General features: G+C 45.1%; 3 protein-coding genes and 2 non-coding genes across 37 annotated transcripts in view; 2 read left to right on the top strand and 3 right to left on the bottom strand.

Moving 5' to 3' along the window:
• Positions 1-16,471, bottom strand: part of Megf11 (multiple EGF-like-domains 11) — a 325,661-nt gene extending 309,190 nt beyond the window's left edge. For 11 of the 25 annotated variants that reach the window (XM_039082446.2, XM_063266408.1, XM_039082453.2 and 8 more), the window contains exon 1: positions 16,270-16,458. The gene's annotated coding sequence lies outside the window, so the exon portion shown is untranslated. Of the gene's footprint in view, positions 1-13,180; positions 13,246-16,269 lie in introns of all 25 variants that reach the window. The other 14 variants (XR_005488258.2, XR_005488259.2, XR_010054415.1 and 11 more) reach the window with 4 other exon arrangements.
• A 51,986-nt stretch (positions 16,472-68,457) lies between these two features.
• Dis3l (DIS3-like exosome 3'-5' exoribonuclease) lies at positions 68,458-104,854 on the top strand. 5 transcript variants are annotated; one of them, NM_001008380.2, is made up of 17 exons: positions 68,512-68,765; positions 70,180-70,333; positions 80,872-81,000; positions 82,137-82,272; positions 85,481-85,657; positions 86,426-86,504; positions 89,254-89,433; positions 90,724-90,893; positions 92,108-92,269; positions 95,075-95,322; positions 95,830-95,922; positions 98,631-99,164; positions 101,154-101,308; positions 101,400-101,578; positions 103,412-103,557; positions 104,255-104,429; positions 104,512-104,854. In NM_001008380.2, the coding sequence occupies exons 1-17, from the start codon at positions 68,627-68,629 to the stop codon at positions 104,818-104,820; spliced, it is 3,165 nt and encodes a 1,054-aa protein (NP_001008381.2). In that variant the 5' UTR covers positions 68,512-68,626; the 3' UTR covers positions 104,821-104,854. The 5 variants fall into 5 exon arrangements, with proteins under 5 accessions (XP_008764533.1, NP_001008381.2, XP_006243325.1 ...); XM_006243263.5 differs by lacking the exon at positions 68,512-68,765 and adding an exon at positions 69,274-69,465; XM_008766311.3 differs by lacking the exon at positions 104,512-104,854 and having other exon boundaries at positions 68,458-68,765; positions 104,269-104,423.
• A 2,564-nt stretch (positions 104,855-107,418) lies between these two features.
• On the bottom strand, positions 107,419-128,019 carry Tipin (timeless interacting protein). Of its 5 annotated transcripts, XM_063265762.1 has the most exons (9): positions 127,462-127,669; positions 126,483-126,577; positions 122,565-122,700; positions 121,847-121,919; positions 121,547-121,622; positions 117,209-117,331; positions 116,916-116,979; positions 110,576-110,782; positions 107,425-107,908 (listed from the first exon to the last, which is right to left on the bottom strand). In XM_063265762.1, the coding sequence occupies exons 1-9, from the start codon at positions 127,505-127,507 to the stop codon at positions 107,751-107,753; spliced, it is 978 nt and encodes a 325-aa protein (XP_063121832.1). In that variant the 5' UTR covers positions 127,508-127,669; the 3' UTR covers positions 107,425-107,750. The 5 variants fall into 5 exon arrangements, with proteins under 5 accessions (NP_001020458.1, XP_063121832.1, XP_038937671.1 ...); NM_001025287.2 differs by lacking the exons at positions 126,483-126,577; positions 127,462-127,669 and adding an exon at positions 127,886-127,948 and having other exon boundaries at positions 107,419-107,908; XM_039081743.2 differs by having other exon boundaries at positions 126,483-127,669.
• On the bottom strand, positions 115,119-115,253 carry Scarna14 (small Cajal body-specific RNA 14). The gene has a single exon (XR_005488817.1). It is a non-coding gene; the product is annotated as a small Cajal body-specific RNA 14 (non-coding RNA).
• Positions 126,103-126,177, top strand: Trnas-aga48 (transfer RNA serine (anticodon AGA) 48). The gene has a single exon. It is a non-coding gene; the product is annotated as a tRNA-Ser (tRNA).
• Positions 128,020-143,449: the final 15,430 nt, after the last annotated feature.

Genomic DNA, 143,449 nt, shown 5'->3' with positions numbered 1-143,449 from the left:
CCCAGGCCAGGAACAAGGCCTCCTGTCACCTGCCAAGGCCTCAGTGGAGGCCTCAATGACAAGACAGAGTATGTCTTGGATGTACAGGGCCGGCTCTATGGAAGAGAGGTGGCTTGAGCCCAAATCCTCTAACTCAAGAAAGCTCCCTGTGAGCATGTGTGTGCGTGCCCACCTGCCACAATGGCTGCCTTTGTCACCCTCATCCTCAGGTGCCTCCGCGTGCCTCGAATGACCAATCCCCTTCTCCAGGGCACTGTGTGCTGCTCTCCCAGGTTGTCACTCTACAGTTTGTCTCTTCATTCCCACAGACACAGCCCCTCTCTAGGATGGGCCTGCTGCAGAGACACGCAAGCTACAGAGAACCCTAAGATTGACTCAGGGGTTGGGCTTCTCATGGAACCCACTCTTTCCAGAGCAGGCCAGTCCCCTGAGGCATGGCGTCCAACTCCTTGTCTCCTTCCAAATCACTTTCTCCAAAGGAATCTCCTCGGTTCCTCTGTCTTCCTTTTTCTTTCCCTTTCTCTCGAAGACACTCACAGTCTCAGTGTAGCCCAAGCTAGTGTCTAAGTCCCTAAATAACTGAGGATAGCCTTGAACCTTTACCCATCCTGCCGCTACCTCCCCAGTGCTAGGGTGTGAGTCACCATGACATTCATTCAGTGCTGGGGTGGAACCGATGGCTCTGTGAATGCTACTCCAGCAGTCCCTTTACCGACGGAGCTACTGCTCCCCCTCCATTCACTGCCAAATAAGAAGGCATGGTTTCGGGACCTAACCTTTGCATGATCTTGAATTCTCACACAGTTATGCAGAGCAGTGTCCGTGCTGCTATCCCATGGGTGGGAAACACCAGGGTCGCCTGCCTGCAGAGAGGATCAGGGACTGGGAAAAGCCTGTGTCTTCATCAGCAGAGCAAGTGGCTTAGAAGAGTAGACCTCAGGCAGTGTGAGAAGGCTGGGTGGGGGAGCCATCAAGAAGCTAACGGTAAAAGTCTGGAGATGTAGCTCAGTTCGTAGAGTTGCCTAGCGTGTTGGACACCTTGGGTTTAATGCACCTCACAAGCCAGGTCTGGTGGTGCACACCTGTAATCCCAGTACTCAGGAGACAGAGGTAGGAGAATCAGGGGTACAAGGACATCTCTGGCTACACAGTGAATTCAAGTCCAGCCTAGGCTACATCAGACCCCGCCCTAAAATATTAAAAAAATGTTTCACCCCTCACTTGGGCACTGCGCCTTCTGGAGGGCAGGCTGCCTGCCCTCTCTTTCTCCTCCATGGTTTCACCCACTGTGAAGGTGGGAGGAGACCCACTGCGGAAAGATGAGGGGACAGATAAGCCACTCTCTTGTCTGGGTAGGTATAAATCAGAGTGGGAGCTTTGGGGCTGGTGTCTTCTTTGGCATTCAAAGTGTCATTAATTATACATTAAGTGTTTGAAAGGAAAAGACATCAGTAGCCTATAGGATGTGTTTGCATGGTAATAGAGGATTGATTAGATGCAATATCTATACTGTGGGCTACCGGGATTTGGGTCCCCTAGCTTTGCAGACGCAGTAAATTACGGCCACAAAAATCTCATCCGTGGTGAATTATGGCTTCTAACTCGCTGAAGGGATTCTCAGTGCCTGCGAATGAGAGACAGTAGCGTCACCTGGCCAAGAGCAGGAAGCAAGCATGGCCTTGTGCCCACTGCTGGGAAGCTGGTTTCCTGGGTAGGCAGCCCCCAGCCCAGACCTGAGTTCCTCTACCTCTGCAGGAGCTCAACAGACAGAGCAGGAGCCACTTCCTGAGCCTCCATTCTGCCAACAGCTCAGTCACGATTCCCTCTGGGAGTCAGAGGCGCGAGTAAAAGGAAGATGTGAGTGTTGCTTCTTTAACTGAAAGCTGTATGTCCCCCTTTAATGAGAAACCAGGGGAGCCTGGAGCAGAGCCACCCCCACTCCTGGGGAGATGAGGGCTGCCAAAATCCTGCAGTCTGGAGCCCATGCTGGTACCTCCCGAGGCAGGAAAGATAGGCTTCCACCTAGGAAGCTCTGACAATAATGACCATATTTGTCCTGTGCTTGGCCAGATCCACACCCGGTGTATCTATTAACTGGCTTTACCTCCAGCAACCCTGTGTGCCAAGTGATCCCATAAAGCCCAGGCAAGGGCAGGGAAGATGGCTCGGTGGGTAACATGATGATCGTGCAAGCATAAGGCTCAGATCTCCAGCAGCCAGGTAAAAAGCCAAGTGAGGAAGTGCGTCTATAATCCCACCTTTGGGGAGGTGGAGACCAGAGAATCCCTGGGGTTTGCTGGACAGTCCTAGCCAATTGGTGAGTTTTGGTTCACTGAAAGACCCTGCCTCAAAAGATAAGGCAGGGAGTGATTGAGGAAAACCATCAACACCTATGTCTTACCTTCTCGTGCATGTGCACAATGTGCACACGTACACACACAAAGAAATAAATAAGCAAACCCATGTACAAATGGGGAGGCTAAGGCATAGAGCAACATTCCCAAGACATCAGTGTTCAGAGGATGCTTTTGTTGAAACCTTCCCTGACCTCATTTATAACTGCAGTCCCTCCCCAGCCCATCACTCGCTCTCGCTCGCTCTCTCTGTCCCCAGTCTCACTTGTCATCTCATCATCTGCTAACTTATTTTTACTCTAACACACCCACAGGGACCAGGGTGGTGTCTGTGTCTCTTGTGTTATCACACGGCTTCCCCACCAACGGCCCACAGCAGGCTCTCAGTAACAGCTCCGTGGATGGGATTCTGTTGAATCACTCCTCCAAGGTGACCCGGCTTTTGCATGCAGGGCTGGATTCAAATCTAGACACTGTGGTCTCTGACTCAATAGCCTGCATGACAGAGCTTACCAGGGATGACAGCCTTCCCTCTGATTGAAATGTGAATGTCATCGGGTGCCAGCTCACTCCATGGTGACTGAGACTCCCTCCTGGCAACAGCAAGCCTGGAATCTTTCTAGTCCCCCAACCCCTAGCTGAGCTAGGGAGAAAGCCAGGACTTGTAGAAATGGCTCCCATCTGACTCTTTGCAAGCAAAATCATGCATACCAGAGACTGAGTCCTTTCCAGATACACCTCAGCTGGTCAAGAGGTGCTGGTGGCTCCTGCCTACAAACAAAGCCCAGCTCCAGCACCCATCTCCAAGAATGAGTGCGTCCATTGACTGGTGGGGCGCCAATGAGACCCTGGAGGTGTGTGCCTGCATTTGCTGAGTTCCACCTGCCTCTCGGTCATCGGCCACTATCTGCATGAAGGCCACAGTCTCAACCAACACTGCCCCTATCCCAGCATTCCCTGGGAAGCCAGCTTTGGCATAGTCTCCATCATACTCAAGAACAACAGTGCCCCAGAACAGATTTCTTCTCTGGACCCATGGCTTGCCAAATGCTCTTCGCACCCAGAGACAGCACACACCAGGGGAAGGAGCCAGAGTCTCAGTGGTCCAGGAGTTCCATCGTGGTATGTGAGACCCTAGATAAGTCCCTCCCCTTTTCCAGCACACAGCTATGGAATCATGAAGTGTCACTTGCTCATCAGGACATCCCTTGGTGCTCCTGAGCTGGGCCTGGCTGACTTTGCTGGTTTGCATCCTTATCCTGAATCCCTTTTCCTCTCTCTCTCTCTCTCTCTCTCTCTCTCTCTCTCTCTCTCTCTCTCTTTCTCTCTCTCTCTGCTCTGAGATAGCAGTCCTGTCCCCCAGTAAAACCCCGTGCGTGTATGTGTGTGTTTATGTGTGTGTGTGTGTTAAGTGTGCACATGTTCATGTGTATATGTGTGAGTATGAAGGTCAGAGGTTAGCCTCAGGTATCATCCTTCAACCCCTGTCTAGCTTGTTCTTGGAACAGAGTCTCTCACTGAAACCCGGTTCAGTCTCTTGCTGGACAAGCATGAGAATGTGTGTTGAGATTCTCCAAAGTCCACACAGAAAGCCAGGCAGAGCAGTGCATCCTTGTAACACCAGTACTGGGAGGCAAGGACAGGTAATGCCCCAGAGCTCACTGTGAGTTCCAGGTTCAGTGAGAGACCCTGTCTCAAAGATAGATGAGAGAGAGAAAGAGGGGGAGAGAGAGGAGGAGGAAGAGGAGGAAGAGGAGGAAGAGGAGGAAGAAGAGGAGGAGGAAGAAGAGGAGGAAGAGGAAGAGGAGGAAGAGGAAGAGGAGGAGGAGGAGAGAGCAATTAAGAACAATCCTCAATGGGGCTAGAGATGGCTCAGTGGTTGAGAGCACTGAGTGTTCTTCCAGAGGTCCTGAGTTCAATTCCCAGCAACCACATGGTAGCTCACAACCATCTGTAATGAGATCTGGTGCCCTCTTCTGGCATGCAGGCATACATGCAGGCAGAACACTGTGTACATAATAAATAAATAATCATTTTTTAAAATGAGAAGCAGAACCAGGACGGCAGTCCACATCCACAGAGGGAACATAGCACCTGGGGCTGGGCCATGAAGAATATGCTGGTCAGGTATAACTGCCTGAGGAAGCTTTCAGGATGTCATTGTGACATAAGATGACTGACAGATCATATGTTAGAGGTTTTAAAGGAGAAAAAGAAACACAGTTCAACCTCTCTGTTTTCCAAGGCTACCTCAGGCCCATGGAGCATGTTAGCTTCCCTGCTGTTCCCTTCTGCAGATCTAAGCCCAGGAACTAGAGGAACAGATGACAGGTTGGGCTGGCCCCTGCCCAGACCTGCCTCAAGAGAATATCTTCACTGTTATCCCAAAGTCCAGGACCTCCACCTACAGACCAGGGACTTTACCTGACAGCGGGAGGAGCTGAGAGAAAAGCAATGGTTTCTGGGTGTCTTTCCCTGCTCCCTTTCCCTGAATTCTGTGAGGGGGAGAAAAAGTCTGAACCAGAGGGGGAAAAAAAAGGAAAGAAAAAGCTAAAAAGGCTTATTATAATGACCTTCAGGAAAAGCAACTACATTTTACCTTGAGAACTGCAGAACTGAAAGTCAGTCTGTATGGACCATGCAAATGAGATGCAAACACGGATGCAAATGACCTAGGGCTCTCCTAGCTGCAGCAGTAGCAGTTTCCCAAGCCCAGAACGCCTCTAGAGGGAGGTAGAGAGAAGAGACAGAGGGCAATTAGCCAGTGTCCTGGGGACTCTTGAGAGGCTTGTCTAGGGATGGGAGGACGAGCAGGGGACACCCTAAAGACCTTAGAGAGGCTCCAGGCCCCAGGCTGCTCTATGCACTAGGCTACCCAACCCTGGCAGAATCTGTCCGTAATAGGTCTTCAGTGTACACAGAGATGCATGCAGACGTGAGGGTGCTCACACTCGGGCACAGCCACTTGCAGACAAAAATCACACCAAGTCAGACCACGATGACACACCCCTTTCCATGACACTGCTCAGATAAGACGTACATATTCATAGAAAACACAACACGGCAAGAGACATCAGAACCCACCCACACAGACCCGAGAGGAGAGTCAAACAGCCACATATACAGGTACAGGGCAGTCAGAGGGTCTGTCTAGAAAGAAAAGGCCAAATGACTAAAATACCTCCTTGGCCAATATGGCGTGGGAACTTGAACCCGCAAAGGGGCCATCAGAAGTAGGGCTGAGTACTTAATATTCATGGGTAAGGAAAAGAAGGAACCCCAAGGCGGGCTGAGCCAGCCATGATGTTGTGTGCCCATCATCCTGATCCTTGGGAGCATCAAGGCCAGCCTCCATGGGAGTCTGAAGCCAGCCTGGGCTCCATAGCACCCTGTCTCAAAAAAATTTTTTTAAAAAAGCAAAGATGAAGACCTGATACCCCCAAAGCAACAGCAGAGAGCAAAAGACAGAATCAACTGTTTGCAGTGATGGCAAGCCCAGGCATGGGACAAGCCCTTCACCCTAGAGCTCATCATAGCCCAAGTCAGATTTCTGTTTTGAGAAACAAGGTCCTCCCAAGGCTGGTCCTTAAGGTCCTCCTGCCTCAGCCTTCTGGGTGCTGTGATTACAGAGGGATACCACTATGCCCAACCTAAGACACGGAAGCTTTTTTTTTTTTTTAAAGACATGTAGCCCAGGCTAGCTTCCAACTCACCTGTAAGCCAGGATAACCTTAAACTCCCAGTCCTTCCTCTACTCCCCATGTGCTGAGATTACAGGTGAGCCCACAACCCCTGCTATAATGCAGGCCTAGAGATTGAATCTGAGCTTCATGCATGCTAGGCAAGCACTTTCCTACCGGCCCATACATAGCCTCACCTCAAGCCCCCACCCTTACCCCCACTTTCGATGATGCCTCATGCTATAGCATTTGTCTCTGTCCAGGTGCCCCAGAACCTTCCCAGTCCTAGTGGGATTGGGGAATGTTTTACAGTTCCTGACGCCCAAGCCTGCAGGTTTCCACCCCACCTGGTCCTTGGAGGCACTCGGGCTTTTTCCCATCCTGCTCTGTCATCTTCTCGGCTGAGAGTACTCGTTGATTCCGCTCTGTGGATAATCTAATTTGGAAGTCTGAGGGAGGAGAGGAATGGTTTCCAAATGGGATACAAGACAGGGTTTTTAGAAGCCACCTGTCCCTGGGTGACTGTTCACAGAAGAGAATGACTCTTTCCCCAAAAGTATACAAACTTGAAATGCCACCCAGCCCACTCGCTCCTCCACACACAAAAAGAAATGTGCTTTTCAGAGCAACGACTGAATAAGCTCTCTCGCTTCCTGCCACAAAGCATGGAGTCGTTCTGGGAAGTCACCACCCCTCCAGGTCTCTGGGTCCCTAGTTACCTATGAGAGGCAGAACAAGCCAGCTCTGGAGGCTTTGTCCCTCTCACACCTTGTAGACTTCCTGACATTCACCCCATAGTGTTCCCCGGAACTGTGTCCTGTCCCTGGTGAGTCACTGCTGGTGCCTGAGTAGAAGGGCAGCTGAGGCCTTGTCTCCAGTCAAGGGAACAAGACAAATTCAGAAAAAGACCCGGAGTGAAGCTCACCCAACACCCCGAGCCCCAAGCCTGGCTACCCAAGACCCTTTCCATCTTCCCCGTAACTGCTTTAGGTGAGAAGAGAGCCCAGGATGTAGGGGGCAGCCTTAAAACATGAGGCCTGATTATCAGCGTGCACCCGAGGGGCTGTGAAATGCCAGCTCACTTTCTCTGAGTGTAGTTCAGAGCCTCAGACTCCCTTCCCAAATTAATATTCATGGGGCTGGCATGCCATTTATTTGCATATGTAGATTATTGCTCATCCTCTGCAGGAGAGAAAAAGTTTGGGGGTGTTTATATTTATTGTATTTATTTTAAGCTCTGGTGATAAAGCAGGCGGGTCAGGCAGGTTGCTAGAGCAGGGAAATAGATCCTAGAGATAGGATCTACAAAACCAACCCCAAAGCAGCAGCCTCTGGAAGGCATCCCATGAAGCCCCTCCCTCAGAAGGCCCTAGAAGGTTACCATTTGAGGTAGGCATCCAGTTTGGGCCAGTCACTTGAACTTTCCAAGACCCGGCTTCTTTTATTCAAATGCATGTTCATGTTTGCATGCACCTGGGGACTGGGTGTTGAGTTTGGGTGACGACTCCCCACTCTTAAACCTTGTTTAGAGCCTACATTCAATCTGTGGTGCCCTAAGAAGACTCTAGCCCACTCGCTCCTGTGCCAAACGCCTTATGTTTCCAGTACCTCAGCGGAGCTCCCACCCTGCCCAATGTCTCTGAAGCCATCAGCGACTCTGAGAACCTTTATTCAGTCTTCTCCTGGTCCACTGGCCTCGCCCCCTTTTCTGCCTCAAATAGTGTTCAGCGGAAAGCTGGCAGTCTGAAGTGAGTAGTTCAAAGTTCTGGGGAGTTACAAAAGCAACAGTGCAGTGTGAGAGCAGAAACCAGCAGGCCAGGGGTGGCAAGAATGTCCACAAGATACTTAAGTATAGAGAAAGGCCAGCCCTGCGCTGCCCCCAGCACTGCCCCCAGCGCCCCCTGCTGGCCACCTCTGCTCCCTGACACCTTGCAAGACCGAAAGTAACTAAAACTGCCTAAAGTAATGTTCCACATATGGGAAGCATTCATTAAAATTAGTCCCTTCAATTGAGGTTGAATGAAAAAAAACAGGGTTTTTTTTTAGGAAAATAATCTATTCCTCTGGTTTATGAATTCAATAAACACCTGCTGAGAGCCAGGCCTGGTGATGAATGCCTGTATTCCCAGCTCTGAGGAGGATCAAGAGTTCAAGGTCATCCGTGGCTACACAGCTAGTTCAAGGCCAATCTGTGCTGTATTAGACCCCGCCTCAAGAAATAAACAAATAGCCATTGAATTGTCCTGAATGCACAAGGCCCTGGTTCACCGCCACTGCCACCACCACCAACACCACCATCACCACCACCATCACTACCACCACCACCTAATGGCCACAAATAAGGACCCAGCCTGTCTCTTTTCGATCTCAGTGGGTTTAGATCTGACTGGGAGAGACAGGAGCACCCTGAAATAATGCTGAATGACGCCACCAGCAGCGTCCTATTAAACATGGGATTTGTGGTGTGAGCAGTAATTGCTACAGTTCAGGGAAGGAGAGGTCAATACTTTGAGATCACTGTGGGCACCAGCACTTAGGGAAGCTCTAATGAGGAACCAGCTCGAAGCAGGCCTTAAAGGGAGGGGTTCTCCCAGAAAACCCAGAGAAGGGCAAGGCTTACTGCCATGGCAAAGAGGCCTTGAAGTGAGGTGAGGAGAAGACTAGAGGTGAGGTAGGTAGAGATCCAGCATGGGGAGGTGAGAAGAGAAGGGAACAGGTGAGATGAGAAGAGGCTTAGGAGGGGAGGAGGGAAGAGGTTTAGCAGGGGAGAAAAATGATAAGACAAGGCAGACTGTGAGAAACCCAAATATCTACTTGGGAAGCTTATGCCTCACCCTGTGAGTGAAGGGTCCATGTAACCCTGTTTCAGAAATGTCTCAATGGAAAAAAATAGATAGGAAATCCCCGACTGCTGGACAGCGGCCTCAGAGCTGCTGCACAAGGGTCTCGTAGCGTGGATTCCGAGCCCACAGCCACTTCTGCATGACATCCGCACTGTCTCTCTAACAAAGTCCCTCAGACTGTTCTAGAAAGCCTGTCTTTCTACATACTCATCCCTGCACCACAGGATGACAGAGCAGGACGCTGGTGTCGTCACCCAGAATTCCACAGGAGTTTTCTCAAGCCAGGGAGCTACATCCGAGGAAAACAGTAAAGATAAAGGTTGTGCTTAGACACTGGAAAGGGAGCATAGGAATCCCGGGTCCTGGGGAGAGCAAAAGGCTCTGCTAAAGTCGGGTCCAAGCACTGAGAATATGGCCAGTGAAAACAAAGAACCACAATGGAAGAGGCCTGAGAAATGGATGCCACCAGATTCCATGATATCATCCAAGCCAAGGTCATGTATACTCCTGGAATCCCAGCACTCAAGAGGCTGTAACATGAGGATTGACAGTTCAATGTCATCCTCATCCACCAGTGAACTTGAGGCCAGTCTGGGCTCCATGAGGCTCTGTGTCAAAAATACACACCCCAAAACCCCACAATGACAAGGAGGAGGAAGAAGAGGAGGAGACTGATGATGATGATGACGATGATAGTGATGGTGACAATTGTGGTGACAATGGTGATGATGATATAATGCAGTTAATGCTGAGACATGGCCTAAGAAGTCAATACTAATGAACAAGCTAGCACTGAAGTCGTGAGTCCAGCATCATGACGGAGCAGCAGGAGCTGCCTCTGACCCACAATGGCGATACCTACCCCACAAGCACCATCAACCACCATCCTGGGTTTGTGGCTCAGTGGGTAGAGCACTCGCCCAACATGTGAGGAGCACTGGGTTTGAACCCCCAAACCACATAAACCCAATGAGATGATACACACCTGTAATCCCAGCACTCAGGAGGTGGAGGCAGGAGGATTCAAAGTTCAAGGTCATCCTCAGCTACACAGAGAATCTGGATGATTAAGACCCTGTCTCAAGGCAGTTTCTGTGGTCGCACGGGAAGATTGTATTCTAGCCTGATTGTTGTATGCCACCACTGGGAAAGAAAAAGAGTAAACCAGGCAGACAGAGCTTTCAACCTTCCCTGACTTCAGTGCCAGAGTCTTGGGATATGCCCTAATTACTGCCACCTCTGGGAAGCCTACCGTGACTACTGTGGCTCCTGCTGATGATATAGTTTTCTGCTATGGTTGCTTTTTTGGCTAGCCATCTTGCCTCTTAAATATCTAAGATGGCTATGATAGAATCCACATACATCTCCTGAATTCGGTTATATATTCCCTGATGTTCAAAGTAAAATCTTCAAACCCTCTACTTGCCTTGTATTGGTCAAATGTAGTCATTGGGCTAACTCTGATTTATCTTCCTCATCAATCCCATTATATAGATGAGTAAACCAAGGCACAAAAGGTTAAAATACTTTACCCAGAGGTTTAAGCAGAGTAGAGAGGATTCAAATCCCCGTCTTAAACTCTGCAGCTTGATGCTTTTGATCCTTTCCAATTTTGTTCCTTTCTGAGACTCAGTAGCCCATCAGGATTGTTCTAGACCAACTGTGAACGTCTCTTCCCCTTGCCTCTGCTTAGTTTAGGCATGGCACTGGAATCACAAGTTCAGCCAAGAAGACAAAAGGCAAAATTTAATCAGAGCCTGGGGAAAGGCTCCCTTCCTTGCCTTTTCTGCCACTGGACATGATTTTGAAGACGAAACACTTGGAACCACTGCAGCCATTTTGTGACCTTGAGAACAAAGGATGAAGTATCTGGATCTTCCGTGATGCAGCCAAGCCACGGAAAGAAACAACCTTGGAGCAGAAAATAGCCTAGACCTCTTGTTATAGGAGATACCAAGTTCCTTATTGTTCCAACTAGGAGAGTTCAGGTCTTCTGCTGCTTGCAGCTCTGACACCCTCTCCAGTCAAGGGCTCTTGTCTCTATAGCTACCTGAGCTGTTACTGATGATAAATGAGATATATTAGTCCTATTCCCCACCCTCACTGAGCCTACCCCAAGGTTGGGCGTTCGATAAAGATTCGATCTATATTTGATTTTGAGTCTCCCCTTCCTCGCCATCTCTGACGGGATCATTTTTCCCTTTTCTGAGCCTGGCGGATCCCAAGTTTCTGCCTCGCATTCTGACAGTGGTCTTACCATAACTAACCACTGGTCCTCCCTTCTCCTCCTCCACCTTCAAGGATCAAGATACATGCAAGGTACTCACACTGGCCCGGAGTGGCCATTAGCACAAGTTCGAATTCCTAAATATTTGTTCTTGGAAACGTCTTTCTCAATTAAATCTCACCCAAATGTTTGACTCGGGTTGAATGAATTCCAACCTCGTGCTCCAGAACGACATGTTGTGGCTGCATAATTACTGCAGCTAGCTTTATTTGTTATAAAAAAAATAAAGAAATAAACATGGATTGCTGTTCCTTCTCGACTGTAAAATAATCAATAAATAGAATCCAGATGAAAAATGCTAGCATTTAGGGAGAACAATTCTGTTATGATTCTTTTCTTTGGGGTCTAATTAATGCACATGGTAGATGGACCCCATCAGCAAGTGGAAGAGGCTCCCCCTCCTACTGAGATTCCTCTCCAAGTCAGACACAGACAGACAGACAGACAGACAGACAGACAGAAGGTGTCGACAAACAGAACATGTGCTGCAGATGCCTCAAAACCTTGCTCTGTTCCCACAGGCTGTTTCTTATTTTCTTTTTTTTTTCTCTTTCTTTCTTTTTTTCCTTTGTTCCCTGAGAACACCTTGCATGGCAACTGTCAAATAAAGCATAGCCACACCGGTATCGGGAGAAGCATCTTGCTGACTCTTGTCTTTCCTTCCTCCCTTCCCTCTTTTCCTTCCTTCTTCCTTGTATTCTTTTCACCCTCCCTCTCTTCCTTGATGTGAGACAGGGTCTCACTTAGCTTAGACTCTCCTTGAACTTGCAGCTTAGTGGAGGATGACCTTGAACTCCTGATCCTCCTGCCTCCATCCCCGGTGTGCCGAAATGAGAGGCCTGTGCCACCACACCGGGACGGGGGGGTTGCTCAGTGTGGGGGTTCAAACAAGCTCTGGCAAGCATTCGGCCATCAGAGCCACCTCCCCGTCTACTGCTTTCCTTTTAAATGAAGAAGACACACCTTTCTGGACAATGGCCACCCTGGCCATGCAAGTTTCATGAGGGGCTCAGGGAGTGGATGGCACCTTCTCAATTATAACACTACGCTCTAATAAACCCCCACAGAGCCACAGGGCACAGTCTGCAGCCAACACATGACACCTATTTATTCCCTAATTACATGACAATATATTCTCTGTGTGTGTGCTGATGAAGATAAAATATTCTTTTAATTCTATGGCAACCTGGGGGCTGGGGGGATGGGACCACATATAAGCGTGTCCTGGGAGTCCCTGGTGCTAAATCACAGCCTTGTCCCAGCCCCCACTCCAGTAGGGTCTCCAAGAAAATCAGTCCCTTTCCTCTGTTGCCCACACCTAAAATGTGATTCTCACAGCGAGAGCATCAGCATGGGGAAGAGCTGGATAGAAAGGGCAATTAGCAAGACCACCCCAGGCCCACCGATCTTACAGCTGAGGGCGAGTCCAAGAAGCTGTGCTGATATAAGCCCTCCCCCTGCAGAAGCATGACCCCTTCAGCCTCCAGACAGACAAACTGGCTCCAGTTCTTATGCATATTTATTCTATGTGTGTGCATGTGTGCATATGCATATACAGTGCATATGCACATGCTGGTGCATGAATGCATGCAGAGGGCTGGGGTCAACCTCAGGTGTCATCCTCAAGAGCTGTCCACCTTGCTTTTGAGGCTGGGTCTCTCCCTAGGACCTGGGACTCATCCATTAGGCTAGACGGTCTGTTCGTCTGAGTCTGTCCATCTGAGTCTGTCTATCTGTCTGTCTGGTGAGTCCCAGGGACCCTCCTGTCTGTGCCTCCCCAGCGATCACTGCACTCAGCCTTTCATGAGGGTTCTGGGACTCACACTCAAGTCCTCACACTTGCACAGTAAGCCCTTCACTGACTGAGTCATCCCCCCAGTTCAGAAGAACAACACTTTAACTTAAATGGGACATCAAGGACATCTGAATTCTGGGTCCCCTAGACTGCACAACTGCCCCAATCTACAGACTTGAGGTTCCACTTATCGGTCTGTTCAGTGGGGCTCTAGAGCTTACCAAGCAGCTGTGGGTGCTGGAGTTTCAGAGGTACACAGTCACCTGGCAGCAGTCTCTATGGAGACCTAGAAAGATCACAGTTGCCAACATGCATCAGCTACCTCCTGCCATGCTCTGACCAGCAGAAACTCTTCAGGGCTGCTCTCTAGTGCCACATAGAAGATCAACAATTCAGCTGTCCTGGGTCACCCCTGGCAACTAGCTGACACGCCAAACTTCAGAGCCAATGGTTTCACCATGGAACCACTTGAGGTGAGGCTGGAGTCATTTGTTATATTGCCAACCGTTCTTCAGAGGTCCTTTATGTGCCTCTTCCTTACAACTAGACTGTAAGCATAGGAGAGAGGACCTAGGGTGTCAGCATAGTGAGATGGGGACCATCCTTGCCTGGGTTCCTGGGCCCAAGGAGGAACCGCAGTGCTAACTGCTGACCAGATGTCCCTAGAAGAGGAAATGCCCAGCTGCTACAAAGCCCAGAATGCACAAGCACCTAGATTCTATTACATTTGTTTATTTATTTATGTGTTTAGGGAGAGAGGGTGTGTGCCTTGGCAGGCATGTGAAGACAGGAGGACAAATTTTGTGGGAATCAGCTCTCTCCTTCTACCACATGAGTCTCCAGCATTGAACTCAAGTTGTCAGGCTTGGCTGCAAGCCCTTTTACCTGGCTGGGTCATCTCATCTGCCAGCACCTGCTTTCTAAAAGTGAGGCTGGGCACAAGCAAAGGAATGCATGAAGCCTCGGAGGCGAGCAGAAAAGAAGCAGGAGAAAAAGGTAAGAGCTCCCATAACTCCCTGGCCCTAGGGTCACTGAGTTCCGCCTTCAGAGGCAAGGCTGACTTCCCCTTCCACAGAGGTTGTGGACCTGTAGGCCAAGTGCTGAACCTGAGTTCTCAGCCCACCGTTCCACTGCCTGAGGTTAGCAGTAAAGCCTTGGCTTGGGAAACTCTTCTCCTCCCCGTGGCAGAATATGAGGCTCACTCTAGATTCTGCCAGAATGGTTTCAGCTGAGAATGTCTGCAGGACTGGGCTGCACAGCAATCCCTGTTGTACCCTCCCCGTGTGCCTCACAGGACACAGGGAGAGGCAGGTCCGTGGCACCTAAAAGGAGAGACAGTGCAAGCACAAACTTGGTATACAATAGACATGGCTCCTCTCGGGAGATGCTGATTACCTGGCCTGCCTCTAACCTTCCAACCTCCCGACCCTCCAACCTTTTCATCCTTTGGTGCCCTAACCTGCCTTACGCTAAGAAAGGGGGCGTCAGCTGTGGAAGTCAGGAAAGGTGCCCAGCCCTTAGCCAGGAACACTGGATCACTTCCCCTTAATCAGCTCGAAGAGAGTCCCTTCACTTCTTTGGGCTTCAGTAGGCTCATCTGTGCAATGGGAGGAGAGGGAAAGACTGCAGTTAAAGGCTTCAATTTTCTAGGGGCTTAATTAAACCATGTCTGAGCAAGAGTAAGAGCCCGGTGCTTGGTGAACACCGCAGGAGAATCCGCCAAAGGAACGGAAGGCTCCTAGGCTGGAGGTTAATGTCAATGCTCTGGAGCACTGAACTCAACCTTCGGGGCGGGGTCCATGGCCGGTAGGCGATCCTCTCTGCAAATACCTCCAGCTATTTTGCTACTTCTAAACCTCCGCTAAGCCTCACAAAAGATCATTTCGGACTGCAGTCCAACACGGACGGAAAGCAGGAAAGCGATGAGGGTCTGCGAATCCAGCCTCTGGACTCCTGGAGCCAAAACGCCATCGGGGCAGGCTCGGACAGTCCCGGCCGCCTGCCGCGCGCCACCACCTGGTCAGGACATTATCCCCAGTTTCCCCCAGGAGAGTGATGGGCGCGGATGCACGGGCACAAGTATCCTTGCCACAGAGAGCTGGGAAGGCGGGAAGCCCTACCCCCCTGGTAAGCATCTTCCAACCTGCGGGAGGCCCTGCTTTATGGGCTCCGAGAGGGACCATGCGTGGGAGAATCTGATCCCAGTCACTTGGACCGGTTTTCTCGAGAGCATCACCAGCCCGGAAGGAGGCCGGCTGGCCTCGCAGCAGGCACTCATGGGGACGGATTCTGAGACGCTACGACAGTGGGATGGAGCGTGGGAGTCAGTTCCAGGAAAAAGCAGCTGGGGTTCGAAGGCTCCGGGACCCGCTAGGCGGAAACCCAGCGCTCCCAGACTACAGACGGATGGTGACTCCGTCCCACTCTCGACCTTGATCCGGGAAGGAACGGTTTTACCTATTTTTAAGTCCTTTTTCCCCCCTAAAAAATTAAGAGACTAAATCAAGTCTTAGAGGAAGGTGGCTGCGCAGGGTTGCCGCTAGGACCACTGTGACCCCATCTACAACACTACTGCTCGCGATTGGGAGCGAAGTTAGGAACTTCGGGACAGCCACCCACGAGCGCAGGAGGAGGGACTCGCTTCTCTTTTAACTTTGGGTGTTGGGGTCTCCACCAAGGGTCGGAGGTATGTCATCAGGGACGACCTGCGGGACTGCAGAGTGTCCGGGATTCCTTCGGTGAAAGTGGGTAGACAGGATCAGGAAAAAAAAGAGAGTGAGTTCACGTTGCGCGTGGCACCGGCTGGGCTTGGGCTCCGCGGGGACCTGCGCGCGGCCCCGCAGCTCTGCGTCCCGACCCGGATCGGAAGGACGCGGCGCGGGGCGAAGGTCCAGCACATCTAGAATGGCTCTCGGCCGGGAGACCCCAGATTCATGCAGAGCTGGCAGGTTCCTTCTTCTGGACACCCGCACCGCGACTCTCGGGTCTTCCCCCGCACGTGGAGGCGCGGCGGCCGCTGCGTCCTGACTGCGGCCGGAGGACGCGCGCCTGGCCCAGCCGAGGCTCTCCACGTCTCGCATAGACCCCCCGGGCGCTCCCCCAAGCTCAGCCATCCACCTTCTGCCCCTCGCCAAACTCGCCTTCCAGAGCCCGGACCTGGCCAGGGCAGTCTACGGACCCACGGAGCTAGTGGAAAGTTAGTCGCCACGCTGCAAAGCCCCCTCCCCTGGACAGGAACCCACACCCCGGCCCAATGCACCCACAGTGCTCCGAGGCTCCGGGTCCCCGCGGACCCCACCCAGCCATTTACCTGCTTCCACGGCGCGCCCAGGGCTTGGGCCAGCCAGTCGCACGATCCTATCCCCCGGAGCCGGAGCGGTTTCAGGTCCCCAGGCAGGAGCGGGAGCTGCGAACCGCCCCGAGCCGGGAAGCCGGCTCCGGGCACTGAGAACGAGTGAGCAAGCAGGAGGCTGGAGCCGCTGCGACTGCTGCCACGGCAGCCCCCACCCCCTGCGTCCCTCGGCCCCTCCCTCTTCCCTCCTCCCTCCTCTCTCCCTCTCCCTCCCACCTCCTTTCAGACCCTGCGATCGCGCTCGTTCCCTCGCTCTTTTTCCTGGCTTTCTCTCTGCCAGTTGCCTCCTTTAATTCCTTCTGCTCTCTTCTCACTTCCCTACTCTGCATCCACCCGTTTTCGTTCTTTTACCGTTTTTCCCGCTCCTTCTTTTCTGTAGCTCTTCCTTTTTTTTTACCCCTCTTTCTCTTCCCGGCTCCCCTTTTTTTCTTCCGACCAAGCGGTCAGCGTAGCCTCTGCCCCTGTTCTTTGAAGCCGCTCTGGCTGGGGAAGCCAGCTCACAATGGAAGGAATCAAGGAATATGCCCCCAAACTGAGCTTTTAACAAGCTGAGGACAAACACCCAGGGAAAGCAAGAGAAGCAAAGAACTCAATGTGCAGAACACGCTACTCTGAGCTGCACAGGGTAAAGTGCAAATATCCAGGCCCCAGAGCAAAAAGGTGCCATGCTATGGTCAACTCCAAAGGCTGGTCTTCAAACAGGGGACTCGATGGGGGCGGGAGGGGAGGGTGCATGTTAATGACAGGGTGTCAGAGGCCTGGCACTGCCCCCAGAGTCACCTGGAAGACTTCAATCTAATGTGACACCTTAGACTACACCACACAGTGCTTCTAGTGGGTCCTGTCCAGGTGGTGGGAACAACTGGCCATTGGGAATGTCACAGAAAACCCCAACTCCTCTCCAAGATGTGAGAGGCTCACTCCTGCTTCCCCGTTTGCAAGAAGTGGGGGTGGTGAGGTGTTTCCTTCCCTTGAAGTGAGGAGTCCCACACTTGGGAAAGGTGGCCTGTCCCTGGAAGGAGAATTTTGCCACTAAAGCAGGCAGATTATCTTTGACTTTGGGACAAGTCACTCAGTCCAGGCTCCTATGCATCCTGAGGAACAAACTCTTTCCCCAGGATCATCCCCTGTCATCTGCCCATTTCATTTCCCATTGACCCACAGCAGACAGTCCTGTTCTGGAAGCACCAGCCCAGGTTTCTACCAGGCCATCTTCATCCAGTAACTGCTGGGACCCCTGCAGGAATGGTGTGAGCAGAGATCTTTATATTGGGGTTTCAGGTCCCCAAACTCCATATCAGCCTCCCTGGCAGTTCTTTACCTCGGAATGTCAAGTTAAATGGATAAGTGATGTCACAGCCACTGCTCACAACATAGAAGCAGAGCTTGAGACAGGGTAAGGCACTTAGCCAACACCCGGGCACTCACACCCGCCAGAATGAGTCCCTCCTTAAATTCTACACCCCAGGAGCTTCCTGCCCCCTCTCTAGTGCTCTAGGTTCTCCTTTGTAGGACCAATATCTAGTTGATATATGAAGTTCCCCATCTGGCAGCGAGGAGACCAAATTGAGCATTGAAAAAAAGTCCCCAACTCCATAGCTCTAAGGTGTTTGAGTCTCACACTGGGAGGCCAGCTCCACTCACTATGACACTCAAAAGATCACTTGGTCCCTCCAGCCTCGGTTTCCCTGTTTGTAACACAGGATTGCTGACAGTACCACAAGCCTTCTGAGGATTAAACCAAAAGCCCATTTCCTGGAACAGTGAATGGTGGCACTGGGCCACTGTCTGCAGTTAATATTAACTTAATTAAAATTAAACTAGGATTGCACAGCATCCTCTGCACATTGGCTCTTGGATTCTGAGCTCCACCTCTACCTTGCCTCTCACTTGACTTCTGTGTGGTAGCTACCCATGTCTAAGTGGGCCCCTGGATTCACAGAGGTGGGTGGGTCTTTCTGGATAACCATTGTACTCAAGAACAACGCAAGCAGGCTGTCCTACACCTCTCGTTTCTTGGCTGCACTCACACACTGCCAGGCAGGAATCCTGTGTCTAAGGATTGTTGAGGGACAGGGGGTGGGTGCCTGGTTTTCTGCCATACTCTAAAAAGCTACACGGATCTATAAAGCTTGGCTTTCCCTGCCCAGATGGCAGGCCTCCAAGAACACATGTCACAACAGAGCCAGAAGCACTTTTAGCAAACATCTCTAGGAGTCAGCTCGGGGTCGGCCGGAACCCACAATCCATCATTCACTTGCCAGGAGAGCCTGCTTGCAGGAGGCTCTACAGTGCTTGGCCTGGCCCAACTTCTACAAGTTTATTTGGGAAGTTGTAACATCTAAGACTTTGCTACTCACCAAAGGGTAGAATCTAAAACAGAGTCCAGTTGCCACCCAAAAGCTTGCCCTCAGCTGAACGTGACGGAGATGAGCCTCGCCAGGCTGCCCTTGAACTTCTTCTGTAACTAAGGATGACCTTGAACTTCTGATCCTTTTGCCTCCACCTCCCAAGTGCTAGGATTCCAGGTGTATGACACCATGCCAGGTTTTACACAGTGCTGGGAATCAAACCCAGGACTTCATGCATGTTAGGCAAGCACTCTACCAACTGAGCCACACCCCCTAGTAGACACATGCACACAGTAGCTAAATCCATACACAGAAGCTTATATTCCACCTCAGAAAGGAGGGGAAAGGATGTCATGAGCTGACTGAGGGACCCAGAATCAGATCCCCCAATTCAGTCTTTGCACTGTCATCTGTCCTCTGGGGGCACAAGGATGTGCCTTTCTGCCTGAACAGGGCAGGAAGGGCAGAAGCCAGAACTCTTCTGGACAAGCTGGCATGACTCCTTCTTCCTGAAAATAAATCCCAGAAACAGGGGTGCCCACGGCCAAGAAAAGGGGCACTGTACCCTTTCCTAGCTGAGATGGCCCCTCATGCGTTCCCTCTCCTCAGTCCCTTTGCTAAGATCACCTTTCCTACAAAAACCCTCTCAAAACTCCAGGAGGGAGCCCACGGGGGACTCTCAGGGACATGTGGGACTGGCTGGGTAAAAGAAAGACCAGAACTTTGGGTTGGTTTGGGTTTTTTTTTAACTCTTCAGAGGGAACAGAACATGGCAGTGTGCAAGAACACTGGGGAAGGAGGCCTCTCTCCTCACCTGACTCTAGGGCAGTGGGGCTGTCACGTCTTACCCTCCTCAGATCTATCACAACCCTAGCCTAGGGCCTGACCTCATCACAAGAATAAGATATTTGCAGTAGGTTGAGCCAGTGAAATGGCTCAGTGGGTAAAGGTACTTGCTCTCATTTCTGGCAACCTAAGTCGTATCCCTGAGGCCCGCATGGCAGAAGGAGAGACCCAACTCCTGGAATCTGTGCTTTGGTCTCCATGTGTGTGCGATGATACAGTCACACATACATTAAATAAAAATGTATTTTTCGGGGTTGGGGATTTAGCTCAGTGGTAGAGCGCTTGCCTAGGAAGTGCAAGGCCCTGAGTTCAGTCCCCAGCTCCGAAAAAAAGAACCAAAAAAATGTATTTTTCTTAAAGTTTAAGTGCTTATAACATTAATGAAATACACATATAATATCACAACAATCCTATATAATAAGCATTATCATTTCCCTCTTTAAAGAAGGGAAACCGAGGCTACAAAAGCATGTTGCTCAAAGCCACAAAACCAATGGCAGACCTGAAATGGTGCTCATGCTTGCTTGCCATGGTGCCTTCTCCAACTGCAGGGCTCCAGGGTGGGGGCCAGAGTGTGGCCGACAAAGGTGTTCACCTTCTAAGGAGGTGGTCAGCTCTGGGAGCTGACTTCATGCACGTAACCCTGAGAAATTATCTCCTGTGGAAGCCACCCTGTGTTATAGAGAACCACAGGACCTCTAGTGACCGAGCCATTGGTGAGGTACAGAAAAGAAACCATTAAAGGAGCAGAATATAAGGTAACTCACCAGTGTCACATCTGCTCACAAGACACATGAGGTCACATACATCCCAGACTCGTACCAAACGGTAACTCAACAACCTACAACACCCCAAAATGCTCACACATGTCACGTAATTGATTTTCATACCCACTACGTACCAGTGAAGGGGCCATGAGATGTCTCAATAGGTAAAGGTGTTTGTGGCCAACCCTGACAAGCTGAGCTCAGTCTCTGAGTTCCACACAGGTGTAGCATGCCCTCTGCCCCTGCACACATATACCCAAAACAAGTCAAAAGAATTAACTCTTCAGAAAAAGAAAGAGTGACGTGAAGAATGCAGCCCACAGGCAGTGACTCTATGACAGTGGTCCTCTACCTGTGAGCCCCAAACCTTCCAGGTTTGACTTTTTCACAGGGGTTGCCTCAATCCATCTATGTTATGATTTGATTCATAACAGTAGCAAATTTAGTTACGAAGTAACAACAAAAGCATTTTCATGATTGAGGTTCATCACAACATAAGGAACTGATTAGAGGGTCACAACATTAGGAAGGGTGAGAACCCCGGGTTTGTGAGCTTTCATCAATCTGCCACCAATCAAAGGCTTAATTAACTTGCTTGTTTTTATTAAATGGTGTTCAATATTTAATAACTTTGGATATGGATTGAATATTTAAGAAGATTGGTGGAGAGCATTTGTGCCAATCACTTTGAATTGTGACTCATCTCTGAAACCAGCCGTGGATATGTCTTCACACTGGCCTCAGTTTCTTTAAATTATAGGTTATTGAGAAGCTTAAACTGAGGTTTAGGGCCAGCCTGGTCTTTACAGTGAGTTCCCAGCCATCCCTGACTACATAGCAAGACTCTATCTCAAACAAGTCAACAACAACAAAACTCTGAAGGTAAATAAGTAGCCAGGCGTAAGGGTGCAAGTCTGCAATCCTAGCACTCCGGAAGCAGAGGCAGGGGGATTTCTGTGAGTTTGAGACCCACCTGTCTACATATGGAGTTCCCTGCTGCCAAGGTGAGAGAGAGGGGGGGGGGAGAACCAAAGTCAAACTGAGTCTCTACCTTGCCTTCCTCTGTGTTTATCAGAAAAAGAAACACCCATTACCCTGTGAAAGGCCCTCTATTTTAAGACCTCAGTCTTCCCCAAAGTCACAGGTGACCTGGAAACAATTGATGTAGGAAAAATAATTTGTCTGAGACAAACTTTATCAAAAGTAGAAACACAGATTTCTGAGATTCTCTGTCTCTGTCTCTGTCTCTGTCTCTCTCTCCCTCTCTCCCTCTCTCCCTCTCTCCCTCTCTCCCTCCCCCTCCCCCCTCTTTTAATGAAGCAGGGCCTTATTATACAGCCCTGACTAGCCTGAAGCTCTCTATGTAGAACAGGCTGGCCTCAAGCACACAGAAATCTGCCTGCCTCTGCCTCCCCAGGGCTGCAATTAAAGGTGCACGCCACCATGCTGAGCTCAACCCTGGGTGGCTTCTTACAGAAATGAGAATCGGGTGTAAGACTCAGGTTTCAGAGATATCTCAGGGATTCTCACAAGTTGATGGGAGGAGGTGGGATTCTGGGCGTTGATAAAGAAACTAAACAGACCCGAATGTGAGGATTTTACAGTTTACAGGCGTCCCCGTGGCTGTGTTAATGGTGCTCTCTGGCTAATAAGTAATTATACAGCATGCTTTGTTAGAGGCAAAGTGAAATCACTGGAAATGGTCCTTATGCCACAGCAGGCTGCAACCCAGCAGGATGCAAACTGCTTACTCACAAAAGAGAGCAAATGCGCTCTCCATCAAATTACTCTTCTCGCTGACACACCTCTGTAACACTCCGATTTGCTTTGATTTGGGGTCCGGAGCCAATGTAAATGAACGCTGTCTAAAGAATAGTGTTGATCAAAAAAAAAAAAAAAAAACATAGGCAGAGTGGTCTCTGACTGAAACCAGCCTTCCTGCTTCTGGCTACTGTTCTCCTCTTATTTGCAACAGAAAAACTGCACTCTCTGCACACTGTCCTGTAGCAGATCCAGGGTCCTAGGGTGTCTGAGACCAACATAATCTTCCCATCTTCCATAACCTGCCAACCAGATATCCACAAGAAGGTGCGCCTCCCTACATCCCTGGGGGTCTGGGTCCCAGCTCTTACCTACGTTCTTTTCAGAGAAAAGATTTCCTGCTCTCCTTCAGGCTTTGAAAACACCAGTCTGATCCCTGAAAATCCCAAACACCAACAAGCTTTCCTTGGCCCCTAACAGACCAGCCAGCTTGCCTGTGTTTAAAACGATTGTGTGTGTGCGAGTGTTTTACCTGCAGAGATGTCTTGTACCACACGTGTGCCTGATGCCCACAGAGGCCAGACGAGAGTATCAATCCTCTGGAACGGGAATTACAGAGCTAGGAGCTGTCGTGTGAGTGCCGGAAACCAAACCCAGATCCTCTAGACAAGCAGCCAGCGTTCTGGACCTCTGAGTCATCTCTGCAGCCCCACCTTACCTTTTGCATGATTTATCCTGTTTTTGTTATTTATGTGTATATGTGCATGTGTCTGTGTGAGTATATGTGCAACATGTGGGGGTGGGGTACCTAAAGGGGCCAGAAGAGGGCATCAGATTGCTTGGCACTTGAACGCTAGTCCTCCAGACCGAGCAGCCAGAGCTCTTATCTGCTGAGTCATCTCTCCAGCCCCCAGTTGATTACCTTGACTAGAATTTCTCACTGGTGTTTATTTCCTTATGGTCTAACTAATCCTAATGCAGTGTGAAGTCATTTCAATATCCCCAGTACCTTGTACAATGTCTCCAGTACCTTGCACGATGTCACCTCTAATTATGGATGGATGTGTGCATGCCTGATGCCTGGATGGAGGAGTTGGATGGATGGATGCGAGTGGCTACCTGCAAGAAGGTCGAGTGCATACATAGATAGAAAGGTGTGTAAACAGACAGGATGTAAGTAAAGGCTCATGGGCTTCACTTCTGACCTCTTATCCTTTGACATGAGTCGAACAAAATATTAGAGGCAAGGTCATCTTATTTTACAAGAGTCTTATAATGACATTTATTCTCGGTCACTGGTTGTTCCCCCTCCCCCTTTTGGCACTTCTGTTTTGTTTTTAAGGGAGTGTCTTATGTAGTCCAGGCCAGGCTCAAACACTCCCTGAATTTCTGATCCCTGCCTCCACCTCCCATGTGCTGAGACTGTGTGTGCCACCATGCTGTGGGTAGAGGGCTTCGTGCATGCTAAGCAAGCATTCTGCCAACTGGGTCACATCCTCAGCCTCAAGTCAAATTTCAAAGACATTTGGCCATCCCTGTTTTGCAGATAAGGGGATTTGTCCGATAACACATTTTCATCTGATGAACACTTAAGAAATTCCTTCTGTGTTCTAGGCTCTCTGCTGGCTGTATAGACAGAAGCCAAACCTCTGAGTCAGCTCAGGGGGTTCTGGAAGTCCTGCCTTCTCCAGCACAGCCAGCAGTCTCTCTGCAGCTACCGAGAGACTTTGAGGAAAGCACACTCTCCTTGGGAGGATATCCAGGAGAACTTACAAGCCGCTTGACCTCCCATAGCCTCAAGTATGTGGGGTGTCAGCTCAATTCGCATTCATGGAACAATCCATTCTCCTCTTCTTCAGCCTCCTCTGCACCCTGCCCTGCTCTACACTATGTCTCTCCATCAAAGTTGAAAAGAAAATGAACCATATGTGCCTGGACAGAGCTTCACAGACACAGGGCTGTGTTTTGTCCACCATTCTCCATCAGTCTCCAAAGTTCTCGGGAGCAAAACAGGTAGATGCTGCGGGCGAGCTGGCTGCATTGCAGGTCCCACTCGGTCTGTGCCCGTGCTACCTCTCTATCCAGAATGCCTTCTATCCTCTTTGGCCTGTCAGTTACTCATGCAGGCAGACTGAGCTCGGGGATGTGGTCCAGGGGAGGTCTTCCGTGAAGCCCTGAGGTTGCACGGAACATTCTCCCATAATCCTTCTGGATCCTGTGCGCCGGCCTGGGCTCCCACTGGCCACGCCTTCTGTGTTTCTCTGTGTGTCTGCTCCTTGCACCTCGCTTTGAGCATCTTGAAGACAGGACACTGTACGCTATTCATCTTCATACCCTCGGCTCCTTGGCAAGAAGTCTGGAGCAGAAAAAGCACTCTGTAAAGATCTGTCAAGTTGAACTAAACAAGCACAAAGTAGATGCAGATTGGAGCGCACAGAACCTGATTGCTGATTCATTTGGTCATTTGGCAAACATTGACGGAGTACCGAGGGTATGCCAAGCCCCGTCCTGGGCGCTGGAGATCCAGTGCTCAGCCACACAGACAGAAATGAAGACGAAATGACCTGTGTCAAGTACACAAGTCAGAATTTTTAGCAGGCTAGTTACGTGGTGGGGAGAGCCCATATGAAAACTGTTTAAATCTCTGATTTGGGTTGGAGAAAAAAAATGGCTCAGTTAGTAAAATGCTTGTCGCGCAAATTCAAGGACCAGAGTCCAGTACCCAGCACCCACATCTTAAGACAAAACAAAACAAGGCATTGTAAAGCCAGCACTGGGAAAAGCAGACACAGGCAGACCCCTGGGACTCACTGGCCACCTTCATAGCCAAATACGAAAGTTCTGGATGAAAGTGGGAGATCCTGTCTTTAAAAACCAAGCTGAAGTGCGACTGAGAGAGATACACTGGCCACACACACACACACACACACACACACACACATACACAAACACACACGTGTGCGCGCTCGAGCGTGCATGAACATGTACATATACACACGAACATGTACACACATACACATATTTAAAAATAGCTAAATTTTAACAGTAACTATTGTTTAAGTCTAGTCAGGTAATGTAGGGTCTCCAGCTCACTGGTCTCTCTGCCTCAAGAACATAATAGATACATGCTCTAGTCTCCCATGGGGTATGTCGGGATATATTTATGCAGGGTCGTCTGAAATTCCCTAAGCATTTTAAAATCTCAATAATTTGCCTAGAAGTGCTCTGCAAACAGCATTAAGTATTTCGGGGCTTAGAAAATCCTTCACAATTGCACAAAATTCATTTGTATTTAAGATCCCAAGATAAATAAAAAATTGAAGTCCAATCAACTTTCAATTCAGTTGAAATTCAATTGAATTTCATTTAAATGCCATTTATAGACTTCTCTGATCATTCTCTCTCTCCTATCCCACTCCCAACGTTACCCTGAACACACTTCAACGGTCAGCGCTGAAGAAAATAAAGATTAATAAGACATGATCTTGATCTTCAAGGAGCTCCCCGGGGTAGCATGAGAGACCTATTGTCACACATGATCTTAGAAGACACTGCAAGCAGCTACCCATACACAAGGTACTGTGGGAGCACCAAGGCCACCACGCTCACTTTGTCTGCAGAGGCGTCAAGGACTAAAGCCTGAGCAGAGCTCGAACCAGTGGGTTTGGCCAACAATGCCAATCTGGAAGAGGCAGAGAGGCAAGTGCCTCACACCCGGAGAGTGCAGGCAGCAACCCGGAGGCAGCTGAGGCAGAATGTGACTGCAGAAAGGGGTAGCAAGACCGCAGGCTGAGCGAGGCTCTGACAGTGAAGGATATTGAATGATAACAAGGTAGGATTTTATCTTGGAGATAATGGAGAATGTTATTAAAGCTTAAAGGTTTTAAAATTTATGATGCCCTTATGTATATATTATACATACGAACATATATTATAATACCTGTCAGAAATGGATAAAGGCTAGTACTCCCTGCCTTTATGAAGTGTTTACCCTAGTCAGGTGAGCTATGAGGTAGGCATCTCCTAAGCAGTGTCACATTTTAACTTCACAACAACCCTAGGAGGGAGATGTCATGACACCCATTTTACAGATGAGCCAGTAGAGGGACAGCATGGGTGTCTAAAGCCTCCCAGAGGGTTTGCGTCAGACCTGAATGCAGGCAAGGCTGACCCCAGAGTCATGAACTTAACCTCAATGCTATTGCCACAGATTCTACAAACAAGGAGCCCCTTCCTGGGTCAGAAGTTCACATCAGAGGCTGGAGGAACGGCTCGGCAGTTAAGGTCTCGTGTACTGCTCTTGCAGAGAACCTGGGTTTGGCTTCCAGCACCCATTTACAGCAGCCTATAATCTCAGCTCCAGGGGCTCTGACGCCCTCTTCTGGCCTTCTTGGGCACCTGCACTCCCCTGCACCAATAATTTTTAAAAGAGTTCACATTAGGGCTGGAGAGATGGCTCAGTGGTTAAGAGCACCCGACTGCTCTTCCAGAGGTCCTGAGTTCAATTCCCAGCAACCACATGGTGGCTCACAACCATCTGTAAAGAGATCCGATTCCCTCTTCTGGTGTATCTGAAGACAGCTACAGTGTACTTATATATAATAAATGAATAAATTTTAAAAAAAAGAGTTCACATTAGTCTTTTTAGACAGTAGAGATTTAAATAGTAAAAGGGGGGTTGGGGATTTAGCTCAGCGGTAGAGCGCTTGCCTAGCAAGTGCAAGGCCCTGGGTTCGGTCCCCAGCTCCGAGAAAAAAAAAAGAAAAGAAAAGAAAAAATAAATAGTAAAAGGTTCATATTCTTTAACACAATATGAGATTTAAAAAAACAAATATCAAATAATCAGCAATCTACTCAGAGATGCATGTATGAGGATGGTGGTTTCAATGTGATTTAGAACAAGGGAAAGTTGAGAGCAGCCAAAATAACCCCATTAGGAGAAGGTTCCTTATAAGTGATGACATTTAATGTAACTATTAAGAGGACTATTGCAGGGCTGGCTGGGGATATGACTCAGCTAGTGTATGCTTGCTTACAATGCAAAAAGTCCTGGGACCCATCCCCAGTACTACGTGAAACCGGGCATGGTGGTACACACCTGTTATCCTAGCTCTGAGGAGAGAGGCAAGAAAGATAACCATTACAGGGCTGGAGAGATGGCAGTGGTTTAGAGCACTGACTGCTCTTCCAGAGGACTTAGGTTAAATTCCCAGCGTGTCCTGGGCCTCTCACAACCATCTGTAACTCCAGTTCCAAGGGATCCAACACCCTCGTCTGGTCTCTCAGGACACTGCATTCATGTGGTGTATAAACATGCATGCAAGCAAAACACTCATATATCTAAAATTAAAATAAATAAAAAACTTTAAGATGAGCATTGTATAGAATAGAGAAGTATGTTTATATGATTCCAACTTTGACAAAAATAAACACACACACTAAAAAGAAATATATAAAAATGTTTAAATATAATGGGCAACAGTGTCTGTGAAAGGGAGGTTAAAATGGTGTTTCTCTTACACACACTTCAAATTTTCTATATCTGACCATCTCTTTCTTAACAAAAATATGAAATCTTGTGAGACTGAAAGGTCAGTAGACAAAAGTGCTTGCCACCAAGCTTGACGACCTGAATTCAATCCCCAGAACCACCTGCATTGTAACAGAAAGGACAGGTTAGTTGTCCTCTGATTTCCACATACATACTGTAGTGTGTACTCATAAACACACACACACACACACACACACTGAACACTATATACCACACCACATGCACATCGTATACCACACACCACACACACAACCCACACATGCTACACACAGACACACCACACACACATAATACACTCACACTAAATAAACAAGTGTTTAAAATTAAATACATGAATTAAATTCACCCTTTAAATTGATTACAGTTTCTATTAGCTGGGTCAGCCTGGGCAGTGGCACATGTATTAGCCACTTGACCCTAGGGAGCATGAAGAGCAACATGTTAACTGGCCCAGCGCTCATAACAGGCAAGGGTCCATGTTCAGATCATTCCATGTAATCATTGTCACTCATAGGCCCAGAGACTCATAGACCCAGAGACAGCAGACTATCAACTCATGTTCTGGTTTTGGTTTGGGTTTGGGTTTGGGTTTGGTTTTGGGTTTGGGTTTAGAATTGATTTTTGGTTTTTGGTTTTGGTTTTGAGACAGTGTCTCACTGTGTACCCCTAGCTGGTTTGGAACTTGCTCTGTAGACCAGGTTGATCTTTAATTCACAGAGATCCACCTGCCTCTGCCTCCCAAGTGCTGAGATTAAAGGCAACTAATTAATCTTCAAATTGCAAATGTCTCTCTTAAGCCAGGCGTGAGCTGAGCGTGTGTGCCTGTGACCCTAGTGTTGTAAAACACAGATAAGCAGGTCAGAGAATCATGTCACCCACCCTAGCTGAAATGCCAAACCTGAGGCTCAGTAAGAAATTCTGTCTCAGGAGACTAAGACAGGGGTGATAGGAAAAGGACCCCGAGCTCTTCCACTGGCCTCGCAGCTCACACACACGCATATATAACCGGTCCCTATTCTCAGATGGGTTAGCACATTTGTCAGGGATCATCATGGCAGCTCATTAGCCTACCACTGCTAATCCTTCAGGGGAGGTAAGAGGGACAGGAGAAGAAAGACCATTCCAGAACTTGGGAGGAACCCACTGTCTGGTTAAAAGCTGAAACTTACTATCAGATGGCCAAGTCCTCTCAGAGGAATTAGAGTTAAAGCTAATAACCCAATTTGGAATAATTTAAAGCTCTTTTTAGGGAAGTTTTTTTGACTCAATTGGGTTCATTATGCATGGGTTTAATGTGTAACAATTTGTTCTTGAAAGCTAACATTATTGTTGGCAATAAAGATAGGAAGTGGAAATAAGTTTCCAATATGTAAAGCAGATTTATTTCTCGACTCGTGTGGACCTGTTCCGGGTCTCTGCTTGTGAATCACGCCGGGCTCCCGCAATAGGCTGCTGTCCGTGCGGCTGGTTATGATAAATGGCCTGTAATTGTGAATCTGATATTGGTTTTCAATATTGAATTTATCATTCTGTCCTCTTAACAGATATTAAATACTTTTAAGAATTTATCCATTTGCCTGATCCATCCGTGATTTTTCAATATGTAAAATTTATTATTTTCCTAGTTTTTTGAGATTTTAACAGGCCGACAACATCATTAATAACCCTGAATAATGGAACTGACCTCTTTTAAACCCTGTTCCCTTCCACTAATCCATAGCATTCAGATTGAATCAGAATGTATTCAGTTTAGGGGCTCGAGAAGAAAGGGACTGTGGCAGAGTGGGGTGTCTGGTTTGAAACTCAGCTGCTGCAGGGCTGGCAACAATGTCATGGCCCCACCTTTTCACCTCAGGGCCCTGGCAGATGGAGCCAGGTCCCTGTGAGTGCCTGCGAGGCAGCCTCCCCCTCCCCTCCCATTGGACAGGCTCACCCAGCAGCCTCCTTCCAACAACTGCCTCAGTTTCTTCCCAGCTGGTGATGGATGATCATAATAACAGCACTAGTCTGACTCCCTGGCAGAGAGTACTTGGTGAATTAATGAAAGCTTGCAGGCTGCACACACAGGGAGTCCCTCCAGGACAGCAGGCATTGCTGTCCCTGGAACTTGCATCAAGCTTGGTAAGGAAGGAGTGCTTCTTCATGCTACTGAGACAGTGCAAAAGAAAGCCTAAAGAAAGTAGGCTTCCGGGCTGGAGATGCAGCTCAGACTAGAGTGTTCGCCTAGCATGTGTGAGGCCGTGGCTGTGAGCCCAATCCCCAGCAATGCATAATCCAGGCATGGTGGCACATACACACTATCCCAGTACTGTAGCACAAGGGGAGTGTCAGGCCTCGCCACAGTTACATATCCTGAGCTGTGTGAGATACTGTCTTAGATTAGGCCAGGGCAGGTAGGGAGAAAAGAAAAGGAAAGGAAAAAAAAAGAACTCAGGCTTTATGTTAGAGAACAAGGCTGTGGGTAACCACAGCAGCAAAGCTAGACTTAACCTCCATTGGTTCAGTATGCTTAAGGCCACCTATGCACATTGCCACCAGAGGAGCAGAGTTAGCTCAGAGTCAGAATCTCTCGCTGCTCTTGATCTGCTTTTACATTTGCTGACTCCAGAGAACTCTTGGAGGCAAAAGGCCCCCTGGCTACCAGTTTGAGAGGTCCTCAACACAGAGCCCACAAAGACACGAACACAGAACCAAGAGTACAAGCATAGAAACAAAGGACCTTAGGACAGGACAGACAAGTGAACAGACAGTCTGGGAGGTCCAGCTGAGTTTCCTGGCCTTGCATAAGGGATGTGAGGGCAGCATCTCCAGTGACTCCCAGAGAGAGGAGCAGTCCCGGCTGCCTCAACCTTGAACATTGAAAGTCCATTCCGTTTCCCTCCCAGGAGGTCCGATTTCATATTCCTGCTGCCATTGATTGACTTTCAGTCCAATGAAAATCAGTTTCCTTGACATTTTTGTCCATTTAAGGACTATAAGCCAAGAGCAAACCCTTCAGAAAAATCAGAGCCTGTCAATAGGATGACCAAGAGATAATGTATTTCCAAAGAACTCCTGAGTTAAGTACCCAGTGGCTTCTTCTAAAACCAGAAGCCAAGAGGTCATCTGTTTCCAGACACAAATCACTAGGCAATGTCTGGTACCCATATACATGTATATGGAGACACATATACATGAATATGCATGCACGCACACTGGGGGGGTGTGGAGGGAGGTGGGGGGATATTCCACCTCAGAACCTTTGCCACCCATCCTCCCTCTATGCTGTACATCACCGGCTAACAACATCTTGGAGGTCAGCCCTGAAAAATACAGGTCACTTGTAGCTTTCAGACATTTTCGTACCTGGGGACTACTGTAGGGACACATAAAAACTTATACAATGCTATCTCTGCCCTCAGGGAGGACCAGCGATGGCCCTGTGCTTCTAAATCAGTTATTGAACACTTACTGCATGCCTGGCACTGTGCCCGATGACGAAAAGAACACAGGAAAGAACACCACACCCAGTTCTTTCCCAGGAGCTTACCTCATCCCAGAGGGATCCTGATACTGAGCGCAGTGGGTCATGTGATGTGTTGGGATGTGGCAGAAGCGGTAAGTATAGCGGATCGGAAAGGATCAATGCAGGTGCAGGTGATTGCGGTAAGCCATTAAAAGCACCGTGAGTAAAGAATGGCTGGGGACAGATGGGGGCCAAGCTAGGCTGCCTGCATGTGGGCATGGGTATGTGTGCTAGGAACTACTGTGTGTGCGTGTGTCTGTGTGTCTGTGTGTCTGTGTGTGTATCTATATCTGGTATATATATATACATATATATATACATATATATATATATGCGTGTGTGTGTGTGGTGTGAGTGTGTGTGTGGTGTGTGTATGTGAGTGTGTGGGTCTGTGATGCTATGTGTGTGTGTGTTTGTGGGGGGGTGTGAGTGTGTGTGAGTGTGTGTGTGAAAGTGTGAGTGTATGTGTGAGAGTGTGAGTGTGTGAGAGTGTGTGTGTGTGAGTGTAAGTGTGTGTGTGAGAGAGAGAGTGTGTGTGAGAGAGAGTATATGAGAGAGTGTGAATGTGGTGTGTGTGTATTTGTGATGCTATGTGTGTGTTTGTGGGGGGGTGTCTGGTGTGTGTGTGTGTGTGTGTGTGTGTATGTGTGTGTGTGTGAGTGTGTGTGTGTGGTGTTTGTATAGACCAAAGACAGCCTTGATTGATCAATGCCACCATTTTTTCTACTTCTGAGACAGGATTTTTCACTGACCTGAAGTTTCCCAAGTAGACCTGCTAACTGGCCAACAAGCCCCAGGGGCCCTCCTGCTTCTGCCTCCTTGGTGCTACATTTAAGCTTATACCAAGATGCCTAGTTTGTTTTATGTAGTTCTGGGATCAAACTCATATCCTGAGGTTTACAAGGCAAATACTTCATGAGCTGAACTATCTCCCCATCTCTCACCTTTCTGTTTTAAACACAAGGTCTCACACTGTAGCTCAGGCTGGCCATTTGAATTCAACGCAAACCTCCTGCCTCAGCCTCCCAAGTTCTGGAATGATAGATGTGAGCCAACACACTCACTGAGGAATTGCTATCTTTTTCATATATTCTCTTAAATATCTGCCTTTCCTCTGGCACTCGCCTTTCTAAAGAGTAAGCATCAATGGTGCCTACCTAGCTCTGCACTCAGCATCTGTTACCACAAGTACCCTCCCAGCCACTCTGCCAAGAAGACACAGTTTGCCCTTCTACAGAAGAGGAGCCCAGCGTTCGAAGGGTGAATCAGTCAATCACGGGTGCATAAGAAAGAACTCTTGGAAACAAAAAGAGTTCCAAGAAAGGCAAGCCTGACTGGGCTCTAGAAAGCAAAGTAAGGGAGTGGGGAGAGCTGTTCCATTAGCTGTCATGGCCAGCACAGCAAAGCAGCATGGACCACACTGGTTTAGACATGGTCTCCTCTGAGTTTGGTTGGGAGGACGTGTCCCAGCTGACTTCTGCCTGACGGCTGCTCCTTTATAACAAATACCGGTGCTGTTGAGAACTCAGGGCTGGTCCTGCAGCAGCTGAAGTCTCCACTGGGGCCCCCTGTCCTTCATCCAGGTCAAGATGAGCTCAGAGAAGTAGGTGCTCAGAGCTGGGCTATGTCCTCTTCCAAGGTAAGGAACCCCACCCCCACAAGCCAGGAAACGCAAATCTCCTCAGTACTTAAGTGGATCCTGTTTAAGCCAAAATCAATGTAATTAAAATAATAAGAAATAAAACCAAAGGGTACCCCCCACTGTACTTAATTATGGGCAAGATGAGGAAAAGAAAAAACCTCTGGTGTGGGTTATTGACAAGCCACAGTCCTGAAGTGGGACAAGGTGGGGAGGGGAGAGTGGAGAGGAGGGGAGGGAAGGGAAGGAGGGAAAAGAAGAACAGAAGAAGAGGTGAGAGGAAGAGAGGAACGGTGGAAGGGAAAGAGAAAGAGGAAGAGAAGGAAGGAGGGAAAGCCCAGTAGATGGCTGTCTCAGCAGATAAATGTACTTGCTGCACAAGCCAAGAGAGCTGAGTTAAAGCTCCAGAACACACACACACGCACACACACGAGCACACACACATGCACACACGCACGCACACCATTCACACATATACGAACCTATACACACAACTTTGTTTAATTTAAAAAGCAAAGGTGCCAGTATTGCTTCTTTAAAGCCTCTTTTTGAACAAAGAAGTCTGATCAGGAACCAAGGCTCTTGGGGAAGCCCATTCATTCTGAATGCTGTGCTGGAGATAAAGACTTGGGAAGCCCTAGTCACTGGAACCACCCCCACCCCCCCAGGACTCCCTGGTTGTCTTCCAACAGCTTTCCCAGGAAGAAGAGAGAACATATAAAATGCTGCAGTCCAGTGTGCTGGAGGAGGAAGCTGCCCTCAGTGAACATTAGCACACATCATAAAGCACCTTAAATTTTTTAAACCCCTTGGCACACCAAAGGGAGGGGGTTCACCTCATGATTATTGTTACTTGTCATAGCTGTTATTATAAAGGAGTATCCTGAGCCAGCTGGACTCAGGCCTGGAGATAGACACAGACCCCTTTCCTCACTTAGTCTCAACAGGTGGCCCAGCAGGTGGCCTAGCAGGTAACCCCAACAGGTGGCCCCAGCAGGTGGCCCCAACCCTACTGCCCTGCTGTTTTTTTGCTTTCTCCTGATATCTTCAGATCTTCTGGAGTCTACTCTGGGTTTTTGGCCTCTATAACCCTAGTCAGGGCTCAGAGAACAGGACAGAAGACAGAAACAGACATGAACAGCCAGGGTCCTGTGGCAGCATCAGAGCAAGCAAAGGGCATACATGCAGCTTTTCTTGACAGTTAAGACATTAACCACTTCCCCTAACCTCACCCCTCTGCAACACCGGGTCCTTTTTCTATCATATCTCCTCACTCTGCACTTTGCAAATCCTTCCAGGACTTTAAAACCAAGAGTCCAGCCAGCAATGGTGATGCGCACCTTTTATCCCAGTGCTGGCCTTGTACTTACAGTATCAAGTTCCAGGGCAGCCAGGGATACACAGAGAAACTCTGTCTCAAGAAACAAAACAAACAAACAAGATTCCTGGCACCCACACATATACAAAGATGATACACAGCATCACACAGTGCAGGGTGGAGATGGGAGTTTGGGGGAGAATCACTGCAGCTCCATAGCCAGCCAGAATAGTCAATATCACACTGTGGGGAGTGGAGACAGGGGGATTGCTGGAGCTCCCTAGCAGCCAAAATAGACAAATTGGCAAGAGTCAGGTTCATTGAGAGACCCAGTCTCAGGGGGTTGGGGATTTAGCTCAGTTGGTAGAGCGCTTGCCTAGGAGGCGCAAGGCCCTGGGTTCGGTCCCCAGCTCCGAAAAAAAGAACCAAAAAAAAAAAAAAAAAAAAAAAGAGAGAGACCCAGTCTCAAAAGATAAAGTAAACCCCTCTCAACCAAAAAAAGCCCAGGAACAGATGGGTTTAGTGCTGAATTCTATCAGACCTTCATAGAAGACCTAACACCAATACTCTGCAAACTATTCCACAAAATAGAAACAGAAGGAACACTACACAATTTGTTCTATGAAGCCACAATTACACTTATACCTAAACCACACAAAGACCCAACAAAGAAAGAGAACTTCAGACCAATTTCCCTTATGAATATCGACGCCAAAATACTTAATTAGATTCTCTCAAACAGACTCTAAGAACATATCAAAACGATCATCCATCATGATCAAGTAAGCTTCACCCCAGGGATACAGGGATGGTTCAATATATGAAAATCCATCAACATAATTCACTATATAAACAAACACAAAGAAAAAAACCACATGATCATCTCATTAGACGCTGAGAAAACATTTGACAAAATTTAGCACCCCTTCATAATAAAAGTCTTGGAGAGATCAGGAATTAAAGGCCCATACCTAAACATAGTAAAAGCAATATACAGCAAACTAGTAGCCAACACCAAGCTAAATGGAGAGAAACTTGAAGCAATACTACTAAAATCAAAAACTAGACAAGGAGGGGTTGGGGATTTAGCTCAGTGGTAGAGCGCTTCCCTAGCAAATGCAAGGCCCTGGATTCGGTCCCCAGCTCCGAAAAAAAAGAAAAAGAAAAAAAAAAAAAACTAGACAAGGCTGCCCACACTCTCCCTACCTATTCAATATAGTACTTGAAGTCCTTGACAGAGCAATTAGACAACAAAAAGAGGTCAAAGGGATACAAATTAGAAAGAAGTCAAAATATCACTATTTGCAGATGATATGATAGTATACTTAAGTGACCCCCAAAATTCCACCAGAGAACTTGTACAGCTGATAAACAACTTCAGCCAAGTGGCTAAATATAAGATTAACTCAAACAAATCAGTAGCCTTCCTATGCTCAAAGGATAAACAAGCTGAAAAAGAAATTAGGAAAATAACACCCTTCACAATAGTCACAAATAATATAAAAAACTTGGTGTGACTCTAATCAAACAAGTGAAAGATCTGTATGACAAGAATGTCAAGTCTCTGAAGAAAGAAATTGAAGAAGATCTCAGAAGATGGAAAGATCTCTCATGCTCATGGATTGGTAGGATTAATATAGTAAAAATGGCCATTTTACCAAAAGTGATCTACAGATTCAGTGAAATCCCCATCAAAATTCCAAGTCAATTCTTCACAGGGTTAGAAAGAACAATTTACAAAGTCATTTAGAATAACAAAAAAACCTAAGATAGCAAAAAACATTCTCAACAATAAAAGAACTTCCAGGGAAATCACTATCCCTGACCTCAAGCTGTATTACAGAGCAATGGTGATAAAATTTGTATGGTATTGGTACAGAGACAGTTCTATCAATGGAATACAACTGAAGACTCAAAAATGAACCCACACATCTATGGTCACTTGATCTTTGACAAAGGAGCTAAAACCATCCAGTGGAAACAAGGCAGCATTTTCAACAAATGGTGCTGCTTCAACTGGTGATCAGCATGCAGAAGAATGCAAATTTATTCATCTTTATCTCATTATACAAAGCTCAAGTCCAAGTGAATCAAGGATAAAACCAGATACACTGAAACTAATACAAGAGAAAGTGGGGAAGAGCCTCGGATGCATGAGCACGGGGGGGGGGAGAATTTCTTGAACAGAACACCATGGCTTATGCTCTAAGATCAAGAATCAACAAATGGGACCTCATAAAGCTGCAAAGCTTCTGTAAGGCAAATGACACTGACATTAGGACAAATGGCAACCAACAGATTGGGAAAAGATCTTTACCAATCCTTCATCTGGTAGAGGGCTAATATCCAATACATACAAAGAACTCAAGAAATTAGACTCCAGAGAACCAAATTACTCTATTAAAAATGGGGTACAAGCTAAACAAAGAATCCTCAACTGAGGAATATTGAATGGCTGAGAAGTACCTAAAGAAATGTTTGACATCGAAGCACCTAGAATCATCCTGAAATTCTACCTCATATCAGTCAGAATGACTAAGATCAAAAACTCAAGTGACAGCAGATGCTGGCAAAGACGTGGAGAAAGAAGAATATTCCTACAGTGCTGGTGAGATTGCAAACTGGTACAACCACTCTGGAAATCAGTCTGGCAGTTTCTCAGAGAATTGGACATAGTCTTACATGAAGACCAAGCTATATCACTCCTGGGCATATACCCAAAAGATGCTCCAACATACAACAAAGACACGTGCTCCACTATGTTCACAACAGCTTTATTTATAATAGTCAGAAGCTGGAAAGAACCCAGATGTCCCTCAACTGAAGAATGGATACAAAAAATGTGGTGCATTTACACAATGGAGTACTACTCAGCTAAAAAACAATGACTTCATGAAATTCTTAAACAAATGGATAGAACTAGAAAATATCATATCCTGATAAATCCTGAGTGAGGAAATGCAATCACAAAAGAACACACATGACATGCACTCACTGATAAGTGGATATTAGCCCAAAAGTTCAAAATACTCAAGATACAACTCACAGACAACATGAAGCTCAAGAAGAAGGAAGACCAAAGTGTGGATGCTTTAGACCTTCTTAGAAGGGGGAACAAACATACACACAGGAGGCAATATGGAGGCAAAGTGTGGAGCAGAGACTGAAGGAAAGGCCATCCAGAGACTGCCACCCATAGAGTATCCATCCCATATACACAGATCAAAACCAGACAATATTGCAGATGCCAAGAAGTGCATACTGACAGGAGCCTGATATAGCTGTCTCCTGAGAGGCTTAGCCAGAGCCTAACAAACACAGAGGCAGATGCTCACAGCCAACCATTGGACTCAGAATGGGGGTCCCCAATGGAGGAGTTAGAGAAAGGACTGAAGGAGCTAAAAGGATATGTAACCCCATAAGAAGAACAACAATATCAACCAACCAGAGCTCCCAGGGACTAAACCACCATCCCAAGAATACACAGGGATGGACCTATGGCTCCAGCTGCATATGTAGCAGAGGATGGCCTTGTTGGGCATCAATGGGAGAAGAGGCCCTTGGTTCTGTCAAGGCTGGATGCCCCATTATAAGAGAATGTCAAGGTGGGGAAGTGGAAGGGAATGGATGGGTGAGTGGGGGATCACCCTAATAGAAGCAGAGGGAGGGGAGATGGGATATCAGGTTTCTGGAGGGGAAACTGGAAAAGGGAATAACATTCAAAATGTAAATTTAAAAATTCAATAAAAGAAAAAATGAAAAAAAGATAAAATAAACCCCAGTATATAGTTCATGTCTCAAATTCCAGCTTTCAGGAGGCAGAGGTAGGCAGATCCAGGTAGATTCAAGGCTAACCTGGCCTACAGAGTAAATTCCAGGTCAGACAGGGATGTATAATGAGACCCTGTCTCAGTCAATCAATCAATCAATCAATCAATCAATCAATAAAACAGAGAGTGGTTGGGGAAGATACCTGATGCTCACCTTTGGCTTTCATACATATGCATATAAAAGTGCACTTGCACATATGCCCACATGTGTGCACATTCCTCCACAATGGAATTCAGGGGCTAAGAATGAAGCTCAGTTCATAAAGTATTTGCCTAACATCCACTAGGCCCTGGGTTCGATTCTGGGAACCAAAACACCAAGAATGGTGACACACACCTGTAAGCTCAGCATTCAGGAGGTGGAGGCAGGAGGGTCAGAAGCTCAAATTCCTCCTTGGTTATGTAGTAAGGTCAGGATGGGCCTGGGCCACATGACGCCTTGTCAAAGGAGGAAGGGAGGGAGGGAAGAACCAAGACTACACCATAGTCAGTTTTATCCACACATAACTCTGGAACACTAAAGCACTGACGAGAGACCACGGACATCTAAGACATGCACAAATATTATACATAAAAAGCAGCTCCTCCACATACTGGTACTTTTTCTACTGCAGTTCTTTGAGATGAAGTAAAGGCATAGATTTCAGCAGAGTGACTTTTTATAGACTGGGGGTGGGAGGGCAGCAGCAGGTACACGTTCGTCGCTTTTGAACCAACAGACTAGATGCAAATGAGTGAATCGCTTTCAAGGTGATTGGCTGTCTGAGCTTCCTTGTCATAACAGAGCAGGCTCAGTGGATGTGACTCTTATCCTCCTGAGTCCGGAGGAGAAGATAAAAGACTAACATTGCTACCAGTGAATAATGAGGTGCTGGCTTTATCAGGGAATGTAAGGTCATCACCGAGCCCAGCCAGCACCCTGGATATGTGTGTTCCACCACTCTGTATAATGCGAGCCTGCATGCCGGGGAGAGCCGGAATGGCCCCGTGTGTAAATCAGCCATTTTGAAAGGCTGTACCTTTTACCGCACTGATGCCCCTCTTCAATAGACACGGTCTCTTTTCTATCTGACCTGCATTTTGATGACAATCTGATGGAAGGGATAGCCAGAAAGACTGTCCAAAGTACGTCTGAAACTAGACAGCGGGGGAAATGTAGAGTCGCAGCTGCCAACCATGGGCATGAGCTCCTCAGAGCCACTTCTAAAACAAGCTGTCCGTCAAATAAGTGAGCCAGCCTCAGTTTCCAGAGTGACTTCTCTGTGCCAAGCACTCACAAGGCCAACTCCTTCCAAAGCTGAGAGGAAGGCATGCTATATACATCAGGAAAGCTCTGTAAGAGAAAAGCGAAGAGGGGAACCAAGGTGTATTCTAGGACACTGCACAGGATGGACAGTGTTTAAAAGATAAAAATTAGTTTGAAAACAGTTACTCTCCTACATCACCCCTGGCCTGGAACATGCAGATTTGATTTTCTTGTGGCTATTTGTGTCATGGTTGTTGTTGTTGTTGTTACAAGGTCTCACATAGCCCAGGCTGCCCCTCAAATTCTCTGTGTAGCCAAGGATAGCTTTAGACTCCTTCTGCTTCTCTTTCCCTAGGGCTGGGATGACTGACATGTACCACCATGTGCAATTTCATTCAGGTGGCGCCCAGGATGGAACCCAGAGCTTTGTGCACACTAAGCAAGCAATCTATCAAGGTTTCTGCAAAAGAGAAGACCTAACGAGAAGTAGCAGAAAAACAAAATCTTATCTACTTCATTTTCAATGTACAAGCACACCACTAAACACGTTTTTACTGAACACCCCTATACCAGGCACAGCTCCAGAGTCTAAGTCCTGGGAGCAGTGGACAGAACAAGGTCCTTCCTTCTGGGGTCTTGTGCCTGATAGGAGGACAGATAATAAGTAAACTCTCCTGCTATTCTTTTGTAAGAAGATGACATCTGTGCAGTAAATTCTGGGCCCTGACTGCTCGGGTCAGAGCCACCTTTGTGGTCGCTACACACAGAAACTTGGGAATTATTAAACACAGAATTATTTCACACTTGTCACTCCATGTCTTCTTCTGTGAACTAAGATAAAACTGACAAAACCTAATCCACAGAATTGCTATTCAGATTAGTTCCATACTGGAGAGTATTTAGAACACCATCAGCTCTACCATGCATGTGTGATTATGTGTGTGATTGTGCGTGTGTGAGTGTGTGTGTGTATGTGTGTGTGATTGTGGGTGTGATTGTGGATGTGATTGTGTGTGTGTGTATGTGTGTGTGTGTGTGTGTGTTAGTTTGGGTTTTACTGCTGTGAATAGACACCATGATGAATACAACTCTTTTTTTAATTTTTTTATTGGATGTTTTCTTTATTTACATTTCAAATGTTATCCCCCTTGCTGGTTTCCCCTTCAGAAACCTGCTATCCCATCCCCACCCCTGCCTCCATGAGGGTACTCACCCATCCACCCATCCATTCCCTCCCATTTCCCCCACCCTGGCATTCCCCTACACTAGGGCATCCAGCTTTGGCAGGACCATGGGCCTCTCCTCCCATTGATGCCCAACAAGGCCATCCTCTGCTACATATGCTGCTGGAGCCAAACTCTGGTTGGTGGTTTAGTTCCTGGGAACTCTGGGGGATCTGGCTGGTAGATATTGTTGTTCTTCCTATGGGGTTGCAAACCCCCACAGCTACCTCAGTCCTTTCTCTATCTCCTCTATTGGGGACTCCATTCTCAGTCCAATGGTTGGCTGTGAGCATCCACCTCTGTATTTGTTAGGCTCTGGCAGAGCCTCTCAGGAGACAGCTATATCAGGCTCCTGCCTGCATGTACTTCTTGGCATCCCCAATAGTGTCTGGGTTTAGAAACTGCATTTGGGATGGATCCCCTGGTTGGGCAGTCTCTGGATGGCCTTTCCTTCAGTTTCTGCTCCACATTTTGTCTCCATATCCCCTCCTATGAATGTTTTTGTTCCCCCTTCTAAGGAGGACTGAAGCATCCACACTTGGTCTTTCTTCTTGAGCTTCACATGGTCTGTGAATTGTATCTTGGGTATTTTGAGCTTTGGGTCTAATATCTACTTATCAGTGAATTCATATCATGTGTGTTCTTTCGTAATTGGGTTACCTCATTCAGATTGATATTTTCTAGTTCCATTCATTTGCCTAATAGTTTCATGAAGTCATTGTTTTTTACAGATTAGTAGTACTCCATTGTGTAAATGTACATATTTTCTGTATCCATCCCTATGTTGAAGGATATCTGGACTCTTTCCAGCTTCTGGCTATTATAAATAAGGCTGGTATGAACATAGTGGAGCATGTGTCTTTGTTATATGTTGGAGCATCTTTTGGGTATATGCCCAGGAGTGGTATAGCTGGGTCTTCACATAATATAATGTCCAACTTTCTGAGGAACCACCAGACTGATTTCCAAAGTGGTTGTACCAGCTTCAATCCTACCAACAATGGAGGAGTGTTCCTCTTTCTCCGCATCCTCACCAGCATCTGCTGTCACCTGAGTTTTTGATCTTAGCCATTCTGACTGGTGTTGAGATGGAATCTCAGAGTTGTTTTGATTTGCATTTCCCTAATGACTAAAGATGTTGAACATTTCTTAGGGGCTTAGGTGCTTCTCAGCCACTCAGTATTCCTCAGTTGAGGATTCTTTGTTTAGCTCTGTACCCCATTTTTAATAGGGTTATTTGATTCTCTGGAGTCTAACTTTTTGAGTTCTTTGTATGTATTGGATATTAGCCTTCTATCAGATGTAGGATTGGCAAAGATCTTTTCCCAATCTGTTGGTTGCCGTTTTGTCCTAATAACAGTGCCCTTTGCCTTACAGAAGCTTTGCAGCTTTATGAGGTCCCATTTGTTGATTCTTGATCTTAGAGCATAAGCCATTGGTGTTCTGTTCAGGAAATTTCCCCCTGTGCTCATGCGTCCGAGGCTCTTCCCCACTTTCTCTTGTATTAGTTTCAGTGTATCTGGTTTTATGTGGAGGTCCTTGATTCACTTGGACTTGAGCTTTGTATAATGAGATAAAGATGGATAAATTTGTATTCTTCTACATGCTGATCACCAGTTGAAGCAGCACCATTTGTTGAAAATGCTGCCTTGTTTCCACTGGATGGTTTTAGCTTCTTTGTCAAAGATCAAGTGACCATAAATGTGTGGGTTCATTTTTGAGTCTTCAGTTGTATTCCATTGATAGAACTGTCCCTGTACCAATACCATACAAATTTTATCACCATTGCTCTGTAATACAACTTGAGGTCAGTGATAGTGATTCCCCCAGAAGTTCTTTTATTGTTGAGAATAGTTTTTTGCTATCCTAGGTTTTTTGTTATTTCAAATGACTTTGTAAATTGTTCTTTCTAACCCTGTGAAGAATTGACTTGAAACTTTGATGGGGATTGCATTGAATCTGTAGATTGCTTTCAGTAAGATGGCCATTTTTACTATATTAATCCTACTAATCCATGAGCATGGGAGATCTTTCCATCTTCTAAGATCTTCAATTTCTTTCTTCAGAGACTTGACATTCTTGTCATACAGATCTTTCACTTGTTTGGTTAGAGTCACACCAAAGAATTTTATATCATTTGTGACTATCGTGAAGGATGTCATTTCCCTAATTTCTTTCTCAGCCTGTTTATCCTTTGAGTAGAGGAAGGCTACGACTCTTATAAGGACAGCATTTAATTGTGACTGGCTCACAGGTTCAGAGGTTCAGTCCATTATCATCACAGTAGGAGCATGGCAGCATCCAGGAAGGTAAGACACAGACATCTTTGTCTGAAGGAAGCCAAGGAGCAGACTGGCTCCCGTGTGGCTAAGAGGAGGGTCTCAAAGCCCATCCCCACAGTGACACACTTCCTCCAACAACAAGGCCACAGCTACTCCAAAAAGGCCACACCTCCTTATAGTGCCACTCTCTGGGCCAAGCATATACAGATCACCACAGTGTGTGTGTGTGTGTGTGTGTGTGTGTGTGTGTGTGTTACTAACATAGATTCCCTCTTCATAAATATAAATCAGACAATGAGCACTTGCACATAAATGAAAAACATTTAAGATTTAAAGTTGATGATACAGGGTCATGCTTGGGATGACAAGAGAGCAAGCTACTAAAAGTGACTAATGCACAAGGGAAGAAGCATGGTAGGAGGCATGATTGGTGAGGGAGCCTCCCACTGCTGCTTTCTGGCCTTGAGATTCGATAGGGATTTTGGGCACTATTCTAAGAATAGCAAAAAGTCAGGGAAGACATATCTTAGTTTTATTGTTTGCACAGAAGTTCATCAAAAAGAGAGAAAAGGAATTGCCAAAGAACCCAGCAAATCCACTTGAGATTAAATCCAGAACTGAAAGGCATACATTTGGAGAAATATGTGTTCCCACATTCACAGCACTCAGAGCTGGCGAAAGGCTTCAGCCCAAATGTTATCGACTGGAACAAGTGTGGTACATCCATGTACAGGAATATTACTCAGCCTCACAAAGGAGGGCCGTTCTCATACACGTCCACACAGATGACCTTGAGGGCATTATGCTAAGTGAAACAACCCAGCCGAGCTCAACAAAAGCTGGCTTTCCCATGCATGCCCAAGAGTCATAGGTGAGGAAACAGAAAGCAGGATGGCAATCACCAGGAACTAAGGTGGAGAGCTCTCGGTCCTGGGTGTTGAGTGACAGGATTGCAAGGCGAAGAGTCCTGCAGGTATGAACCACAGCATTCTGAATAGTCTTCCTACTGTTCAACAAGAGCTTCAAAGTAGTTAAGGTAACAAATTCTTTGCATATTTACCACAACTTTTTAAAGTTAATATTAGGATTTTTTAAAGATCTTTATCTTGCACACACACACACACACATACCCTGGAGCTGGAGCTTCAGGAAGTATGAGCCAAAATGTGGGTGCTGGGAACTGAACTAGAGTTCCCTAGAAGAGTGGTGTATCTCTCCAGGCCCCTTTTCACAATTTTTTTTCTTTTTTTCGGAGCTGGGGACCGAACCCAGGGCCTTGTGGTTGCTAGGCAAGCGCTCTACCACTGAGCCAAATCCCCAACCCTCCCTTTTCACAATTTTATTTTTAAGATTTTATTCTATTTTTTTTAAAGATTTATTTATTTTATTTATATGAGTACACTGTAGCTGTTTTCAGACACACCAGAAGAGGGCATCAGATCAAATTACAGATGGTTGTGAGTCACCATGTGGTTGCTGGGAATTGAACTCAGGACCTCTGGAAGAGCAGTCATTGCTCCTAACCACTGAGTCATCTCTCCAGCCCAAGATTTTATTCTATTTTTAAAAATAATGTACTTAGTTTTATTTTATGTGCATTGGTATTTCGCCTGCACATATGTGTGTGGGGGGATGTTCAATCTCCTGGAAGTGGAGTTACAGACAGTTGTAAAGCTGCCATGCGAGTGCTGGGAATTGAACCCAGGTCTTCTGGAAGAGCAGCCAGTTCTCTTAACTGCTGAGCCATGTCTCCAGCCCCATGATTTTATTCTATTTTTATGTGCATGTGTGTGCGCAGATGCCCAGGGTCCAGAAGCATAGGATACCTCGGAGCTGGAGTTACAGAGCTTGTGATTCACTCAATGTGCGTGCTAGGAACCAAACTCTAGTCCAACACAAGGGCCATCTGTGCTCTTCACCACTGAGACCTCTCTTCAGCCCTGCTCCACAACTTCTAAAAGCATCTTCCTCATCTAGAAAATAAACTGGCAACAAGTGAGAGTGAAGACAGGGGACCCCCTCACATCTTCTATTTATCTGTTGCCATGTAAGACCCCAGCCGGAAACATCACTTAAAACAACCTGGGTTTTACTCCCTCTGAGACCCCTATGCGTCCCCTGGACTCAGCTGTGTGGTTCTTCTGCTCTGTGAGACCCCAATTTAAATAGCATACACACAAGGATAAAATGGGTAGACTATGGTGTTCACTCTCATATCTGTCATCTTTGTTGGAACACTGAAAGAAGTCAATCTATGGGCACCAAGCCTATTCAAACCACCACAGATACAAACCTGAGGCAGAGGTGAGGTGGGTGACAGGTGGTGATGGAGCCTTTAATCCCAGTACTCAGAAGTCAGCATCAACTGGGACCCTGACAACTGGGTTTCTTGCTCCATAACGTCTCAGGGTTGAACTCCTTCTCTCTCTCTCTCTCTCTCCCTCCCTCCCTCCCTCCCTCTTTCCCTCCCTCTCTCCCTCTGTCTCTTTCTCTCTGCGTGTGTCTCTGTCTATCTGTCTGTCTGTTTCTGTTTATCTGTCTCTCTACATATGTCTCCCTCCCTCTAGCTCTCAGTCCCTCTTTGTTTATCTGTCTGTCTGACTGTCTATCTGTCTCTCTTTGTCTCTGTCTCTCTCATTTATGTTGTGTTTTGTTTTGTTTTGGGGGGGTCTTTTTTGGTTTTGTTTTTTCTTTTTTCCAAGACAAAGTTTTCCCTGTAGTCCTGGCTGTCCTGGAACTCTGTAGACCAGACTGGCCTCAAACTCAAAGATCTGTCTGCCTCTACTGGGATTAAAGGCATGCACCATCACCACCTGTCACCACCTCCCACCTCTGAGTCAGGTTTTGGTTATGTATCTGTGGTGGTTTGAGTAGGTTTGGTGCCCATAGAGTCATGTGTTTCAATGCCTGACCATAAGAAGTGGCACTACTAGGAGGTGTGACCTTGTTTGAGGGGGCGCATCACTGTATAGGTGGACTTTGAAGTCTCTTATGCTCAAGCTCCACCAGTGTGGAATAAAAGCCTCCTCTTGGCTGTCTTCGGATCAAGATGTAAAACTCTTGGCTCTCCTAGCACCATGATAATGGACTGAGCCTCTGAACATGTAAGCCAGCCCAATTAAACGTTTTCTGCATAACAGTTGCCTTGGTTATGGAATCTGTTCACAGCAATGGAACCCTAATTAAGACAGCGTCCCATACTAGCCTTGAAGTCAGTATGTAATGATAGGCTGTTTATAAACCTACAGTCCTCCTGCCTCAGCTTTCCAACTCCCAGGATTATAAAGCCAGTGCCATCACACACAGTTTCACTGGTCTTTTTGCCTAGAATCTCTAGCAAAGTACTTAGACTTTGTCTAAATAACTTTCCACTGACAGAAGTGCAAAGCCGTCTTGATAGGTGAACGAGAAAGCTCAGTGCTCCATCCTGTAGTCGTTATGAGTCAGAGAATTCGATGAGGTAATAACTACTTGAAGACTTGACTCTAGGGAGAACTGGTCCTTTATGGACCTCCTTTAGCCACCAGCCACACAGGAGACCATTCTAGCAACCCAGGGGAGAAATAATCAGGCTCACATCTGGATAGTGGAGTTTCAGTGATGGGAGTGGTCCACCTGGGATCCATTCTGAGAGCAGGAGCCTCCTTTTCTTTCTCTTTCTTAAAACTCAGCCTCTCTGGGCTCCTGCTTCCTTCCTGACCTAGAAGATAAGACCAGTGACAGCAGCTTGCTCCACCTTGTAAAGTCAAAGTGACAATCATGAAGTAACAGCGGCTGCCTGAAGATCCTTACCCGTGTGCCCAGAGCTGTGGGGAACCCACAAACCATGCAATCCTGAAATGTCTTTCCGGTCATAGACCCATGTGACTGAAAGCCCTTGGCCAAGTCACCTCACCCCCCCTTTGTCCATATCCTAATCTGTGAAGGCAGCCTGCAATCCGTTGGCTGCCTGTGCCGTCATTTTTGCAAAACTCAATCACAGAGGAGAACACACTCTTGAAAAGTGGTATCCTGTCAGATAGAAGATGCCGTTACTGTATCAGCAATTGCAGACCTACTATCCAGGCAAGGGGAGGGGCAATAAGAACCAGAGGAGGCCCATTAGGATCTGCCCTTTCTGGTGAGTCCTAAGAGTTCCCACTCTGTGTAGGACCAGCCTGGAGAGACATCACCGAGAGCTGCTGTAAAACACACCCCTTTTTGTCAGCCAGTCATTCGAGTCACTAGATTTGGTGAGTCATTCAGATACAAACATATATTTGCAAGCTCAGAGGGAAAATGTTTTGTTGTTGGATTTTTTTCCCCCAGATGGGAAAGCTAAAGGGTAAAATGCACCCACTGTAACAGAGAAGGAAAGAAGCAGCAGGTCCCAGTGGGGACCTGAAAGACTCAAAGACATCAGCCTTCAAAGCGGAGACGTTTCCATGGGTGCTAGTGGCACACAACTTTCATCCCAGCACTCGGGAGGCAGAGGCAGGTGGATCTCTGTGTTTGAGGCCAACCTGGTCTACAAAGTGAGTTCTAGGACAGCCAGGGCTTCCCAGAGAAGTCCTCTCTCAAAAAAGTGGCGGGGGGGGGGATGTTTCTGGGTTCAGGAAGGGTCTAGAATCCAGGACAAGGATGGTAAGACAAGAACTCTAGTCCCACTGGCCACAGAGAGCCTTTGGGTTTTAAAGTCTCATCAGAAAGACACCCACACACCAAATAGCCTAGTATTCAATTTATTCCCTGCAGAAGAATAAAAAAACAAAAAAATCTATGCAACGCTTGTGCAGATGTGAACTGTGGTTCTAAGAGGGGTGAGGGCAGCCGCTTAAACACTCAACCACCCCCTTCAGGCAGGGGAGCACATGTACACTAAGGACAGAAACAGTCCCGGCTTTCAAAGAGTACTTCTGTTTTCATTATCATGTAAGGCTGTAGTCAGTGTTGAATGATAATAAGAAACTGCCACGGAGGGAGGGGGAATGCACCCAAATCAGAGGCATACACAATAAAAATGCTATTATGGACTTTTGTGAATATAAATAGTTCTTAAAATGAGGCTGCTGAGACTGGCATCTCTCATGCTACCTGGAAAAGAGTCCGGGTTATACATTCCAGCATTTGCACTGGTCACCAGGTTCAGCTGGATACTGCAAATCGAGCTGCCTAATTCTTTTGCAATGAATATCAAATGCAGTCTGGTAGTGGGGCAAAGGAAGGTGATGTGGATTGAAGTGAAGGGCAGATAAAGGGCAGAGGGAAGGGGCTTGAGCTCCGTGAAGGAGAATTGGTGAGGACAAAGGGTAAGGATAAAATAGAGGCAGAACTGTTTCCCCAGGCAGCCTGTGGGTCGAACCAGCTGTTTCTCACTGGATCTAAAGGTGATATGCAGCTGCCTGGCTAGCTCAGTCGGTAGAGCATGGGGCTCTTAATCCCAGGGTCCTGGGTTTGACCTCCACATTGGGTAATGTCTGGGTTTGTCTGGGTGAGTTTATGCATTTAATTCAAATTCATAGGGGTGGATATAGGCTCAGTGGTTAAGAACCCTTGTTGCAAAGGACCCAAGTTTTTGATTCCCAGCACCCACAGAGAGGCTCACCACCTCCCCTCCCCAGGCATGCATGCAATGCACAGACCTACATACAGACAACACACTCATACACATAAAATAATAAAAATAAATCTAAAACAGAAAGGTTTTAAAAATTGTTTTCCAGTCTGATCTACAGAGTAAGTTCCAGGATAGCCAGGACTACCCAAAAATCTCTGTCTTGAAAAACAAAACAACAACAAAAAATGTGGGGGTTTTGTTGTTGTTGTTTTGTTTACTTCTTTCTTTCTTTTTTTTGGGGGGGGGGGGAGCTGAGGACTGAACCCAGGGCCTTGCGCTTGCTAGGCAAGCGCTCTACCACTGAGCTAAATCCCCAACCCCTTCTTTCTTTCTTTAAAAGATGAGCTTCCTTGGATAGTCTTAACCACGATCCTGGGTGCCAGGGCACCAGTCTGTTTCCCCTTCACTCTGGGGAAAGGATTGCAGTAATTAATGAGTACTAGACAGACATGGGGCAGCCTCGGTGTGGGTGCTTCCCTTAAGGTCGTTAGCCTATCACATGCCTATGAGCTCCACCTAAGGGGAAAGAGGCACACGGAGGGATCCACCATGGAGGTCAAAGGTCCACAGAGTGATGTAAATGAAACCTAAGGAGGCTCTTGTGATAGTGGGGGGATGTACGCAGAGGATGGGGGTGGGGAGAGAGGGAGGATTATACTAGGTTGAGAATCCATCCAACTGACCCAATGGAGAAGGGCACCTGCAGCCAAGACTGGCCATCTGAGTCCAATCAGCAGAACACACATGGTGAAAGGAGAGATCTAACTCTCAAAGACTTCTCCCCTGATATCTACATGTGTGTGTGTGTGTGTGTGTGTGTGTGTGTGTGTGTGTGTGTGTGTCCTCTCCTTGCCCCAAAATAAATATAAGAGTTTTGAAAAAAAATTCAGGGAACCAGGTCAGCCCAAGGCTGGAAACAGGGACGAAAACAACCTCTATGTCTCCTTTTGCTCATCAAGGCACAAAACACCTGCTCAACTAGGGTAGGGTGTGGTGAGGTGGGTGGTCTTGGGAACCTGAGAAGAGTGACTGGTGGCTGGAGAAGCCGCAGGAGTCTGCCAAGGGAGTTGTAGCTTAGCAGTCCTATTACCTGCTGCTGGCACTGGGTCCTCAGGGGCTGAGTAAGAGATGACTAGTGAGAACCAGGACCTCTGAGCGCCATAGAGTAGGACTCACCCCAGTCTTCTCTTCTTGTCATGACTCTATTAGCCATTGGTGCCACCACTGTGCAAGTGTCTGAGCCATCCCTACACTGTGCCATGTACTCATCCCTAACGGGTCCTGTTCAGCCCCCTCCTGCCCTTTCCACCCTCCCCACCCCTACCTCTCCTTCCTTTCAAGCCCCTTGGGCCATTCTGTCCTCATAGCTTCTTTCATCTGTCCAAGTCATCACCATGTGACCTCCAAACGGATCTCCTCATACATTATTTGGATCACCCATTCCCCTGGTCAGAAATGTCAGGAGGTCAAGAGAAAGGCCCCATAGGCTGCACTGGCAGACATAGTTGCTGTAGCCCATCCCTCTGGGTCTTTACAACATGCTCCTCCAAGGCCAGACATGGAGCTATGGGATTCAGTCTTACTTTGGCCCTTTCTTGCTGTTCTCTTATTCTTCCATTTGGAATGAGGGATGATTAATCTGAGCCAACACATGTTAGAAACATGTAACTCAAGGTTTTTGTTGTTTGGTGGGGGTTCTGTTTGCTTGCTTGTCTGTTTTGTTTTTTTTTGATGCAAGATTGAATGAAGCCAAGACTGGCCTCCAAATAATTATGTAGTCAAGGATGACTTTGAATTCCTGATTCTCCTGCCTCCACCTCCAAAGTGCTGGAATTATGAACACGCACTACCACGGCTGGTTTATGTGTTGCCAAGGATCAAACCAGGGCTTGGTATATGCTAGATAAGCACTCTACCAACTGAACTACACCTCAACCCTGTAACTTCAGTTTGGTTTTGTTATTGTTATTATTGTTGTTGTTTGTTTGTTTGTTTGTTTTACAGGCCTCAGAGCTTGCTTGGTGCCTTGGAGTTTCTATTACTGTGACAAAATACCATGACCAAAAGCAAGAGGACACAGGGATTGTTTCACCTTACAGCTTTAGGCCATCCTCCAGGGAGGTCAGGGCAGGGAATTAAGGCAGGAACCTGGAGGCAGGAGCTGATGCAGAGGCCATGGAGGAGTGGCTCTTGTTGACTTGCTCCTTGTGGCTTGCTCAGTTTGCTTCCCTTCCCCCTTCACTCCCCTTGAGACTTGGTTTCTCTGTGTGGCCTTAACTGTCCTGGAACCTGATCTGTAGACCAAGCTGAGCTCAAACTCAGAAATCCACCTGCCTTTGCCTCTGCCTCCACTTCCCAAGTGCTGGAATTAAGGGTGTATACCACCACACCAGGCTGTTGCTTTCTTATACCAACCAGGCCCACCTGCTCAGGGATGGCACTGCCCACAGTGGGCTGAGCCCTCCCATATCAATCACTGAGTAAGAAAATGCCCCACAGGCTTGTCCACAAAGGCATCCCCCCCCCCCCAGTTGTAGTTCTGTCTTCTCAGATAACTCTAATTTGTGTCTCAAGTTAGCAAAATGAAACAAAAACAACCAGGACACCTGGTATCTTAGAGGAGACTCCAGGCTTTTGAGTCACAGTGGAATTATTAAGACTATGGAGGTCATTTGGCTCTGAATCTTCTGGAGAACCAAAAAAAAAGAACGTTATGGTTTGAACAAGGAATCTCCCTAGTGGACTCACGTATGTCTGGTGAAACTGACAACAGGTGGGATTTGGAGAAGTAGTAGGCCCCTGAGGACCCTGTCCCCGCCAATCCATTAGTCCCTTGATGAAGCCAAAACATAACAGCACTATTGAAAGGTCAGAGATCACTATAAAAAGTCAGAGGTGGAGTCTGTTTGGAGGAAGGAGGCCGCAGGGAGTGTGTGCCCCAGGATCTAGCTCTTGCCCTGGCTCCTTCCTAAATTTCCTTTTTTTCTACTTCCTGACTGCTGCCGTGGTTCGAGCTGCTGTGCCCCACCCTTCTTTCCTACCATGGCAGACTAACACCCACCAAACCCTGAGACAATATAAACCTTTCCTTTCCTCTAGATAAGTAACGATTCTTCCTAGGGTCTTCCACTCCCCAGAACAAACCCTGGACTTGGTGCTGACTCTGAAGATCCTCCCTGACCTGGCCTTGTTCTTCCTGACCTGCGTTCTGTCACAGCTCAAGCCATATTTCCTATTTCTATGGCCACATAACTGCTGGTATTTCCTTACTGCTTTGCCTAGATTCAGGTCAGCCATGACCTCTGTTGTTCAGTCATCAGGCACCTAAAGTGCTAGCTTTCATCTAAGTGCACAGACAGGACACTTAGAATCCCTGCCATAAACTGGCACTTTCTCCTCCATACACGTGACCCCTGACACTGCGTGGTACCACCGCCGAGCACCTTTTCTCTGTGTATCCTTGGACTCCTTAAGTACTCTGTGGTACTCTCCCATGTGCCGGCTCTGACCGCATGATTGGCATGTGTGCAGCCATGAGTGTGCTGCGGGCATGTGTGTGTGTGCTCCAGGAAACCAGATGTCAAGGTCAAGAATCTTCCTCCTTATTTCTCACCATTTATTCTTTGAGACAGACTCTCTCATTGCCCCCTGAAACTTGCTATTTCAGAGACTGGCTGGTCAGCAAGAGTCTGGAACCCGCTTGTCTCTGTGTCCCCAAACTAGTACTGGGGTGACCACTTGGCTTTTGTTTCTGATCTTAGAATCCTAACTCCAGTCCTTAAGCTTGCTTGGCAAGCCCTTAACTGATGGATCCATCCCCCTAGCTCCACATGATCAGTTTTGTGTCCTATCCTGGAGCCCTAAACAGTTTTTCAGTTAGGAGAAAGCCTGGAGAAGAAAAGTACCTGGTTTTATACATGTCTTTTGGATGTACAGGCTACACCATGGCACACATGTGGAGGTCACATACAGGAATCTGTTCTTCCCTTCACCACATGGTTCCCAGGAGACTGAACTCAGATGGTCAAATTCGATGAGGGCCTTTACCTGCTAAAGCATATCTCTGCCCTATGTTTTGTTTTGTTTTTAATAAATCTCCCAGGCCAAGACAGGGTTTGTCTGTGTAACAGACCTGGCTGTCCTAGAACTCACTAAGTAAGCCAGGCTGGCTTTGAACTCACAAAGATCTGCCTGCCTCTGACTCCTCAGTGCTGAGATTGAAGGTACCAGCTGGTTTGTTTGTTTATTGACTTGCTTGCTTGCTTCTGCTTGCTGCTTGCTTGCTTTTTAAAGACCACCCAGTTCTTGAAGTTACAATGTAGCCAATTCCTGTCTGGTCTCTACCTCTTAAGAGCTGGGATTGGAGGAGTGCACCACTAGGCCAGGCTAACTTCTTCAGACTTCTGCCAGGCCTCAAGACTCAGTTAAGACAGCGTTCTCTAAACCCCAAGCAAGCAAGTATGCTGTGCCCTCTGACCTCCACCACTCAACTCAGATTAAAAATTCAAGAGCTTCACCAGAAACACCTGCCACAGGTCACCCCAGCAAAGAAATTTTGCAAAGTCGTCAGCTTCTAACCCAATAAGGTTGAGAGGTAACTTCAGCTCATGACATGAATCCCTGCCACTGGGGCTATGACAGTCTTGAGTCCTAATGGAGTAGAAGCATGTCCCTGGCCCCTCGAGAACTCACACGTACACACACACATTCCTGCACACAGACAGAGACAACTTAATAAGGCCTGGCGGGATTTTGAAGCCTCTCTCCCCAGTAGCCCGTGGAATTGAATTTCTGCTCTAAGTGCATACGTGGATATGCGTTTTCCATTACTTGTTTAGGCGGACTATAAAACATGACTGTTAGAAGAGCCACCGATTTATGAACAGGTTGCAGGCTTCGGGTTCGTTTGTGAGCTGTTTGAAACTTTGAATGTGTTTTTTTTCCTGGAAGCAAGAGTATTTAGGCCTCCCAACAGGCGCCTGCTTAACCCTTGAAGCACTGTACTCTAATGCAAAGAAGCAATCTCCATTTGGGTTTGCAAACTGCACAAATGCCTTCAGTGGCCAAGGTGTGGTGCAAAGGCAGGAGAGGGGACAGGCATGGGAAAATGGGGAAGGACAGACACTGTGCGGCACGTAGCCCTTCCATAGGGTCGGCCACCCTCCAGTCTCGGTAGGCAACAAGCCGAATGTACCAATCAGGAAAAGCCAAGTCCCAAATTTGTATGTGAAAATTGCAAAGATTTTTCAACACAATCCCGACAAACAAGACACATCACCCATGCTTCGTGAGGTTACTGGTTGGGAGAGAAAGTATTTTTATTTCGATAAGTTAACACCAGACAAGTGTTTTCCTCACTTCTAGGGAGGTGGGTGGCTCATCCTGGGCACTCGTCCCAGGACAAGGCTCTTCTTGGCATGGAGAAGTTTCATGTAACTGTGGCACTAAGAACCCAAAGCTGACAAAGGGTACCTGGCTCTGAAGCTGTCCCCTTCTGGCTCCAAAACTGACTTTGAGGATATAAGCCCTACATGTGGAGGCCAGAGGTTAAAGTTTGGTGTCCTCCTCAGTCTCTTCCTGCCTTTATTTATTTATTTATTTATTTATTTTTGGTTCTTTTTTTTTTGGAGCTGGGGATCGAACCCAGGGCCTTGCGCTTCCTAGGCAAGTGCTCTACCACTGAGCTAAATCCCCAACCCTGCCTTTATTTTTTAAATCACTTTTATATTGATTTATTTTATGAGTGTGAATATTTTGCCTGCGTGTACGTATGTGTGCCATGTATATTCCTGGTCAGAGGAGGGCATCAGATCCCCCAGAACTGTAAGTACAAATGATTGTGGGCCACCAGGTGGGGGCTAGGAGCCAAGCCTAGGTCCTTTGCAAAAGCAGCAAGTTCACCTAACTGCTGAGCCCTCTGTGGACCGCCACACCACACATGCGCCTTATTGTTTGAAGCTAGGTCTCTCGATAAACCTGAAGCTCACTAATTTTGCTGGGATGAGTGGCCAGCAACCTACAGAGATCCTGTCTCCACCTTCCCAGAGCTGAGACTTCAGCCATGCTGGGGATCTGAACCCACACTTTCATACTTGTGTGGCAGACACTTTAGCAACTGAGCCCCTCTCTGAAGTCCCCTCCATTAACCTTCTGATCTGTCACAGGTAGGTGTTTATGGGGTTTGCGGAAGTTTGGACGTCCCCCGTGTTTTGCTTTTGTTGTCGTCTTAGCATTCATTCCAGCCTCACTATTATTGTTCTGTGGTTTCTGATTCGTTGTTGGTAGTGAATTTTTTCAGATGGCGTCTCCTATGCTGTCAAAGTTGATGTTGATCTTCCTATGCAGGATTTCCTAGACTTCAAATCTTCCTGCCTTTTTTTTTTTTTTTTTTTTTTTTTTTTTTTGGTTCTTTTTTTCGGAGCTGGGGACCGAACCCAGGGCCTTGCGCTTCCTAGGTAAGCACTCTACCACTGAGCTAAATCCCCAGCCCCAATCTTCCTGCCTTTTACCTCCTGAATGCTGGAATTGCAAGTATGTGCCACCATGCCCAGATCCATTTAAATATGATATGAGTTCACTGTAGCAAATTTAAAATGCCCCCAAAAGTAATCATTGTCATTGACTTATTTTTCTATATTTTTAATTTTTTTTCATTATACAGGCACAGTAGATTAAATACCTCATGTGTATGTGTCCCTGTCCTTATCCCTGGAGTCTGTGGACATGTCCTAATTTGAACAAGGGTCTTGGCAGATACAATTAAGTTAAGGATGTTGCGATGAAGAGATTAAGCTGGGTTGTCCTGGCAGGGGATGCCTTTACAAAACAAAAAACAAAAAAACAAAAAAAACAAAAACAAAAAAACAAAACAAAACAAACAAAAAACAAAAAAACAAGGCAAATGAGCCAGGGAAGTGGCTCAGCAGATAAAGAACACTTGCTGCACCAGCATGAGGACCCAAGTTCAAACCCCGAGCACCCATGTAAAAACTAGGTGTGGACAAATGCCTGTAAACCAAGCACTAGGCAGTAAGGTAGGCACACTGCAGGGGCTTTCTGGCCATCCAACCTAGCCAGGGCATGGTGAACTCTCAGTTCAGTGAGAGACTCTGTCTCTAGGGATTACAGTGGAAGAGGAAGCCATTCCACATCCCGCTCTGACCTCTGTACCTGTGCCCAAGCATATTTGTGTATACACACGCACACACACAGAAACACACAGGCAAAAGACACACAGAAGAGAAGGATGCACCGTGACTATGAGACCGGTATAGCCTCAGTGGAAGAGTCCTGGCAGCCTCAGCAGCTAGAAGAGGCAAGGGACACTCTCAACCGGCCCTTCAGATAGCTGCGCACTTGGGCTAATTGTTGGTACTGTTGCCAGGTCTTAAGCTGCTCACTGGTCCTCTAGAGTTAGAGCTACTCACAACCCATCAGCAGGAACCGAGAGAGTTATGGGTTACCCTCTAACTGAACATGTGGGGCTTGAGCCAGTCATATGGTGGCTGAGGGCCTCTGGAGCAGCCCATAGATCTTAGAACTACCTCATCCACTGACGGCTTGCTTGCATCCTTCGAGCGCTTATCTGTCACCCAGGGTCAGTGGTACTACTGACTGGACACCTTGAGAGATTTGAGTCACTGACTACTTGGTCCCCTTTACTGACTGCTTAGGTGCTAAGCTGCAGCTACTACCCTGGTGATCCGGCATAGCACTAGGCTAAGTATTAGCCAAGCTGACCCTCGATCAGGCCACCCGTGGCTCATCTGGAATTGCTACCTGGCTTCCTGACACTTGGACTCTCAACCTAATTAAATGGAGTGACCATGGGCAGACTTGCAAGAGTTCAATTGAGGAGATTATTTTTTGGTTTGGTGCCCAAAATCTCCTTCCCCACCTCTGTCATTCATGGGTGGATGGTAGATACATATGTGTGTACAAGTACATGTATGTGTATGTTTTGAGGTCAGAGGACAATCTTGATTGTCATATTTTGAGGCAAGGCCTCTCATTAGCCAACTAGACCAGACTGGCTAGCCAACAAGCCCCAGAAATGTGGCTCTTTCTCTGCCTTCCTATCCCTGGGATCACAAGCACACCCAGGTTGTTTTCTACATGGTTTCTAGCCCAGGTCCTTGTGTTTGCATGGCAAGTTCTTTCCAGACTAAGCCGTGCCTTCAGCCCTCAGTATCAGAATTCTGAATTACACAAACCGACTCTTGAAACACTTGTCTTTCTCGAAGCCCCACAGACAAGCTCCACCTGTTCACTGTGTTGCTCACACCTTGTCCTTTGAGAGTTGTCAGTAGAATTTCCCTGACGTCCATGTTTGGCCTCAAGGAGATTTAAGTCTGAAGTTCTTCCTGTGCTGGGAGAAGTACTTGGGCAATCCCCTCTACTCCTCCTCACTGCCTCTCCTGTCACTTCCCCCTCCCATCCCCACTGGCCCTGGATGACAGACAAGCTGCCCAACGGATGCAGCCTCTGGAGAGAGTCCTGCCGGACTTTGGGTTTCTGGCCTCCAGAACCATGGCAGAATAAATCTGTTTTCCCAAGTTTGTTGTAGTTTGACACAGCAGTCCTGGGAAGCAAATCCAAACAACACACAAACATTTGTGACAGTCAGCTTTTCATCACTGTGACAAATCCCCTAGAGAAACAACTCAGATAGCAAAAAGTGATTTGGGCTCGTGGTTTCAGTTCATGATTGGCTGACTCTCTGTCTTTAGTCTGAGGTGAAGCAGTACACCATGGCAAGAGGGGGCAGATTGGGGTCTGTCTTTGTGATCAAATACGCTTAAAAAAAAAACAACCTAAGGGAGAAAGGGTTTGCTTGAGCTCCCAGATCAAAGGTGTTGTCCTTCCTGACAGGGAAGCCGTGGTGTCAGAGTGTGAGGTGGCAGCATAGGTGGCAGCAGTGAGGAACGGAGAGAGGTGAATGACAGTACTCAGCTCACCCTCTTTTTATCCAGCCCAGGCCCCCAGCCCCCAGAATGGTGCTGCTCAGATGTAAGGTAGGGGTTGTGTCACCCTGGGGAATCTGATCTACAAAGTCCCTCACAGGCATGTGAACAAATCACTACCACAGACTAATCTTTCCCCCCAGTGCCTGGCTCTTTTTTAATTTTTTAAAAGTAGTTTTGTGTTTATGTTTTTGCCACCAGTATGGGTGTCCAAAGGGGACAGAAGGTTTTAGAACTCCTGGATCTGGAGTTACGGGAAGTTTCTCTTTGCCCAATCCTCTGGATGAGCAGTATGTGCTTCTAACCTCTGAGGAATCTCTTCAGGCCCAACGTGTTCTTCTTTGAGTTAACTATGTCTCAAGGACACATCTAAACAAGATTTGCCTTTTCCTTCTCACTGATCCAGCGTGTTCTGAGTGTGATCTGTCATTGGTGTCATGGGTTTTAAACGTATTGGGGAAACAATATTATAATGGAACGCTGGAGCTGGCCCCTTCCCTTTGCTACAACTGAAGTCATTGTGTATGTGTGGGTAGACATATGTATGTATGGGCATGCACATACAGATACATTTAAGGTTGCTGCTTCTCCACCATGTCCGGCTTTCCACTTTCTGCCCTCAGAACTGAATGTGACTGAATGAGTGCTTTGACTAGTGATGGACGGACAGAGGTCAGTGGTGTCCTTTAGAACTGCAAGAAGGAGTGTCCCACCTGCTTCGTTCATTTCCCCCCTGAAATACAGTCGGAGTTCCATCTGCCAACTCTCCTGGTGAGGATGACAGATGGACCAGGGAGACGCATGGTTTGGTTGAGGAATGTTCCCATAGTGCTGAATTCACAAAAATCCGAGGGAGTTTTGTTTCTGTAGCACATCTCAGACAACCACCGTGGATTCTAATATATGAAACATATCTCACATGTACGTGTTCCTGCTCGTTTTTTTTAATGTATTTATTTTATATGCATGAGTGTTTTGGCCATCATATGTAGGCACTGCCTGTGGAGACCAGAAGAGGGTGATAGATTCTTGGGCACTGGAGTTACAGATGGTTGTGAGCATGCTGGGACCTGAACCCAGGTCCTCGGCCAAGAGCAGCAATGCACTTAACCCCTGAGCCATCTCTCTAGCCCTTTTAAAATAAGAGAAAATACCATTTTCCAAAGCAATTCCACTTATACATATAGTTCCAATAGAAAACAGCATGGTGGTGAACCCCTATAAACTCAGTACTCTGGAGTCAGGGGCAGGAAGATTACCATTCTAGGCAAGCTTGGGCTATATAGCAGGTTCTAGCCCAGCCAGGGTGATAAATGAACAGATCTCTCAAAAGCAAAATATTCTAAAATCAAATAGAATTCAAAATATGTCCACCTCCAAATAATCACAAAAATTATTATATTAGAATTATACATAATAGTGGAAATGTAGATTTTTCCAAACATCCATCAGTGGTGAATGAATAAAGCATGGTTTATCAGCAAAATGAAATGCTACTCAACAGCTGTTAAAAACAAAATTGATGCCATATGCTATGACATGGGTAGACCTTAAAAACATTACGCTAGGAGCTGGGTGTGTGGCTCAGGGGCAGAGCGTCTGCCTAGACTGCACAAGCCTATGGGTTCCACAGCCAGTGCAGAATAAAAGGGAAGTCCTCACTAACTGAAGAGAGGACTGTCCCACGGAAGCATATACGTCCACAATATGCCAGTTATAAATACACAAAGTAAAATTATGGGTGCTTGGGTAAAAGGGGGACGGGTAATAGCAAGCACTTGCTGCTTTACCAGAGGACTCAGGTTCAGCTGCCAGCACCCACACTGGGCCTCTCATGACAAGCCAACAGGGGGCCTGACATCCACAAGCACTGCACACATGTGGTAGACATACAGATAAGTAGGCACATACATGCACGCATAAATAAAAATAAATTTTTGAAAGAATGGGATTTACTCTTTAGATGACCAAAATGTGTTATACTTGCCGTTAAACATATTTATGAAGAATTGAGCATATCCGTTCATACAATAACCCATCACACACACACACACACACACACACACACACACACACACACACACACACATATATAAAACTGTGACTATGCTTATGACTGTATAGGTAATATAAAATGTATATAATTATAACAAATGAATGTAGTTATTTGTTATTTGTATTTATATTTAGATGAACATATTTATAATTATATGTATTTTTATTTCATTCCATTTTGGTGCTGGGGACTAAATCCAGGGCCTAGCACATGCTAAACAAGTGCTCTACCGCTGAGCTACACCCCCATCCCTGAACTGTACCTCTGAAGGCAGCACTATGTGGTCCATAAAGCTGCTAACAAATTGAGTAACTATGGAAAGGAAGTTTAAGTATTGTGAGTTTATCACGGCCTGTTTGATGTTGGTCAGGTATATCCTATTTAGTTGTTTTTTTTCCTTTTTCCACTTCAACCAGATGATGAATGTAACAGGCCATGGACAAAAAACTCCAAGTCACCAGGATCACAAATCTCATGCCAGCATTAGCCAATAAGTAGGGTATGCGTGTTGCTGTTAAATCTGCCTCCACTAATGACGAGGCTGGCTTCAGGTTACTGTCTACACTTTTATATACACTGGAATAACAGCACTTGAGGCCTCAAGGACTACCCCTTCCCTCTGGCTGCTGGATCAGGGATTGGCAGGTGCTGGGAGCTTCAGAGAAGGGGGAGTGTTATGTGATCACTGTACTGCCTCAAGCTAATTAAAGAACAGTGTGTGTAGAACTGGAAGGGCACCAAAATGCCTTCCAATCACAAAAGATAAGGCCTTGAAAGCTAAATGATAAAGAGGATAAGATTCTTACAGTTTCTAAGATCTAAGCCAGTTCTCTCATGGGCAAAAGAATATGTTTTTAATGGTATCTCTTGAAGTGTGTGTGTGTGTGTGTGTACAGGATGGGAAATGGGAGAAACCCCTTGCTTCCTCCCACCCAAACACCACAGAGATGAGCTCTTCACAGTCTGCCCATCAAAGCTCTGCATGAAAGGCAGCTGCACAGGGCCCAGATGCCCACTGAGTTAGGCTTGCTCACCGCAGCCACCAGATGAAGGAGGGCTCAGAGAAGCCTGACATCTTAAATCCTCAAGAGATGCCAGGAGTCCTCTCAGGGACTGTCACAGGGATTCTAAGGATGGATCCTAATCTGGAGGACACAGCTCACCTCTTTGTGAGAAACTGTTGGGGAGAACAATGAAGTGTGGCCTTGCTACTGTCCCCCAGTTTCGGGAGGAGGGAAGCTCTGTGCAAGGTTCCACCATCAAGTTTGACCCAGGATGACTCAGCCCTGAAGCCACGCAACCTTTGTTCACTGAGCCATCTTGCTAGTCCAAGATTCTTTTTTTTTTCCCCTAAATCATCTTGGTAGTTGAGCAGTGGTGCATGCCTTTAATCCTAGCCCTGGGGAGGCAGAGGCAGGTGGATCTCTGAGTTCCAGGACAGCCAGGCCTGTCCCACAGAGAAACCCTGTCTCAACAAACACAAACAAACAGAAACATTCGTAGACAGAAATCTAAGACACTCCAAGATTCCTGCCCCTTTGGTGTAGATACACTTTATCCTAGTTACTTGTTCAATGAGAATCTTGGTGATGGTGTGAAGGGCCTTTTAAACAAAATTTAGGTCCCATGTGTGTGATGGCATGTGCCATAATCTCAGTGTTCAGGAGGCTGAGGTGCATGGATTGCAGAGGTCACAGCCACCCCAGAATATATAGAGAGACTTTGTCCCAGAAAACAAACAGTTAAAATAACTGGCACTTTCAGTTGCAGTCCGCATTCTCTTGCTTTTTAACCAGATATAAAAGTACCCTTTAATATGCCTTTTGCTTTACTTACTAAGCAGTGAAAATAAGTAGATTTATTTATTTAATTTATCCTAAACCTAGAAGTTCAGGAACCTGGTCAAGTATGCCTTGTTTTCTTTTCCATTTCTCCAAAAACTTTGTTGTATTTATATTGATTTCAGAACTCTTAGTCTACTGACACAGACGTAAAATGGGATTTGCCCACCCCAACTCAGACATATGCAGTAACAAAGCAGAGTAAATAGGAAAGCCCTGTGTGATGAATTTACCCAGAGAAATAAATATTTATCGAGACCTGCTGAGACATTTCTACAAGATAGACAAAAACTTAATCTCATCAAAGAAAATCAATCAAAAAAATTAAACCACAAGAGCAATGTTTCTATTTTTGAATTGTAATTGGCAAGCCAGGTGACTGAATTTTCTTCCACTCTGCCTGAAGACTCGGGATTTTCTTTTCTTTTTTTGTGTTAATCAATGAAGCTTAGCTTCTAATTAATGTTGAAGTACCCAGACCTTTGAGCTCCTTGAATAAAGGTTTTGTTAAAACACTAACCTGTTTGCTTGCTTCTTTTTTGTCTCCAGTAATTGGATACATTTTAAGAATGGTATGTGAAAGGCCAAGGTTTTCACTATCAGACATTCCCATCGAAGGGACCAAGTGAGGCACTTAGTTAGAAAAAGAAAAAGAAAAAAAAAAAAAAAAGAAAGAAAGAAAGAAAAAAAATCGATGAAACAGCACCTCCTAGTGGTAGAACACCAGAGTTACCTGTAGGTACAGTGAAAATCTGGTTGAGACCCTTGTAAGTGTAAAATCATTTTCTCTTAAATTAAAACAAGTTACCAGAACATCTCAGAATAATCATTGAAAAGTGTGTTACTGGGGTCCCTTGAATGTTCTGAATGCCAAATCAAAGGTTAATATTAACCTTCAACATTTAGGAAATGAAATCTTCACTAATACCAGTAGCAAAGTGATCTTAGCAACAACCATTGCAACCCACTGCCATGGGGTATAAGTGAGGGCAGTGAGGGTATAAGTGACTCTAGGGAATGGGGTAATTGCAGACACATACATAACTTTTAGAGCCGTTGATTCATTAGCATCAGGACCCAGAACCATCTGTGCAGGTGGCCATATACAGTTGAGATTGCTAAAGCCCCAGAAGTTAGGTAAATGGTAAGGAAAATAACTGAGTGTCATGGTTTCCCATTCTGTAGCCCATTGGGCTCCTGTGGGCAGCCGTACAGAATGCACCCAGAATGCTACAAGTCTCCATGTTTACTAAGGAGAGGGTGTACAGCTGAGTCATTGCTATAAGAATTCTGCAGCCTGTCCGCTTAGGTTCAAAGTCGACGTTGCCACTGGCTTAGTGTGTGGCCTGGGTGGTTGATTCAGTCCTTCCCACATCATTTCTTTTCCTGGAAAACATATTTTTGAACAGCAGTCAAGGAGGTGCTTTTAGAACTAAATGTGAGAATACAGCAAGTACAAACTGGGCATGAGGGTGCACACATGAGGTACATGAAGCTGAAGCAGGGGATTGAAGTGTGGTGACCCCTGGACTGCATAAAGAGACTTTCTCCACTCCACACCCAAACTGTTGTGCCAGAAAACGTTCATGAACCCCAAAAGACCACCAAGGAACTATCTCTGATGTAATAGCATTAGGGTCTCCTTATTATAGGCTCGGGCTTGGGCTCTCCCCCAACCAAACACTGACACAGCAGGACAGGAAGGGAAGGTGGAGCAGCCCCAAACCCTTACAGGAAAATAGGAGCAAGTGAGGGGGGTGAGGGAGGGGTGTCCAGTCTGGCAAGCATCTCATAGAATGACTATAAGCCAACAGGTGGGTGCTCTGAAGCAAGCCCGTATTTGATCACAAACGGTCTGAAAGTACATCTAAAACAGTCGGTCTAATCTTTGGTTAACTGTTGCTAGGAAGTAGCTAGGGAGTAACTCTGGCCAAGGACAAGCCGTGAAGTCCTTCCTGGTATATGGATGCAGCTTGAGTTCTGCTTCAGGTCAAGTTCTCAGGCTTTTTCTCTCTTCTTTAAGATGGAGGCTGGTCCCAAGATGGAGTAGGTTTGGCCTCTCAAAACGAAAGAGAAGGAAAAGACATGAAGGGGAAATACGTCGGTTAATCTCAGCTGCCAACTTGGTGAGCTCTAGAATCACATGGGGAAGTGGGCCTGTGGGACTGTCTGTGAGGGATTATTTTGATTAGACCGACTGAGGTAAAATCACTCACTCACCGAGCAGCACCATTACCTGGGAGGGATCGTGGGTTGCATAGAAAGGAGAATGTGACTAGAGTGCAGCAACCATCCCTCTCCCAGTCCTGACTGTGAACACAGGTGACCAGCGGCCTCACTCTCCTGCCTCCCTGCCTTCCCTACCATGATGGATCGCTTTGTGGCATTGTGGGCCAAGAAATCCCTTTCTCCATTAAGATGCTTCTGTTAGGTATTTTATTACATTTTATTTCTTTCATATGCATCCACACACCACAGTGTGCATGCCGCAGCGCATATGTGACAGCAGAGGACAACAGGAGTCTGCTCTCTGCTTGTGGTTCCTGGGGATCAAACTTGGATCCCCAGGCTTGGCAGCAGGTTCCCTCACCACTAAGCCACCTCAGCATCCTCTTTGGAGTATTTTATCACAGCAACAGAAAGGGAAGGAAGAGGACAGGAAGGGGCGGGGAGAAACAGGGGGAAAGGAAAAGGTCCTTAGCCTCCAGTTACAAGCCAAGAAGCCTCCGCTGGGATTAACTGGTACAACGCAGATTGCCAAAGAGTTACAAACTCTGGATTATCTTTGACCCTTGTGATCATACAAGCTATCAACAGTGCTCACTTGATTTAAGCCAAATGGCTGAGAAGCAATCAACAGTAGTAGTGTGTGGCTTGACAGAAGACGGCAGATTTTTTTTTTTTTTTTGGTTCCTTTTTTTCGGAGCTGGGGACCGAACCCAGGGCCTTGCGGTTGCTAGGCAAGCGCTCTACCACTGAGCTAAATCCCCAACCCGAACTTCTGCATTCTTACTTGGCATCCTGCTGCATTGTTTGCCTGTGTTCTGGTAGGCATGTTGTACTAAAGTCAAAATAAATAAGACAATAAGAAGTAAACAGACACAGAAACTGCAGCGCTTGCTTCTGCAATGCACTCTGGTCTTTACATCTCATCCTCGGGAATTTCCTTTGTACATTTACCATCCTGCCCCCTCCCTCCCCAGGCTAACCTTTAATGAGGCTTAGGTTATGATCCAGTAGACACTGAGTTCTGCGTTCCCAAAGCTTCTAAGAAGGCTAGTTGCTGCTCAGACAGAGAAAGATGGAAGCCGTATACCAGGGAAGTGGTGCTCTGGCAGGAGATTTCCATTGGCCACGGAATGCCAGAAGCGGCCACAGTGTATTGCTATCTGGGCAGCATGCTGTCCATCTACACTTAGGTTATCAGAGAAAAAAATCAGCCAAAGAGAAAAGCAAGCCATCAGATGCCCTGCCCAGGGTGGTGCTGTTGCCCCTACAAAGCCAGAACAGGGCAGATCGCACTGGTCCCTACCAACTAGAGGACTGCATAGTTTAGTATGACTGTAGAAATCATCAAACTGCCTGATTGTGTGTACAGTATCTTGCTTTATTTGTCTGTTTTAAACACAGCCTTGCAACTGTGAGACAAGTATCTTAATATTCTCTACCAACTAAGCCACACCTCCAGCCTCTTAGGTCTCTTTACCAGAAACATACATTGGTAATGAATGACAGCTGACCTTGAACACTTTCGTTTGCTTCTCCTTCCCTGCCTGACAAATGTTAGGATTCTCACCTACTCAGACCCTTAAAGGGTTTTTTTTTCTTTTTTTTTTTTTCAGAGCTGGGGACCAGACACAGGGCCTTGCGCTTGCTAGGCAAGCGCTCTGCCACTGAGCTAAATCCCCAACCCCAGATTTATTTTTCCTGTACAAGAGTCCTCTGGTTAAAGAGAGGCCAAGCTCTGCTTCTACAGTCTTTCAGGAACCAAAGTAGACAGGGCTCTGCCATCTTTAATGTTGGGCTGCCAGTGCCCTAGGCTTTGGCATCCAGCTGGTGCAACACTAAGAGAAAGCATGTTGGTGGGGAGTTGGGTTGGGGAGTATTGTGAGCCATTCCAAGAAACAGTGCCATTATACTCTGACATTCTGCAGAATGGAACCCAGACACGTGGCCACCACCCATCTATCTGTAAGGGAGGCAGGACAGCACGGGTCATCTGAGTGCCTGGAGAAAATATGGACATAAATTTGGCAAAGAGAGTTCACCCTACCTACCATAAGGGATCACATATGGAAGCAAGAGAAGTAAGGATGCAGATGTGTAGAGATTCAAGCTTGGTTTGCTAACTTCTGGAAGGACTTCTTCCAAAAGAGGTAGAACACCAAAGAAGGATAGACAGTGAGCTGGGCTAAAGTTGTCCCGAATAATGAGGGTGAAGCTGGTGGTGGAGTGGATTGACTCATTCAGGGCTGAGGGGCTTGGCCAGAGCATTATGGTAATTTGTTTTTACATTCAAAAGGTTCTCCTGTCCACCTTCAGAGCTTGAAGAACACACCTCCTCTGGCTGTGTGGCCATGTGATTAGCTTTGGCCCATGGCAAAATCGACAGCATTTCTTCCAGGTGGAATTATTGGTTGGTGTGAAGCTTTCTAGAGGACTCTCTCCCCCTTTTCCTTTGAGCAACAATGTTCCAGAGAGATTCCCCCTCCACTAGCCTGGATCCTGCAGAAAGACAAGTGATGTTCGGTACCCATGCAGTATTCTTGTCCTAAGACACTGAGAATTTTTTTAATTAATTTTTTTTTTAGAGAGTTGGGGTTGAAGATAGGGTTTCTCCCTGCAACTTTGGTTGTCCTGGAACTGGACACAAAATTCTGTAGACCAGGCTGGCCTCAAACTCAAGAGATCCTCTTCCCTCTGCTTCCTGAATGCTGGGATTACAGGTGTGTGTCACCACCACCCAGGTAATTATTACATTTTGTGTAAAATATATGTGTTGTACAGCAGTTACCCTTACCTACTGAGATAACTCACTAGTGAAGAAACTGATTGTTCTTTGTTTTTTGTTTTTCAAGACAGTTCCACTGTGTAGTCCTGGCTGTTCTGGAACTCATTCTCTAAACCAAGCTAACCTTGAACTCAAGATCTGCCTACCTCAGCCTCCCAAGTGCTGGGATTAAAGGCATATGCCATCACCACCTGCCCAAAACTCATATTTAAGTTTCATATTTCTGTAACATAAACTAGTTTATTCTGCCTGATAGGCACTCTTCTGGTCCAGAGGTCTCAGATGGCCAATGAGACAAACCACCGAAACAACCAAGCAAAAGGCTCTGGTCCATTACACATCATTTCTAAGAACTAATCATGTTTCTCAACATAATGTATAAAGCCAGGCCTGGGCACATGGAATCCCAGCAGTTGAGAGATGGAGGGAGGAGGAGTAAGGAAAGAGATCGAGGCTATTGGCTACGTATCATGACCCTGTCTCCAAAAGACTTGAGAGAGAAAAGAGAGGGTGTAAGGAAGAGAGCTGTGGATATGGCTAAGGATATGGCTCAGTACTTACCCTGGAATGCACAAAGCCCTGAGTTCCATCCCCAGGTACCTGCAATCCCAAGACCTAGCTACAGGCAGAAGGATCAGAAGTTTAACTACATGGCAAATTTGAACCCAACCTGGGTAGCTGACACCATAAGTAATTAATTTGAGGGAGTGGGTGGGGGGAAAAAGCAATTAATTTGTATGTTATTGCCCCAACACAAACCAAGGAGATGTGCAATGGACATTGGACTACTGTAATTATTCTCTGAGATAGCATCTCATGCATCCAGGCTGGTCTCCAATTTACTGTATAGCTAAGAACAGCCTCGAACTTCTGATCATCTTGTTCCTACATCCCCAAGTGATGGGATTATAGGCCTGTGTGCCTCCTGGGGGTAGGGCGGTGCTCAGCAAAGAACCTCGTGCTTGCTAGGCAAGCCCTCTGCCAACTAAGCTCCAGCCTTGTTTTAAACACTGATAAAAATCAACTCTGCATAAAACCCTAGGTATGCTGTTCCTTAAAGGGTGGTTCATTTGCGGACAATTTCGAGCTACAAAGTGCTGAAGAGAGATATTAAAGGCAGATTAGTACCTAATCGAAGTCATTCCTCCAACCCCATAGCACCAGTGGCTTTAAAAAGATAGCAAGGGAACTGGGGAGGGACTGGTGGACAGTTATCTAAAGCATTTTTTTATGTAGAGAACAATTTTGGCTACTCAGTGTCGTCTGGTCTCTCTGGAACTGACTCCTGTGTTAGACAGGAAGGGCCTCTTTCTTTGTGGAGAACGTTAGGAACCCTCCTTGCACTGTCGCCTGTGCGCCAGTTCTACATTATTTTCCCATTTGTACAAGTTTACCTTGAGTTTCACCGAGTGATTTGACACAAAGGTACAAGGAGGAGGGGACCGTGACTCTTTATGCATTCCCTGAGGGTGAAATGAGAGGCTGGTCCTGGTTTATTTCAGCTGTACTGGAAGAGCCATGTGTTTCCAGTCAACTGGGTCAGACACATTAACCAAAGGTTGCCAAGCAGTAAATTCCTTAGGTGCAGGCCCTGTGTTTTACTCACCATCGAATAGATGATGCTTAACCCGCTTTGAAGTTGAGCAGTTTCTAGCTTGAACATTGGTTCTGAAACTTAATAACTAGGTATCCTTGGACACTTAAGCTCCTTTAATGCAGCCTCACATACGGTGAAATGAGGATTAAAAATACACGCCCACTCCTTTGATTTAAGGAAGCTAAATGAGACTCTCCTGTATGAAGTTGCTAATGTAGCTCCAGTGGGCCCAGTGCTTGGAGAATCGAGGCTGTCTGGTCTCCCAAGATACTGTCCTTTTTGTCAAACACTACAAGCACAGTACTTAGTGATCATATCAATAGCAGTTTTAAGAATTCCTTTGCCAGAGGCTGCCAGCGCTATAAAAGTTATACAGTGTTTACCCCAAAGGACTGGTTTTCATTTTATCTGTAGTGTTTGAATATTTACATGCATTAAAATTTAAAATAAGCATATTTTGAAGGGGAAAACCAGGTTTGGCTAGCAGGGTTACCAGTATTTTTTTGCTGAGCCTTTCAATTCTTTCAGATATTGCAAAAATAAGGATGAAAAAACTCAATAGTTATTACCTCTGTTAATATGGCAAGCCCTTCCCACACCGGCCTGTGGGTAGAAAGAAAGTAAAAATAATCTTTTCACAAGGGAACTTTAGACTAGCTGCCACAGACTACCGTCTTACCCGCTGATTCTTTGGGTAAACAGTTTATCTACACTTTTCCCGCCCCGGGGCAACTAAGGCAAAGAGAGGAGTCAAAGGTGCAGGCAGGGCTGGGCCAGGCGTTTCCTCAGTGTAGGCTAGGTCGTTCCCGGTAGCGGGAACCCAAAAGCCGCCGCCTGCCCGGCCAGGCCGGAGGGGCGGGCCCCAGGCCTCGGCCTCGCCTCCACCTGCCGCCCGCCGCTTCCCGGCCACTGTGCCGGGCGACGCCGCCAGCATGCTGCAGAAGCGGGAGAAGGTGCTGCTGCTGAGGACCTTCCAGGGCCGGACGCTGAGGATCGTGCGCGAACACTATCTGCGGCCCAGCGTACCTTGCAACAGCCCCCTGTGCCCGCAACCTGCCACCTGCCGCAACGGTCAGGGCCGGGATGGACCGGGAAGGCCGGGGCGGGAAGAGCAAGGGAGGCCGGGGTCGGAGGAGAGAGGGAGGGTCGGAGGAGAGAGGGAGGCCCGGATCCGAGAGGGAGGCCGGCGCCAGAGGAGCGAGGGAGGGAGGCTGGGACCGGAGAGGGAAGCTGGGGCTCGAAGAGCGAGGGAAGCCGGGACCAAAGGAACAAGGGAGGCTGGGGCCTGACGTAGCGAGGGCGGCTGGGCGCGAGTAAAGGGAGCTGAGGCCTGAGGAGCGAGGGTGGCCGGGCCCTAGTGAAGGAAGCCGGACCCAACGAGACCGGAGAGCCGCAGCTTGTGGAGCAAGGGCGGCTTTGGGCTGGCGTCAAGGGCGGAGCCAGACCCTCGCGGACCGTAGGCAGCCGAAGCGAGCAAAGCAGTCTGGGCAGCCCAGGAGACGCCCTGGAGCGTCCGCAGTGCGTCCGGTCGTCCTTCCTAGTGATCGGAAGCAGACAGCACCGGCCTGCAGCTTCAGGGGCGCTCCTCTCAGGACCAGCCCACTGTAATGGCCGGGTCAAATGGGAGGCCCGAGAGCCTGCAGGCACCGGATGCTTCGGTTTTTCCTGGGGACCTGAGGGCGTAGGCACCTTCTTTCTCCCAAAAGTAGCTACTGGCATTGCTCCTGAGCTCACTGCTGGACTTTTGGCATTGCCTGCTCTGCTCCTACCAGTACGCAGACTCTCCAGCATGACAGCCTCTTTATCTTAGGACTAGGGACTTAGGCTGGGGAATGCTGGGAGCTAGACTTTCCCCGATTTTCAGGCAGCATGTTGCTGTTTGTTACCCCCGGGGAGATGAACCTGAGGAGGTCTTTTCAGAATACATAATCGAGGTCGCAGCTTGACCAAGCAGGTGTCAGTTGAGTGGAAACCCTGCCGCTGCCCATGGATTGTATAGCACAGCCTTTCTAGTATGTTTCTCTTTCAATCCTAGAACAGTGTAGCCATGTTCAGAAGCTTCAAACAGAACATCCTTGGAATTTTTAGGTACATACAAGTGATTAACACACACACACACACACACACACACACACACACACACACACACACACACATGTGCACTCTTGCTGTGACGGCTTAGTAGAAATTTAGCTTCTTCCAAGGATGTACTTGTTTTTAAAATATCAGTCATCCTCTTAAAGAAGTACTGGCAACAGCATAAACCATGTTGGGCTTGTATTTAATCACAGCTGAGGGGAGGGGGAAGCAATGAATCTGAACTTTGAGCCTCTACCAAACTAGATTTGTCTTGTCTTTTAAAAACTTCAAGGTGAAATTAAGATGAGAAGTTATTTTGCACACCGGGAGCACTGCGACATTGAAATAGTCATAAACCAGGTTTGAAAATGTTACCTAATCGCTTCCACTCTGAATTATGTTTCAGATGGGAAGCTCTTGTCTGCTGAAGTGACTCATTATGTGATCCCAGACTGGAAAGTTGTCCAGGATTACCTTGAGGTCCTGGAGTTCCCTGAGTTGAAGGGAATTATTTTCATGCAAACGGCTTGTCAAGCTGTGCAGCATCAGAGAGGCCGGAGGTATTTGTTTTGCATTATTTATTTATTTATTTATAGTACAGGTTCCCCAGCCCCCTTTAGAAAAGGTCCTTTGTTAGAGGGAAAGAGGAGGAATTCATTATTTTGACAGAAAGGATTTTTGAAACTAATTTGGTATTCTCTTTGCTGGTGAGGAATGCAGTAACATTTTATATGTGTGCTTCAACACCTGGCCAAAAGATCTGGCTGTAGATCAATAAACTGCAGTATCCCCAGGATGGACATAGTTAGGATTCTATGGTGAATTGGCATCTGGTTTACATTTTTACGGGTGGCACAATCTTGTCTTCTTTTTAATTTTGCCAATGATGTATATTATTTAATATTATTCATAGGTAGATTGTTTCAGGAGCATTCCTTTCTTTGGAAAAGAATACATTTAAGTCTTATCTTCCTCTATTGTAGATGCAAACTGTACTTCCAGTGATTTATTCAACGAAATTAAAAAATAGCTCATTCTGATTTTTAGATTAGTCCTGTAACTATCAGCCACAGTAATTGTATTTGCGGAACAAAACATTTCTAATTGGACCAGTTTAAAATACTTGCCTTGTACCTAAGTGAAAGAGGTATTACCCCTTTTTGTGAAAATGCCCTAAAATACAGTTTGGCTTCATTTAATATTTGGAAACTTTTACGATCTGAACTTTTATGATCCGACTCTGAGAATAGCACGTTAGAATTATATTCCCAAACCCTCAGCACCCCAAGTTATTTAACAAGCAGAAACTGTATTTATTCTGTTTTTTAAGATGTTTTGGTTTCTTCAGACTTTGGTAGTAAAAGATAAAAGTTTTCTTTATTTGTGTATGAAAATGATAAATTGTCCTTATGCTCAGTTCAGAAAAAATATACATTAGCTAGAATGTACATGGTTTTTTTTTTCAAATTGAATATTTTAAAATAAGCTTGAAGTTGGTTTTATTTAGACACAGACATATAGACGTTTACACACAGCCAGGTTTAAACACTGCTGCAGGTGTCATATTTCAATTTCTTTTGCTAAAATCAATTTGTTGTTACCGTTCGGCTCACTCATGCACCGCAATCCGCTTCAACCTCTGTTTTCTAAAACGTTTTTAATATTAGGATTGTTTTGAAAACCAATTCCTGGGACAACCGAAAGCAAAGAGTTGGAATTTAAATGTCCTTTCTCCTGAATGTTTTAGTAGTTAAGTTGATGAAGAGCTCCCAGCATTGGGTTTTGTTTTGCTTTACCCTGTGTCTTAGGATTCTATAGGAGAAAGCAAAGGGTGGAAAACCGGCAAGTAGGCCCCACCCTCCTGATATTTCATTAAAAGGAGCACTTGGTCAGCTTGCACTGTCAGTGGCTTTAAGGTAAACCAAGTGCCAGGATATAGGCTTACTCAAATGGCAACAGTACCAGCCCTGTTTCTAGCAGGAAATGGGTCTCCTTATACCCAAGAGCCAGGCATAATTGTAATCCCAACATTGTTAAGTAGAAGGTTCAGTTCTATGTTAGTCTCTGTTGTTCGGAAAGCTTAAAGCCAGTACAGACTAAATGAGACTCTGTCTGCACAAACAAACACGCATAATTGTATTGGTGTTTAGCTATAAATCTATTTATAGCCTTTTTAAGTACTTAATAAGCTTTAAAAGCAAATTAAACCCCTAAATTTAATAAACAGCATAGTATTGTAAAATTGTAAATGTATTACCATAGTCCCTTGGTTTATTAAAGGAATTGGTTCTGGGACCCTAAGACTACCACAGTCTGCAACTGTTCAGGTTACAGACATAAAATGGCCATGGGAGAGCTGAAGAGGTGGTCCTACAGTTCAGACCATTTGTCGCTCTTGCAGAGGACCCAGGTCTGATCCCCTCAACAACAAGGTGGTTCACAGCCATCTAAAACTCCAGTTCCAGGGGATCCAATGCCCTCCCTCTTCTGACAGCTATGAGCACCAACCATTTTCATGCTATACATGCATATGTTCAGCAAAATAGTCAGATATAAAATCAATAAGTCTAATTTAAACTTTTAAATAAAACTGTATTGGACTAACAAGGTGGCTCAATGTGTAAAGGAGCTTGCCACCAAGCCTAAGTTCAAACCTCAGTGTCCACGTGGTGGAAGGAGAGAGCCAACCCCTCAAATTGTCCTCTGACCTCCACCCGTACCCATCCTCCTCCAATAAAAGTTATACTTTGTGTTTTAAATAGCATGGTGTTTGCAAATAATCTTCACTCACTGTCCTGTAGGCTCTAAATCATCTCTAGGTTACTAAAACACCTAAACCAGTCCAAGTGCTCTGTAAACTATTGTTATATTGCATTGTGTGAGAAACAAAGACAGGCAAAAGCATTCATTCTTCGTACAGTCAGATCTGTTATTTCTAGATGGTTTCCATTTAAATGAAGTGCCCTGAGGTATGGAACATGAATGCACAGGGGATTGGCTCCCAGGCAATGTGATAGATGGTGTTATTTTAATGAAGTGATCAGAGTTGCATTTTACAACAGAGAGATGTAACCTGTAATCGTGTTGTGTGGTTTTCTATGTTGATCTCAGGAATACCAACGCAGAGAACACCTGTTCTCATAAATAAATTGTAGAGAACAACTGAATAATGTCAAGCTTTGGTTGTTGAGAATACCTGTCATACCTGTCACCCAGCCGTCCTCAGGTGCTTATTCAATGGAAGGACACTCAATAATTCTATGATGTTCTCCACACTCTCATGCATTCAGATGCATATTTGCTCATCCAGATGTTTGTTCAGAGAGTGCTAGGACTGAGAACACAGCAGTAAGCAAAGGTAGATGCAGTCCTGAGAGAGGACAGACAAGCTCAGGTACTCTCTCCAACAGACATAGAGCCACACCTGTAGCAGACTTTCCCAAGTACAGGACATGGCTGTAGCAGAGTCCCAGCCAACCAGTGGACAAGGGAGGGCTTTGCTAAGTGAGCACTTACGGATGCTGGTGAGGACACCAGGACGGGAAAAGGCTTTCTAGGAAAGGAGACTGCTGGCCAAGCATCCATGAGGAGGACATGTGGTACACTCTAAGAACTGAAGGGACACTTGGTCAGATGGAAGGCCTCACGGGCTTTGGAGGTCAAGGAAGGATTTTGTGCAGGGTAGCATGATAACAGATTCTTGTTTTAAAAGATTACTGGATTTGTTTGAAAAGAATCCTGGAGGAAGGAAGGCTGGAGGCTGTCACTGTGTTACAGATGGGGTATTGCATTAGCCTCTTTTGTATTAATCGCTGTAACAGACACTTGAGGAAGGTTACTTTTCTCCTTGGTGTAAAGCCACCAGCATTCATCTACTTGATAACGTTTCAATTCTAGCTAAACTACTTCCCAGAATCACTGCCTTTATGCACAGGAATTTGACTTTCTACACTGAATATCTCACGAAAGGGATGAAATTTCAGTGCAATAGAGAACACATTCAAACCATCTCTAAACTATAGTGAGGATACTGGCAGCTTAGCTATGGGTGGAAATAGGTGTTCCCAAGACTTGTTCAGTAGGTAGGAATCAATATTTCCTAAGAATGTAACCATGGCAACTGGAAGTACATCCATGTTGAAACTGAAAACACTACAGATATTTCTTGTGGGTTCTTTTAATTTTAAATGGTGTGTGTGTGTGTGTGTGTGTGTGTGTGTGTGTGTGTACTCCAGTGTTTGTGTGTGTGATGTGTGTGCCATGTGTAAGTGACAACATTCAGGTTATCAGGTCTGCACAGTAGGACATTTTATCTACTGAACTCTCTCACTGATCCAACAGCTTAATTTGTGTAACAACAACCCAAGTGGCCTTCACCTGGTAATATTTAAAATAACATGGTAGATCCATAAAATAGAGTATTATTCAGCTATAAAAAGGACTGAACATTTTACCACTTGCATCAACCTTGAAATCATTATGCTAACTGAAAGAAGCCACCTATATACATATATACATAAGAGATGTATATGTTGGAACCAGCAAGATGCCACCAAGCCTGACAACCTGGTTTTAATCCTGAACCACATAGTAGAAGGAGAGAACTAATTCCTACAAGATTTCTTCAGATCTCCAGCGTTTGTTCTGTGCCACACACACAGGCTCACACACAGACACACACACAAATTATTTAAATCGACTAGATTGAAAAATTTAATCATATACTTTTATTTATATAAGATGTCCTGAATAGACAAAAATAGAGATAGAGGGAGAGGTGGCTCAGAGGTTAAGAACACTGACTGCTCTTCCAGAGTTCAAATCCCAGTAACCACATGGTGGCTCACAACTATCTATAATGGGATCTGACCCCTTCTTCTTATATGTGTGAAGAGAATGACAGTGTACTCACATAAGGCAAATAAAACAAATATGTGTGTATACATATATGTGTGTGTGTATATATATATATGTATATATATACATACATACATACATACATACATACATACATACATACATATAATTGGTTAGTGGTTGTCAGAGGCTGGGGGCAATGGGGATGAGAACTGCTTGATGGACTCAGGTTTCTTTATCTACCTATTGAGACAGGGTCTCTCTATAGCTCTGGCCGGCCTGGAACTCACTATGTAGACCAGACTAGCCTAAAGCTCACAGAGATCCTTCTGCCTCCCAAGTGCTAATATTAAAGATATATGCCACCATGCCTGGCTTTTTTTAAATTATGATTTATAGGACTTAGTAATGATTTTAGATGTGTGATGGGGAGGAGGCGGTGCCAAAGCTAGCACTAAGGTTTTGTCTCAGATAACCAGACAGAAATAGGACACTTAAGGAGAAGACAGAGGACTCTACACAAATCCTGGGGTGTCTGTGGCCTCTAAAAGGGCAGCACTGATTTTAGTCAGCATTGCGGACAGACTGCCGTATTAGCCAGTTTTCTGTTACTGTGATAAATTTACCTGAGGTCACTAACTCACAAAGAAGAAAGGTTCCAGTCTATGATCTAGATGGTTATGAACCACCCTGTGGTTGAGTGGATCAGACCCAGGTCCTATGCAAGAGCAACAAATTGTCTTAACCGCTTTAGGTTTGATGTCTGCCCCCCCCCCCCCACACACACACACACAACCTCCACATCTGCTCCACCACAGGGCTCAGACCGCTTTTTTGCTTTTTTTTTTTTTTTCTTTTTTCTTTTTTTCGGAGCTGAGGACCGAACCCAGGGCCTTGTGCTCGCTAGGCAAGCGCTGTACCGCTGAGGTAAATCCCCAACCCTACAGACCGCTTTTGGAAGCTGGACACAAGAGTCTTGGCTTGGTGCTGGCTTGAGCTTGTGGCGGCCACCACTGGGAGCGGTGCAGGGAGGCTTTCTTCAGGAAATTAGACGGAGGCTCTGAGGCGAAGGCCTTCTCTGTGGCTCCCCACGGCGGATCCCGATGAAAAGAAACAGTCCATGGTTTTATGACATTTATTGTCATGGCAGAAAGTGGATGAGTAAAACTGTACCCCACTTCTCAGAGTAGGCCTGAGATTAAATACCTTAGGGAGGAGTGTCTAGAAGGGAAATTCATTGGCTAAGCTTCTAGGCCTTTAGGTACCTCATTATAATGGAGATCTGTCTTGAGCCTACATGACCTGTAGTCACTTCCTTACGTGACTGATGATCACAAATCTATGGAGGGCTTTGGGCTAGTGATGGGCCTAGTTTCCTGGGGGGTGAGGTGAAACGCCTACCGTCCCTTTCAAGGTCTCTGGGGTTCAAGCCTCCTCAACCCGGAACACAGGGTGCCTTTACTGTCCCACAACCACCTCTCCAGCTCTCCCATGGCCATGTTATGTCTGTAACCTGAACAGCTGCAGACTGTGGTAGTCTGAGGGTCCCAGAGCCAATTCCTTAATAAACCAGGGACTATGGGAACACATTTACAATTCTATAATACTGACAGCCTGAGGTCACATCTGGGACACAGATGATACAAGGAGAACACTAACTCCAGTAAGTTGTCCTCCGACCTCCATGTATGAGCGTGCACCTGAGCACAAAGTAAATGAATATAATTTTTATGGTTCCAATTGTAGCACAACGACTGTTGAAATACTCCAAAATGTAATCTATGAAGTCCATGATTGGCTAACAGGACTAGAGACGTAAATGTGCAATGTTGCACCTGAAAGTAGGTCCAGGAGACCCGTGTGTGGCCTTGCCAAGCCCAGTGAAGGCAGGCAGTGCTGAGCTCACTTCCCCAGTTCTTCTCTTTGCTGGCCCTCCAAGGGTGTCACCAGCAGAGGCAGGTGCTGCATCTGTAGGCAAAGCCCCATCAAATAAAAATAGTAAAAAGCCATCAAGCCTGGCACGGTGCCACGACCTTGCAGGCCCAGCACTTGGAGGCTGAGATGGAAGGCTTACTTGAACCCAAGAGTTCACAGCTAGCCTGGGCAACATAGCAAGATGATGTGCCTCTCCCTTCCTGTCCCCATCCCCAAAATTCAGTCTAAAGAAGTTAGTTTAACCATATTCAGGAAATGGTTTGAAACATTAAGTTGACAAAAGTTTGGAAAAAATCTAAGCCTGTCTGACTGAAACTTGTTTTAAGAGAATCTCATGTAGCCCAGTCTGGCTTAAACTCCTTGTAGCCAAAGATGAGCTGGGAAGTCTAGTCTTCCTACCTCTCATGATCAAAACCATGCCCCACTGGCTCTGGCCTAAGACCGGCACGCTTAAGATTGAAGATCTTGACTGCCACTGCTTTGTCCAAGGTGCTTTGAGGCGTCTCTGTGCTGGCTTCACACAGGCTGCTGTCTGCCTGATTCCTGACTGCAGAAGTTATGACTGTATTGTATGTGTGCACTACTAAATTACAACCACAAGCCACACATCTCCAAGAAGCCCTGACTGTTACACTCAGAGTGATTCACTGCTGAGTCCCTGTCCTCCCCATCAGTACGCTCCTGCCGTTGTTCATTTCCTTTATCCAGCTGACCAAAGAAAGCACACAGACCCTCATAAAGTGGACGGAGTGAGCCAGCTCCATGGGCTGTCCTTTGCCCTCCGCACGTGCTTTGTGACATGCACACGTCCCCACACTCATCATACACACACAATATCAAATGCAATTTAAAATGAAGGTAAGGCCAGATATGCTGGCATAGCCTTTAATCCCAGCTCTTGGAAGGCAGAGGAAGATTCAGCTCTGTGAGTTCAAGGCCAACCTGGTTTACATAGGGAGAGCCTGTCTCAAAAATTAATAAATAAATAAGGTGAAGGTGATGTGTGTATGGCTGGCAGAGGTAACAGGACTCTGAAGGTGGCGGTTCATTCAGGCCCCAAATCCTGGCCTGCATCAATGCTGACACAGGTGCTGACCCTGCATTCCTCATGGCCCTGCTATGGGTTAGGTGCTGAGGACAGAGTGGAGCAATGTGTCGCTGCCTCAATGCTCTGTCCCCACTCATCACATTCGGGCTGCTTCTCTGCCTTCCTTCCATTTGTACCTTAGGTCTCAGGCCTGCCCCAGAAAGCCACACCAGCCCTCCCCTGTCCTTTCACAAATTTATTCCATGAAGTGAGGGAGTCTGTGGGAGGTTGCTTGTCTGTTTGCTTGTTTGCAAAGTAACATAGCTCTTTTTAAAATTTTCATTATATATATATATATATATGTGTGTGTGTGTGTATATATATATATATATATATATATATATACACACACACACATACACATATACGTATATACATGTAAAAGGCAGCTTTTTGGAGGGTAGGGATTTAACCCAATTGTGCAGTGTTTATTAAGCATACACAAAGCCTTATTTGGTCCTCAGTGCCACGTAAACCAGGTAGGGGAAGGCAGGAAGATCACTGCATAGTGGTTGGCATGATCCTGGGCTATGTGAGACTGTCATTTGTTTGCTTGGTTGATTGGTTTGGTTTTTGTTTTTTCACAACACAGTTTTTCTTTATAACCTGGTTGTCCTGGAACTCACTTTGTAGACCAGGCTAGCCTTAAACTCACAGTGATCTGCCTGCCTGACTCCAGAGTACTGTAGGGTTTTTTGTTTGTTTGTTTGTTTGGTTGGTTGGTTGGTTGGTTTGCTTGAGGCAGAGTCTCTCACAGAGCCCTGGCTGTCCTGGAGCTCACTATATAGACCAGGTCGGCCTCTGATTCACAATCAGAGATCTGCCTGCCTTTGCCTCCTGAGTGCTGGGATTAAAGTCATGTGCAGCCATGCCTGGGTGAGAACTTGCCTTAAAGAAAATAAAAATTGATATTTCCTTAATTCTTAAGTGTATAGTTTGGTGGCAGTGTGTCTGTTGGCACCACTGTGTGCTGTCCACCACCCTTAAGCTCAGAATTCATCTCCGCACTGAAAGTTTGTACTACGTAAATGCCACATCTCTGTCCTTGACCCCAACCCCTAGTAACAAGCCTGCTTTCTGCCTCTGTGTATCTACTCTCCATGTCTTACATAGCTGGATCCACAATGTTTGTCCTTTTGTGACTGGATACCACTTACCCTGTGTTCTAATTCGCCTATGGGACAGCATGTGTCAGAATCCCCATTTCTCAGGCCAAGCAACATTGACGTTGGATATGTATTTCTTGTCATTCAGTTGTGTCCCCCTTTTAGCTGCTGTAAACGGTGCCACTGTGAGCACAGGTGCCCAGATATCCATCTGAACCCCCTTTTTGTTTGTTGGGTTTTATTCATTTGTGTGCTTATTTATGCAGCAGGGTTCAGGGTTCACTCCAGGGCCCCTGCATGCTAGGCAAGTGTTCCACCCTGAGCTGCGTCACAGTCCCTGGTGCTCTCTTTTAGAGCTTGCTGAATCATGTGGCAGCTCTGATTTTCATCTGGTCAGAAGAGCTGCTTTGCTTGCTGTAGTCAGGCCGCTGCGGGTGCGGCCCTGGCTGTCTAGATGGTGTCTCCTAAGGCATTCAGTGCAACAGGGGCAGCAGAGTTCACCCTCTCCACCCTGCCTAGGAGGGGGGCACACACTTGCAGAAGGAAGGCTGTTAGAGTGATCATTTGTCCACAAATAACCAGAGTGAGTACCAGCACTGCAAAACCAACAACCCAACCCACTCCCTTTAACCTAACTGCCTGAGTATGCCTGAACGTGTTCTGTAATCTCCTGGTTACAGGTCCTAGGAAAGCTCTTTCTTAGAAGCTGACACGTGGCAGACTTGCTGTTTGGGCTTGGTTCCAGCTCACATTACATTGCTAGAAGGCTCTTTTAAGATTTATTTATTCTATATAATTACACTGTAGCTGTCTTCAGATACACCAGAAGAGGGCATCAGATCTCTTTACAGATGGTTGTGAGCCACCATGTGGTTGCTGGGAATTGAACTCAGGACCTCTGGAAGAGCAGTCGGGTGCTCTTAACCGCTGAGCCATCTCTCCAGCCCTGCTAGAAGGCTCTTGACTGGGAAAACTTATACTTTCTGTTAACTGTCTGACAGATGGGTCTATCTCTACTTTATTAAATCATGGAAGCTGCATAAATATAATTCACAGATAAACCCTTAAACGTATTTACTCTACATGACCTTTGCTAGGCCTGCCAGCTAAAAGGAAATGCACTAATTCATTTGCCAACAAAGTGGGGATCAAGGGCTGGAGAGATGGCTCAGCGGTTAAGAGCACCCGACCGCTCTTCCAGAGGTCATGAGTTCAATTCCCAGCAACCACATGGTGGCTCACAACCATCTGTAAAGAGATCCGATGCCCTCTTCTGGTGTGTCTGAAGATAGCTACAGTGCACTTATATATAATAAATGAATAAATCTTTAAAAAAAAAAAAAAGTGGGGATCAAAACAAAGGTGCCAAGCTCTACCTGCCTCTGTGATATAGCTGTAGTAGGGGAGATAATGTAGCTGTGTGGTAAAATGGCCAGGCATCTCTGAGGGAAAGCAGGAGAAGGAGTCTAATTCCTCTGCAAACTAATTAATGAGCCTTCCCAGAGTGCTGGCAGCTAACAGGCAAAACTGAGAACCACTAACAGCAAGTACACCAAAGCCAGTAAGTAGCAATGCTTTCCAGGTGTGTGCATGTATACCTGTGTGTGTGTGTGTGTGTGCGTGTGCTAGAGCACCCATGCATGTCATAGTGTGCATGGAGGTCAGAGGACAGCCCTGCCTTCTGCTCTTTGCCTTTCACTCTGTTTCAGACAGCATTTCTTGTCCACCGCTGCACGGCCAGGCCAGCTTCTGGAGCTTTCCCCATTTCCAGCCCCCAACTTCCCAGTATGAGCACCAGGCCATCAAATGATCTCACCTGGCTTTACTCGGGTTCTGGGAAGGTTGAATGAAGGTCCTCATGCTTGTGTGACAAGCACTTTGCCTGCTCAGCCATCTTCCCAGCCATTATTTGAGACAGACTTTCACTATGTCTCCCAAACCACCCTCAGCCTCATGGTCCTTCCGCCTCAGTCTCCCCAGTGCTAGGACGTTTCTTGGGTTTTAAGCAATCTATCTCTCACTCTGAGAAGCCTCATCTGTTCTGATCCTTGGCAGGAGTTGTCAGGAGATGAGTACCTGCTGAGTTAGATTTATTCTGTCCCCTGTGTTGCAGACAGTATAACAAACTGCGAAACCTCCTGAAGGATGCTCGCCATGACTGCGTTCTCTTTGCTAACGAGTTCCAGCAGCACTGTTACCTCCCCCGGGAAAAGGGGGAAGCCATGGAGAAGTGGCAGACCAGGTGCGCCCCCACTTACCTTACTCTTCATAGGGTCCTCTTGAGTTTCCTCATCTATGGCTCCTCAGAATTGCTGTGTACAAAGTACGGCACAGCTATTCCAGACTGTGGTAAGCACAGTGTTTTAAGAGTGGCATCTGAATACATAATTGTTAAATTTGGGGTTGTGGAGGATGAAGGGCCCCAGCCTGAGACTCCTAGACCAGAGCAAGAACTGGTAGGTCCTACCGGTGGTGTAGGCTTACCTTTGAAGCCTTTCGATGACTTGTTCAGTTTAATGTCCTCAGCCAGTCTCGCCAAATGGAACTGTTCTAGAAAATGCAGTGGCTTAGTTCAGGTCTGCCCAGAAGTACATGAAGCAAGCGCTTGGGTGTGGAACACTTGCAGAGTGGTTCCCCAGAGCAGGAGCAGAAGTGATGGCAGTAAGATGGGGAGCAGTGGGGGATGTGAGGCTAAAGTGGGCAAGGAGGCTCAGCCACACCTGCTGGAGCCTCGGGGAAGCCCTGTAGAACACCTCACAAGGTGGCCCAACGTAAGATCCCAGGCTCTTAGCTAAGTGCCCCTGGGTGTTGATTCCAAGGGTCTTTGGAGTGTGAGCGCCACAGGCCTATAGAAAGGGACAGAGACTGCAGAATGGACCTTTGAATCTGTGTTTCACTGAGAACGCAGTACAGTCCTGAACCAGTTCTCCAGACCCAGACTAAAGCTTTTGGGGGATATCCCAGGCTTATCACGTGGTTTCCTGTCAGGTCTTATTGGATTGCCAGGTGAAACTGGGTTTTCTCTCAGCTGGATACTGTTCCTCCTCTTCCTTATTGCTGCTGTCATTCCCCTGTGCCCTGTAGCTCAGCCTCCAGTTAGAAAGTGTTACAAAGTGACAGAGTGGGGAAACTGAAAACGTTGCTCTGGGGACTGAACTTCTAGGAAGAAGAGATGGGAGGTGCTTTCTGGTTACTTCTTGTCCCATAGGGGTCCGGCCCCTGGTTATCTAGAGTAGATACCCAGGAAGTATTTGTTGTGTAAAGAAAGAGCAAAAGGAAGAAAGAATGATTAGCTACATATGGACACAAGATGACAATGTCACCAAGTGTGACATTCTGTGTCGTGCCTGGGATGCTTACCACCCTTTGCTGTCCCAGGAGCATATACAACTCAGCTGTGTGGTACTACCACCACTGCGAGGACAGGATGCCCATCGTTATGGTGACAGAAGACGAAGAGGCCATTCAGCAGTATGGAAGCGAAACAGAAGGCGTATTTGTAATTTCTTTCAAGGTATTTCCAGTGTCACACGTGCACGCTCACACACACAGGCTAATGTGGACAGACTCATACACACAAACACACACACACACACACACACACACACACACACACACACACCTTTAGTCTAGATCCTTTGGCAACACAGAAAAGAGAAAATAGACTTCACACCTGTAATCCCAATACTAGAGGTGCTGAGGCAGGAGGCTTACTGAAAGTTTGAGACCAGCCTGAGCTACAGAGTGAGAATTTGTCTCATAAAAGAAGAAAGAGGAGCTGGGTGTGACAGCACACACCTTTAATCCCAACACTCAGGAGGCAGAGGCAGGTGGATCTCTTGAGTTCAGGGCCAGACTGTTCTACCAAAGTGAATTCCAGGACTACACAGGGAAACCTTGTCTGGAAACAAACAAATAAAAAATGAGAGGGGGAAAAATGGGAGGGGGACGCAACAGAAGGGAAGACTTTAAGATGGTCCATACTGGGAGCTGGGGATGGTGGCAGGGGGTGGGGGTGACAACAGAAGGAGGACTCCAAAGTGGTCCACACTGGGAGCTGGGGAGATGGCTCAGTGGTTTGGAGCACTTGCACTTGTTGCTCTCACAAAGAACCTAAATTCAGTTCCCAGCACCCACATGGACCCTCTGACTTCCTCAAGCGCCAGGCATGTGCTTACATACACACAAACACTCATACACATAAATAAATTAATCAAAAAAGGAACACAGAGCTCAAGAGCAGCCCAGCCTCTTTACCAGTAAACTGCTGTGTGTGCATGTGTTTGTATTGTGTGTTACATGTGTTGGCATGGTTATGCGTGCCTGTGTGTGTGTGTGTGTGCGCGCGTGCATGTGTGTTAGTATCAGGGTTGAACCTAGGCCCTCACCATGCTAAGCATGTACCACCACTGACCTATATTGCAGCCCCTAAGTCATGTGTGTGGTTTCCACAGGTGATGCTAGTATAGTGATGGCGGTCTAATATTAAAGTTGCCCATGGTTTCATGTTTATACCTACAAAATACTAGTTTTATTTGTTTCTTCCCCCATTAACAATACCCAACATGTTTCCATGGCAAGGGTAAATATGTTACTTAATAGTAATATAAATAAGTGTGTCATTTCCTTCAATTCTTGGAACAACTCATCGAGGCAAGTCAGTATTCCATTACTAGTAAGATCAATGAAACACAGAGAAACTAAGTCACCTGCCCACAGGCATCCTCTGCTAAATGGCAAAGCTGAAATTGGAGTCTAGAATCAGGCTCTGAAGCTTTTAGCCACTTGTCAAACTGCCTCTCAGATTTCTGTCTGCTAGAGATATATAACTGCTAATCCAACACACACAAAGGCCAAGTGTTTTAAATCTAATCTCCCTCCGTCTCTCTTTCTTTCCCTCCCTGCTTGTATATATACATATGCATATGCATATACATATACATATACACATACATATACATAAAATCTGCTTTTCCCCCAAGGCAGCGTTTACCAGGCAGACCTCCCTGTGCTGGTAAGGATGAACTTGGACTTCTGCTCTTCCCGTGGCGTCACACATTGCAGACAGGCATCCTACCAACTGAGCCACTTCCCTAGCCCTCAGCCCAGTCTTGAGGTCAGCTTCCCTTGCTCTTCCACACTGGGATAGTGTGTGAGCACTGGAAGGAATTAAGATGTGGCATCTTTTATATGAAGGCTATCGGGTCACAGCACGTCATTTTATCAGTGGCAGTTGCTTCAGGCTGTCATAGCAATACCTTCTTCCTATGTCTTAAGAACCTTTCAGGGCTGGAGAGATGGCTCAGTGGTTGGGAGCACTGACTGCCCTTCCAGAGGTCCTGAGTTCAAATCCCAGCAACCACATAGTGACTCACAACCATCTGTAATATACATTAAATAAATAAATATTTAAAAAAAAAAAAAAAAGAACCTTTCAAGAGATCAGGCTGCCTGTCAATCCCTCTGCAGATGGCCAGTCTCGCCTGTCTGTCCAGTTGGCCAATCAAATCTACTGGCTGATTGCATTTTCTAATGCAAAAACCAAGACACAGCCTCCATTATCCCTGTCAGTTTATGAACATCCAGCTTGATTTTGAATTGTAGATTCCATAAGGGTTCCTGTGTGCATGAATTGCTAAAGGCTTGCCAATAGAATTTTCTTGACTGTGCTATAAAAATGTGTTCTGGAGTGCCAGAGAATTCCAGGGGCGCCAGATATTAATGACAGTGTCACTTGGTTTTTCTGTTGCAATATATCATGTCTTGTTCCCACAGAGGACAGTTGACTAAAATTACATTTTTCTACTTTTTCAAGAATTACTTTTCTTTGTAGTCCAGTAGTATAGGACAGTTTTATTTTGTAGAACAGTTCTTGAGCAAGCTGTGTGACCCAGGGCCCCACAGAGGTGAATGACAGCAGGAAGAGAAAGAGACTGGCAAGCGCAGATGAGCAGGGACACAGAGTTTCCTTTGGGGACTTGAAGTTAGATACAAAGAACCAAGATGATAAATTCTTCACGAAGAGGTTGTTTCCTAACAAAACTGTGGTGCTAAGTGACAGGAGCAGAGTCGCCATGCTCACGGTAGTGTGCGCAGAACCTTTAGGAGGATGCGCCATTAACAGGAGAAATGCTGGCCTCCACAGAAGGATGTGTTCTCTCCTTCATGATTTGAGAAGAGAGGATGCATCTTAGCCTTGAATTGAGTTGAAATCACATGTAAGAAGGTAAAAATGCAGAATAGGAGATTTTCCTGTATGCCCTTTTAGACATCACGTTCAGTAGTGAGATACGTGGAAAAACAGATTGCCCTGGTGTGTGTGTGTGTGTGTGTCTGTGTGTGTGTCTGTGTGTCTGTGTGTCTGTGTCTGTGTGTCGGTGTGTGTCTGTGTGTCTGTGTGTCTGTGTGTGTTCATCTGTATGTACAGGTGCATACACAGAGACCAGACGAGAACACTGGATGTCTTGCTTTATCTATTCCTTATTTATTCCCTTGACATAATTTACTTACCCTGAAGCTAGGCTATTGGCCAACAAACCCCAGCAATTCTCCTGTCTTCTAAGTCCTCACTGCTCAGCACAGGCCAAGCCGCACTTTTTATGTAGGTGCTGGGGTTTGAACTCAGCTCTTCATGCCAGTGTTCTTACCCTCTTGGTTTTGAAATAGTGCTGGGATGAAGAGTCAGCATCCGATGGTGTCTCTCTCTCCATTACTAAACACAGAATTACCTGGACAACTTCTGGCCAGATTTAAAGGCTGCCCATGAGCTGTGTGATTCCATCATTCAGTCTCGCCGGGAAAGGGAGAGCGAGAGTCAGGAAACCCATGGGAAAGAGTACCCGGAGCACCTTCCCCTGGAAGTGCTGGAAGCAGGCATCAAATCTGGACGCTACATCCAGGTAATGGTGGCAGTGAAGGGCCGGCATCGGTAACAAGCTGCTTATTTTTTCTCTTCTCAGCTTGCCTTCCACCCCAGGGCTCTAAGTCCAATGCCTGGCCACAGGACAGGCTTGAGGAAGCAGAGCTGCCCAGCTTAAGGCTGTTTGGTAGCCATGTCTCTACAATCCTTAACAGTCTGGTTCTAAGCTGCCCAAGTGTCACACAAATAAACCGGTAGCCTCCCGCCACTGGGAAAGACAGGCTTTTGCGTGAGGGTGTGGAGGCGACAGCAACATCATCATATTTGTGGATCTAACTTTATTCCTTTGCCACTTCCCTGCCCCTCTTTGTGATTCCCCAGGACAGAGAACCTAGGGGCTATTGGGGTTGAGGGAAGGACTCTGATACAGTAACTCCTCGGCCTTGACAGTTTTACCCACATTCATTTCCTATATACTTGTGTGACTATGTGTGGTATTGTGTATCCACCACAATCAAGGTTCAGAGCTACTCTGCTGAGGATTTCACATTTCTAATAGGCAACTCAGGAGTCTGTCATGGTGGCCGAAGCTTGAGTGCACCATGCTGAGTGAAGTCCAAGGCTCGGTAGCAAGCATGCTCAGTCCTGCTGGTGTAGCTGCAGAGAGGCCAGCAGTGTATTCTCAAGAAAAGGAACCACAGTGGCTAAGATGGGAGTCAGTCTGCTACGCATACGATCATCTCATAACTTTTTAAACACTGTGTCAAGGAGGAAATCTGTTTACACTGGTTTCTGCTTATGCTTTCAGGGAATTCTGAACGTCAACAAGCACAGAGCTCAAATAGAGGCTTTTGTCCGCCTACAAGGAGCCAGCAGCAAGGACTCAGGTTCAGTACCAGCCACATATTTCCGTTCTGACTTTTTAGTCCTGACAGTAAACGGTGAAGAAAGCACAGATTGTCACGCAGCCCTGTGTACACTGGGGCTCAGGGCCCCCCCCTATGTTTATTTGGGACTGGGCATCAGTACTAGGAATTGAACCCCAGGCTTTGCTTACGTTATTTGTCTACTGTTTCTGACTTTATTTTTTAATTCTCTAAAATTAAGCTGGGAATAGTGGCACACACTTTTAATCCCAGCCTTGGTAGGCAGAGGCAGGATCTCAGTGAATTTACGATAAGTCTGGTCTACAAAGAGAGTTCCAAGACAGCTAAGGCTACAGAGAGACTCTGTCTCAAGTAAATAAGAAGATTCAAATCACTAAGTGTGCATGTCATACAGTGTGCATGTATTACAGGTGCAAGTCATACAGTGTGCATGTCATACAGTGTGCATGTCATACAGTGTGCATGTCATACAGTGTGCATGTCATACAGTGTGCATGTCATACAGTGTGCATGTCATACAGTGTGCATGTCATACAGTATGCATGTCATACAGTATGCATGTCATACAGTGAGCATGTCATACAGTGTACATGTATTACAGTGAGCATGTCATACAGTGTGCATGTCATACAGTGTACATGTATTACAGTGTGCATGTATTACAGTGTGCATGTATTATAGTGCATATCTGCAGACAGAGGTGGCCCTCACAGCCCTTGTCCCAGATCCTCTCTTACGTTCTCACGAGGTTGTCATCTCCATAGTTTTACTCTTACCGTGCTGTGGATTTTAAACTAGTCCCTGCAGGCAGCTGCAGCCCTAGTTTTGGGTTTGTTGGGGTGTACTGTACAAGGAGAGGAAGCATGTCGTCTAAGGCCCCATTGCTAACTGTTGCAGTTGAGTTTGCAGCCCAGGCTGTGATGTAAGCATTCCTAGACTGCCTCTGTGTGCTCAACTGCAAACACATCTCAGACAGAACGAGGGAATTAAAATGAAATGTAAAAGGGAGAGGAAACCTTGATGGTGAAAATGGGTTGGAGGAGACCAAGTAGTAATGGCTCCCATGGCAACTGTTCGTCCGCCCCTCCACCGGTTCAAATCCTGTGTGTGTAGTTCATATGCTGACCACTCCTTTGGCTATGCAGGGCCCTGAAAGGGTTGAGCAGATTCCAGTGTAGGCTCAGGTACACGCAGGAAACAATGGAATCGGGAAGGAGTCAAAGCAAGATAACAGAAGTGAAGAGTGGTCACTAAATGTGATATGCTCACATGAGACTGTCCACAAATGTAGTCACTTAAAAACATGGGAACGGTGCCTTGTACAAGCACATTATCCAGTCTCAGTTCACCCCAACCTGGCAGAACACAAGAAATTTAAGCCAAGCACGGTGGCACCTATAACCCCAGGGCACAGTAAACTGGGGCAGTAGGATCACAGCTCTGAGGCCATTGTAGTCTACACAGAAAGTAAGCAAAGAAGAAAGAAGCTGTTTGACTTCCCTTTTAGAGGGAAGTTTGTTTTGGGCAGGAGAGAGAGAAAGAGTGTGTGTGTGTGTGTGTGTGTGTGTGTGTGTGTGTGTGTGTGTGTGTGTGTGTTCTAAAGGAACAGCACTAATAGAATGCACATACATATTAAACAGAGACTTACTAGGTTGGCTTACGCGCATGATAGTCTCAGTGGAGAACCTGAGAACCGTAGCTGCTCCATCCATGAGCTGGCTGTCTCAGCAGTCCTGACCCGGTTCTGAAGCCTGGAGGATTCCTGGAGAGCTGCTGGTCTTCAGTCTACACTGGAGGCCTGGAGAAGTTAGCTCTAATATCAGGGAAGGGTGCTGCAGCAACAGGGCAGTTGGACTTCCAATTGAGGGTGAAGGCCGCAGGCAGAAACAAGTCCTCATCCTTTTCTGACTCCCATCAGAAGGTGCCACCCATATTTGGGGAGGGTCTTTCTGCTTCACATAATCTAATAATCTGATCAAGGAAGTCCCTTATAGGAGCATCTCACTGCTTATGTTTAATTGATTTCAAAAGCAGTCACGTTGACAACCAAGATTACACGAGAGAGAGACAGAGACAGAGAGAGAGAGAGAGAGAGAGACAGAGAGAGAGAGAGAGAGACAGAGAGACAGAGAGAGAGAGGGAGAGGGGTGTATGCAGGGTATACAGTTACACTCACCATTATATGCTCTTTTAGAGGCTAGAGGTTGACTATCTCTTGTATGTCATTCTCTACTTTTATGTATGTGTGTGTGTGTGCATGTGTGTGTGTGCACGCGTGTGTGTGCGCGCGTGTGTGCGCATGTGTTGCAGTATATTGCATGTTTATATGTCCCTGGCTTTTATGTGGATGCTGGAGTTCAGGACTCATTTATCATGCTTACAAGGCATGCTGAGCCATCTTCCCAACCTCTTTCCACCGTATTTTTGAGACGGTCTCTCACAGTTTGTGAGGCTTGCTCCTTTGGCTGGACTGACTGGCCCGTGAGCTCCCAAGATCCCCTCTCTCCAGTCTACCAAGTGCATGAGTTGCAGACATGCACCCAGCATCCACCCTGGCTTCTAGGATCCTAACTCATTCCTGTTCCTTGTATGGCAGACACTTTGCCCACTTCACCTCTTCCAGCCCCTGGAAGAAGGAAGCCTCAGCAGAATGTTTGGACTTGACATGGAGTCCATTTAAAATGCCTCCTGGTGAAGCTGCTTCTGCTGAGGCAGCCATTGACTCCCAGCTTCTCTGTGCTACACACAGGCTTGGTCAGCGACATCCTTATCCATGGCTCAAAGGCTCGGAACCGCTCCATCCACGGAGATGTGGTGGTGGTGGAGCTGCTCCCCAAAAGTGAGTGGAAAGGAAGAACTGCTGCCCTGTGTGAGAATGACAGTGAAGACAAGGCCTCGGGCGAGTCTCCGAGTGAGCCCATGCCCACAGGTGAGCCCAACCCAAGTACAACTCTGCCCTGGTTTTGTGTTGGTTTAATGAAAATTGTGTATATTCATCGTGTATAATGTGATGTTCTGATATAGGTATACATTGTTGAATGGCTAAATCCAGTATTACCTCACACTGGTTTTTTTTTAGATTTATTTATTTAATGTATATGAGCATCCTGTCGCTGTCTTCAGACACACCAGAAGGCATCAGATCTCATTACAGATGGTTGTGAGACACCATGTGGTTGCTGGGAGTTGAACTCAGGACCTCTGGAAGAGCAGTCATCTCTCCAGCCCCTCACACCGTGTTTTTAAAAAATAATCTTTTATGTATAGGTGTGTTTTGCCTCTGGGTGTGAGTGTCTGTGCATGTCTGGTGCCCACTGGGGCTAGAGTAGGGTTAAAGACAAGTCAAAAGCCAGACATGGATATGCACACCTTTAATCCCAGGGCCGGGAGGTAGAGGCAGGCAGATCTGAGTCTCAGTCCCACCTTATTATCTACAGAGTGAGTTCCAGGACAGCCAGGGCTACAGAGAGAAACAAAGGACAGGCAAGTGAAAGGCCAGGCCTCGTGACTGCTTCTATCTCAGAACTAAGGAGACAGAGGCTAACCTTGTCTCAAAAAACCATTGAACAGAGCTGGGTGTGGCGGCGTGTGCCTTTAATTCTAGCATTTGAGAAGCAGAGGGGGCAGATCTCTGTGAAGTTTGAGGCCAGTCTGGTGTAATTAATGGGTTCCAAGACAGCCACATTTACATGGTGAGACCCACACTCAAAACAAGACAAACAGGCAATAACCAAGTCAGGATGGAAACCATTGACTTTTCCCAGCATGCCAAGGCCTGAGTTCCAGGACGTGATGTCAGAATGGCCGATGGGAGTGTTCTAAATATCATGTTGGGATGCAGAAAAAAAGCAATGCTGATAGTGTTCTGTTGCTGTTTTGTTTGAGACAGAGTCTCTCTATGTAGCCCAGGCTGTCCTGGAACTCTCTTGGTAGACCAGGCTAGCCTTGAACTCACAGAGATTCTCCTGCCTCTGCCTCCCTAGTGCTGTAATTAGAGGCATAAACTACCACACCCTGCTGACAATGTTTTTTTTAATTATTCACCTTTAAAAAAAAATAGATTTAAAGCGCTAAGAAAGCAGGTCCTCAAACACATCGAGCCATGTGCTCGAGAACAGGAGCTGCACGTTTCTTGTTCACTTCCTTGCCCTCCACTCTCACAGCCCAGAGAGGAGACGACTAACCAGTTAGTGCCTTGTCATGTTTTGTCTCCCTCAAGGTCGAGTGGTAGGCATCCTTCAAAAGAACTGGCGAGATTATGTGGTGACATTTCCATCCAAAGAAGAGGTCCAGTCTCAGGGCAAAAATGCTCAGAAGATCCTAGTTACGCCGTGGGATTACAGAATCCCCAAAATCCGCATCAGCACCCAGCAAGCAGAGGCCCTCCAGGTAGCTGCCTGCCCCCACGCTTCTGTTCTGCCTCTGCCTCTGCTGGCTTTGGAGCAGCAATGGGAAACATTTTTATTTCCTTTGCATAAGAGGAAATAAATTATTGATGGTATCTGGCACTCTGAGATACTGTTTTTAAACATTCTAAATATATAAGAACCATCTATTAAGTAGTCCATGGTTAATAAATGAAGGCCATGGAGAAATTGTCCTAGAAAGAGCTGTGTAGGACATACATTATCCAGCTGTCCAACTCAGAAACTTTGAATGCACACAGTTTGCCAACACTAACAAGCTTCCTTCCAGGGAAAGATACAGAAATATGATCCGAGCGTCCTGCGGGGATGATATACTATAACTTCACAGATCGATTATCTGTGTAGGACTGGAGCGCCAGAGAGAAGTCATAAACAAGAAAGACAGAAATTAACTTTTCCTTGGGGCAGAGGATGGAGGCAATGCTGACTTAATTTGCCGACCGCTTTGCAGTTTGTAAATGAGACACTAGAGTAGAATGTCCCAACCCTTACCCTGTGGACTCTCAGAGGCCATTTAGGACCCTAAATGCACTTTGCATTTCCAGGACGTCTGGGTTGCTGGACACTGGAGAGGTCCACTTTGCACTGATACTGTCTTTCCTGCCAACGAGCAGCCTAAGACTATAAAGGGATTAGAAAGTAATTCCCACACTAGAAATTGAGACTGTTTTATTTATTTATTGAGATTTATGTTATTTTTAATTGTAAATGTGTGTGGGAATGTGCACAAGTCAGCAGTGGGTGTCAGGTCTCCTGGCACTGCAGTTCTGGGAGATCATGAGCTGTCCGGTGCGGGTCCTCTTCGAGAGATGCTTGTAAGCACAGAGATCCAGCTCTCAAGACTTGTTTTAAAAGTTAATTAGGATCCTACATTATTGGGTTGTACCTTTTGCATTTCAAGTGTTAACAAAAATGTGTTACAGTTGATTTTCTTTAACAGACTAAACTCTGTCCCAGTCAGCTGTTTGAAGGAGAGAGGTAATGCCTCCTTTCAAACATCAGCCAATGGTGTGCATACCAGCAGGCCATCCAAAGTGGCAAGGACGACAGCCAGAGAGCAAAATAAGCCATGTCGGCCCATGCGTGCTCTGCACTGCGTATCTGGTTAGTTTGATGCTTCAGATTGGGCCGCTTAATCCAGCTTTGGTTCACATTGTATTTTTCCCCTCTGTACAGGATTTCAGGGTGGTTGTGCGCATTGATTCCTGGGAGACAACATCGGTGTATCCAAATGGACACTTTGTGCGCGTCTTAGGGAGAATCGGTGATCTGGAAGGGGAGATTGCGACCATCCTGGTAGAGAACAGTATTAACGTCGTCCCCTTCTCGGAAGCCCAGGTCAGACTTCCCTGACACCTTTGGTCCAGAGACATAGACATGTATTTCTTCCTGCTTCTGTTGCCGTTTCATCTTGAAGAAAGAAAAATCGTGTGTGTGTGTGTGTGTGTGTGTGTGTGTGTGTGTGTGTGTGTGTGTGTGTGTGTGAGAGAGAGAGAGAGAGAGAGAGAGAGAGTATGTGTAATTGTGCATGCAATATGGAGGCCAGAGGTCAATAGCTACATCATCTTTAATCACTTTCTACCTTACTTATTTTTATTTTTGTATGTATGTATATGTCTATGTGTGCATATCCACATGGGTAGCCAGAACAGGATGTTGGATCCCCTGGATCTGGCCGTTGTAAGCTCACATGGGTGCTGGAAATCAAACTTGGGTCCTCAGGAAATTGAATGCCCTTAACTGCTGAGCTATCTCTCCAGCCGCTCCACCTCATGTTTTGAGACAGAATCTCTCATTGAATGTACAACTCACTAAATCAGTAAGGCTGGGGGCAACGTCACAGATCCTCCAGATTCACTCCTCAGCCCGGGGATTACAGGTGTCCCATGCTCCCAGCTTTTCATGTGGGAGCAAACGGGGTCCTCCTTTGTGTAGGGAACCTGTATTCACTGAGGTTTCTCCCCATCCCTGAAAAGATGACATACTGTGCACCAACGCACCGACTAAATTAAAATCAATTCCAAGTATAGACTTGAGCTTCTTACAGCCTCACAGCTCCCAAATTTTTATATTTTCCAGCTGTGCTTAAAATGACATGTCATGGGCTTGAAGTCAGTTCCCACGCCTAGCCCTAGGCATCCATTATCAGCCCTTCCCTCTTCCTCCTCCCCTCTTCCTCTTCCCCCTTTCCCCCCTCCTCTTCCTCCTCCTCCTCCTCTTCCTCTCCCTCCTCCCCCCCTCCTCCTCCCCTCTTCCTCCTCCCCCTCCTCCTCCCCCTTCCTCCTCTTCCTCCCCCCTCCTCTTCCTCCTCCTCTTCCTCTTCCTCTTCCTCCCCCTCCTCCTCCTCCTCTTCCTCTCCCTCCTCCCCCTCCTCCATATCCTCCTCCTCCCCCTCCTCCTCTTCCTCTTCTTCCTCCTCCTCCCCCTTCTCCTTCCTCAATGTTTTATATTGTTATGTAGCCCTGGCTGGTCTGGAAGTCACAGAGATCCGCTTGCCTCTGCGGGATTGAAGGCGTGCACCATCACACCCATCCTGCATGTCTTCTCTACAGACCCAGCCAAGCTCTGCCCCAACTAGAGATGGGTGGGTCAAAAAGTCAGGCTCATCATGAGATGGTCTCTGAACCTTTACAGAGAACACAGTTCAGTGAACATAAAACACCAGTGACTCCATCACGGAGGTCGCTCTCAGCCCCGTAAATCTCCTTTATTGCTCTCTCGGGGTCGTAGCCGTCGTGTGCACTTACGTCCCATTCGCCCTTTCCACTTAAAATGGCTTCTATGTATTGACATAGCCTACTTAGATTTAGTAGTTAAGACAAATTACTGAAATTAATCCACCCTAGTTTGCTTAAACATTTCTCAGTTTTTGGACATTAGTAGTGTTTAATTTTTCAGTATTAAGAAAAAATGTTACTTGAAACATTTTTTTTAATCAATGTTGCTTTTTTTATTCTTTTTGATCATCCACTTGGAATGTCACCCTTAAAGTTAAATTACCAAGCCAAAGGGCATAAAAAATTTAAATAGGTTTGTTCTGTATTGGCAGATAGTTTTCCAGAAATATGCTGCCCAATGTGAATTACCATTAAGAGCGCTTGGGTGTTCCTATTTTCATTATAGCTTCTGACAGAACAGGAGTCACAATAAGAAAAGATTGTAAACTATTTTACATTATTAAATTTAGAATATTTTACATAATTAAATTTTTATGTTTAACATTAGTTTCTGAAAATTATTTGTTGGCGTGCTTAGCACGTCTTAGTGAAAATGTTAGACTACAGTGAGGTGGGAACTAGACTTCCCAGGCCTACAGTTCTCTCCCCTGTAGCCTACTTAGCTTCAGATTGATAGTTTAAATAGGCAATCATAGAGGGAAAATGTCCCAGATTAGTCTTGTTTAAATTATCTTTAAGAAATAACGTTTATTTGGGGGGATTGTGTAGATTTTTTTTCTCCCCAGGGCTTGACTTGAGTTAAAAGCTCAACTCTCAGCTCACATGGAAACAGGATGCAGTGCATCAGTTTTACCTGTTCCTTCTTGCTCTGGCCCCCAGCTGACGGGGCTGTCAGAAGTCACAGGATATCACCTAGCAGACTGCTGACTCCTGACTTCCCAGAGCCCAGCCCAGTGTCTGACACCTGCGAGGCACCTAATGAACACTTACCAATCAAGGAAGGCAAATGAGGCAGGGAAGATACTTAGTAAAGCACCTACTATGCAATCACGAGGATCTGAGTTCCAACCAGAACCCACTTACAAATCTGGGAACAGTGACACACACTCGTAATAGTCCTAATTCTGGGAAAGGAGACAGAAAGAGAAACTAAGGGTTTGATGACCATCCAATCTGGCATCACTGGAACATTCCAGGCTAGTGTACAACGACTCTGTCTTAGAAACAAGATAGATGGTGTCTTCATGAATGCCTGCTGTCTGAAGAGGCCAGAAGAAGATATAGGAACCCCAGGGACTAGGGTTACAGACAGTTTTGGGCCACCATGTGGCTGTTGAAAATTGAACCTGGGTCCTCTGGAAGAGTAGTCATTGCTCTTAACCACTGAGCCATCTCTCCAGCCCCTCTGAAGAGAATGGGTTTTTACAGAACCTTGTGTGTTTCTGAATATTTGTCTGCGATGCAGATGTGTGAGATGCCAGTGAACACAGCAGAAAACCCTTGGAAAGTGAGTCCCAAAGAAGAGCAGGAGCGGAGGGACCTGAGGAGCACCCACCTTGTGTTCAGCATCGACCCTAAAGGTTGTGAGGACGTGGATGACGCGCTCTCAGTCAGAACCTTGAATAACGGCAACCTGGAGCTCGGGGTCCACATAGCTGATGTCACCCACTTTGTGGCCCCCAACTCTTACATCGATGTTGAAGCTAGAACGAGGTAACCCTATTGGAAGGCAGTATTGGCGCTGAGAGTTTGTATCCCTGTTAGTTTCAGATGCTCCCAATCTCTCATTTGTGCAGCTCTGAAAATCTCTTCTGGGCTTTCCTGAAGTCCCCACCTTCAGGAAAATAGTACCTTGATTAGTTTGCGTCCTTTCTTAACCTTTTACCCATCGTTTGTTTCCTCCAAAGTTAAAATGAGTAAATTTTCACATGTAATACAGTATTTTGTATAGATCTAGATCATTATGCTACCGTTTTTCTCATACAACCAAGATTCATGTCACTTTTACTTTCTACATCAGTGGAGGAATATTCAGCCAAAGCAGTGTGACTTGGTCAAGTGGGCACACGGGAGCCATTTCATTACGCAGAGGCTCTGCTTTATGAAGAGCAGTAGCCCCAGGGGAGCCCAACTGTGCTCTCAGCTGTTTACCTCCTACAGCCCACGCTGTCAGCAGTTCCTCTGGCTGCTGAAGGTCAGTTACGTCATGTGTCATTCCAGGGCCACCACTTACTACCTAGCCGACCGCCGCTACGACATGCTGCCTTCCATCCTCAGCGCAGACCTCTGCTCCCTCCTGGGAGGCGTTGACCGGTGAGTCTGATTTCACCTTCAGAGCTGTCTGCCTTCAGTGTGCTCTCCCTCCACCCACACCCTGCCCACTGCCTTGGGAGCGCCCTCCCCTCCGACTTCTTCCCTCCCAGATATGCTTTCAGGGAGCTTTATTTCCAGCCTCCTCCTTTCTCTCTGCTCTGATGTTAGCTTTCTGAAGCCATCCACAGGCTGAGGAGAACTTAGTAAGCTCTCCAGTGGATACTGCTCTTCAGAAGGCCCCTGGGCGTAGGGAGTTTCTGTTTATTAGTGCGCACGTAAGGCAGCCACTCCAACACTAGGAAGCTCCAAGAGATCAAAGCACCTTCCTATTTTTTCCTGGGTACTGAATATTTTTTTTCCATTTTTAATACACACAGATATGGATGTGTGTAATTTTTATTTTTTTATAAAAATACTAGCATACAGTTGATATAAATGGGAGACTCCCATTGAAGGGGTGCTGGCCTTCCTGAGCAAACTGCTTCTGTTTCTAACCCAAAATATCTATGTTATTCAGCACTTAGATTTTTTTTTTTTAGACAAGGTGTCAGGTATCCTGTTCTCTAACTACTGGAAGCCAAGGATTACCTTAACTTCAGATCCTCCTGCCTCTGCCTGCGCACCAACGTGCCTGCTTTATACGGTGCTGGGACCAGCCCAGGGCTCAGTGCGAGCTAAGCAAAGCAATTTAGCAACTGAGCTCTAGCCACAACCCCTCTGTTCCTTTTTAAAAAGATTTATTTTGTGTTATGTGCCTTGAGTGTTTTGCCTGCATAAGTACCATAGAAGTGTATCTAGTGCCTGCAGAGGCCAGAGAGAGTACCAGATCCCCTAGAACTGAACTTTCAGACAGTTGTGAGCCACCATGTGGGTTCTGGGCACTGAACCCAGGTCCTCTGGAAGAGCAGTCAGTATGCTTATCACTGAGACAGGAGACTCGCCAGCACTGGTTTTCTCTCTCTCTCTCTCTCTCTCTCTCTCTTTCTTCCCCTCTCTCTCTGTCTCTCTGTCTCTGTCTCTCTTCCCTCTCTCTCTGTCTCTCTGTCTCTCTTTCTTTCTCTCTGTCTCTCTGTCTCTGTCTTTCTTTCCCTCTCTCTCTGTCTCTCTGTCTCTCTTTCTTTCTCTCTGTCTCTCTGTCTCTGTCTTTCTTTCCCTCTCTCTCTGTCTCTGTCTTTCTTTCCCTCTCTCTCTCTGTCTCTCTGTCTTTCTCTCTGTCTCTCTGTCTTTCTCTCTGTCTCTCTGTCTCTGTCTCTCTCTCTGTCTCTCTCTCTGTCTCTCTCTCTGTCTCTGTGTTTAGATCCACACAGTTAGATTGCACTCACAGAGGTTGCAGCAATCTGTCCCTACAGCAGTGAGTGAAGAGTTTGTTCCCACAGCCTGCCGGTGCACTATGCTGTCCTCTCATGTACATCAGCTTAGACGCGTAGTGTCTTGATTTAAACTTCTGCTTTTCTGCTCTGCACAGCTGAGCGCTGTGGTTAAAGGGTGTCCTGTGTCCTCTCCTGTGAGCCGCCTCACAGTCCTTATTGTTCTCATGTGTGTTTGTGAGTCACTGCTGATTGTAAAAACTCTTTTTTACTAGGAAAATCAGCCCCTCTAAAATGTATGTTATAAATATATAGGTTTTTTTCTTTAATAAAATGTCTCGGTGGCAGAGTGGCTCTTTGCTAAATGAGCTTTTTGTTAATTAACCTATCACCAAGATTGATACTGAGCTGCCTGTCATCTTGCAGGATTTAAAGGCTTTCTTCCATTCCTGGCACTAAACAGATTTGACTCAGTCAGTGCTAAGTTTTCCTAATTAAAATAGAGAGCCGTAAGGTTTTTCATGTTGTGTGGGAACTCACTGCAGAGTTGTTCTGGGTTTAACAGAACCCATTTTGACTTTGTTGTTGACACAGGTTACATAGTGAGTGCTATGTAGCCCTGGCTGGCCTGGAACTCCCTAAACGGACCAGACTGGCCTCAGCATCACAAATGTCAGCCTGTCTTCACCTTCCAAGTGCTGGAGTTAAGGTGTGTGCCACCACACCCAGCCTGACTTTGATTTTAACATTAAAATATGTGTGTGAATGTGTGAATACAGACAGACAGATGGGCAAGACAAACAAGACAGACAGACGGATAGGTTGTGTGTGTAATGGAGTGATTAAAAAAATTGCACCAAAAGTCTGTAGCAAGGTCATTTCTTTCAAATTTAATTCAAAATCAAGTTCTGCTTGTTTCTAAAATAGAATGGAATTAGACTGGAGACATGGCTCAACGGTTAAGAGCATTGGCCACTCTTCCAGGGAACTCCCAACAACCCAGGCTGATTCCCAGCGTCTACACAGCAGCTCACAGCTGCCTGTAATTCCAGTTCCAGGGGATCTGACACCCTCTTCTGGCCTCCTTGAGCAGCAGACACACACCTGGTATTCAGACATATACACAGGCAAAATACCTATGTATATTAATAAAGATTAATAATCTTACAAAAAAGAAATGAAGATGGCTTAGTGGGAAAAGACACCTGTGCTATGTCTGAGTTTGATCTTCAGGACTAACATGGTGGAAGGAGAGAACTGGCTCTCCCAAGATGGCCCCTGACCTCCACATTTGTCACGATACTCACATGTGCAACATACACGTAAACGTACACAAAGTAAATAAATTGTAACTTTGTGAAGAATGGAATAATGATTCTGTTGATGCCCCTCATTTTATAGGTATGCTGTGTCAGTCATGTGGGAATTAGATAAAACCTCTTATGAAATTAAGAAGGTGTGGTACGGCAGAACCATTATCCGATCAGCTTACAAACTGTTCTATGAGGCGGCCCAGGAACTTCTGGATGGAAACTTCAGCATTGTTGATGATATTCCAGAATTCAAAACCTTGGAGGAGCAGAACCGACAGGCCAAACTGGAGGAGTTAGTATGGGCAATTGGGAAGTTGACTGACATAGCTCGCCACATCCGAGCAAAGCGAGACCGCTGCGGCGCCTTGGAGCTAGAAGGTGTGGAGGTTCGAGTCCAGCTGGATGACAAGAAGAACATTCATGACCTCATCCCCAAGCAGCCCCTGGAGGTTCATGAGACGGTGGCTGAATGCATGATCCTGGCCAACCACTGGGTGGCCAAGAAGATCTGGGAGAGCTTCCCCCACCAGGCGCTGCTGCGCCAACACCCTCCTCCACACCAGGAGTTTTTCTCAGAGCTCCGGGAATGTGCAAAAGCAAAAGGCTTCTTCATAGACACACGGTAATCGCCACTGAGGGGGCAGAGGCATGGCAGAGAGTGCCGTGTGTTTATTTATCTTATGGTTGTTCCTAAAATGTGACCTGTAGCCAGGCACATTGGTGCATCAGAGCCTGACGCACCTGGATCACCAGGCTGAGGCTGGGCTGCTTAAAGAGGATTTAAAAACTATGATGTTGGGGCTGGGGATTTAGCTCAGTGGTAGAGCGCTTACCTAGGAAGCGCAAGGCCCTGGGTTCGGTCCCCAGCTCCGAAAAAAAGAACCAAAAAAAAAAAAAAAAAAAAAACCTATGATGTTGCCAAGCACAAGGGCCTAATTCAAATACCTTTGGTCAGGTTAAAATGGTTTTTTTTTTTTTTAAGCGTCTGTCTTCGAGCAACAGAGTCTGCAATGATTGGTTGAGTTGACTGCATGCTGGTCACATTGACCAAGGACTTTCAGACGTCCTCCTGGTTACTCCTCAGAATGCTGAGATAGAGTCCTGAGCGTTCGTTCAGTTTACTGTTGGGAACTTTAGTCTAACGGGGTTAAGTAGCTTGCTCATAAGTTACCCGTTGGCCAGGCAAGATCAGGATTTCCAGCCAAAGCCATTATGCCTAGAACCTCCTCTCTGTGGTCATTTCCCAGGCTGCCTGTGTGTCCACCATTGACCTTACCCTGTCTTCTCCCTTCTTTCACAGCCAGCTGCTATTATGTTCCTAGTTTCGTTTTTAATATACCAATATGTTCCTAAAGGTTTAAATTTTATTTTCAAAGTAAATAAATCTCTCTTGCTCTTTAACAAGCAAAAGTAAAGCTGGACAGAGGTAGCACTCAGGAGGCAGACAGATCTCTGAGTTCGAGGCAAGACTGGTCTACAGAGTGAGTTCCAGGACAGCCAGGGCTACACTTAAAAGGGGGGAGAATTTAGGTTTACCTGTGCATGTCAAATTTAGGTCTGCTTTTTGTTATTGTTTTGTTTGTTCTCTGAGATTGGGTTCCACCATGTTTCCTGGCTTAGCCTCTGGAGTTCATGGAGAACAGGAATGGCCGCCATACCCATTGCTTTATTTTTTAAAACTCACTCTGGCTAAATGATTCTTTTTTTTTTTTTTTTTTTTTTGTTCTTTTTTTCGGAGCTGGGGACCGAACCCAGGGCCTTGCGCTTCCTAGGTAAGCGCTCTACCACTGAGCTAAATCCCCAGCCCCCTGGCTAAATGATTCTTGATAAATAAAAAACAAAAAAACCCATTCTTTGGGCTGTATATGATGCTTACAGTTGAGTGTATTAAGAATGAAACTGGCCGGGCTGGAGAGATGGCTCAGTGGTTAAGAGCACTGACTGCTCTTCCAGAGGTCCTGAGTTCAATTCCCAGCAACCACATGGTGGCTCACAACCATCTCTAAAGAGATCCGATGCCCTCTTCTGGTGTATCTGAAGACAGCTACAGTGTACTCCTATATAATAAATGAATAAATAAATCTTTAAAAAAAAAAGAATGAAACTGGCCAGGCAGGGGTAGCACACACCTTTGATTCTAGCACTTGGGAGGCAGAGGCAGGCTGATCTGAGTTCAAGGCCAACCTGGTTTACAGAGTTCCGAGACAGCCAGGGCTACACTGAGAAACACTGAATCCAAAACCAAACAACAAAAAAAGAATAAGTCCACAAAAGCCTGACCAGCTATTTCAGTCAATCAAGCATTGACTTAGCCATGTATTAATGGAACATTATTCTATACTACGTAAGAAATGTGAATTCCAGGGGCTGGATAAATGGCTCAAAAATGACTTTACTGCTTTTGCAGGAGACCCAGGCTTGATTCCCAGGACCTATAAAAGACATACACACACACACACACACACACACACACACACACACACACACACACACACTGAAAATAAATAACTTTTAACTGATGGCATTTGAGGATATTTAAGCCCCAGGAGTGGAAAGTGTCTTTTATACATGACCTCTGGGGACTCACTGAGGCTTTTCTGTTTCTTGTTAGGTCCAATAAAACCCTGGCTGACTCTCTGGATAGTGCAAATGACCCCAGTGACCCCCTGGTAAACAAGTTGCTGCGCTCCATGGCCACCCAGGCCATGTCAAACGCACTCTACTTCTCTACGGGATCCTGTGCAGAGGAGGAGTTCCATCATTATGGTGACTGACGGCATCGGCCTACGTGGGGCTCGACCTTGAGCATTCTTTTCCAAAGCGCTATTTGTACTGATGTTTCGCTTTCCTTTTGAAGGTCTTGCATTGGATAAATATACCCACTTTACTTCTCCAATAAGAAGATATTCAGATATTGTAGTACATCGATTATTAATGGCAGCCATTTCAAAAGACAAGAAAGTGGAAATTAAAGAAAATTTGTTCAGCAACAAAAATCTTGAGGAATTATGCAGACACATCAACAACAGAAACCGGGTAAGAAGGAATTTTAGACTCTTACCCATCATCCCATAAGAGTTATCAGCTTCACTGCACCAAAGAATGGAGTACCATATATTTTTGCAAGCTCCATAATTACTATAACCAGTGCTCAGAGGTAACATGAATTTGGGGGATTTTTTTGTTGTTGGCATTTGTTTTTGAGACAGGGTCTCATTACGTATGTAGTCCAGCCTGGCCTCTGCCTCAAAGATCTGCTTGCCTCTGTCTCCCAAATCCACCAGCCTCTGCCTCCCAAGTACTGGGATTAAAGATGTCCTTTCTTAACCACCATCCTGGCAGCTTTGTGTTTTTAGAGGAGATTTCACCGTATTTTCCACTAAGAAAACTCAAGCGACCCTCCAAGTAGCCTCTCTGTGCACTAATCCAAGCTTAGCATTAGAGGCTTGACAATGAATTAGAGATCTTTCCTAAAAGATAGAGAGAGGTTCAAGCAGCTGGATATGGTGTAACCCCAACGTTTAGAAGGCTGAGACACACAAGTTTAAAGTTTGAGACTAGCCTGGTCTATATTAGCAAGAAGATAGATAGATAGATAGATAGATAGATAGATAGATAGATAGATAGATAGATAGATGCCAGGCATGGTGGCAGATGCCTTTAATCCCAGTACTTGGTGGGCAGAAACAGGCAGATCTCTGCGAGTTTGAGGCCAGCATGATTTATATAGTGAGTTCCAGGACAGCCAGGGCTATATAATAGTGACACCCTGTCTCAAGAAAAACAACAACAAAGAGTTAGCATTGCCTCATATTTAATAGTGAGTATTCAATAATAGTAATTTTCATATCTTTAAAAATTCTTAAATTGCATATACATGTGTATGTTGATTATATGTACTCAAGGGAAAGTCAAAGGATATTTGTGGGAGTTGGTAATCTTCAACCATCTTCATCCCAGTATGGAACTCAGGCTGTCCTAACCACTCTGTGTAGTGTGTGTGTGTGTGTGTGTGTGTGTGTGTGTGTGTGTGTGTGTGTGTGAGAGAGAGAGAGAGAGAGAGAGAGAGACAGAGACAGAGACAGAGACAGAGACAGAGACAGAGCAGTGTAATGGCACATGTGGCTATCACAGAATAACTTTCAGGAGTTGGTTCTTGCCTTCCACCTTGTTTTAGTTTTAGAGCTGGTCTTGTTCCTGCTGCTGCACTGTGCACTCCAGGACAGCTGGCCACTACAGCTGTGGGCTGTCTTTACCTCCCACCTTGTGCTGGGAGCACTGGGCTTTTATGTGTGCCCCCACGCCCAGCCTTTCCTTAGAGTCTGGGAATTAACTCGGGTGATGAGGTCCACATGGAGTGTGCTTTGCCGCTGAGCCTTCCTCCTCATCTCATCTGCTACTCTTTTGTTTGTTTGTTTTTGAGGCCAGGTTGCTCTGTGTCTTCTTTCATTTAGGTGATCCAAGAGATTCGGGCTGGAGAGGTGGCTCAGTGGTTAGAGCACTGACTGCTCTTCCAGGGGTCCTGAATTCAAATCCCAGCAACCACATGGTGGCTCACAACCATCTGTAATGAGATCTGATGCTCTCTTTTGTTGTGTCTGAAGACAGCCAGTGTACTCACATACATAAAATGAATCAATAATTCTTTAAAAAAAAATAGAAGAAGAAGAGGAGGAAGAAGAGGAGGGGGAGGAGGAGGAGATGACAACGGCTTCCCCTGGGTAGCTGTAAACTAATGTTGATCCTCCTATCTCAGCTTCCCAAGTACTGGGATTACATGCAGGTGCCACCACCACACACTTGAGTCCTGCCTCTTTAAAAGCTGTTTCTGTGGAATGAGTTGTCATGCTTTCGGTTGCACTCTTACAGGCGGCACAGCGTTCTCAGAAGCAGTCCACCGAGCTCTTCCAGTGCATGTACTTTAAAGACAGAGACCCGGAGACTGAGGAGCGCTGCGTAGTGGATGGAATTATTTATTCCATTAGAACAAATGGTGTACTTGTATTTATACCGAGGTATGTTACTTCTCATGCAGTGGTTAAGAAACCATAGTTAAACAATACCAGTGTTGAACACAAATGTGCATTATATATAACTTACTAACGTATTTCTTTAGACTGGGGTGTATAGCTTAATGGTGGATGGATTGCTTGCCTAACACATCTGGAATGCTGGATTTGATCCCCATCATCCCATAAAACCAGGTGTGATGACACTTGCCTAGAAACCAAGATGATCAGAAGTTCAAGGTCATCCTCAGCTCTGTAATGACTCTGATGCCAGATTGTGCTAAATGAGACATTATCTCAAAAGGAGGCTCTCAGCTTGTCATGGTGGCACACACCTTTAATTCTAGCACTCAAGAGGCAAACACAACCAGATCTCTTGAGTTTGAGGCCAGCCAGGGCTACACAGTGAGACCTTCTCAAATAAGCTCTATATACTCACAGCTACAATGCTACTACATATATACTTCATAAAATGATTGTATGTACATAGTATGATATGCAGTCAGGAAATAAAGGGAGCAATTGGGAGTGCATACATATAGGTGCCCATCCCTGTCAGCCTTGGGACTTTCCTTAGCTAGCAAAGTAGTGTTTCTTACCTGTTTTTGTAAAAAATGTTCTGGGATAAACCACAGGAAAAGTGGCTAAGTATAGTAAGGTCTGCAAACTCAGACTACATTATCTGTTTTCACCCTGTCATGAGGTTTGGGATTAAAGGTGCTGCTTATCTGAAGAATAAAGATGGCTTAGTGATCTCCTGTGGCCCAGAGGGCAGCTCTGAATGGAAGCCAGGATCCCTACAAAGATCTCAAAACAAGATCATCTCTACCACAGCTGGAGGGCAGTCAGTTACATTTCATCTGTTTGACCATGTGACGGTAAGTCTCTGTGTACATTCAATGTTGCTTTCAGTGAAGGAAAAAAGGACATGATGTAGTAACTTGTATTTCTCTGTGCCAGGTAAGGATTTCTGTCCAGCCCTCACGTTGCCACTCTGATATGATCAGGCTTGAAATAGTAAGCAACAAACCATACATGATGCCAAACACGGAACTCTGTCATCAGAGCTCCCTCCTGCTGAAGAGTGAGCTGGTGAAGGAAGTAACCCGATCTGTGGAGGAAGCGCAGCTTGCACAGGAAGTCAAAGGCAAGGTGATTGAGGAAGAGCATCAAGAATACCGCCAGACAAAGGGAAGAAGTCTGTACACGCTTCTGGAGGAGATAAGGGACCTAGCTCTTCTGGATGTTTCCGACAGTTATGCAATGTGAGATACTTTGGTGCCATTAAAGAGCTTTGTCTTAAGTGGTGTACTTGCTTTTCAATCCTAAACTGTGTGTCAGTTGATGCTCTAGCTGCAGGAAATTAAGTGGGCACTTCACACAGGCAGGCAATGTTCTCATATCTCACTGACATAGAACTAGCTCCCTACACAAATGAGCTTTTCAAGATAGGGTCTCACTATGTAACTGGCTATCCTGGAACTCAAAGCTGGTCTTAAACTCAGAGATCCATCTGCCTCCCAATGCTGGGATTAAAGGCACGCATCACTACGCCTAGCTACTAAAAGCTGGCTCTCAGCGGTAAGCTGCGATAGAGCTGTAAAAGGCAGATCGTTAGTCTCTTTCTAGTAAATCCAAAATTTTCTTGCCTCAATCCTTAGTTTTTTTAAAAAGAGGGTCTTACTATGTAGCCTTAGCTAGCCTAGAACACACTGTAGATAGAGCAAGCTATTCATTGAGCTCCTCTTGCCTCTGCCTCCGGACTGCTGGTATTAAAGGTGTGTGCCACCGCCCTTGGTTCAAACTAATTCTTTCAAATGAAATTTGGTTGGTTGATTTGGGGTCCTTTTTTTTAATTTTTGGTGTTTCAAGGCAGACTTTCACTAGGTATTCCTGGCTGTCCTGCAACTTACTCAATATATCAATGCTGACCTCAAACTCAAGAGATCTGCCTGCCTCTGCACTTGGGTGCTGGGATTACAATCTTGTGCTGCCACTGCCTAGATTGAATGAAGTTTACTTTTGTAATTTTTATAAACACATTTGAGTCATAGGTCCTTCTGACATTAGGTCAATTTTTAGCCATTTTAGGTAAGACAGTCCTGTCTACCTTCTCCAAAACTTATTTCATGTTGATTTATGCTTTCCCTGTTGCTCTGGCACCAGCTGGAGGTAGGGCAGAAGAGTAGTGGGCTACAACCACTCTTGCCTCAAACTCCCTTCCCACCCTTGAATTCTACTGTGTGCACCTTCAAAGGCCAGGTACCTGGCCCTTCCCAAAAGAAGTGTTCCCAAACTCAACTACTGGAAAAAGTAACTTTCTCCACCTGCCCCTTTGTCATCCAGTCAGTGAATGTGTCTGGAACCCTGATCAGACCTTCCTGGTAATCTTCTAGCTGTTCAATGTTGAAACAACAGGCCTGTCTTTTTCATTCATTCTTCCCTGGTTCATCACTGAGATAGTTCCTATAAACCCCCTCCAATCCACAGTCTGTGCCCAACTTCCTGGATTTTTATACCATCTTTGTTACTCTCCATTTCCCATTCAGTCCAAGATGTCACCTTGCCTGGCTTAGGAATAAGTCACCATAGCACCATCATCACCCTTTTCCTAAGAGACAAGAGACCTTCTGTAAGTCCTTGTATTCAGTCTTTTTCCCCAACTCATGGGATTATGCTGCCATGAAAAAGACCATAAATGGGTTGGGGATTTAGCTCAGCGGTAGAGTGCTTGCCTAGCAAGCGCAAGGCCCTGGGTTCGGTCCCCAGCTCCGAGAAAAAAAAAAAAAAAAAAAAAAAAAGACCATAAAATGTCTCAACATGGTGCTTCCTCAGCTCTAGTTAGCACCTCCAAGCTCATAAAGCGGGCAAAAAACTCCAGTCAAGTTCTCTCTTCATCTGGCCCCATCACTTCTAGCCTCCTAGTCAAATCTTTATTTCTGAAATATTTCTGGCATATACATGCTTCCCAAAACTCAGAATCCCTTCTACCAATTGACAACAGTTTCATATGACCCTTGTAAACTGCCCCTCACAATACTTTCCAAGTTTCTTACCAACAAGTCACTAACGTGGAGGGGCATCCTGTTTTCTAGAAGCGCTGGAGTTTCATACCCATGGTCTTATATACCCTATGAAAGCTCTCTAGCACACTCTCAACCTACCGTCTCTGAACTTGCCTATCATCATTAATGGGGAGGAGGCAGTTTCAACCTTTTATGTGATCTTTTAAATATAAAAGTGACTCTTGCAGGCAAGATGGGTATTGTAGCAATCTTTTGATCCCAACACAAGGTAGTCTTCAAACCAGCTGAAATTGCAGTAAGACTGTTTCAATAATCATATGAAAATAATCATATATAAGAAAAGACCAGGGGCTGGGGATTTAGCTCAGTGGTAGAGCGCTTACCTAGGAAGCGCAAGGCCCTGGGTTCGGTCCCCAGCTCCGGAAAAAAAAAAAAAAAAAAAAAAAAAAAAAAAGAACCAAAAGAAAAGACCAAATGGGGCTGGAGAGATGGCTCAGCGGTTAAGAGCAGTGACTGCTCTTCCAGAGGTCATGAGTTCAATCCCAGCAACCACATAGTGGCTCACATCCATCTGTAATGAGATCTGATGCCCTCTTCTGGTGTGTCTGAAGACAGCTACAATGTACTTATGCATAATAAATGTTTAAAAAAAAAAAAAGACCAGATGATGTACACAGCTGTCATTCTAGTCCTCGAAGGCAGAAAAAAGCAGGACGTTGACCTCTAATTTCAGACCAGCCAGGACAATGCAATGAGTGAGTTCACAAAATAGTCAAAATCCTTAACCACGTCAGCAAAACATGATTTTGTGTAACTAAATCATGGTGAGAAACTCAAATCCTGAGAGTTGCTTACAAAATAATTTATTTCTTTATTAAAAACTGACCTAACAGTCAGGGCATATTTACATTTTAATCATTACCCAATTTAGTAAGAAACAATTCAATGCAAACTACAAAACAGCTTATAAAGTCAGACTTATACAGAACACCAAAAATAATAAATAGACTTACTAAAATAAGTAGGAAACAATTTAAATAGTCATTGTATTTTAAACAGGAATCCACAGAAGCCTTAAGACTTAAGGATTTATACAAAGTAGAAAAAACTACAAATAACTCCAAGCCTGTAGGATTCTGTTGTAGAGGGTTGGCTACTTAGAACATTTCTGGATTAGTCTAAGTTAGGATGGTCCAGCTGTGTTTCCTCTGCTTCCAACTGTCCTTCTTCCTGTGTGCTGGCAGAAGGAACGTCATGTGGACCATCAGCAGAGATCAATCCATTTGACTCTTCTTGATTCTCACCAGTACTGCTCTCTTCAACTGTCACGTCTGAGAGAAACATCAACATTATTACTCAGTATAAGCAACTGATCCAATCTTGATAAATGCAAATATCTTCAAGTGCTTACTTGATAGAAATCAAGCCTATAATCACCTAATTATAACTAAGTCTAAATATAAACCAGTTTTTCACAAATGCATAAAAGAACACTTAAAATGCCAAGATCCTGGGTAAGTGTAACTCAGTCGTAGAATCAATTCAGATCAGCAAGCACGAGGTCCTGGATTCAACTTGGTACTCTCACACACAAAAGCTAAGTGTCCTAAAATGATATTATATTCAAACTCTTCATTCTTATTCAAATGTAACTTCTCTTTCAAAATAAAACTAGAGATTTAAAAAAAAAATCAGACACAGGCCAGGCAAGACAACTCACTGGGGAAAGGTCAAGCCTGACTGACCCAATGGTGGAAGGAAGAGAAGACTTCTAAATTATCCCCTGACTTGTATGTGCAGGTACACACATCCATACCCACATTGCACACAGGCATAGACATAAGCACACACACATTCAAAATGTCAAGACAAATAGAGTTAAATTTTACATCAAAGTGATTGATAGTAAAGAAAATTTAAACCATGGATCATGACATGTGCCTGTTAATCCCAGCACTTAAAACCCTGTCTGGATGGGGTTGGGGATTTAGCTCAGCGGTAGAGCGCTTGCCTTGCGAGCGCAAGGCCCTGGGTTTGGTCCCCAGCTCCGTGGGGGAAGGGGGAGAAAAAAAAAAAAAAAAAAAAAACCCTGTCTGAAGAAAAAGAAAACCTTAAAATATTTATTTGTATTTAGGAAAATTTATAAACAGAAAATGAGTCTTAAATCCCTATTGTTAGGTAAACGTTGAGAAGGTCAAAACTTGCTCTATAGACCAGACTGGCCTTGGACTCAGAGATGGACCTGCCTCTACGTCCTAGGCATTGGGAGTAAAGGCATGCACCACCACTGCCTGGCTGGATGAGACAAAACATGGTATTTACTTACTATAGTTCTTTTGTTTTTTTTTAGGTATTTATTTTTCTGTTTTTTTCGAGACAGGGTTTCTCTGTGTAATAGCCCTGTCTGTCCTAGAACTTGCTTTGTAGACCAGGTTGACCTCAAACTCACAAGAGCTTCACCTGCCTCTGCCTCCCGAGTGCTGGAATTAAAGGCTTGTGCCACCACTGCCCAGCTAGATGAGACATTTTACAACATAGTATTTATATACTATAGTTCTTTTTTTAGGTTTTTATTTTTATTTATCTGTATGCACACATGTGCAGGTGCCCAAGGAGGCCAGAAAAGGGCATTGGGTCTTTTAAAGTGAATCACACAATGTAGGTACAAAGAAGAAAACCCAGGTCCAGCAAGTGGCTCAGGTGTTAATAAGATGTTCTGCTTTTGCAGAGACCTGAGTTCAGTTCCCAGCACCCACACCAGGCATCTAAACTCACATACATACAATCATATATATATTAGACACATAATTAAAAACAGAAAAACATAGTATCTCTGTTCTGAACCAGTTTGTTAAAAAAAAAAAAAAAAAAAAAAGCAAGCAAGCAAAAAAAAAAAAAAAAAAACCTGTGCTGGGGTACAAAGGCATTAATATGCATAAGGACTTGGATCCAACTCTAGATACCAAATACAATGAAATAAAGACAGGAAGTTTAAGACAATTTTTAAAGTGGGAAAGAGATGCTACAGATAAGTAAACTATAAAAACTCACAAAAGGGGTTGGGGATTTAGCTCAGTGGAAGAGCCCTTGCCTAGCAAGCGCAAGGCCCTGGGTTCCGTCCCCAGCTCCAGGAAAAAAAAAAAACTCACAAAAAAGGCACAATGTGATTAAAAAGCATTTTGGTAGCCCACTGCACAGCACATCTGTACCCCTCACCTTAGGAGGCTGAGACAGAAAATCATTAAGTGGGTAAATGGGAAGTCAACTAGGTAACTTAGGAAGACCTAAACTCAAAATGAAAGTTTAAGGAAGGGTTGAGAATACAGTTCATGAAAGAATGCTTACTCAGCCCCTCCAAGGCCCTATTTCCATCTCCAATGACTGCCACCCCTAAAAAAAGCATTTTAGTACCCCATTTACATCACAGAAACTGACTGCTAATCCTCAGTGAGTATGGAGATATTACATTTACTATTATCACAAGCTGGTGCAGTAGTGCAAGCCTATAATCTGAGCTCTCGGGAGGCTGAGGAGAGATAAAGGCAAGTTCAAGGCCTATCTAGTTTATAGGTTAGTTTAAGGCTAGCCTGGGCAACCTATTGAGACCCTGTGTAGTTCAACGATATAGTGCCTGCCTAGTATGTGCAAAGTGCTGGGTTCAATCCCCAGAACTAAAATGTACTGATTCCTCAATAATAATTTTCCTAAGTATGATCCTAAAAATATATGTAAAGTACTTTAAAATAAGAAGTCAAAGAAGAATACATTGTTAATATATTGGCACTATGAGAAAGTTATCCAGAAAACCATCCTAAACATTCTTTTAGGATTCCAAACAAGCATACATATACTGACACTCTCTAAAATACATACATACATAAACTAACATCACTTTTCTATTCCTAGAGGTATTATTTCAGGAGATAGTAAAGAAGTTAAAATTTCTAACATGCCCTTGATATTATATGGTAGCTCATAAAAACCAGCATAAAATTTACCATTTTCTAGGGACTGGCTATTACTCAATAGCTTTGCCTGCCTTCTTTCCAAGGCCAGTTGTTTATTTTTCTCAATTCTCTGCTGCTGCTCTTCTGTTAGGTTTCTACTCGCTTCAGAAGCAAACCTCTTGCTGTCAGATGAACTTGTCACAAAGGCATCAAATCCAGTGGCAGCTGCATCAAGGCTGTTAGTTTCCTCAACTTCATCTGTGGGGGAGAATAAAGTTAATACAACTTTAGTATTTATTAGATGAGTTAGAGAAAGAATTCATACCACATTCAACTGAAGAAGTTTTAAAGTGGCAAGTGGCCTGACCTAAAAAAAGCATTTGTAGGGTAGAAAAATGTGGCTTGTACTGGTTGACTCAGGTAAAAGAAATATTTATAAATTACTCTTATATTTTTGGTTGTGAGCCTAGCCTTTAACGGCTGAGCCATCTCTCCAGCCCTATAAATTACTCTTATGACTATTCTTTTTTTTTAATATTTTATTATATATGAGTACACTGTGGCTGTTTTCACACCAGAAGAGGGCATCGTGATCCCATTACAGATGGTTGTGAGCCACCATGTGGTTGCTGGGAATTGAACTCAGGACCTCTGGAAGAGCAGCCAGTGCTCTTAACCGCCGAGCCATCTCTCCAGCCCATAAATTACTCTTATAGTAAGCTGCATGTTACATCACATGGACACGTAAAAGGGGGTCTGGGAAGATAGCTCAGTTAATATAACAAGCACAAAAGCCTAGGTTTGATCTCCAGTACTGCATAAACTGGGTGTGGTGAAAAACTCCTGTAAACCAAAATATGTAAGAAAGTCAAATTTGGTAATACAAACCTATAATTCCAGTACACCAGACAGGTGGAGACAGGAGGATGACAAGTTCAAGGTTCTACTACCTGGCAAGTTTAAAGCTACCCTAGGTTACTTGAGACCCTGATTGTTTTGTTTTGTTTTTCATGACAGGGTTTCTCTATGTAGCCCTGGCTATCCTGTAAATCAGGCTGGCCTTGAACTCAGAGATCTGCATGCATCTGCCTCCAGAATGCTGGCCACCACCAACCCCACCTGGTGAGATGCTGTCTTTATTTATTTATTTATTTTTTAAATAAAAGGGTCAGGCATAGTGGCACGAGCCTTTAATCCCAGCACCTGGGAGGTCTACAGGACAGCCAGGAATACAGAGAGAAACCCATCTTGAATAGTGCCCCCCCCCAAAAAAAAGGAAGGAAGGAAGGAAGGAAGGAAGGAAGGAAGGAAGGAAGGAAGAAACAAAGAAACAAAGAGGAAACAGCAGGAGAATGAGAAATGAATGAGAGAGATGTAATTTTAACAGAGTAGTCAGGAAAACTTAAATGAGTTCCTATCTAAGCATAGTTTGAAGAGGAAAAGAAAATTAGTTACTTTGATCCAGGGGAAAGTCCTGGCTCTTTTTTGTTGTTTTGTTTCTTTTAAAGATTTATTTCATGTAAGTACACTGTCGCTGTCTTCAGACACACCAGAAGAGGGCATCAGATCCCATTACAGATGGTTGTGAGCCACCAAGTGGTTACTGGGAATTGAACTCAGGACCTCTGAAGAGCAGTTAGTGCTAAGCCATCACTCCAGCCCCAGGTTTTACTCTTAATGAAATAAGAACTGCAACATTAAGGCAGAAACGTAACTGACAATAGATCTACTAGAAATATGAAAATCGGGCTGGAGAGACATATAAATAAATAAATAAATAAATACATAAATACATAATAAATAAAATAAATAACTGAAAATCTTAGTGAAGTGATAGTTGTGCTACCCACCCAGTACTGGAGAGTCAGATGAGTTCAAGGGCCAAGACTGGTCTATAGAGTGAGTTCAAGGACAGCCAATACTACACAAAGAAACTATAGTTGTGGTTGGGGGAGTGGGGCAGAGTATTTAATCTAATGTCTAATTCATTTGGAGAAAAATCAACCTAGAAAGGATAGAGAAAAGCCCATTGAGGTAGTTTAGCAAATGAAGGTGCATTCATTACCACACATAAAAAGTAGATACATTTTAAAAGTATAACTGTAGAAAAATAAGGGATACTTAACCAGTAAACATTAACAAGATTCCTAGCATTTAAGAATGAGCTTTAAGGGGCTGGGGATTTAGCTCAGCGGTAGAGCGCTTGCCTAGTGAGCGCAAGGCCCTGGGTTCAGACCCCAGCTCCGAAAAAAAGGAAAAAAAAAAAAAAGAATGAGCTTTAAAAAATGAGGGACAGTGAAACTAGAGTTACAGGTGAGCTGCCACATGGGTACTGGATATCAAACCCGTGTCCTCTGGACGAATAGCCAGTGAGGCAATCTCTACAGGGCCCTACCCCTACTCCCCTGACCTGTTTTTTAAGGAAGGGCTAAAAGTTTGGTGAGGTAGCTCACACCAATATTACAGCACTTGGGAGGCTGAGGAAGAATTACCACAAATGCAAGGCCAGTCTAAGCTACATAAGTTCCAGGCCAGCCCAGAATACAGAACGAAAGACTATCTCAAGAAAAAGAAATGAATGAAGGGCTGGGAGAGAATACCTCAATAGTAGTGCTTGCCATATGCAAGGTGCTAGTCCAATACTTAATCCTAAGGAAGGAAAGGAGGAATGAAAGACTCAATAAGCACAATTCATGTGATTCTAATTCCTATTTGGATGTGTACATCCTTATGTATAAAACCAAAACGTAGGGGTTGGGGATTTAGCTCAGTGGTAGAGCGCTTGCCTAGGAAGCGCAAGGCCCTGGGTTCGATCCCCAGCTCCAAAAAAAAGAACAAAAAAAAAAAAAAAACCAAAACGTAAAAAGTTCATCTAGTCCTATTTTCTTTTCTTTTCTTTTCTTTTTTTTTTCAGAGCTGGGGACCGAATCCAAGGCCTTGAGCTTGCTAGGCAAGCACTCTACCGCTGAGCTAAATCCCCAACCCCTAGTCCTATTTTCAAATCATTGTATTGAGTATTAGCCCAAAACTTTCCAAGTTACATTTATTTATCATGTGTAGGTGGGTGTTTATGCATGTGCATGTGCATCCCATGGTACACCTATAGAAGTTAGAGAACAATTCACGGGGTTGGGGATTTAGCTCAGCAGTAGAGCGCTTGCCTAGCAAGCTCAAGGCCCTGGATTCGGTCCCCAGCTCCGAAAAAAAAAGAAAAAAGAAAAAAGAAAAAAAAAAAGAAAAAAAAAAAAAAAGAACAATTCACAGGAGTTGGTTCTCTCCTTCCACCAGTGGACTCCAGGGACCAAACACTGGTTGTCAGGATTGGTGACAAGCACCTTTACCTGCTGAACCATCTCACCAGCCCCAGTCCCAGCCCCAACCCCAGACTTTTGGAAGAATTACTCAATCACACTATGCTTGCTTTAGAGTTGTATAGTAATATATTTTTGATTTAAAAAAATAAGCTTTTTTTAAGATAAAAATACACATATTAATAAAATTAATTAAATACTCAAACATGTATGCCTGTGTACAAGGCATACATCCCAAACCACCTTTGGCAGACCTCTACTGCTTAATAAAAACACTTGTGATACCTTCTCTATAAGCTTCTTCCCAGTTAATGTAACTTTTGTCCACTGCACCTCACTCACATGGCTAATCCTAACACTTGTCAAACTACTGATAATGTTATTTGTCTAACTCAATCTGTACACTATAAACTTAGAGGCTTAATTTTACTCATCTTTAATCCTCAAGCCTTCAGCACAATAGTAAACAATTCAAAAAAGTGCTAAAAAAATAAACTAACCCAGAAATACCTGGTATTTAATACTATAGTAATTATTTTGACATTGTACACCATTAATAAATACCACCTTTTAAAAGAATTTAAAGTTCCAGACTATTTAAACCAATGGTTTTCAATCTATGAATCAGAGGGGAGTGTTCAACAACCCTTTCACAGGGGTTGCCTAACAATATCAGAAAATATAGATATTTACATTATATTTACAACAGATTCAGTTATGAACTAGTAACAAAAATAACTGTATGGTTGGGAGTCACTATAACATCACCATGAGGAACTGTGGTAAAGAACTGAAACATTGGAAAGATTGAGAACTACTGATTTAAGAAAACTCTGTGTGGCATTATTTATGATTCACCATATACATTACTAGTGAAAAAATAAGTCTGGACTGAGAGACTGGAGAAATAAGAGGGACTGGAGAAACAGCTCAGTGGATAAGAGCACTTGTTGCTCTTGCAGAGGACCACAATTTAGTACCCAGCATCCATGTTAGGCAGCTCACAACTTCCTATAAACCCAGCTCCAGTGTGTGGGTAACTGCCTCACACGTGCACATAGCCACATACAGATTCTCTCTCTCTCTCTCTCTCTCTCTCTCTCTCTCTCACACACACACACACACACACACACAAACATACATGTTAAAAATTTTTTTAGGGGCTGGGGATTTAGCTCAGTGGTAGAGCGCTTACCTAGGAAGCGCAAGGCCCTGGGTTCGGTCCCCAGCTCCGAAAAAAAGAACCAAAAAAAAAAAAAAAAAAACATTTTTTTAAAAAGCTTTATGTATGGAGCCATCGCACAGAAAATCTGACAACTATACAGACCCTGTCGGCAGGAACCATCTGTTTTGATGTATGTGACTGTCTACGGTTGCATTGTACAACTAACAATGCAATCAATACCAGGTACAGTCACGCAGTTCTTCCTAAAGGCCTATAGCCATGGATCTAGTTTTTTGGATTTTCTTTTCAACAGGATCTTGTATAATCCAATTTAGCCCCAAATTCACTATGTAGTCAAGGATGGCCTTCAACTTCTGAGACTCCTACTCCCACCTCTCAAGTGGTGAGAAAACTGACACATGTTATCTAGCACATATAACTCAAGTCTACACATTCAAATGATGAAATGGAAATGTTCATCTACAAACTATTCAACCTAATTTCCCAGAGCCAGTTTTTCTAATGGTTTCTAAACATATGAACACTCTAGTTTAATATGTATTAGTACTGACAAGAATGTAAAACATCAATGAAGTCAGTAAGTTTCCAAACATGCTTCACAACCTTTGTTCAACCCTGGAACCTACATGATGGAAAAACTAACTCCAGTTGTCCTGATTTCCACACACATGCCATGGCACACAAGCACACAAACAATATAAATGATAAAATTTCCCTCCTTTTATTGATACTTTCTTTCTTTCTTCCTTTTTTTTTTTTTTTTTTAAAGGCCAGTGGTGGTAGTCCTCAGCCTTTTTTTTTTTTAAAGGATTTATTTTATTGTATGTGAGTACACTGTCACTGTCTTCAGACGCACCAGAAGAGGGCATAAGATCCCATTACAGATGGTTGTGGGTCACCATGTGGTTGCTGGGAATTGAACTTAGGACCTCTGGAAGAGCAGTCAGTGCTCTTAACCTCTGAGCCATCTCTCCAGCCCTTATTGATACTTTCTATAACGTGTCTAATGATATTGTAATCCTATCTTTTTTTCTTTTTTATTGTATGCATGAGACAGGGTCTCAGTATGTAGTCCTGGCTGTCCTTGAAGCTCTGTATAGAGACCAAGTTGGCCTCAAACTCAGAATGTTCTGCCTGCCTCTGCTTCCTGAGCAATGGAATTAAAGGCATGTGTACCACCATGCCAGCTACCATCATATTTTTAGGAAATAAATTTTAAGAGGGAAGGAGTCAAGGAAAGTAACATGGACTTGAGCCAAGTACAATAATACACACATGAAAATCTCACAGTAAAGCACATTCTTTTAGAAGGAGGTAGTGAGACAGGGTCTCTCTAAGTAGCCTTGGCTGCCCTGGAACTCAGTATGTACCAGACGGGCCTTCAACTCATAAAGATTCATCTACTTCTCCCTCTTAAGTGCTGAGATTAAAGGCATGTGCCATTATACCTGGCTGAAATTCATTCTTTTATATGCTAACTACAATACTAAATAGAAACAAGTATCAAATATAAATATTACTGGGCTGAGATGTCTCAGTAAATAAAGGCACTTGCTGCCAAGCCTGACTGATGACATAAGAGTGATCCCTGAGGTTGACAAGGTGAAAGGTTATGGAAGGTTGTCCACTGCAGTCTATACTCACACTAACAAATAGAAGCTCACTACACCTACACACACACACACACACACACACACACACACACACACGCATGCACGCACACGCACAAACATTCATGCACACAATTACATTCTAGATTTACTAAATTCTAGACTCAACTATTAACTACTCTATAGTTATATAAATATTGGGTTAAGACCTCAGTTATTGCCTACTCCAGCTAGACCTATTTCTAAAAGCTACGTTGTAATAAAGTGAATAAACTTATAATTACCGTTATTGTTAACAAAATCTTCATGTACAATAGGCAGATCAAGTCGAATTCGTTTTAAACAGGTCTGAAAAAAAAAAGACATTTTTTCCCCATCTTTATCAATAAGTTAGGAAGGGAACAATCATTTATTCATATCTGAAAGAGCTGTACTTCAAATAATGACTATTAATTTTCCTGTCTTAATGAATGAAACATATTTCAAAATGAAGACTCGTAACCAGAAATTCAGCCTCAAGTAAGCCCATCCTGTACTACTTAGCGTTGTGAATGACATTCATGATAATCACACTTACCTGAACCTCCTTTTTATTTCCTAGGTTTTCAACTCTGTCAATAAAATCTTCAAATTGCAGTTTGGGGAATAGCCTATGGGCCCAGTGCTCCATGTGTCTGATTAGCGTTTTCAAGTCTTCAGCCTGACACATAAAAATAAAAATGCTGAACAGAAGACTCAATCTCATAGCTGACCATGTCAGCAGATTTTAGCATTTAAAGGCAATGCCAAAGTCACTGCTGTCCTATTTATAAGGTTAAGAAACTTTTAGCAAGAAACAGAAAAAGGTTTGGACGATCATAATCTCAGAAAACATTGGGAAAAAGAGTGGATACAGATTTTGATTTAGACACAGATTTTTAGAAACTAGACAGGAAAACACTACAATGCTGGGAAGACCGCTCTGTTGGTTAACTGGCTGGGGAATAACCCTGAGAACCAGAGTACAATCCCTAGTCCTACATTAAAAACAAAAAAAAACAAAAAAAAAAAAAACAGGCATAATAGCGAGAGTCATTTCTAGGCAGATGGTCCTAAGTTCTGTAAAAAAGCAAGCTGAGTTAGCCATGGAGAGCAAAGCAAGCAGCACCCCTCCATGGCCTCTTGCATCAGCTCCTGCCACCAGGTTCCTGCTCTGTATAGAGTTCCTATCCTGACTTCCTTCAGTGATAAATGAAATAAATGCTTTCTGCCTCAACTCAATTTTGGTCATGGTGCTTCATTACAACAATAGAAACCCTAAGTCAGTGGTAGGCCTTGTAATATAAGTACTTAAAATAAAACAAAAAAAGGTTGATCCTCAGGCTCACTGAGAGAGCTTGAGGAAGCACACCTGAGGTTGACCTCTGACAAGCACATACACATGCACATACACACACACACACACACACACACACACACACACACACACACACACACACACACTCAAAAGGGGAGGGAAAATAGCAGTACAAAAATAAAGGTTTAAAAGAATCTTATGTATATCTTTTTGGAAATATACATAAAAACCCAAAATAAGCTTTAATAAAAGATGTCAAGGGGTTGAGGATTTAGCTCAGTGGTAGAGCGCTTGCCTAGCAAGCGCAAGGCCCTGGGTTCGGTGCCCAGCTCCGAAAAAAAGAAAAAAAAAAAAAAAAAAAAAAGATGTCAAAGTATCTCTCAGGAATCACTGAATACTCTGACAGTTTCCTAAATACAAGCTTTGAGAATTCAGAAATATATTCCAAAACCCCAAGAAAAAAAAAGATAGTGGTACTAACAGTTAACACTCTCAAACCATAACATCCCTCTACATTTAAAACCCAAATTAAGATTACTAAAGATAAATAAATCAAGTTCAATAAGCGTAACTAACAAGTGCTAAACATCTGCCTTTACTGTAAAATAACTCATTTTTCACTTAACAATACTATAAACTAGAACAGAAAACATAGATTTAAATACAAATTGCTTAACTTCCTGTGACTATTTCTTCAAGTATAAAGCAATATACACTCACAGGACCATGGTGAGGGTTAAAATAAGAGAAACGGGCTGGAGAGATGGCTCAGTGGTCAAGAGCACTGACTGCTCTTCCAGAATCCTGAGTTCAATTCCAACAAGCACATGGTGGCTCACAACCATCTATAATGGGATCCGATGCCCTCTTCTGGTGTGTCTGAAGACAGCACTAGTGTGCTCACATACATGAAAGAAATCTTTTAAAAAAAAAAAAAAAAAAGAGGGGCTGGAGAGATGGCTCAGCGGTTAAGAGTGCCGACTGCTCTTCCAGAGGTCCTGAGTTCAAATCCCAGCAACCACATGGTGGCTCACAACCATCTGTAAAGAGATCCGATGCCCTCTTCTGGTGTATCTGAAGACAGCTACAGTGTACATATAATAAATGAATAAATCTTAAAAAAAAAAAAAAAAAAAAAAAGAAGCACCTGACAAAGTCAACACATGTTAGCTGGTACTGTAATTTAACCTTGACTAGAAGGCACAGTGGTGCATACCTTTAATCCCAATACTCAGGAGGCAGAGGCAAACAGATTTCTGGGAGTTCAAGGTCAACCTGGTCTACCAAAAAAAAAAAAAAAAAAACCAAAAAACCCCACCCCACATACTGCTCTTCCTTCTTCAGAGGACTGAATTCAGTTTCTAGCACCCACATCAGACATCTCAAAAATGCTTCTAATTCTAACTCCAAGAAATTAAACACTGAGGTTGGGGATTTAGCTTAGTGGTAGAGTGCTTGCCTAGCAAGTGCAAGGCCCTGGGTTTGGTTCCCAGCTCCGAAAAAAAGAAAAAAAAAAAAAAAAAAAAGAAAGAAAGAAAGAAAGAAATTGAACACTTTCTCTCGTCTTTCTTTGAAAGCATCTGAACACATATACCCACACACAGAATTAATTTTAAGTTCAAAATTAAACAAGAATAGAACTAGACATTATGCCATATCTTAGAGACACATATGATCAACAGAAGCAGTACTGATTCTCATAAACCTTAAAAATGACCCTTTAAGGGGTTGGGGATTTAGCTCAGTGGTAGAGCACTTGCCTAGCAAGCGCAAGGCCCTGGGTTCGGTCCCCAACTCCGGGGAAAAAAAAAAAAAAAAAAAAAAAAAGACCCTTTAAGGTGGTGCACAAGCCTTTATTTATTTATTTATTTATTTATTTATTTATTTATTTATTTATTTATTTATTTATTTATTTTTGGTTCTTTTTTTCGGAGCTGGGGACCGAACCCAGGCCCTTGCTCTTCCTAGGCATGCGCTCTACCACTGAGCTAAATCCCCAACCCCGGTACACAAGCCTTTAATCCCAGCACTTGGGAGGCAGAGGCAGGTCAATCTCTGAGTTTGAGCCCAGACTATCTACAAAGTGAGTTCTAGGACAGCCAGAACTGCACAGAAAAGCCCTGTCTCAAGAAACTTTTTTTTTAAAAAAAAGAACCTGTGAGAAAAAGCATAGTAAATTTTATTGCTATAAACTTTGAAGGTACAAATTTGGGCTGAGAGACTCAGACCTAATTTTCCTAAAGCCATGTTAAACATGGTGGCAAAAACATGAAACTATACAAGATGTTCTCTTAATTCTTCCAATACCCTTTCTATTTCACTGAAGCTACTTCTCTAGAGGTGATGGTTAACAACAGTATATATTCAGAATATTTTTTACCTCACTTTTTGCTTTTAATTTTAATTTTTCACTTATTCACTTTACATCCCACTCACTGCCCCCCTCCTATTTACCCCCTTCCACAATCCTTCCATCCCTCCTCTCTTCCTCTGAGCAAGTGGGGGCCCCCATAGATATCCCCCCAACCTAGCACTTCAAGTCTCTGCAAGCCTAGGTGCTCCCTCTCCCACTGTGGCCAGACAAGGCAGCCCAGATACAACAACATATCCCATGTGCAGGCAATAGCTTTGGGATACCCCCTGCTCCATTGTTTGGGATTCACAAGCTGCACATCTGTTACCTATATGTGGGCACTGTTATTAAAAAGAAAAAAAAAAAAAAAAAAACCTCTAAAACAAGACAGGTATGATGATACAAGCCTTTAATCCCACCACTTGGGAAGCAGACAAAGGCAGATCTGTGTGAGTTCAGGGTTAGAGTATTGGTCACTGTTCTATTGCTGTGACAAGACACCTGTGACCAAGGTAAAGGTAACTCTTACAAAAGAAAGCATGCAAGAATGTGTAGGGTGGGGATGAGGGTGTGTCTCAGTAACAGTTTCAAAGGCTTATAGTGCATTATCATCATGGTGGGGAGCACAGAGGTATACACTAGAACAACAGCTGAGGGCTACATTCTGAACCATAAGTAGAAAGAGAGAACAAGACTGGACCTGGCATGGGCTTTTGAAACCTCAAAGCCCCACCCCAGTGACACACTTCTCCCAACAAGGCCACACCTCCACAACCCTTCTAAATCTTTCTAATATTGCTACTCCCTTAGGACTAACCATTTAAATATATGGCATTCTTATTAAGACCAATACATGGATTGGAGAGATGGCTCAGCAGTTAAGAGCACTGACTGCCCTTCCAGAGAGATCCTGAGTTCAAATCCCTGCAACCACATAGTGGCTCACAACTATCTGTAATGGGATCCAATGCCCTCTTCTGGTGTGTCTGAAGACAGTGAGTGTACTGATATAAATAAAATAAATCTTTAAAAAAAAAAAAAAAAAAAAAGATCAACAGCTAGCCACTGCTACATAGTGCTACTTTGTCTCAAATTTTTTGAATAAATAATCGTCTAAAATAAACCTGGACTGGGATGTACTCCAGTAGTATTGTTTAGCACATGTTCTAGCACTTGCCCTGGATTCAATGCCCATTGCTAAGGAATAGAGATCAAATATTTCTTACCTCATGACCTTTCCCCTTGAATTTTGTCTTATCAAATACATGCCTTAAGGCTGGAAGCCCTCTCTCTGAAGTCAATCTGTGAAGAGAAATATATTTTTGAATTTCTAGCCCTGTGAAAACCAAGACTGTTGAAAGAAAAAAATTTCTTCCTAAATTGGAGAAAAGAAAATGTTTAAAGGAGAAAAAAATCTTTATAGAACTCTATCTGATCTCCAAATCACCCACCAAAGCTTGTGATAAAAGAAAAACACTACCTGTGTAGAAATCTGTAAACATATATATCAAAGTAAATGTGCATACCTTGTAGCATCTAGCTTGGGTATATTCCTTTTAACTATTCTCTTTGGCGGAACAGGAACAGGTGCTCCACTCCCTGATCCAAGTAAACAGACCAAAATTTAGTATTAAAAACTGTCCTCTGATCTCCCTATGCACACATAGTAGCACCTGTGTGCCCACGTACATTCAGATACACACAAAGAAAGTTATTTTTGGGTTTTTTTTTTTTTTTGGTTTTTTTTCTTTCTTAAAGGGTTTCTTTGTGTAGTTTTAGCTATCCTACAACTTGCTCTGCAGACCAGGCTAGCCTCAAGCTCACTGAGATCCTCCTGCCACTGCCTCACAAGTGCATTGAAGTGGATTGAAGAAAGGAATGTGCCACCGCCACCCAGCCAGTAAATATTTTTTTAAATTCGAGTCTCATTTGCAAAATGTATCATTTCTAAGCTAATCTGACACATGACTATGTGGCACATTTCAGCAGTCTACAGTAGGATTGGGAGAGCAAGGCTAGCCTGGGATACACTCTGAGTCCTTGTCTTAAAAACCAACAAATAACCAAGTTTGATGGTGCACACCTTTAATCCTAACACTTGGGAGGCAGAGGCAGTTGGATCTCTGAGTTTGAGGCTACCAGAGTCTACAGGACAGATGAGCTATATGGAGAAATCCTGCTCAAACAAACAACAAAACCAACAAACAAATTAAAGGGGACTTTTGTGAAATTCTTGATACAGACCTTCATCAGGTTCAGCTTCTGCAGGATCTCTCTCTGGAGAGCCTGGAGGTGGGAAGGGAGGAAAAGTTTCATCCTCTACATGTTCATAATCTGGTATTTCAAACAAGCCATTTTCTTCTTGCTCCAACATTTTTTCCTCCAAAAGAAAAAATAAAGTTATTTTATTCAACCAAAACAGTTTATTACACAATTTAGTTCATGGAAAGTGAAAACCATGTTAAAAATCACTTAAACCGGGCTGGAGAGATGGCTCAGCGGTTAAGAGCATTGACTGCTCTTCCAGAGGTCCTGAGTTCAATCCCCAGCAACCACATGGTGGCTCACAACCATCTGTAATGAGATCTGATGCCCTCTTCTGGTGTGTCTGAGGACAGCTACAATGTACTCATATATAATAAATAAATAAATCTTTTAAAAAAATCACTTAAACATTTCAAATTTATACACGGTTTTTAAAGAGTAGCAAAGATAGTAAGTATGAAGGAAAATGACTCTGAACTGAGTTGTAATGTAGACCCTACAACTAAATAACAACATATTTCTTTTCTTTTTTTGGGGGGGGTTCTTTTTTTGGAGCTGGGGACCAAACCCAGGGCCTTGCGCTTGCTAGAGAATGCTCTACCACTGAGCTAAATCCCCAACCCCTAACGACATTATTTCCTAAAGTTTGTGTGCCTACATGTGTCTGTGTACCACACGCCTCTGAAGATCAGAAGACACTATACCACTGGAATTCAAGTTTATAGTTCCTACAGTTATAGGTAGGAATCAAACCAAGCTCCTCTCTTAAGAGGTTAAGCCAGTGCTCTTAACCATTGAGCCATCTCTCTAGCCCCCAGATTTATTAACTTTTGATTCTTCCAACCTAGACCATATTTTGGGTCTGCAGATCCCTATTGTCCATTTTGCAGCTTTCAACTGTCTCAATGGCATTCATTAACTCCTCCACAAAACTGGATTCTTTTCTGGTGGACTGGGAAGCGGTTAGAGACAAGGTTTCTTGGTATAGCCCTGTCTGACTGTCTATCTGTCCTAGAACTTGATCTGTAGACCGGGTTGGCCTCAAATGCAGAGATTAGTCTGCCTCTGCCCCTTGAGTACTGGGACCAAAGGTGTGCGCTATTGCCACCAAGGCCACCACAACCACCACCTGGCTACAAAACTAAATTTGTAAATGCCCTCAATTCGGTAACACCCATCACGATGTTCAAATTAAAGACAAGTCATCTTTGACACTTCCTACCTGTATTCAATATAACATATCCATTTAATTTACTAAATATTCCTTCAATATTTGTCCTTATCTCTATAACCACTTCAGAACACTTCTTGCTTGTTTCAAGCACACCATGTTCCACTCACTACTGCCTCTTTCAATAAATTCTCACTTCAGCTGGACTGAGCTTTTGGAAATGTAAAGCTGACATCATGCTAAAATTCAGTTAAAGACATCTAATGTAGCTAGATGTGATGGTGAACATGTTAATCCTAGCACTCAAAAGGCAGAGGCAGACAGATCTCTGAGTTGAGGCAGGATAGTCTATATAGCAAGTTCCAGGACAGCTAGAAGACATGGTCTCAAAAGGAGGAAAAAAATTCAGTAGGGGAGAAATAGGCTTTAAAATACATAGATCCCAGCACTTAAAACAAAGAAAATCAGGAGCTCAAGGTCAGTCTTGGCTATATAGCAGTTCAAAGCTGGTCTGGATCACGAGACTCTTTAAAAAAAATTTTTTTTATATAATGCCAACTTTACTTCATACTCTCTCACTCTCTTTTTTTTTTTTTTTTTTTTGGTTCTTTTTTTTTCGGAGCTGGGGACCGAACCCAGGGCCTTGCACTTCCTAGGCAAGCGCTCTACCACTGAGCTAAATCCCCAGCCCCTCTCACTCTCTTTTTAAACTCCTTCAAAGAGCCATTTCTACTGTCAAGAACCTGGATGTTTGTTCCATACAAAGTTATTTATTTGTTTGGGTTTTTTGTTGTCCCCCCCCACCTCCTTTCTCCACCCCAAACAGGGTTTCTCTGTGTCTTCCTGGATGACCTAGAACTCTCTGTACTCCAGGTTGGCCTCAAACTCAGAAATCTGCCTATCTTTGTCTCCCTAGTTCCAGGATTAAAGCCTTGCACCACCACCACCACCTGGCAAAGATAAATTTTTACCTGTGTGTTTGTCTGTGTCTATGTGCAGTATGCATGTGTATATGTTCAAAGAGCAAAAGGGCGATGTGTTCCCCGGAAAGTAGAGTTACAAGCAGTTTTGAGTGGTGGTGTAGCTTGTGAGAACAGAACCCAGGTCCTTGTTGAGAGCAGGAAATCCCTTACACCAACCAAGCCCTACTCTTGTATTTTGAAAGAGGGTCTTTCCAACTCCCGATCCTCCTGCTTCTACTTCCCAAGTACTAACATTACATGCATTTTGAAAGCTCTTCCCTGACCCCTGATTCTTCTCAAATTTTAACCATTACCTCCTCAGGAAAACCTATCTCAAACCAAGAGATTATGCAGTCTGCAGTCCTAACACAAAGGTAGAAGCAGGAGGGACAGAGTTCATCCTAGTTACACCCAAGACCCTTACCTTAGAGAAGAGACCATTCAAATGTCCCTAAATCGAGTAATAATACTGTGAGTGTGAGTACATGTGGACACACCTAAGAACAGCTTTTTTCTCACCATCTTGGAATTAAATTCAAATCATTAGATTGTACTGCAAGCATTTTCCCCTGACAAGCCATCTTGATGGCCCAGAATTTTCTTATAAGAATTAGCAGCACTATGGAGAAGTTTTATAGAAATCATCATTTCTCAGTTAGGCTTTATTTATTTAATGTTAGTCTCCTATATTGACTGTGGCTCTCTTAGGACAAAAATCAGGCAAGTCTCTTTGTTGTTTCACCACTATGTCCCAAAACCTGATACACAATTGTTCCATATACATTTGCTGAGGAAAGGAATTTAAAAAGAATTCCAAGCTAGGAACAGTGATATGCACTGTAGTCCTAACACTCAAGAGTCTAAAGTAGGAACCATGAGACCAGTTGGGGAAACAGAATCCTTGTCTATACACACAAGGAACATATACTAGGAATGTAGGCTTACTTGGTGGAGGGCTTAGCTAGAATCCACAAAGCACTGAGTTCAATTCCAAGAACCATAAACTACCTTGGGGAGTGCATGGATTTATAATCTCAGCCCTCAGGAATAGACAAGAGGATTAGAAATTTCTTATCTTCGGCGATGTGGCTGGGCCAACCCCAGACCAGCTTGGGCTACCTATCTTGAGAACCTATCTTTAATTAGAAATTAAACTCTTGGGCTGAAAAGATGGCTGGGAGTTGTTAAGAACACAAACTGTGGGACTAGGGGGGTGGGGGGTTGACTCTGCAGTTAAGAGCATTGACTTCTCTTCCAGAGGTCCTGAGTTCAGTTCCCAGCAACCACATGGTGGTTCACAACCATCTGTAATGGGATCTGATGCCCTCTTCTAGTGTGTCTGAAGACAATGACAGTGTATTCATATTTAAAAAAAAATCTTGGGGTTGGGGATTTAGCTCAGTGGTAGAGCGCTTGCCTAGAAAACACAAGGCTCTGGGTTCGATCCCCAGCTCCAACAAAAAAGAAAAAAGAAAAAAAAATCTTAAAAAAGAAAAACAAAAACAACTAAAGATATTATACTCAGAACATGTCTAATACACCCCCAAAGCTTTTAAATTTTTTTAATTTGTTTGTTGTGTGTGTGTGTGTATAATGAGGGTGTGTATAAATGACCTCCCAAGGGGAAGGTCAAAGGAAAACCTGTAATGACAATTTTGGAATTTTGGTTTCTTTTTTAAAAAGCAGAAATATTATATTTATGTTTTAATTCCTGGTGTGAGAATTGGCTGCTTCAGATTGTCCAGGACAGCTGATATGACTTGCCTCGTGCTCTAACAGGAGGGTGATTCTGCTAACTGCAGATATCTTCATTTGGAATTCTCGGGACTTTTCAGAGCGTACATAAAGGCCAGGTTTGACTGTTCGTTGTTGGTCATGGTTTGTTAAGTAGTGGTGAGCAAAGACAAGAAATTGCATATCCTAATGGTGAAGATCAAACTTGACCCTAGGAACTTGACAACCCTCATCAGCAGGATAACAGTTTCTTTCTCTCTTTTTTAGGGGGCTGAAAGGGTAGATTAAGGGTGGAACAAAGAACCACAAAGTAGCAAACAACTGTCGAGTCGGTTCTTTCCTGCCACCTTTACATGAGATCCAAGGATTAAACTCAGTAAGGCTTGTTCCCCAAGAACCTTATTTATTAGCTGTCCCCAATTCTAAACTTTCGAGACCATAAATATATAAAAACAAAGTACAAGCTCCCAATATTAAACCACGAAGTCTCTGAGTAAGTTTTATGATACATTAAATTTGGGAACCAAGGCCTAGAGATTATAGCTCTACCTTGGACCACCTTGGCCAGTGTTCTAGACCCAGAACAACACCCCAACCTCCAAACATCTAGTAAGTACATTAGGACTCGTTTTAATGGGAGTTTGAAAACAGGATTTAAAACTACAATACTAGCAAATAACCAGAAAAGCTTGAGGTGGGGCTCATCAGTAAACTGGTTTCTCTTAGTATTTGTAAAGAATTAGATGTAAAGAATTAGATGTTCACTGCGCTTCCTTCTCTCCTTGAGAACTGCCACACAACGTTTTAGACACTAAAGTCTCTGTTTCCCCCTCCTGGTCCTCAAACTCCCAGAGCAACATGGGCAACAAATTCAACATCCGACCCACAATTCCTTGGATTGTTTCCAAGGTACAACTTTTTCCTAGTTGTCAAATGCTCCTCGCCCTAAAGGAAGTCCTACCATCCTAACTCATGCTCTGCCTTAGGGTACCATCCCTAAAAATCTCACATCTCCCTTCCTTGCTCTCCAGCCTGCTGCTCATCCTTCCTCTCATCTGGTCAAACTCATTCCATATTCTCAGTTCCGAAGCTTGGCGCAGGTCAGTGCGCGCGGTGAAGGCGCCGCCTCAGGTGCAGGCCCGCCATCCTCCGGTCCCTCGGGCGCCTCCCACCCGCTCCTCCTCAGCCCCGCTTCCGCCCGGCTCCTGTGTGCAACCCCACTACCCGCGCCCCGCGCCCCGCGCCCCGCGCCCCGCGCCCCGCGCCCCGCGCCCCGCGCCCCGCGCCCCGCGCCCCGCGCCCCGCGCCCCGCGCCCCGCGCCCCGCGCCCCGCGCCCCGCGCCCCGCGCCCCGCGCCCCGCGCCCCGCGCCCCGCGCCAGGCTTGCAGCGCGGCCTCTGCTTCCAAAACTGCCCTCCAAAAAAGCAGTCTCACCTCACCCAAACGGCGGCCGCCGCCAAGCGCGCCAACAGCACTTCTCGCGAGGCTCCGGACATCGCTCCGCGAGAAAAGCTGGGAAGTTTGGCGCCAAGGGTACGCAAGGTGTGGGAGGGGCCTAAGGCTCTGAGCCCCGCCCACCGCTCTCGGAAGCCCGCCTTCCCACCTGGAGCGTCTTAAACAGCAGGAAGTTCAGAGTTCTCACTCTCTAGGATCTTTATTAGCTTCAGGAACAGGTTCCCGGATTTAGAAACCTAACAGTGGAAGCCAAGCGTGACAGTGCACGCCTGGAATTCCAGCCTTGAGGTTGGAGGATCGCCACGGGTTCCAGTCCAGCGTCTACAGTCTCACCAAAACAAAAAAAAAAAGAAAAAAAGAAAAAGAAAAAAGAAAAGAAAACTGATGTAAATAGAGTAAAACAGAGTGTCAAGCAACATTGGCTGGGAAATTACTGCTTCTTGAGAAGAGCAAAATGTCATGACTGTGAATTCTGTTAATCAAATAAAGCTATGAGGAAAAGATTGTAGTTAGGATTAGATGTGTAGACCCAAAGAAATACATCCGAAAAAAAAAAAAAAAGTTCCCAGGCTGGAGAGATGGCTCAGTGGTTAGGAGCGCCGACTGCTCTTCCAGAGGTCCTGAGTTCAGTTCCCAGCAACCACATGATGGGATCCGATGGCCTCTTCTGGTGTGTCTGAAGACAGCTTATAGTGTGCTCAAATACATTAAATAAATAATATTTTTTAAAAAAAAATGTTCCCTGTTTTCTTTAAAAGTATTGAATCGGGCTGGAGAGATGGCTCAGTGGTTAAGAGCACCGACTGCTCTTCCTGAGGTCCTGAGTTCAAATCCCAGCAACCACATGGTGGCTCACAACCATTTGTAATGAGATCTGATGCCCTCTTCTGGTGCATCTGAAGGCAGCTACAGTGTACTCATATACAATAAAATAAAATCTTAAAAAAAAAAAATGAAAAGACCTCCGGAGAGGACCTTTCCCTCAGGAGGAGACCCCCAAGCGCCCAATGACCAAGCCGAGTCCACTCGGATGCAATCAGCAAGAGGGTTTATTGGAAAACACAGGTACCTGCGGGCACACAGTCTCTTCGGAGGACTTGTGCGCCCAGCAGCTCCAGCATGGGACTTTTATAGGGTTTGGGGAAGCAGAAGCAGGCGTACAGAAGCAGATGCATAGTTACGGGGATTGATGGATTTAAACGAGGCATATAGACATGTTCACATATGATTGGTTATTTCACAAGATGAGGTAATGAGGTATAGCTACACACATTGGCAGGTTTGAATCATATTCGAATGAGGTTGTAACATGGTAAGAGTACGTGCGGGCTGGGACGTCCTGAATGTCGGGGGGCTAGGGACTTATCCCTTCCTGCCAGATCCGGTACTCCTAGTCTGTTCTGTATTCCTTTCCTTTTATGGTCTGTTAGTTTTAACGGTGACTCGGCCCTAGGTATCTGGGCGTGCCTGGGCTCGTTCAATCCTGTTACAACTCTGAGTTAAGACTCATGGGGTGGGTCTTTCAAAAAATTTAAAAAATTTAAAAGTATTGAATCCAGTGCATACCTTTAACCTCAGGCAGATCTCTGGAAGTTCAAGTCCAGGTCTACAAGGCAAGTTCTAAGCCATCCAGTGCTACACGGTGAGACATTGTTTCAAAACAAACAACAAACGGGGCTGGGGATTTAGCTCAGTGGTAGAGCGCTTAGCAAGGTCCTGGGTTCGGTCCCCAGCTCCGGAAAAAAAAAAAAAAAAAAAAAAGAACCAAAAAGAGACAAAACAAACAACAAAAAGGGAGTTCAGGGCTGGGGAGATCCCTCAGAGTGTTAAGGACTTCACCACACACATGATGACCAGAGTTCAGATCTCCATTACCCAGGCTAAAAAACAGCTTACTGTTGCCCATAATCCCAGTTCTGGGAAGGCAAAACAAAACAAAGATGCAGGAGAGATACCATTAAGAGGTAACCATTAGGGGTTGGGGATTTAGCTCAGCGGTAGAGCGCTTGCCTAGCTAGCGTAAAGCCCTGGGTTCTGTCCCCAGCTCCGAAAAAAAGAAAAAAAAAGAAAAAAAAAAAAAAAAGAGGTAACCATTAAGAGCACACATTGCTCATACAGCATGTTTGGTTTCCAAATGCACACAGTTTGGTTTACAGCACTTACATAGTGACACATAGCTATGTATACTTCCAGGGTATCTGAGATCCTCTTCTGACCTCCAGAGCACCACACACTCTGTATATTTATGTATGTATATTATGGTTTATGTATTTATGTATGCTTATATGTGTGTGGATATGTATGTACTAATGTATGGTTTATTTATGTATGGGTATGTATATATGTATTACATACAAAGTCATATATATAAAAAGAAGTCTTTTTTTTTTTTTATGAGATTGTGAGGAAAACAACCAATGCTCATTTCTTGATTCTGTTCCCCACATCCACAAACAAAATAAGAGTAGAGCTAGATAGGGCTGGAAAGATTGCTAAATAGTTAAGAGTATCTGCTGCCCCTATGTTAATTCCAAGGATTGGAGGAGAAAGACCACCAACCCAAACCAGCATGGTCAAATTAATTAAAGCAAAAATATTTTTTTCATTCCTGCACACCTTAAAGTGGGGTTCAAGAACCCAGCCTTGGATGTGAGTAGGATAAGGTTTTTAAAGCTCTGGGGTGGGTGTTTCCAAATGGGGGATTTGGTGGGAAAAATAGGCAGGGATACAGGAGCAGAACATGAACATGACACATTAGTCACATTGCCCTTCTAAAACAAAGGCACAATTGCAAGGTGGTCATTCAAGGTAGACGTAACAACGTTTTGGACCAAAGGAAAGATTGCAAGATGGTTTTTACAACTTTTTGAAGAAAAAGCATGGTTGCCACTTCCTGGAACAGGCAGTACAGAACCATTTGTAGTTAAGGTTACAGGTAGAGCATAACCAATTCTTGAAAAACAGATGTGTAATTGTAAACAATAGTGGGCCTGGTTTGTCGTTAGTATAAGATGGCTTTTAAAACTAAGATGGGGGCAGGCTGGTTCATGACTTGCAGAGAACCCAGGTTCTGTTCCCAGAGTCCACATGGCTACTCACAACCAGCTATACTCCAGTTCCACGAGATCTAGTGCTCTCTTCTGACCTCTGGGGACATTGCGTACACCAGTGCACTTACATGCAGATAAAATAGTCAGAGAAAATAAAATAAGTACACCTTAAAACCGTAATTAGAAGCTGGAGAGATGGCTCAGTGGTTAAGAGCACTGACTGCTCTTCCAGAGGTCCTGAGTTCAATTCCCAGTAACTACATGGTGGCTCACAACCATCTGTATTGGGATCCGATGCCCTCTTCTGGTGTGTCTGAAGACAGCTACTGTGTACTTACAATAAATAAATAAATAAATAAATAAATAAATAAATCTTTAAAAAAAAACATAAGGGGCTGGAGAGATGGCTCAGTGGTTAAGAGCACTGACTGCTTTGCTCTTCCAGAGGTTCGGAGTTCGATTCCCAGCAACCATATGGTGGCTCACAACCATCTGTAATGGCATCTGAGGCCCTCTTCTAGTGCATCTGAAGACAGCTACAGTATACTGTATATGAAATAAATAATTCTTTAAAAAAAATAAAAAAATATAATTAGGACAGGAGCAATCCTTTAGCAGATAAAGGAAGTTGTCACCAAGCCTGACTAAGCTCAATCCTGGGAACCCACTAAGTGAAAGGAGAGAGCACACTCCTTAAAGTTGTTCTTTGACCTCTACATGTGGACAACAATACACACACACACAGGAACACACAGGAACAAACACAAACACACGATTGATTGATTGATTGATTGATGATATATTTTTTTTCAAGACAGAGTTTCTCTATGTAGCCCTAGCTGTCCTGGAACTCAATCTGTAGACCAGGCTGATGACAAACTCAGATCAGCTTCCGCCTGCTTCCTGGGTGCTGAGATTAAAGACATGCACCACCACCGCCACCACCACCACCACCACCACCACCACCACCACCCAGGGATAATACAACTTTTAAAACTTTAAAAACATGGCCAAAAAGGTGTCTCCACAGTTAAGAGCACTTACTGCTCTCCAGAGAACTGGAGTTGGGTTTCCAGAACCTACATCATGATATATAATTATCTGTAACTTGTTTCAGGAGATCTGCTGCCCTCTTCTGATCTACTCAGGCACCAGAGACACATGTGAGGTACACAGACATTCATGCAGAGAAAAATTCATACACATAAGATAAATACATTTCAGAACTTTAAAAATATTTTTGATTTATTTATCTATCATGTGCACAGTGTTCTGCCTGCATTCACACCTGCAGACCAGAAGAGGGAACCAACTCTCATTACAAAGGGTTGTACGCCACCATGTGGTTGCTGGGAACTGAACTCAGGAACTCTGAAAGAACAATCAGTGCTCTTAACCACTGAACCATCTCTTCAGCTCACGACCATCTGTAATAGGATCTGATGCCCTCTTCTGGTGTGTCTGAAAACAGCTACAATGTACCATATAAATGTCATAAATACACATCAATCACACTTAAATAAATAAATGTAAATAAGTAAAATGTAATTTTATTGTTATAAAAATAATTTTATAGCTGTGTGGTAGCGGTGCGCGGCTTTACTCTCTGCACTTGGGAGGCAGAGGCAGGTGGATCTCTGTGAGGTCAAGGTGAGCCTGGTCTACAGAGTGAATTCCAGGACAGTCAGGGCTACACAGAGAAACCCTGTCTCAAGAAAATAAAAACAGAACAGAATGTTGCAAATAATTTTTATTTTAAAATTAAAATAATAAATGTTATTTTCAAAACAAGAAGAAAGCATTGTGACATATCATTCAGCCTGAGACCTAGTTAACGCTTTCATCTGACTATATCTGAATCTTTCCCATTCCCCAGCACCTCATCTTACAAATGCTCTCTATTTTCTTTCCTTTCTTCCTCTCTTTCTTTTTATTTATTTACTTATTTATTCATTCATTCATTTATTTATTTTATGTATGTGAGTACATAGTCACTGTCTTTACACACAAGACAGAAGAGGGCATCAGATTCCATTACAGATGGCCATGAGCCACTATGCAGTTGCTGGGAATTGAACTCGGGACCTCTGGAAAGAACAGACAGTGCTCTTAACCACTGAGCCATCTCTCCAGCCCAAGATTTTATTCTAATTTTAAAAATAATGTACTTAGTTTTATTTTATGTGCGTTGGTATTTCGCCTGCACATATGTGCAGGTGCGCACACATACACACACACACACACACACACACACACACACACACACACAAACATCTTTAAAACTAAAATCAGGGGCTGCCTTTCGTGGGTTCTGGGAACAGAATGGAACTCCACAGGACAGTGCATGTTAGTAATGAATGAGCTGTCTCTCCAGCCCTCATTTATCATTCCTTCTGAAAATAGGGATATATGTTTAATTTCATATGTAAATACAAATTATATTTTATTCACTATTACTTGCTTTCTTCAAAATTTTATATTATTTTTAAAGATTTTTTTATGTGTATGAGGGTTTTGCATGCATGTATATGTGAATAATGTTTGGCCAAAGAGGCCAGAACAGGGTATTGTATCTCCCAGAACTAGGGCTACAAGCAGTTGTGACCACCATGTAGATGCTAGGACTTCAATGAAGGATCCTCTGGAAGATGAAAACATGCTCTATAACCCCCAGCAATCTCTCAAGCCTCTCTTTGTTCATTTTTGTGTGTTTGCCTTTACATGTGTCAAATACATACACATGCCCAAGAAGGCCTGGAATTTCCCTTTAGCCAGAGCTACCATATAGGTGCTGGGAAGTGAACCCTGGTCTGCAAAAGCAGTGAGTGGTTTTCTTTGTTTTTGTTTTTTGGTTTGTTTTTTTTTTAAGATTTATTTATCCACTGTAGCTGTCCTCGGACACACCAGAAGAGGGCATCAAGTCTCATTATAGATGGTTGTGAGTCACCATGTGGTTGCAGGGATCCGAACTCAGGTCCTCGGGAAGAGCATTCAGTGCTCTTAATCTCTGAGCCATCTCTCCAGCCCAACAGTGTTTTTACCGACTAGCTACTCTGGAGCTCAATATCCTTTGTGTTTTGCTGTTGTTACTTTGTGTTGTTTTATTTAGGGGAGGGGTTTTCTTTTTTGTTTCTTTTGTTCCTTTGTTTGTTTCATGTTTTTTTTTTTAATTTTTTAAAAAAGATTTATTTATTTATTTATTTATTATATAAGTACACTGTAGCTGTCTTCAGATACAACAGAAGAGGGCATCGGATCTCTTTACAGATGGTTGTGAGCCACCATGTGGTTGCTGGGAATTGAACTCATGACCTCTGAAAGAGCAGTCTTAACTGCTGAGCCATCTCTTCAGCCCCCTTGTTTCATGTTTTTTTATCTGGGTCTTACTATAGAACCCTGGCTGCCCTGGAAGTTACTATGTAGCCCAGGCTTGCCTAGAACTCACAGAGCCTGACCTCTCCCTGCCCTCCATCCATAGGAGAACCTGAAATTGAGGACAGGCACCACCACAACTCACACAGCTCATAGCGCTTGCCTCCAACCTTCATAAATGGCACCAGAGTGGATCATTCTTCTTTGGGCTTACTTTTTCTCTTCCATATTTCGTTCTGTGGAGCCTCCATGTTGCTTCATTTAGTTATCCTTCAGAAAAATTTCATAGTTGCACACTACACCACAATTCATTTAACATCCCTTTTATTGGTAGATATGTGGAGGATTTCTAGTGCGTTTGCAGTTGTGCAACTGTGTGTAGCACTGCCTAAAAACATGTGTATGTATGCAATATATTGTTGATTTAAGGAGCAAAGACCTGAAAAGACAAGAGGGAATGGGATCTAGGTCACAGATGCAGGAGGTGGCTTCTGGTGGGAAAGTGGGCCAGTTCACTCCCGTAGGAGTTTGTGTGGAGGCCTATTAGGTTTGTGAGAGAAAGCCAGGGTCTGAGAAGAAGACCAAGTCACACCAGGGTTGAGGTTCTGTCGAGTAATTGCAGTGGATAGAAAAAAACATAAAGGAATGAGATATTGGCCAAAAGTAATTGCTAGTCCTTGGGTTTGCACTGAATGGGGAGCTCAGAACTAGAGAAGGCTGAGAATGAGGGGGAGAAGTTTAAGTGAGTTTGACGTCTCAGTGAAGCCTAGGAGTTTCTTTCTGGCATTGTTGCTGGCCACAAGTGGAGAATTACAGATCCTGCAGTTGGAAACTGTACCCACTGGAGGGTACAGAGGCCGATTGTATGGAAAGGAATTTCCTTCTCCTCATTGGTCAGATGCAATTAACCCCAATCCTCATCACTGCCACCCCTTGTGAAAACTGGGAGTCCTCCTGGGGGTCCCTACAAATTCAGCGAGAGGAGAGGTTCTCCTAGTCATCTTGGCCTCAGAACTTGAACTTGGACTCTTCTTCCAGTTTCAATAATAAATCCTGAGGCTTGTGTTGTAGACCAGGCTGGCCTCCACCTCCTCGCAGAGATCCACCTGCCTCTGCTTCCCAAATGCTGGGATTAAAGGCACATGTCACCATGCCCAGAAAGAGTCGCCCACGTCGTACACGTTAATAGTTATTGGTTGCTGAATAGGATATTGTTTTACAGATAGACCACAATTCTGTCCTCATTATTGCAAGGCAAATGCTCCACTACGGAGTCACCTTGTCAACCACTGGCTCACACTTTTGTGTTTAAAAGATTTTTAGTTGGTATTGGTGACATACACCTTTAATTCCAACACTCAGGAGGCAGAGGCAGACGACTTTCTGAGTTCGAGGCCAGCCTGGTCTACAGAGTGAGCTCCAGGACAGCCAGAGATATACGGAGAAACTGTCTTGAAAACACAAGTTTAAATTTTATTTTTAATTATTTGTGTGTGTTTGTAAGAGAGAGGAAGTGGTGAACATGGATGCAGTGCCAGTGGAGGCCAGAAGAAGGCATTGGATACCCTGGAGGTATCCAATAGAGGGATATTTATTCCATGGGAGCTGGAAGTCCAAACTCAGGTCCTAAATTGTTGTTTCTGTTGTTGTTTCAGGAACTCAGTCTGGAGATCAGGCTGGCCTTGAACTTGGAGATCCACCTGCCTCTGCCTCTGTTCAAGTGCTGGGATTAAAGGTATGTGCTGCCACTACAGCAACCACCACAGCCTGGCAGCCACCACCAGCACCACCCAGCCAGGCCCTCTTCTTCCTCCTCCTCTTCTTCCTCTTCTTCCTCCTCCTCCTCTTCTTCCTCCTCCTCCTCCTCCTCTTCTTCCTCCTCCTTTTCCTTCTTCCTTTTAAATACAATGTAGCTGTCTTCAGGGCATCAGATCTCATTACAGATGGCTGTGAGCCACCATGTGGTTGCTGGGAATTGAACTCAGGACCTCTAGAAGAGCAGTCAGTGCTCTTAATCGATGAGCCATCTCTCCAGTCCTGGGTCCTCATTCTTGTGCAGCAAGTACTTTACTGACTGATCTACCTCCTAACTCTGTCAATGTTTTGGAAGAAAACAAAATAAAGCAGTATATATAGTTTAACAGAACAATCAGAAATTATCATAGAACTCACAGAGATCTGCCTGCCTCTGCCTCCTAAATGCTGGGATTGAAAACATGCACAACCATAGTCCAGCCTGTCAGCAAATTCTTACAGTTTCTCTCAAGTGAGGAATAATCGTGTGTGTGTGTGTGTGTGTGTGTGTGTGTGTGTGTGTGTGTGATAAGTAATGCTGAAACAGGGGTTGGGGATTTAGCTCAGTGGTAGAGCACTTGCCTAGGAAGCGCAAGGCCCTGGGTTCGGTCCCCAGCTCCGAAAAAAAGAAAAAAAAAAAAGTAATGCTGAAACAATATCTGATGCACACAAATCTGTGTGGGGAGAAGAGATCAAGTCCTGAGAGAATGTGTGTCATTGACAAGGGCACAATGCTTCAGCTCCTGGAAAGACTAAAGCCTTTTCTGGTAAGTATTAAGTAACAACTGACCTTTTGTTTGCTAAAACCAGTGTACAGAAAGTCTTGTCATAGGTTCCTCTTCACTGAGATCTATAGCCTGAGGCTGCACTAAGGAGACATCCCATGGAAGCCAGCTAACCCTTCCTCTTTGTATTGTATAGAGAAAGTGTGCAAATTTTGCAAGTTCTGTAGTAGGTGCCCTCCATCAGAGCAAGCAAAGCCCTGTGACTCCAGCTTTTCTGCCTGCCTGTCTGTTGTTTCATCCATTGTCTGAGATTTCTTCACTTCTGTATTGACTCAGTCAGGTTTCCAGCACTGCAGGATGTAGCATATTAGCACATTGTTGTGAACTATAATGCTGTGCCTGTGCCAAGGTGTGCCACTGAGTAATGACATCATGTGACAAACCTGTTGTGAAAGGGTCTGTTGGGTGAAGGGAGAGGAGTGAGGGCCAGGGGAGGAGTGGAGGCAGATGAGTGGGAATGTAGACAGGAGATAGATGGGGGAGCATCTTCTCTCAGCAAGAGCACACTATTTACACACATGAGCACACACACACACACACACACACACACACACACGGGGGGGGCACACACATGTACACAGAGGAGAGGAGAGGAGAGATAGATAGATAGATAGATAGAGAGAGAGGCACACACATGTACACAGAGGAGAGGAGAGGAGAGATAGATAGAGAGAGAGAGAGAGAGAGAGAGAGAGAGAGAGAGAGAGAGAGAGAGCGCGCTAAGAGGCCTGGGGTGGTTGGGAATCTTTATCAGGCTTCACACACCTGTCCCACCTGGAGGCCATAGGCCATGACATAAGCAATTGCTAGGTCCCTCAGGGCAGGCCAGCGGAATCACCTGTCCTCTAACTCACATCTCAAGAGTATTTCTCCAAAGTTAATTTCTAAATTTGAGTTATTAACATCATGGATATAATAGGAGATTACTTAAACCTTTAATTAATGTTTGTTTTCATTTTTTAATATTTATTTTATTTTTATTTGCATGAGTGTTTTGATTGCATGTGTATATATGTGCACCCTGTGCTGGTCTGGAAGAGACGGTATAGACCAAGTTGACCTTGAATTGGCTCTACCTGAGATGAGAGGCTGTACAAACATGCTAGGCAGGAGCTAAATTTTAAACCTTTCAGAAGTGTAATCTGTTATCCGGATGTTTATGGTCCTGTCAATCTTTCAGCTGCTCCTGCTGAGTAAGACAAGTGTGAAGTCAGCGACAGATGGCCCCTGCCTCCTGGGAGAGACAACTGCTTCCTCAGTTCCTCAGGTCAGCAGTTGCAACTGCAATGAAACCCCTGGTGCTATTTTGTTAACCATTTATTTTGTTGTTTTTAAATATCTTTTTTTTTTTTTTAAAGATTTATTTATTTATTTATTATATATAAGTACACTGTAGCTGTCTTCAGATACACCAGAAGAGGGCATCGGATCTCTTTACAGATGGTTGTGAGCCACCATGTGGTTGCTGGGAATTGAACTCATGACCTATGGAAGAGCAGTCGGGTGCTCTTAACCGCTGAGCCATCTCTCCAGCCCCTTAAATATCTTTTTAAAGATTTATTCCCTTTTAATGCGCATTGGTGTTTTGCCTGTGTTTATGCCCATGTGCAGGTGCCAGCTCTCCCGGAACTGGAGTTACAAATGAAAGATCCCACGCAGAGAGACCCTTACTCAAGTCTTGGGAAATCGCGGACCCCAGACACAGAGAGACCATTTTGGATGTAATAAGCAAAGGCGAGGTTTATTACGGAGACCTATTACAGAGATCTCCGGGCCGACACGTATCCCGAGCAGGAGACAGAGGTGTTGGCCCCGAGAGGCTGGGAAAAAGAGTATTTAAAGGCAGAGGCTGTGAGCACCAGGGGATGGGGGATGTCAAAGGGGAATGCACCACAAGTTACAAGATTGTTTTATGGCTCCAGGAGATAAGGGGACGCCAGAAGGTTTTATGGCCCCCTGGTTCCTGGAACAGAGCTACTAAATCAGGAGAAGGGTAGGGTCTTCAAGTCCTCATTATTTTTAAAAGTTTGTCAAAATTGATGGAGCATTTGTATTTGAAACACCTCTGGTTAGGCTTGGGCTGCCCGGTTTCTTGGAGTGCTCTCTGCAGGACACAATGGCTGAAAAGCACAAGTAGGGGCTTATCAGGGTCTGGAGGATGGCTCTGAGTGAGCTGGGGGGATGTCTTTGGATGGTTTATGGGTCAGTCCTCCATAGCCTGAGCTGGTTTTGCATTCCTTTTCTTTATCTTTATGGCCTGCTATTCCTGGCGGCAGGGCTTAGCCCTGAGTTTGTGGCTTTTGGGGCTTACTCTTTTAATTTTATATTTCTAAACCTAGAATTCGTATAATTTTCTTTTCACAAACAGGTGTAAACTGCCATGAGGGTGCTGGAAACTGAACCAGTGTCCTAACCTCTGAGCCATCTCTTCCAGCCTTTGACAACCATGGTTTAAAATTATTTATTTTATGTATATGAGTGCTCTATATGCGTGTACACCTTCGTGCCAGATCCCATTACAGATGGCTGTGAGCCACCATCTGGTTGCTGGGAATTGAGCTCAGAACCTCTTAACCTCTGAGCCATCTCTCCAGCCCTTGGTAACTATTTTTTAATGGTCAATTATTCTTAGTTTCAAGGGAGATGCTTCAGCGGTTGTAAGCTTAGCCACTGTCTGAGGATGTGACTTAAATCAGGCAGGATGCCAGGTTCTGTAGTGTCTTTGGAGGAGCCCACAGCAGGAAACTTGCCCTGGAAGGCAGATGTGCTGCTGTGGTACTTAGCATTGTTTTTGTTTGTTTGTTTTGTTTTGTTTTTTGCTTGTTTGTTTTTGTTTTTACTCTTGTGCAGCACAGTGAAAGAAAATACTCAGGGCATCCCAGCATCTTTGAGGACAATCTTACTTCCTTTGCAATCCAAATCCAGATTCCTGATCTCCTCATTTTCAAATCTGGTCAGAGATCAAACAGATCTCAAAACTCTTTGGCAGAACATTCACCCAAATGCTTGTCATGGCTGCCCGCCCTTCTCCTTTATCAGGCCTTTTACTACTCTGTGGGAAATTCCTTCAGCATCCTCTTCCTGCCAAGCGCTTTGCAAAGACTGCAGACAGGAAACGTAAGTGGGGGCAGTGACCATTTGAGCTGCAGCAGTCTGGAGGCGAGGAGAAGAGCAGCTCAGGCAGAATTGTTTGGTTTCCTCAGAACAAGGGGCTGAGGTGGATGTTTTACCTACCAAAGAAGACCTGGCTTTTAGGTTCTCCCAGCATCCCTTAGTCCTACCCACCTGGTGTACCCTGCCCCCAACTCTGAACTTTCCAGCCCTTAATCCCTCCCTTTCCAGTGAACTCCCTGACCCAAGAGCAGCTTCCCAATAAACCCAACTTTAATATAATCTAATCTGGTTTAAATTAGTTCATTTCGCCATTGGCAGAGAAATAACCCATCAAGAACCGCTGGACAAGGGTTGGGGATTTAGCTCAGTGGTAGAGCGCTTGCCTAGGAAGCCCAAGGCCCTGGGTTCAGTCCCCAGCTCTGAAAAAAAGAAAAGAAAAAAAAAAAAAAAAAAAAGAACCGCTGGACAGTGTGAGCAGTTCTCTCAGTCTTCCTCAGAGCCAGGTTAGTTTTATAGAACACTGAGAATTTGTCTGAGCAGATTTTCATTTCCAGTAATGAACGGCATGACACATAATCCAGGTCTTGTTCATATTTTAAGATATTGGAAACTGTAATTATTGGTACCCGGATGTGCTTTATGGTTTTATGTGCTCTAGGAGCAGGAAATCTCTTCTCTACAATGTGCCAGATTATGATCCTGGAACAGCCTTATAAAATATGAGGTATTGTTTATTTTACAACAGTGATAACATCCTGTCACTAGGTTTCTGCCTCCATACCGTTTATCTTTGCTCTTGTCTTAGTTAGGATTTTACTGCTGTGAACAGACACCATGACCAAGGCAACTCTTATAAGGACAACATTTAATTGGGGCTGGTTTACAGGTTCAGAGGCTCGGTGTGTTATCATCAAGGTGGGAACATAGCAGCATCCAGGCAGGCATGGTGCAGGAGGAGCTAAGCCCACACCCATAGTGATACACCTACTCCAACAAGGCCACACCTACTCCAACAGGGCCACACCCTCTAATAGTGCCACTCCCTGGGCTGAGCATATACAAACCATCGCAGCTCTTTTCTAGACTTTCTTTGAATCAGAGACCTTTGGAATTGAAGCCCACACCAGCATTTGATACTGGACTTACATTTAAAGAAAGAGTGGGAGACTTGGGGCTGGAGAGATGGCTCAGCGGTTAAGAGCACTTGCATACAAACATAGACACACAAATATATATGTTAAAAAATAAAAATAAACTTCTGAGCAGAGAGAAGCACAGGACGAGAGAACTAATGGAAATGGCAGCACTGGGGCTGGGTTGGTTCAGCACTTGCTTAGCCATCAAGAAGCTGAAGCCTCAAGTCATCCCATCCCCCTTACTGTGGGATGGCAAGGGCCATCTCCTCTGTCATCTCAGCCCTCTGGAGGCAGAGGCAGGAGGAAGAGAGATTGAACTCATCCTTGGTTACAGAAGTTGGAGGACAGCCTATAAAACATGACTGCCTGTGCCAAATAATATAAATGGTAGAAGCATGTGGTAGAGTCAGAACTCTTATCATGACTGTGGCATAGGATATGTAATATGGTGCAGACAAAACCAAAGGTGGCGTTTCCTCATATTAAATAACTTATGCTTGCTGTAATCAATAACTTCTCCTTTATCAGAAGTTTTTTAAGATTAATTCTTTATTTATTTGTTTATTATTACGTATAAGTGTTTTGCCTATATGTATATATGTATGTATGTATGTATGCATGCATGCAAGTGCACACCATTTGCATGCCTGGTGCCTGTGAAGGCCAAAAGAGGCTACTGGATCACCTGGAACTAGAGTTACAGACCTTTGTAAGATGACATGCTGTAGGTGCTGAGAATCGAACCTGGGTCCTCTGCAAGAGTAGCCAGTGGGACTGGAAATAGGCTTAGCAGTGAAGAATACTTGCTACTCTTCCTAGAACACATGTCTGCATCTTTGTCTGTCTGTCTGTCTGTCTGTCTGCCTGCCTGCCTGCCTGCCTGCCTGCCTGCCTGCCTGCCTATCTATCTATCTATCTATCTATCTATCTATCTATCTATCTATCTGTCTAGATTTTCCAAGACAGGGCTTCTCTGTATAGTTCTGGCTATCCTGGAACTTGCTTTGCCTATATAACCTGTCTATAACTCCAGTTCCAGGAGCTCTGAAACCTGTGGCTTCCAAGAACACTTTCATTCATGTGCGCATGCACATGCACAAACCTACACAATTAAAAATAATAAAAAATTTAAAAAATATTTTTCAAGAACAGAATGTGCTCCTCACTGTTGCACCATCTCTCTAGGTCCCAGTCAGAAATTTCTTCTTTTGAATTTCCCAAATGTGTTTTCTCTAAGAAGAAAATGAAAGATTATAATTTTTAAGGGAACATATCTGAGCTGGCCCCTAAAAGAAAACTTGTGGTCGGCTGGAGAAATGGTTTAGCTGCTGAGAGCACTGACTGCACGTGCAGAGGACCCAGATTTGGTTCCCAGCATCACGTGGTGGCTTGCAGCCATCTGTTAACTCCAGGGGACCTGACACACTTTTTGGTTTCCATAGGCACCAAGTATACAAATGGTACACAGGCATACATGTGCCTAGAATAAATATTCATAAAATAAAATGAACATGGGTGGATGGTGGTGGCTTGACTAGAAGGCAACAATGGCTCACACTTTTGATCCCAGCCCAAGGAAGGCAGAGGCAGGCAGAGCTCTGTAAGTTCAAGACCATCCTTGTTGACAAAGCAAGTTTCAGCACAGCCAGGGCTATACAAAAAAATAACCCTGTCTTGGAAAACATACATAGATGGATAGATAGATAGATAGATAGATAGATAGATAGATAGATAGATAGATAGATAGATACATAGATACATAGATACATAGATACATAGATACATAGATACATAAATAGATACATAGATACATAAATAGATACATAGATACATAGATAGAATGCAGACTTGTAAATTGGCAGTGTCCTGAAAACCCAACCATGCTATGCTATCCAATTGATAGTAACTATGGGGACATGGCTAAGGGCAAACGCAGGACCTCAACCTGTGAACAGGATCTCCCTTGAGCAGTATACCAAGGGTATACCATGCTTCTTTTCTATACTTTATGCTTATATAAATATGCTAATTATATCACAGTTTCCTGTCTTTGGGGAGTTCTGTTTAGTTGTTAGTTTTGATTGGGGGGTTGGTTGGTTTTTTGAGACAGGGTCTATTAAACACGCTATAAGCCAATTGTGACCTTGAAACCTAATCAGTTATGATAGTTATGATAGTTATGTAATTTAAAAAGCACAAAATTTAAAAGCACAAAATTTAAAAGCTCAGAGGAAATAATGTTTTGTTTTACTTTAAAGAACAAAACACAGGGCCTTGCCATATATTGCTGGC

This window comes from Rattus norvegicus, chromosome 8, assembly GCF_036323735.1.
Source record: "Rattus norvegicus strain BN/NHsdMcwi chromosome 8, GRCr8, whole genome shotgun sequence".
Classification (NCBI taxonomy): domain Eukaryota; kingdom Metazoa; phylum Chordata; class Mammalia; order Rodentia; family Muridae; genus Rattus; species Rattus norvegicus.
Note: the sequence above shows the minus strand (reverse complement) of the source record. Positions and strands in the feature narration are given on the sequence as shown.

Excerpts from the sequence above, each read along its gene's own strand:
- Dis3l (NM_001008380.2), top strand. The coding sequence starts at position 68,627 with ATGCTGCAGAAGCGGGAGAAGGTGCTGCTGCTGAGGACCTTCCAGGGC. Across the intron at positions 68,766-70,179 it reads ACCTGCCACCTGCCGCAACG|ATGGGAAGCTCTTGTCTGCT; the intron begins GTCAGGGCCGGG and ends ATTATGTTTCAG. Across the intron at positions 89,434-90,723 it reads GAGTGAGCCCATGCCCACAG|GTCGAGTGGTAGGCATCCTT; the intron begins GTGAGCCCAACC and ends GTCTCCCTCAAG.
- Tipin (XM_039081743.2), bottom strand. The coding sequence starts at position 126,635 with ATGCAATTTCTTGTCTTTGCTCACCACTACTTAACAAACCATGACCAA. Across the intron at positions 110,783-116,915 it reads AGATTTTGTTAACAATAACG|ATGAAGTTGAGGAAACTAAC; the intron begins GTAATTATAAGT and ends TCTCCCCCACAG. Across the intron at positions 107,909-110,575 it reads TAGCCAGTCCCTAGAAAATG|ACGTGACAGTTGAAGAGAGC; the intron begins GTAAATTTTATG and ends TGTTTCTCTCAG.